The sequence below is a fragment of the Solea senegalensis genome, linkage group LG21, assembly GCF_019176455.1.
Source record: "Solea senegalensis isolate Sse05_10M linkage group LG21, IFAPA_SoseM_1, whole genome shotgun sequence".
NCBI lineage: Eukaryota > Metazoa > Chordata > Actinopteri > Pleuronectiformes > Soleidae > Solea > Solea senegalensis.
In genome coordinates, this window is record NC_058040.1 from 16,865,040 (window position 1) to 17,009,218 (window position 144,179).

At 40.9% G+C, this 144,179-nt stretch overlaps 8 protein-coding genes across 12 annotated transcripts in view; 6 read left to right on the top strand and 2 right to left on the bottom strand.

Moving 5' to 3' along the window:
* The window catches only part of LOC122758658 (chondroitin sulfate proteoglycan 4), an 8,421-nt gene extending 8,101 nt beyond the window's left edge, over positions 1–320 (top strand). The window contains exon 16 of the mRNA XM_044012928.1: positions 1–320. This exon is cut by the window's left edge and continues 1,544 nt beyond it. The gene's annotated coding sequence lies outside the window, so the exon portion shown is untranslated.
* Positions 321–31,587: 31,267 nt separating this feature from the next.
* On the top strand, positions 31,588–60,499 carry lpar1 (lysophosphatidic acid receptor 1). Its single transcript, XM_044012884.1, has 3 exons — positions 31,588–32,003; positions 47,481–48,236; positions 60,014–60,499. Exons 2-3 carry the CDS (start codon positions 47,498–47,500, stop codon positions 60,343–60,345), a joined length of 1,071 nt encoding a protein of 356 aa, XP_043868819.1. The 5' UTR covers positions 31,588–32,003; positions 47,481–47,497; the 3' UTR covers positions 60,346–60,499.
* Positions 60,500–69,999: 9,500 nt separating this feature from the next.
* Positions 70,000–94,210, bottom strand: musk (muscle, skeletal, receptor tyrosine kinase). 2 transcript variants are annotated; one of them, XM_044013034.1, is made up of 17 exons: positions 93,938–94,210; positions 89,818–89,944; positions 89,484–89,635; positions 89,214–89,341; positions 88,983–89,124; positions 88,757–88,881; positions 86,066–86,225; positions 85,598–85,604; positions 84,180–84,443; positions 82,703–82,890; positions 82,590–82,613; positions 82,402–82,490; positions 78,365–78,539; positions 77,490–77,679; positions 77,212–77,403; positions 75,257–75,405; positions 70,000–71,189 (listed from the first exon to the last, which is right to left on the bottom strand). In XM_044013034.1, the coding sequence occupies exons 1-17, from the start codon at positions 94,017–94,019 to the stop codon at positions 70,489–70,491; spliced, it is 2,895 nt and encodes a 964-aa protein (XP_043868969.1). In that variant the 5' UTR covers positions 94,020–94,210; the 3' UTR covers positions 70,000–70,488. The 2 variants fall into 2 exon arrangements, with proteins under 2 accessions (XP_043868969.1, XP_043868968.1); XM_044013033.1 differs by having other exon boundaries at positions 82,402–82,613.
* A 2,386-nt stretch (positions 94,211–96,596) lies between these two features.
* rassf6 (Ras association domain family member 6) lies at positions 96,597–105,651 on the top strand. 3 transcript variants are annotated; one of them, XM_044053568.1, is made up of 11 exons: positions 96,597–96,713; positions 99,885–99,961; positions 100,620–100,698; positions 100,810–100,991; positions 102,459–102,553; positions 102,658–102,854; positions 102,960–103,061; positions 103,733–103,784; positions 103,882–104,000; positions 104,486–104,583; positions 104,900–105,651. In XM_044053568.1, the coding sequence occupies exons 2-11, from the start codon at positions 99,891–99,893 to the stop codon at positions 104,973–104,975; spliced, it is 1,071 nt and encodes a 356-aa protein (XP_043909503.1). In that variant the 5' UTR covers positions 96,597–96,713; positions 99,885–99,890; the 3' UTR covers positions 104,976–105,651. The 3 variants fall into 3 exon arrangements, with proteins under 3 accessions (XP_043909503.1, XP_043909502.1, XP_043909504.1); XM_044053567.1 differs by having other exon boundaries at positions 99,888–99,961; XM_044053569.1 differs by lacking the exon at positions 96,597–96,713 and adding an exon at positions 99,582–99,712.
* Positions 105,652–106,418: 767 nt separating this feature from the next.
* On the top strand, positions 106,419–112,601 carry LOC122758369. The gene is made up of 6 exons (XM_044012509.1): positions 106,419–107,561; positions 108,058–108,229; positions 108,377–108,540; positions 110,457–110,594; positions 111,137–111,308; positions 111,406–112,601. Exons 1-6 carry the CDS (start codon positions 106,698–106,700, stop codon positions 111,951–111,953), a joined length of 2,058 nt encoding a protein of 685 aa, XP_043868444.1. The 5' UTR covers positions 106,419–106,697; the 3' UTR covers positions 111,954–112,601.
* LOC122758371 (high choriolytic enzyme 1-like) lies at positions 111,982–116,917 on the top strand. 2 transcript variants are annotated; one of them, XM_044012511.1, is made up of 10 exons: positions 111,982–112,046; positions 112,690–112,923; positions 113,843–113,957; positions 114,897–114,915; positions 115,015–115,077; positions 115,162–115,302; positions 115,412–115,529; positions 115,616–115,794; positions 116,449–116,530; positions 116,629–116,917. In XM_044012511.1, exons 3-10 carry the CDS (start codon positions 113,889–113,891, stop codon positions 116,759–116,761), a joined length of 804 nt encoding a protein of 267 aa, XP_043868446.1. In that variant the 5' UTR covers positions 111,982–112,046; positions 112,690–112,923; positions 113,843–113,888; the 3' UTR covers positions 116,762–116,917. The 2 variants fall into 2 exon arrangements, with proteins under 2 accessions (XP_043868446.1, XP_043868447.1); XM_044012512.1 differs by having other exon boundaries at positions 112,690–112,742.
* On the bottom strand, positions 116,577–121,289 carry si:busm1-57f23.1 (uncharacterized protein LOC368621 homolog). The gene is made up of 5 exons (XM_044012513.1): positions 121,197–121,289; positions 120,883–120,991; positions 119,057–119,208; positions 117,635–117,736; positions 116,577–117,510 (listed from the first exon to the last, which is right to left on the bottom strand). Exons 2-5 carry the CDS (start codon positions 120,968–120,970, stop codon positions 117,412–117,414), a joined length of 441 nt encoding a protein of 146 aa, XP_043868448.1. The 5' UTR covers positions 120,971–120,991; positions 121,197–121,289; the 3' UTR covers positions 116,577–117,411.
* Positions 121,290–123,270: 1,981 nt separating this feature from the next.
* The window catches only part of il11ra (interleukin 11 receptor, alpha), a 53,438-nt gene continuing 32,529 nt past the window's right edge, over positions 123,271–144,179 (top strand). Inside the window, exons 1-3 of the mRNA XM_044012510.1 lie at positions 123,271–123,308; positions 126,246–126,298; positions 126,441–126,547. The gene's annotated coding sequence lies outside the window, so the exon portion shown is untranslated. The remainder of the gene's footprint in view (positions 123,309–126,245; positions 126,299–126,440; positions 126,548–144,179) is intronic.

The window sequence follows — 144,179 nt, forward strand, 5'->3', positions numbered from 1 at the left end:
TAGTCATGTAACTGTTATCTCGCACCTAGAAGCTAATTTGTTGTAGTGTTTTGTGACCTATTGTAAACTTACTTTGAAGACCAAACAATTTTCTCCTACTTTTACCCATAATGCTGCACTTTTCCGTTTCCTGTCACCATACTGTTTCTGATGGATTATTAATGAAGTCATAGTAAGCTGTAATAACATACAGTAAAGTAAATATCTCCCTTCTGGATGGACTTTAACATCTTCAGTCAGTCTTAACCCTTTTGTTTCCTGCGCCTGTTTGCCATGCACTTTGCAAAATTTATTTTTAAATAAAAAATATTTCTTTAATACTTGTATGTGTGTGTGTGTGTGTGTGTGTGTTAATAAACGCAGTCAACAGTGACGTTACAAGCAAAATCATGGGAGAGGACAGCACTGTTTGTGATTGAGGGTGTGTTTCCTGTCTGCAGGGTCTATCACATGCTGTATATTCTTTACTTTTACTTAAGGGGAAAAAGCTTAAGTGCAGAGGAGACACAGCAAAGGGTGCAGTAGCTCATGAACGTCCACTAGATGTCACATTTGGCACTTAGCATATACTTGCACACACTTGCGCTGAATCAGCATCCGCTCCTCCATTCGGGATCATGGAGAAATAAAGCTGAAGTTTGTTTTTTTTAGTGGCTTTAAAGACCATTAAGTGTCTCCAGTTTCCAGTGATGACAGGGTTTTTTAAAAGTGCACGTCTGCCGCATGTATCGGGCGACTGTTTTTAAACATATTGTAAGTGATATAGATATATATATATATATGTGTGTATATATATATATATATATGTACATAGATGCAGCACTGGGTCATGATTAGTGATGATGCTGTGATATAGAGCTGTAATAACACAAGGAAATATTAAAAACCGATAATTATGTGTATTCCACTATTCCAAAAGTCAACATACCACTTTATCACAGTATTATTTATGAATTTCAACTCATTAAGGAACCCTTCAACTCATATTTTTCCATGTTCTTCTCCCGTGTTGTTTACAAGCTATTACCTTTTGTGTGTGTTTGTGTGCGTGTATGTGTGTGTGTGTGTGTGTGCGCATGGTCTCTCTGGCTCCTGTCTGACTCAAAGGGCTTTTCTTGCTTAAGAATAGACAGATTGTCCCATAAACGTGGCAGCACATGGGCGGAGGAAGAGGAGGAGGAGAGAAGTCCCTACTTTAGGGACTCACTCATGCTTTTGTTTTATTTCTATTTGTGGACCTGCTCTTTGTTTACTGGGCAGTGCTGGCAGAATGCTTATTCTCAGACTCTTTAAATATCAAGACATAACATTTTCTCTCAGTCTTCCCCTGCCTGACTTTGAAATCTGTCAAAAACAATTTGTATTGTTTGCCTTCTTTTCCTGTTGCCGTCTTATCACGTCGCATCTTCCATCCTAACAAGTCTCCTCCTTTCCTCTCCTCCTTCTCATCTTCTCCGCTCCCTCAGTTAGGTCAGATGGTTGCCATGACACTCCGTTTTTCCTCAGTATCCTCCTGCTTTGATCTCCTCATTTCTCCTGTGCGATGCCGTTTCATTTTTGACGCCAGCAACACATGGGAACATTTAGTGACTTTTTTATTTCTCTTTTCCTCCAGGGCCCATTTCCATTCCATTCCGTCCCCCCTGTCCTCCTCGCATCCTTCTCCTTTTCTACCCAAACCCTTCCTGTCTACCCTTTTCCCGTCATTTCCCTCCCTCACTCACATTTTGCCACATTTCTCCTCCTTCTAACCCTTTCTCCTCGTTTCCCCATCATCGCAGACACTGTAACTGACTCTTAATCAACAGGGTGTGTTTGAAGAAACCATTTTATAGCCATTGCAAAAAACCCCATGAGTCAGTTTTGTGTGTGAATGTGTATGTGAGAGGCTTTTCCTGCAAGTGGCGACACAAAGATGCCATGTAGCACTGGTAAGTGGAAATGATTTAAATAAAAATCAGTTTTAGCTCTTCTGCTGTGCAACTATAGTATTTAGTGCTGTTTTTTTCCTGATTCGTGTACAAAGGTTGGATTGTGTTTAAACCTTCAGGAGGCAAGAGGGGAAAAACATAAACAAAGTCTCTGTTGCCAGACTTTTCCCAATTTGACGACCAGCAACACACCTAATAAAAGCTCTCAATAAGTGTTGCAGACAGCGCTATACCATAAACAATAAACATGTTGTTTTCTGTGCGGGAAAGTGCTTATTGTGTTTCCTTAGGTTTTAATTCACTAGTGGAACTCAGGCACATGGAAAAACACACAGTTACCCGCATGTCATGAGACAAACAGATACTAGTGAGAAAGCTGAGTCTTCAGTAACACGTGAAGGACGGATCTTAAGAACCAGGGTTAAAACATCTTAATTGAAGTCAGGTGTGCGGCTGAACGAGCAGCAGGTTAACGAGAAGCAGGTGCAGACCATGGAAGTCACGCCCAGACAAAGAGGGAAAAGACAGAAGCTGCCAGTATCATGAACACACACCATATATACATGTATATATATATATATATATATATATATATATATATATATATATGTGTGTATAAAAGCTGGACGTATGTAGTTTTCTGTGATTTGTTGGATGTCGGCAGCCAGGGTAAGAACATATCTTACAGCTGTCGGGGAGCAAAAAGCACTCAGTTGAAATGGAATCTGTGGGGAAATGAGCTTGGACCTTTACTGAGGATTTCATCTTATCGAACATTCTCTAGTCTCACCTTTCTCTCGACAGGATAAGTGATGTTCCACTTTAGACACCGCTGAACACTCGTGTGATGGACAGCTGGTGTTGCCCAATAGGCTTACAGGTGACGTCTAAGAAAGATCTGATTCGCAAAAACCTCAAAATGGTGTGAAATTGTGAATTTCGAGGCTTCAAAATGGAAGCTCAGATTTTTATGGGTGATGTCACTGATATTGCAGTTGGTTATTTAGTGGAAGCCAGGATTTATGAAGTGAATTCTCATGAGGTATATATATATATATATGTATATATACTGTATACACATATATGTGTTCATATATATATATATACATGTATATATAAATAAAGTTACAGAATATATATATATAGTATATATATATTGTATATATGTATATATATAGTATTGCCTTCAACATTAACTTACATTATTTATTACATGTAAATACTGTAAGCCTTACAGTTGTCCACGTTATTATTGACTTCATTTTACATGTATTTATCTGTTTTTGATATTCACAGATTTATTTTGCATCATAAATATGTCATCATACAGAAGTAGGCATCGTTCCGTTTCAAAACATGCACTTTTACATTGAAATTCTGTGAAATATCATCATGAATATCTTTATTGTGACATCATGATGGAATATTGTGATATAAGTTTTAGCTCATATTGCCCACCTGCTACTGAACAGTCGTGTTTTCACACTCACTTTCTCTCTGGACCGGATTAGATCTTCCTAGGCCCTCAGGTCATTAGAGTTTGACACCCCTGCTAGATAATAGAAAGTATATGCTGCATTTATTAGGGGGATAAAACTGAGACAATAGTCACTCTCTAATTATAAAACATTTGGCTCGTCAAGTGTTATATATAATATGTACAGCTTTTGCTGGCAACCATCACTGGAAGGAAGGCTGACTGTAATATTGTTTTTTTAAGCTACAAATGTCTGACCCATTATGAAAGGTACCGCACATCTGTAATATTAATAGCAACGTGACACATCAGCAATAATAAAGATGTATCGTGTATTTCTGAGCCTCAGTATCAGGTTTACTGTACACAGGGAAAGAAAAACGTGGACTTGTTTGTACAGCGCCTGTGCCCTTTTTGGAGTAAAAGTCCAGCAGGTACATGACAGATTTCCCCTCTGTTATTTATTGTGGGAAAGTGTTTTATGCAGGAAAAGGTCAAATACTTTTATAAATTACGCTCACAAAGAGTGGCTTCTGTGGCACACGCACACACTCGCACACACATTTCCTGTGTGACTTTGAGGGTCTCTGGTATTTGAACAGATGTGTGCAGACTGAGCGTGTCTGGATCCCCCCCCGACCCCAACGTGCACTTCCTGCCCCGAAAGCTAACACCCAGAGCGAACAATCGTTGTCTGTAACCCTCGGAACACATGCACTCACGCACCCGCACACACACACACACACACAGTCGCATATAAGGTCAACAGGCAAGCCATAAACACACATAAAACACATGCTCACAAACACACACACAGAGCTGTTAGTGTGTGTGTGTGTGTGTGTTATCGTCAAATAAGGGAGAAGCTAGTCAGTGTGACTCCCACAAAACATTTTCCTCACACCTTTAAATCAGTGCCTTTACTAGATATTAGTGAGCGTTATAGTGTTAGTCGGACTAAAACTGGACTTTTAAAATATACGTAAACGGACTGAAATTGTACTGAAACTTGGAACAACACACCCATGTAATGTGAATGAGAGTTGAGTACTTATTTATACAACAGCTCCTTTTGCTTCAAGTCAAGTTGTCGTTAAGGACAAACATTTTAAGGTAATCAGAATAAAAGTCTGATCGGAACAAAAATATGTCATGTAAACATGCCAATCCGCTGTTTGATACTCATAAACGTGACATACTCCCATTTTGTTACTGCTGTATTTTCCTTCCCCCCAATAAAAGAATAAGGAACAGACACGAAAGTCGCAGACGCAGAAGAAAAAGACGGATTGTGGACAGTAAGAGGACGAGCAGCGTTTGTTTACTATGTAGGCGGAAGTGACGCTTCTTCTTTAATTAGGCAACACTAGCTGCTTTTGTCAAAATAGTCCATCCCGACTGAACTCTTGGTGCATGTTTAATTTAATTAACATAAATGATGGAATTGTAAATTCCAATCAGAAAAATAAATCATTTTGCACATGCAAACACAGCTTTTGTCTTAGTACTACTTTGCTAGTTTGCCCTGAGGTGTTCAAAAACACCTGAAAAAGGCATTTATAATGAACAACAGAAAAGCACTGCTACATTCCTATGTGCACAGCCGCCGCTAACTTCTATATCGCTTATTACACGCGGTAACTTACTTGTGTTGCCTTACAACTTCCCGTAAATAGCCTTGCTAGCTTATTGAACACCAGAAAGAGGATATTTTTAAGTTACTGGATGGCAGACGACTCAAAATGGCGCTCGACATGCTAACAGCTAGCCACATGCTAAACCTGAAACTGCCAAAAGGCTACGCTTAAGCTAAAAGTGGGTGTTGACTGGTGTTGACGAGTTACAAATGTAGCATCAGCTTAACTGTGCATGGAAATGTGTGGATACACAATTTCGTGCCTTGGGAACAGTGTGACGTCAACTGTGAGGAGATAGAGAGAAAAAAGAGGAAATACGAAAAGCCATTGAGAAGAAATGTGAGACCGACAAAGGGGAGAAACTGAGGAGGGGTGAAAGTGTACAGAGAAAAATGTCATAAATTAAGAAGAAAACACAGCCAGAAGGAAACAAAGCGAGACTGCATTTCCAATGCAGAGAGACAAATTGATGGAGCAAGAAGTACGAGAATAATGTGAGAAAAGCAAAAGATCCATAAAACTATTCCATAGACTCACTAAAACAGTGAGTAACGGAAAAAAAAGAGACGCCGTGGTCATGACCTGTAAACTGTACTTATGCCAATGAGGCAGAGTGGAAAATTAGAGCCACAACTACATTACTACTACAGCAGGAGGAATGGATTATCGACACACATCCAACCTTTTTTCCCCCAGTAATGTGAATCAGGCATCCATAAATGATGTGAGATTTTTGAAATCGTAAAGCAGTTTCGCTGGTGAAAGGTTGGCAAAGTCGCATAAAGGGAATCTACGAAATCCATAAACCCAAGCGATATTCACACACGTGAATCGGGTTAAATGTGAAATCGATCAGCGGGAAACAAAAGAGTGAGGCCACAAACGGCTGCCTGGGGGCCAATTGCGGCTGAACCTTAGCAGAGGGGATCATGCATGGTTGTGTGTTAAAATTACAACAAGGTCATTAAAAAGGCTGCAGGTGTTCTTACAAGCAAATGTCTTGTCCATGAAAAGTCAGTGGAACTCGTTTTTCCAGCTGGAAAATGAAGCTTGCGTACCGCTCACTCTCCCGCACCAAACTCCATAGAGAAAATGTTCATTTTTAGCTCATGAGGACGCAAGAGCTGCTGGTTTACTGCTGCCTCATTTGTTAAGTTTGTGTCACTTATATGAATCTGAAAGAAGGATTTCAAACACAGAATCCACAAAATAACACATTTGAACTTAGTAAAGGAGGCAGAAGGGGTTCAACAACTGCTGCGTGCCATGATGTAAAATTGATGATTTTCTCAAAGGACTTTGGTGCAGATAGTAAGCAACAGCCCAAAGTTAAGTATCCAGTAGTAAAACAGTTATATTTGCAGATATTGTGGGTTTTACAAGGTGAGACGTTGGTTAAGTGGCGGAAATCTGTGTTTCCTCGTGTCCCGACTGGAAGCCATCATTTTTAATGAGGACAAGCATCGGCATCTTAGGCAAAAAAAACCTTTAACTATCCCAAAAAACGCCCTTAACTCCATGGTTTTAATTAAAGTAAAACAAAAAGAAACCAACCAACCATTAGAGGACATATTAGGATGTGACTTAAGAACGCGGGGAGGAGTCAGGGACACGTTTGAGTGTCGAAAAGTGTTGAGAGAAGGACACAGAAAAACAAAGAAGCAGTCTGCACCTCCAGCCCCTCACATCTGAAGCCATGAGTAAACATGCAAATATGCGCGTCTGCACTCTCACACTCTGTTTTCTCTATATATAAGCAGAAATGAGGGCTTTATACGGAAACATGTCACCACTTTTCCAGTTCTCCCCAGGAGTCAGGATACCTGGTGGAGTGAGACAGCCTTCCCGACTGAGAACATACTCTAAGAATCCAGACAGTGGCTCCAATCCAGATACTTGTATAATACCGCTAACAGTGTTTAGTACATTATCTGGATTACGCCGTTGGGGCGTCATTGCATCACTGCACTGGCACTTGCGTGGGACTCATTCAGTAACTATAATTTGTGTTATAGACACAATTATGGAAAACAGTTTCTGTTTACACGGTCGAAAATGAAATAAAAAGTCAGAAATCGACTTATTTTAAGGGAATCAGTGGATTTATTCCATTGATTATTGATCTTGACAGAGGCACATTTGAGGAAAATGGAAAACGTGAGGAGGCTATTGAGGGAAATTTATATTTTATGGGCTACAGTGTGGTTTTTCAGAAGCAAATCATTCACTCTCATACTCTTGTTAACATTTCAATCACATGCACAAGACGTATTTCAAGAATATTTATGGCTCTAATTGAATGAGGATAATTTGACAATAAAGTCAACTAGAAAAACAGCTGAACTTAAACTAGCGCTTGCAATTTAGTCTGAGTTCCAAGTCATCACCGTCCGGGAGCAGAGGATTCACACTGTGGTTTGGAGAAGAAGATGAAATCTTTGTTTTGTTTTTTTTTTGCAACAGAAAAACAAAATAACAAATTCAGACGAGAATCTCCGCTGCCAAGTTCTGAATGAACCGCACTCACAAACTTTGTTCCACGACCACTGTAGTAAAAAAATCAGTTGACAGAGACAGTGTTAACGACAATAACAGTGACTGCGAGGGTAAACGTGATTAACAGACTCTGTGCGTGTGTGTGTGTGTGTGTGTGAAAGACAGGCCATCATGACATCACTCTTTCCACAGGAAATCATGTTCCAAATCCCTGGTTTTCCACTCGGTGGCCGACCTCAAACACTACTCATTTTCTCTGCATCGCGCTGTCTCTCTGTGTCCAACACATGATGCAGCATCCGTTTAATTATGTTTTTCAGGGAGCTCGTACCCAACAACAGAAAGGATGAAGTTGTTTTGTTTACTCTTACAAATACGCCGAGATCCTGGGAAATGCACACAAAAGCGAGTGTGACAGGAACTGGAATACTGTATGAAACTGGAATTTCCCCGTTATCATTCCCAATGAAATCCAAACAGAGCAGTCGACAATGCTGGATCTAACGAGGAGGTTTTCATTAGGGCTGTATGTAACGTAATCTCTATGAGGATCCTAATGGTCAAATCAAGGAAAGAGAATGAGCAGATAAACAGATGAAGACAGGAAGTCAAGGATCGAGGGAAATGGAGGTTGAGAGAGAGAGAGAAGAAAGAGGAAACTGGTGTAATTATGATAATGATAAATGCAGCCTCTCTCTCACACACACACACACACACACACAATGCTAATTACCGTGGATAAAAACGCACACCTGCACTCCCTCATGCGCTCTAGTTTGGCCGTATTGCACAATTACGAGCCTAAAAACCCTCCATCTTCTAAAGTGGTGCAGTTACTCCATGACTCATGTGCACTGCAGACACAATCAGACACGTAATCGCTCGATGGTGACAGAAGATACTGAGTCAACATTCACATCCAAACACTTCAAAAAATAAAATAAAGAAAAAAAAGAAAAAAAAACCCAGCTCTCTGTGATGTGTTCGCAAAGTTGATATGTGAAGTAGAAGCGGAGGTTAGCCAGACCTACAATCACTGTTCCATGTAATGGGCGGTTTCTTTGGAGTGTCATGACGCTGTTTGAGTAATCTCTGGTTTCTGTGTCTTTCTGCAGATTCAAACAAAAAAGGCAGGCCGTGAGTGAGAGGAAAAAAAATAAAAATAAAATAAAAGAGGAGATTAAGAAGGACGGGCCGTTTCTGCTAATCAAAAATCCTTCCAAGTTGGGTCGTACAGAGATGAGGAAAGATTTCCTAACATTCTGGGAACCAGCTGTTGCCAACTTAGTGACTTTGTGAGTAATCAGACCCCAAGTCAAGTGACTAGCAATAAATCTAGTGACGTTTCTGGTGTTATTCTGGCTGATCCATAAATAAAAAAAAATTCTTTGTCTAAAAATCACTATATTTTTGGGGCCCTTTGTCTCGACTCAAGTCTGAATAAAAGAGGAATGTTGGAATTGTGACATAAAAACAACAGAAGAAAGTTCATTTGTAGTTCTCAACATATTTAGTTGTGTTATTCCTCTCTCCTACAGCATCCAGTTCAATACATACACATGGCCAGTTACACAAATTAGGTAATGACGTCATTTAGCGACTTTTTGGACAGCCGATAGCTTCTTTCTTTACTGAGGCTAAATGAAACAGGCTAGCAAGTGTGTGTCACATACTGCGTTGACTAGCTGCTCTTAAAATGTGACACATAGCAAAATCACACACTCTTTAAATTCATCTCATATATTTTTTACAAGCAATTTCTCATACATTTTGCCTTAATTCATGCTAACTAACGGTGTCAGCTAGCAAACGTACCTATTAAGGCTTAAGCTAGCACTTTCTAGCTGAGCATTAAGGTGATGTCGCATGTTGATGTAATTAACAACACATTAGTGACAGAGTTAAGGTTAATGTTTAAAATACTTGCACACTAAGATTATTAGTGTAGATATTGTGGGGACTGCACTAAGGACATAAACATGCATGTGTGTTTTAATTCTCCAAACAGTCCTTTGTATAAATTGGGGGATTACTACACATAAACCGGCCATCGTCGGGGATTGATAATGTAAAAATCTTTAATTGGCTGCACTTTTTTATTTTCATTCTTGAAACACACAGTGATGAATGCTTTCTGAAGAGCTCACAGCAGGTGTTTCCTGTGTGTGTGTGTGTGTGTGTGATCATCCACCTCTCTGTGACACCTGACTTTTTTCTGTGTGGATGAGTGAGTATACTTTCATTCTCCCTCCTCCTTCCACCTTTGCCCTCCTCACACCTGCTCTCCATCACAATCAAGAGCACCTGGATATCATCACTAATCAGCTCTCCTTTAAGAAGCCTGGTCAGCTGCTGTCAGTCCCTGCTGGAACTCTGTATGTGCATTAGGTCTGTTTGCCAGTAGTAACTTGCATGCCTGAAGAAACCCATTCTGAAAGTTCTCTGCATCCAGGATATTCTTTTAACCTAAAGTTTCTATACTTTTTAAAGACTCAAATCACAAGATCAATCATCACAAAGGCACATTTGTGCATAATGTAGTAGCCGACACATTACAGGAATAATTTCCAGGCGTTTGGAAATGTTTGGGAAATTAATTACTACAAACTTTTTTTCCCTTTTAATTTTTTGTTACTTTTCTTACATGTGTACTCATAAATCTCAACTAAAATGTCAGGGAAATAAAAAAAAATTGTTCCGCGACCCATCTTTGTGTCTGGACCCAGTCTTTCAGAATGACTGCTATCACCTGTATTGCTCCACTTCCAAGTTTTGTGCCGATCATGACAATCAATATGGAAGTTAAAATGTAATAATAAAAATAAAAAATAACAATAATAATAATAATAATGATAATAATACAGTGGGTCTAATGAGTCAGCTGAGAGTAGTGTCTATATGTTTTACTGCACAAATAATATTAAACAGGTTTGACCGCAGATGTTTTGTCAGATGTGAACAGCAACAGCTGCAGATCATGTTTACTGATGAAGTTTGAAGCTAAAGCACGAATAAATCATCCAGTCATCGCTCCTTAATCTGTCGTCATCTGAATTTTTTTTTTTCATTTCAAGCTCATCTTGGCTCGCTCAGGAAAAATGTCAACAAAACAAATTGCTGCTGGAGAGTAGCATTGGTAATTAGTTTAGGCCTAAACTTATAACTGGGTTATGACTGTTCCACAAGCTTAACTGTGTTTATTATCATTTTTAACAGCAATACTGAGACTCAGAGTCGGAACAGGTGACAGGTTGTGGACTTATTGGCAAAAATGTGTACAACAGAAGCACATACGCTGTATATGAGATGGTAAAAATGTGTGCTTCAGCACTTCTCAACCGTTTTAAAAACAATGATAGATGTTTTTGGACACATCCTCCTCAGATGTGGCCGCAGAGATTATCTCAGTGTTTGTAGCAGGGGGAGAAAAACAGAGAGACGACTTTGACAGAAGGGAACATCGTGTGTTTTTCCCCCCCTGACCTCAGACTGAACCAGTGAGGAAGCACTCACTGCCAAAACATTGCACATGACCAGATTTCTGCATTAGAAATAGTGTTTTTTATTTTTTTTTATTTTAGGATACAACATTTAAAATGTTCAAATGCACAGACCACTCCTTCTTTACCGGTGTTAGAACATATTAGTATTACAGGACAAGCCAAGATGTTTAGCCTTAATTATATACCATATTTTATTATTTGCACCTCTGTGTTTGCTTACTGTGTCATGAATACAACATTATTAACGAGACACAAACCCTCTCTGTTCTTGTAGGAGAATGTAAGAGGGATACAGACCAAGTACACAGTTTCTATTCATTAAAAAATGTTCTTGGATTGTAATTTAAGTGTCTTATAAGCTAAATGTTTAGTTTAAATGTTAGTTTAGTCCAACTGTGATCAGAAACTCAGATCTGTGACCGTTATACTTTGTACATAAAGTAGTAAACTAAAATCTATGCGTAAATACAGTATTTTACTGCATAGTGAAACATATTTGAAAAGTAAGTACGGCAACGATAGAGGAACTCTGATGTTGAAAAATGTAAAAATCCTTTATCTATTCTTTAAATCTTATCTTAACAGTTGAAAACCGCTGTGTAACAATTCTTCATCAGGGAGTTTTTGCGTCTTATAAAAAGCTTACTCACTGAACTCTGATGAACTGATCATCCATAATATATTTGCTTTTTAGCAGTGCCGTTCATTACGCAGCTCTGTAAAGGCTTTCACTGCGCTGTGTTTGCTCCAATCTCACTCAGTCAGTGGGGACAAAGTGATCTAAAATCACTGGAATCGACTATCGGAATGAGAAAAACAACATCAGATATAATCAGCTGCAGTCCACGACCTTTATGGATTTTTTTTATGTTGTAATTGATGCTATTATTATTCTGTTCTGTTTGGTCTTCATGATCAGAAACGGTGTAACTTATTTGTACGGCGTGTTCTTTATCTTAAATTAGACACTGCTAATAAATAATTAATAATAATATAGTTTTATTTTAGGTTAGGAATGAATTACCGAGATATACTCATAACCGAATTATTACACAAATGGATATTTTGTGTAATATGTCAGTTCTGTGAGTTCTGAGGCTCTGTAGGAGAATGTACTTCTTTGTGTTTTCAGTGACTGTTTGCAATCATCTAGCTTTACTAGCGCCTTGACATACTGTAACCCAGACCGAAAAGTACTGTGTGAACCCTGGTTTGAATGAAACACATGTAGGTTATTAATTCAAATGCACACATCACTGTCAGACTGATGATATCTGTATCACCAGATACTCAAGGTTGGAATGTCGGTATCAGCGTTGGACATGAAAAAGTAGTATTGAGACATCACTGCCTGCTAAATGGTCCAAGTACCCAGGACTGAGTACGGACTGTCCAAGGCCTCCAGACATGAGTCACTGTATTGGATTTTTGGCCGCGTTGAGCTCGATGTTGCCACGAGCTCTCAGGTGGTCTTATACGCTGGCAGGTTTACTACCACACAGATGACCTGCCGCCTGTCTGTAGTGCATGTGCGCATATTAGTCTTTGATCCTCCACTTTTTTATAAATATCCCAATAGCTATTAAAGTCTGTTTAAGACCTTGAATCTAAGCCGTTCCATCAGATTTCTTTCTTTTAGGTACCTTCATCTTCAGGGGATTTTATCTCTTTAATCCGGAGTAAAAGTCTGTGCGAGGACTTTCTAATAACCAAACGGACAAAAACAGGTCATAAAACAGCTGGAGAAACTAAACATCGTGCTCTGCCCGTATCTGTTTTCCATTTTATCCTCTGACCAGCGACGACTTGTTTGTCTTTTTATTAGTCTTACTTTTTGTTGGACGTCCATCGCCACTTATGTTATTCTTTTACAGAGATAGATATAGATAGTGTCCTATTGTTTTTTTTTTTTTATTCTTTTGCAAAATGAAAATGTGGTTAAAAAACACATGGCATAACAGTATAATAATCTGTCTCCAGGCCTGTCAGTGCCTTGTAGTGAGTCAGTGTTTGAAAAGAGAGAAAATTGCCACATCATCTTTTTTTTTTTTTTCCTCCTGCCTGATCAGTTGCTCTGTGTTTACTTTGGCAAAAAAAAGATGTTTTCATAGGATCTCTTGACTTGACTCAGCTTTCTTCCCCCCCGTGTGCATAACTCGGTGAATACACACTATTTTGTGTTAATCTTTGTCACATTTCTTTCACTTTTATGCACCTTTTCTTCACTTTCACAACCCATGCTCCCCTTTTTTATTCACACCCAGGACACTTCCTATTGATTTTGGACTTTTAACTTCACCACATGAGTCGGTCCCAAACACCCAGAACACATTACAGTAGTTAATGTGCACGATGTCGTTAATGAACGATAGCTTGTAATTGTATTTTTTCACATTTTCTATCACCCAGAGCCACCATTATGTCCTCGTTTTATGCTCTTTTATTGACAGTAAAATCAAGTCCTTTGCAAACAGAAATGCAACAAGATGCAAACATTTGCGAACCAAAAAACAGAACCACATGCAGAAACCTAACAGAGGATTTTCCCGTGTAAATATTTCCATTACACATACATAAATCTATTATTGTAGGCATTAGGCAACAGGAATTGTTTGGGTCAACCCCGATGTCCAAGCCAAACAATGATCTCTGCCGCTGACCTGAAAACACTTCACCTCCAATAACACAAACGTTTGTGAGAGCCGCCCAGCTGTGACTGGACAGCTTGACTCAATTTCAGGCTTTGACGGCGACGTGTGTTTTCTTAATCCGTGGCTCTCTCTCGAGTCGCCTGACGTCACACGGGAGTAAACTGCAGATAACTTCTTTGAGAATTGGGCTTTAAAAGCAACAGCGAGCGAGAACACGGCCTTTCTCTCACAAGAAGACGCCTCGCAGATGAGAGGAGACCACATCTCTGCGAATGATTTAAACAGATACAGTATTTCTGCCTTTGAGTGGATTAGGAAGATTTTTGGTTTGGAGCATTTCTGGCTTTGACTTTTTGGCTCATTTCAATTGCACCTTCGATTCATTTTAAGGCGAAAGAGCCTTAAAAAGACATGAAATCAGAGCGGGGAACTTGCCAAATACAGGCCATTCATTTCCAGTGAAGCACTCTGTTGTGGTTGCAGGTTTTTTGACACATTCCTGTGCGATGATGATGATGACGATGATGGTGGTGATTATTATTATGTTGTCTTTGCCGTGCTTTCACTCATCCGGTGAGAACAAACAGTTTGACCTCACTCGAGTGAGATTTGAATCATCATACACGAAGCTCCAGTCATCAGCTACATGTCATTATTATGGCTCATCGTGTTGTACCAACAGCACCAGTATTTTATGGAGCTGGAACAACGTCGCCAGGCGAATGACACTTCACTAACGCCCGCCCCCAGATCACACACTGACCAATCACAGCATAGGACATTGGCTCCAATGTAAATACATTTTTATTATGTTGTTATGGTTCAATGTTGAGCTTGGGGAACATTTAACAGTGACACGTGTTACCTGGAGGCGTTGGAAGGGAATATCTGGGTTTGTTTACATTACCAAAACGATAGACATATCAAGTTAGGCAAGTTTTTCTGAGGAGTTAAAGGTCTCACTGGCTAATTTCCGGTCTTCTTCAATAAGCTATGATGTCAAAAATGATGTTCTCATTTAGAGGAATATGTTGAATAAAGCATGGCACATATGAGTGGTCACCAGTGTGCGTGACAACTGGCATTGTATATGAATGAAATTTATTGTCAGATAAATGTAATATCATTAGTGACTAGAAGAAGAACCTATGTACAAATAATAAAAAAAAAAGAAAAATAGAAATATGGAAAATTGCACCAAGTAATAGGTGAATAAAAACATCTAAAATTGCACGTGTGATATTAAGAGATACTCAGATCCATAAAAATGTAATAGCATAGATGTAAAATTGGACATAAGTGAGGCTATGGATAACACCGCTCCTATTGTCCAGTATAGGACTCTAGCTGCAGGTCCGGTTGTCATGGTGTCGTTCAAATCATAATTTGCTTCAAAACTAAAATATTGATAGATAATAATGTCTATTTACTGTATCTCCCCCGTCCTAAGGCCTGTCTCCTCCTTTACACAATATGTTCACATATTTCAGTTGCAGTCTCTGAGGTTCAAATTCAAACATTTGCACCATCTATTCATCTGCATCTGAAGGACCAGTGTAAAAATCGACGTTTACACTGGTTGTTTCGACTTCTTAACGTTCACTTCCAAACAAAGATGAAAATGTCTGTCCTCTTGCTTCCTCTGAGTCTGTGCATGAGCTCACCGGGGATTAGCAGCAGGTAAGGTCGTTGACTCCTCTCGAGAAGGGGCGTCAGAAAACCCACTGACAGAAAGAACCAACAGGGTCCTTTGACCCCGTGTGACACACAAACATTGGGACATATGCTCTCTGGCTGTTTCTCTCTTTCATTTGCTCCCAGTGTGACTTTCCCTCCCTCTCTCTCTCTCTCTCTCTCTCTCTCTGTCTCACACATGGATGACTGACATTCTCAGCGCCGCTTTGACGGTGGGTGATCTGCTGTGGTTGACCCCCCTCATCGAGGTCTGGTGCTAAATGTCACCTCTTTGAAGTGAACGCACAACAGCCCTGTGTGTCTGTATGCATACATATGTATATGTGTGTGTGTGCAGGGCCGGCCTTATGCATTTTGGTGCCCTAGGCGAGAGTGGGATTCGGAGCCCTCCCCCCCTCCGTCCTCTGTTACCCAACACACTCACAACCACAGTGGTTTGTAAACACAGTAACTTTAAGTAACTCCTCAGACAAACATATGCTGCTTTTCCACTACATGGTCCCGGCACAACTCGACTCGTCTCGGCGCGGCACGGCACTTTTTTTGCTTTTCCATTAGCGACAGTGCCTAGTACTTTTTTTAGTACCTGATCTGGTGAGGTTCCAAGCGAGCTGAGCCAATACTATATTGGACTGCCAGCCACAGATTGGTCCGAGAGTGTCGTCACTGGAAGAGTCATGAGAGTCAAGAATCAAGCCGAACAATACCGAACTGTAGATCAGTTAAAAAGACTTTAAAAATCCTGAAAAACGTGCATTAATCTCCAATATTTAGAGCTGAAATGTCTAAAATCTCAATAGTTATCAAAGGAGTCTGGTTGTATTTAGCTTGCGAGTGACGAGTCACATCACAACCCCTGCCGCTGTTCTTTTTAATGAACTGATTCTAATGATTCAGTTACACTGAAAACAACGGCTTTACAAATCACTCGTTTGTTTGTGTCGCGTGTAAAACAAAGTCACTGCAGTTTCATGCAGCCGTGCTGTGATGACTCCGCCCACGTTGAGGAAGTACTATATTGTAATGGAACACCAGCCAAACTGTGTAGACTCGAGTCGTGTCGGGACCATGTAGTGAAAAAGTGACTAATGAAGAAGTGGTATAGAAATATGTATATGAATGTCAGACTGTGCTGCTGACCACAAGTCATATTGTACAGTACGGTGGTCAATAGTGAAGTTTACAATAGAAGCAATGCACATTTCAAGCTAAATTAGCTAAAAAAAAAGATATAAATATTCTGCATAATAATACATATTTGTAAATATGTATTAAAAAAGAAATAAATGGTCAAAGAAACAGCATTACTTTGCAGATCATTGAAATCTGACACGTCCAAACTCCCATACACTCTTTCTTATTCTGTCTTTACTATGATTATATCGTTATATATTATTTATATACAGTTTATTTAAGTGGTTATCCACTGGCCACAGACCACGTTCAGTACCTTCCCCTCAGTGAAAGGTTCTGTGCCGTAACCTGAGATGATCTCCCTGTGCCTTCAACTCAACACAAGCAGCTCCTTCGTCTCCTCAGCAGAGAATCATTCCTGTTTCCTGCATTTGAAACGTTAAGCAACAATGGTGCCAGATACACACACACACAGACACACCTGGCTATTAAAAGTAACGACAAGTGAAACTCACACTGTGTAACTGGGAAAAAAGTGGACTTGGACGCGTCCTCGTGCACTTGCATCATGCACTTTAGACCTGCAGCGCTATACATCATTTAAATTGGCCTCTTTAGGCTGATAAATTCACTTTTAACCTCCAGTATCAACACTACTATTGTCAATGTTGTATACAGTCATGTGCCATCATGACCTCATACTTTCATTGTTTCAGGCCATGATTTAATTTTCACAGCGAGAATTCACTTAGTGTTAATGTTTGTTCCGGGAAAAGTCAACTTTAATAGGGAACGGTAACATTATACACGATTTACATACACATAAATAATAAATCGTCATCTAAATCTTATATAATCTGCATATACTGTGTGTCATGTCTCATGAAATGTTACTTTTAAGTTGTATTATTGCAATTTTCACATCTTTATTCTCACTGACGCTTTTACAGATATGGCAGCTCTGGAACATGTCTCTTTTTCTTTTTGAGACTGAATTAAAGAGAGCTGAAATAGACAAGGGCTTTCTTTTACCTCTATGGGCAGGGACCATTTCCTACCCCCAAAAAACCCTTCTTCCTTTCCTCCCTCCCTACCTCCATCCATCCATCACTCCGTCCAATATTTCTTTTTTAAGCTCCTGATATCATTCTCCTCCTTCTTGTTCTCTGTCATCTTTCTCTCACTCGCTGTCAAATCTCTGCTGAGTCCTTCTTTTTGGGATTCTGGCGTAGGAACTGACAGTGTGTGTGTGTGTGTGTGTGTGTGTGTTAGCCAGAGCTCCTGTGGTTGCTGCGACTTCAAAGCTGAAACCAGAGTCTCTCCACAGTCTGCAGCGTCCCTATAAATCACACTAATCATACCGCATGTGAGCATGCACACATGTATACACGGCCACAACAGAGAGTGACGCAGAGAGAGAGAGATAGGAGTGAGAGTGAAATCTTAATAAAAAAGGACGACATCGGAATCTGAACGTCTGAAAATAAAAGGCAGGTACACACACACACACACACACATGCGCGGTGGGTGGAGACGGTGGAGAGAAAGATGGCTGCGTGTGACACATGTGAGGGTGCACTGGAATCAAAATGTGGAGGAATTTGGCAGCGGTGGAGTCGAGAAAGTTGAGGAAAAAAAAGAGCAGTCTTTCATTGAATTTGCCATAGAATAAACAGGGTGTTGCCAGCCAAGCCCTTAGTCCATTTATTTTTGTAACTAGATTCTCCGCTGCTATGTATGCAGCTATGCAGCCCAATCAAACAATTCACAAGAATGAATCACTGTCTGTACATGGCAAACACAAAACAAGGGTTTTCTTTCTTTATTTTCTTCTTTAATTGCTATTTTGTGCTAGTGTTTGCTCCGTTTGTGTGTGAAACAAGATTGTGCTATTGCAGAGCTTCCCAAACAGTGGTTTTAGGCTCCTGTAATTCAGTTTTTTTGACATGTCCATTAGCAACAACACTAATATTGATCAAAATAAGCGTCATTTTATCATTTTGGACAACACATGACACATTAATAATATAATTATTATAACATCTTGACCTTTTTTTTCATCAGAACTTAGAAACTTTCAGTTAAATTTGGTCAGAATTTTTATACCCCTGTCTTGGGTCCGCCTGCAATACCGCTGATGCCCTGTAGTGGGTAATTGGCCCTCACTTTGGGAAGCACAGTTGTAGTTAGTTTCGGTAGGTCGTTTTTGTATTGACTCAAAACATTGAAACACTTGTGTTAAACCAAAACAAGGGAACCATTAGTAAAAGGTCAAATAATGCTGAACATGTTTTTCACAGCAACTCCAGACTAAATGATTTAGTTCATTTTTTGTGTTTAAATATAAGATTCTTCTTTAAATCACAGCAACGAACGACAGCGAGTCAAGTCAATAATCTTGTTCGGGGTTACAGTGTATCCTTACCATGGTGATGCTGTTCAAAGCTAAACTTGATTTATTTCATTTTTAAATGACTGTTGCTGTACAATCCGTTAAAAGTGAAAACCAGTGTACCAGATCTATTTTTATTAGGGATTGGGAAACATTATTGGTTTGATACTGATCAAAATCACTGGACAGTATATGACAGTATATCACACGCTTCACTGCACTTTTTGGGGAGAACAATATTTGTTACACAGTTGGAGAATTATGACTCAGCACAAATATCATCCCTGATTTTGTATAAGTGTAAAGTCACTACATCTGTTCAAGCAAAGAAAATGTACTTTTGTTTATTTTTACAACACCTATATACTTTGATTTTGATTTTGTCTCAATATTGTTTCCCTGCATTAAATGACTGCGGACATTTCGGTTGGACACAGTTGTCTCAGATTTTTTTTTTGTTGCTTTTGCTGCAGCTGTTGCTGCTGCTGCTGCTGCGGCTCAAACACGGACATTTTAGAGCTGATTGTCTCCAACCCGGAGTTTTAAGAAGAAGCTATTTTTTTTTTTCCTTCTTCTTCTCACAATGCATGAGAACTGTATCAGTCAGCACTGCACCACAATGGGTGGTAGCTCCACATCCTCCCTTCAACCATTAAAACAAATAGCTCTTTATCCAAGAATGTGTGTGTGTGTGTGTGTGTGTGTGTGTGTATGCTTGTGTGTGTGTACTTGTATTTGTTACCTCTTTTGGACTTTATGTGGCATATTTGCTGTCCTTGTCAGGACCAGGAGTCCTCATGGAGACCAAAGAACCTCAATTCTGAGGTTAAGATCAACCTTTAGAACACAGACAGAGCATTTTGCCTGGTTGTTCTCATTACTATGTTAAAATGTACATACAATATAGCCTTTATTTTTAGCATAACCTATAGGCAGTATGAATTCATTTTCACAACAAGAAACAAACCTGAACAAAAAGGTTGAATTTGTTCACTTGGCTCATTTTTATGAACAAAAATAAAGTAAAAATGGTTTGTTTTGTGACTTCTGCACAGTTATTGCTACTCTTAAAAATATGCGACATAAAATTAATCATAATTTTGACTTAATGACACATAAGAAGATGAAAAAATGCATTTTGTAAAGCTTAAAGATGGGACCTATAAACACAACCCCCCAGGATGTCCATATAAGGAGTTGTGTATTATTTACCGAGGGTGCACCTGCGGCACTGATCTGCGCCGCATGAGCACCAAGGGTTAAGATTAGTCATTAAATAGTTTGAGATGAAACTACAGATAACCGCTAAATATACTGACACTCATCTGATACATCCACACAACTGTGTTTTATTTAATTAAAGAATAAACACAAAATGACATCAAGGTAACTCACTTCACTATCACTCACCTGTCCTCATCATTCATTCACCTGTCATCATTCACCTCATCTTTTTTTCAACCCACTCAATTACAGTAACGCAAGTAAATGTAATTCATTACTTTCCACCTCTGATTAAACTGATCTTTCAATTAGTTTAATCTCGTAGTAAATCAGTTGTTGAAAATCTCATACTCACTGATGTATTACAAGAATAACACAATCTGCTGATGGTTGATATCCGTTCAAAGGTATTAAAAGATATTAGTGTGACCACACTTGTCTCCTCTGCCCCCCACGAATGACAAATAATATGTGAACACAAGTATAAAAAATGTGAATAAAAACGTGAATACTTGTCCAAGATAGTCAAGAAAGTTATAATCCTGTGAACAAAAGTGATTTATACTGTAAATATTGTAAATACTGTGCAGAAAAATCCACTCAACACTGATGAAATCATCTGTAAGGCAGCGCTGAAACCAAAGATGACAGCGAAGAAGAGCCAGATGGATAATTTGGTTGAAAGACAAAACCAAGAGGCAGAGAGAACAGTGAGAGAGAGACAGACTATGTGAGGGTTACCACAACCATGCCACTGAGTGCTGTGTTTACATGGCACCACTAGGCTTTTCACCACAGACATGGCAGTGCTCAGAGTGTGTGTGTGTGTGTGTGAGACTCTCTGTTACTCTAACACTGACCACAGAGACGCCTGTGGGCAGAGAATCTATATGTTTCAATATGAAACCTGTGATTTTGAACTGCAAACATAGTTTTATTAAATTGTCAACTACTTTAGTTTCGCAGACAGGTGCCGTAAAAAGAAAAAAAAAAATCCCTGCACGTCAGTGTCAGTGAGCATTACTGTGAGTCCATTTTTAATTGTTTTCAACCAAAAATTCTGTTTATTTGCTGCAGGTTTTTACATGAAAAAGCTATTGTTTTTTTTACTGCACATAAAAAGGGATTGTGGTTTGAAACTGTCTGTGTTAGAAAAGGAGAACAAATGAGTCAGTCAGAGAGGCTTCATGACAGTGGATACTGCAGAAATCTTTTTTATTTGTGTTTAATGCCACTGTGTCTGGATGAAAACATGTATGTGTGTTATAATGGTTTACTTGCAGTTTATTCTCATGTCACTTTCAAACTTGTATGTGACTTTAGTGAGTAAATTTATAGTTCTCCTTCACCTGTCTTCATCATCATACAGCTGTCCTCATCATTCCCCTGTCCTCGTCATTCACCTGTCCTCATCATCATTCACCTGTCCTCATCACATTCATCTGTCCTCATCTCATTCACCTGTCCTCATCACTATTCACCTGTCCTCATCTTCATTCACCTGTCATTCACCTGTCCTCATCACTATTCACCAGTCCTCATCTTCATTCACCTGTCCTCGTCATCATTCACCTGTCTTCATCATCATTCAGCTGTCCTCATCATTCCCTGTCCTCATCATTCACCTGTCCATCACCTGTCCTCATCTATTCACCTGTCCTCATCACTATTCACCTCCTCACCTCCTCCTCATCATCATTCACCTGTCCTCATCACTATTCACCTGTCCTCATCTTCATTCACCTGTCCTCATCATCATTCACCTGTCCTCATCACCATTCACCTGTCCTCGTCATTCACCTGTCCTCATCACCATTCACCTCTCCTCATCATCATTTACCTGTCCTCGTCATCATTCACCTCATCTTTTTTTACTCAGTAACAGATGTGATTTAAAACGTAGCAGTACAGTAACTTAAAAGAAAACATACTGAAGTAAAAGTAAAACTGTTACATTTACAAAAAATCAATCTACAAAATAATCAAGTAGTAAATCAGTTGTTGAAAATCTCATATATATACTGTATATATATACATATATATATGTATATATACAGTGTATATATATGAGATTTTAGTGTGACTTTAATGAAAGACAGAGGGAGGAGTGAGAGTAGCAGGGAATGAAGGGAAGGTAACATGGCGAGGCCTCAGGAAGACAAACATTAGTGGAGTGCACAGACGGCCTGTCAGGAGGCAAGGAAAGGTCACGAGAGAGAGAGAGCAATGAGGTGGTGAGACTGAATGAGAAAAGTGAGAAAATTGGTGGGAAAAGGTTTAAAAAAGGGCAGCTAAATTGGCAGGAAAAGGGTGGAGGAGAAAAGAGTGAAAGCAGATAGAGAAGGAGACAGGAAGGAAAAGGAGGGCTGGTAAAAAGAGTGAGGTGCCAGCAGGGGAGAAGGTGAAAGAGAGAGAGAGGGAAGAGTAAAGGAAGGAAAGGGAGGGATACAGCTGGAGAGAATGTGAGGCATTGGCCATGCAGGGATGGGATGGAGGGAGAAAAGAGGAGGGTAGAAGTGGGGGGATGGATGGAGAGGAAGGTAGAGGTAGTAGTAGTGGCGTTGGGGGTTCTTCAGCTGCTTTTCCTCAGAAAAAGCAGTTGAAGGTAATTGGTTCCTCATGTGAACCTGAGCTTAGTCCTCCAAATAAAAGGCCTTTCTGTCAGCTGTAATGGCTTTTCCATGCCACTCCGCGCTCTGGTGGGGGCTACGTTAGCATCATAGCATCGCTCGTGTGTGACCTGCTTTGAATTAGAAAGTTTGCAGTGACACAGACGACTGTGATCGCGGCGTGATTAGCATCATAGGTCATGGAGGGGGGGGGTTTCTGTGACAGAGTAATCTCGTCTAACGTAACGGACGGTGGCGTTAAATTGCAGACTGTAAAGAGTTAGCGAGAATGAACAGTACGAACAGAAGTACAGATGTAAGCGAAGGGAATTCATGAATGGATTTTCAGCTGCTGAAAGAAGACAACAGCAGTAACATGGACACAGAGGAGTAACAAATAATAATAAACAATGACATGATTGGATTTTGAGAAACAACACAATATCAACTTTGCAGGACGATAACTACCCCACTTTGTGAGAGCGCTTTTCCAATTTCACAGTTCTAGCACGGCTCAGCACGGCTTTTGCTTTTCCATCAGTGATGGTACTTGGTACGAGGTTCCAAGCGATGTAGACAAATGGGTCGGAGAGTGTCGATACTGGAAGAGTCATGAGCGCCACGTCCGACACAGGAATCAAAGCGAACAATGCCGAACTGTAGATCAGTTAAAAATACTCTTCCTGAAAACATGCGTTAATCTCCAACATTTAGCAAAGGAAAGGAAGGAAGGTCTAAAATGTCAGTATTTAACAGGAGGAGCGACACCACTGCTGATCGTGAGCCGACTCAGTTCATAATCATTTTAATGAACTGACTCTATTGTTTCAGTACACCGTAAACGCGTCATTAGTCTCCCAAGTTGTCAAAAGAAGTACTGCGTATAATCGAAGTAGAAAATACATGTACAATACAAGTATTTGTACTTCCAACTCTTTTTATGTAATAAAACAAAAAAATCTACGCACATGTCACATGAAATGAAAGTGTAGTATGTTTTTATGAAAAGACATGACGTCATGGAGAGCGTTTACAGTACAGTCTGATTCATATTATTCCCTTTTTTTTGTTACTATGACTCTGCTCACTGCAGCGCTGCTCAAGACATGATTAGCTTAGCATAGCAAAAAGTGATTTTCCAGACCAGCAGCAGAGTCTCCAGGAAGTCAGCGCTTCCAGCCAAGAAATAAAACCACCACTTTTCTGCTTTTCTGTTTTTTGTTCACATGGATTAAACATATAACACTCTTCTACACAAGCTTTGATGGTTCTGGTATTTTTCTTCATTTTCTACTATGCTAGGCTTAATCAGGAACGTTGCTTACCCCCTGTTTTAAACAACTTTTGTGCTTTTGTTTACCTTTTGTTGATGCAGGTCCAAAGAAACAGCTTCAGATGGATCCTACGTTCTCAGTGAGAGTCAAAGCTACTACAAACAGGAGAGGCCTCTGACCTCACTGCCTCAATAACAAACAGCGGTCTGTGTTCATGTGCGAGTGCATTTATGTCTTTAACCTGATTGCCTCAAGTCTTCTGGCATAAACACTGACCGTGACAGGACCTGCAGGCCTTCTAAAAGAGACCAAAAACCTGGTCCTAATGAGGCAGAACCTCATTTCAGTGGAACTGGTTAAGTTCAGGGCTTAAAAAATGAAAGTTAACGTCAATAAATCATATCACAAGTGCTCTAAAAAGGAAAAAAAATTAGGAATACAAGTGAGGAAAACATCTCTTTTCCTGCCCGCTCTGCTGGAGCTCTGTGGGATTAACACATCACCATGTTTTAATTCCAAGTTCTTCCTTTTAATCATGCGATATCCGCTTGTCAGTGTCATTTTGGATACACACAAGGATACAGTACAAAAGAAGAAGCTCCATCACCGACACGGCTCCGTGTCACCGCCCGACAGAGAGGAAGTGACCATGACTTTGTCTGTCATCTCCATCTCATACACCCTCTCTACTCTTACACACACACACACACACACACACACAGAATCACACAAACACAGTTACTCGCACAGTCTGATTGTCATCATGCGCATCTGGTCTGTGTAATTGAAACTGTCAGATGGTAATCGTGACTTTACAATCTGTGAGTCACGGGAGAAAAATGAGATGGGGAGATGTGGATGCTAAATTTGGGAATGCATTCATTTTTCCTCAAGGTTCAAAGTCCTTCCTCACAGGCAGGAAGTCTTCTTTGTCAACATTTTGTTTTTTTCTTTCTTTCTTCCCCCCCTAAATAATGAAGACCAGCAGCAGGGAGCAGAGACTGTGTGTTGCTCAATCTTCCTTAATTTGAAATGGAGATGATGAAAGTGGCAATAGAGTTGTTTTTCTTTCCCCTCTGCATGTCTTTTTTTTTATTTTTTTATTTAGAGATGCCAACTCTTATTTGTTTTACATTCTGTCTGGTTCATTAACAGGGTCTCATTATTTCATATTGTTTCTTCATAAACAACGGCTGATAATAACTTCTACCTAAGAGTTTTGTTGTTTACTCTGTGATGCCATCCATCGCTCGCTGCCCTCGGGTTGTTTATGTTCCATTTTTCTCTCATCCGCTTCCATTTCCTCTATTTCTCCTAAACTAACCCCGTCTTTCTTTTCTACTCTTTTGGCTGCGCTACTGTAATTTAACTCAATAAACCCCAAAAAAAAACCAAAAACTCCCTCTTTCTCAACGTCCTATAAAATGTCAGTGAAATATCTCAGTGTCATATTATTTCACCACACACTCACAACATGGACTGAATCATCAAGCGGGATTCTTACTCACTCACTCGTCAAAGCTCCCAAAAAACTGACATGCCGAAAAAGAGAAATCCACACATTCCTTATCTACACAGCAGCTGTATTTCACACAGGGAGACACACAGGTTTTAACCTTGACAGTAGAGATTTTCCCGAGGCCTAAATACAGTAAATCTCCACATTATAAGTCATTTTCAACATTTAATCAGTTGTACTCATTTCATAAGGCAGCGTCTAGACATGGGTGTATACATTACTGGTACACACATGATATTTTATAATTTAATCCATCCATCTATCCAAGTGCGGGTATATAAAGCCATTGGGTGCCTTTTGCCAAATGTAGGCAGGGAATTGCCCATTAAAAGTTTATAAGGTAAACGTTTATAAGTGTATTTCAAACATGCAGACATGAAATAAGAACGAAAAGTAGACAAAATAATGGAAAATATAAATATAAAGATAAAAAAAATCTCCATGAGCCACACATTTTTACATGTTTGAAAAGGAGTAGGATGAAGTAAACACTTATTTTGCCCTATACCACCCTTTAATTCAACCGCATATTCCTCTTTATCAGACTATATACATGCCAAATTATATACATACAGTATATCAAACAACAGACAACTAACCGAGTTACAGAGTTATACACCCCTCTGAATAATCTCTTTATGTTGTTTGGACATTGTTTTAGTTCCACACTGAAACGGTTTGTACAATTTCACACCACATGGGGATAAAGAACAACTTCTTGTGGTCGTTCCGAAAACTGTGCATCTTTAGATTTAGTGAACCCCATAAATTGTAGCTCCCCCTCCCACCGTCTATTGCAATAAATATCCAAAATGGTTTCTGGCAACAAACTGTTCCTCACATTACACATGATTATTGCTGTTTTTATCTCTACAAGAACAGATTGAGTGTGTAAAAAGGTGGGTTCTTCTTTGGTACATACAGTTCTTGTAATGAACTTTTAATTGTGCCGTGCAGAGTTTTGTAAGCCCTGCAGTTATTTTTGGTTTGTTTACTACAAACAACCTCAGACAGAACTACCACACGGCTGACACGTCTCTACAGGGTGTGACACACATATGGAAAAAAACTCACCTGAGCGATTATTAAAGGTTAATGTGTCACATGTCGTGCTACGTCCATATTTTTATGACTTTGGAACCGTCTTTGACTAAAGATCCGGGTACAAATCGAGCCTTTTAGTCCTCCTCCCCGTTCTCTGTTAAAGTATAAATCTAATATTCAGGTCGAATTCAGGTGACAACTGAGAGGAAAGACAACACCCTTGCACAACCCACACACACACACACACACACACACACTCCGCCTCACAACATACATCAAAACAGATGGAACCTGATGTTAGATACACACACAACACTTGAATTTGAATGGTCGCTAAACACAAAAACAAAACTGTCATTGCCCAAGCAGAACAATATGCCTCCTATCATCACTCCCCCCCACCCGTCAGGAACCCGCTATTATTCTTCCTCTCATTTGACGTTACAACATCCAAAATTACACACTGGCCTCAGGCTCGCAAGTATATACTGGATCCAAAGTTTAGGATAATTGCAAATAAACGCCATAACACAGACAAGCTGCTTGTACAGTAGGTGGGATTCTCCTCTGGCCGTTGTGGGACACCGCGGTTTAAATTTGGGATCGCTGGATTGGTGTGAAACAGAAGCGCTTCTATCACAACACCAACTTCTATCGCTCGCAAAGACGCCGTACATGGTCGTGCCCGGGGTTTTTGACAAATCACTCAAAGCAAACAGTTGTGTGTGGTTCCTGTTTGCCAGAAACACACACAACTTTTTTAAAAAATTTTATTTCACGCCCTAATTGAGATCCAGATCATTTTCCCCTTTATCCCTTTGAGAGGGGGGGGGATGATGGGCGTTAACGACCGACGATGAGAATCAATGTGGGTGGCAAAGAAACATGAAATATTAAAGTCACACTACAACATGTAATGTTGTGGTCGCTGCACACATTTTTTGATTCCCATAATCTTAGGCCACACTGAAATGATGTTGATCTGCTCCTCTCTTTTATTGGCAGATGGAAGTATTTATGTGAAAACACCGCCGGTGAAGTCACAGATTTATTTATTTATTTATTTATTTTTAGATCGTAATATTCCAGAGACATTACTGGTATCGTGTCGTGGGCGCTTCAAAATCGCCAAATGATTCTTGTTAAATGGAGCAAAGAAACCAGAAAACGCATTTAAGAAGCCGGAAAAATCACACAAACTTGTTTCAGTTATTAAAAAAAAAAACATTATATATACACCATATAATACACATTCATTATTCATTATATTGGACTCATGTCATGCTCCACCTTCCTGGTCTCAGCATGCAATCAGTTCACCTGCAGTGCAAGCACACCTGCTCCCAATCTCCTCTTCAAGCCTCTACTTATTTCCTGGTCCTCCGGCCTCTTGTTGCCAGATTGTTCCACGACTCTGGGTGTGTGGTAGACGCTCTGGCTCTCTTGATGATCTCTCATTCTCTCGGCCTTAGTGACTTGTGTGTGACTTTTGCATTAGCTCTCATCTCATCTGTTAACCCGTTCTAAAGTGACATCACGTTGCAACATCACATTTTCAACACTCACGGGGCAGCACATGTCAATATGAATGTTCCTATTTGCACATGATAAATAAACATTAGAAAAAAAGAACTGCTGTAGACGTGTATACACAGAAGTCAAGAAGGTAGGAGCCATAATCAGCCTTTAGTATTAGTCATAGGTCAGATTTTAAGTTCATAAAGTTTATTTATATAGCACCTTTTATGGATATAAAATCACAAGAGACAGGTTCAAAACCAAAAACTCTCATCTAACGAAAAGCCTGCTTGAATAAAAGAGTCTTTGGCTGATTGGTTCTGAAAGAATCCACACAATTTAAGCGATGTTTGGGAGCTACTGTCTGAAAGGCTCAATCTCCTCTGGTCCTGAAGGTTGTTTTGGGAACAACTTAACGGACGGTAAGAAGGATCTTGCTCCACTGCCTGGAGACGGTGGAGCTCTTTCTTATTAAAACCAACATCAGCCGTGTGATACCAATACCGATGCCGTTAAGAACATGTTAAACGTGGCTTCCTGCTTCATTGCAAGGAGGATCCGACAGTTTTGGCCCTGGAGGCGGATTTTGGCAGTTAGCGCCGGCAGCGTCTGATTTCACAGCGAGAGCTGCCAACGTTACTAAACTGCGTGACGCGGAGGTACGCGTCATCATTGGCTGCGTCTTTTAGAGCAAGAGCTCCGTTTTGGATGCGATTCCGTTGGAGCTCAACAAATAAACATGATTTAATGGGGTAACACTTTCAGTTGGAATACTGTGCAGAATGTGATTTTGTTTGACTTTGATTTGCTACTTGGGAAAAAGTGGAGCGACGGATCCGCGATGCTCGTCTGGAAATGCTTGACGAAGCCTTCCGGGTGACGCGTCCACCACATACTTGTGAGTCGGCATGTGTGGACCACAAACCTTAAAGGCCACATAGACCGGAAGCTCCAATTAACGCTGCGTTTGTGTGTGTGTATCTGCGTCATTACCTCGTTTATGAAACCCTAAAGTTTCAGAACAAACAGTTCAGCCACTGCTGAGAAAATAGTGTTGTATTGTTTTCCTGGGCTCTGCGAAGCGGATCGGCACTTCCTTAATTTGATGTCGTCATCAAAAATCCTCACCACTCCTCTCACCACCGTAGCGCCTCCTGGTGCGGGCACTAGTCCGGGCACATCCAGTTGCGTACATTCAACCGCAGAAGAAGAAGAACTACTCTCGTTGTAGCTGCTGAGATGCAGAGCATCCACCGTGCCAGAGGGGGAGCTGTGTATCTGAGAGCTGGCCTATCTATTACGTCACTTCCAGGTACCTGGCCACTCACAGGACAGTGGGAAAGCTCTCGTTGGCTGGCCAATCACAACACAGTCCACATTCTAGGGGTGTGGTTTTGGTCTGAAACAGCGCGGCTGACGAGAGCGTCAGTGAGGAGATATTTTGATCGGCTCGTTTGCAGCGATTAGGAGGTTTTTAACCATGAAAACAAGTTAATATATGTAAGTAGACCTCCATAACTAACACATATGTGTGATACAAGCATTCTATGTCACCTTTTAATGTGAACATAGGTCAGGTGTCTAAAAAACGCTGATAACTCCCCACGTGCGTCCTCAGTTTCTTACGGATGTTCAGACGCACGTAGGACATGTTCCCCTGAGTGACCTCAGGGAACAGGATGAGGTAGATAGTTGGCCATGTGAGTTTGACAATGAAAAACACTGTTTTTGTAACAGGTTTCAGTCAGCATAACAGTTTTTATTTCCCCGTCTTATCAGGCACTCGCATGACAGTTTTGGAAGAATAGAGTCAAAAAAAAAAAAGAAAGAAAAGAAGCTGTTCTTGACGTTTATTTTGGAGGACGTGCAAAGTATCAGGGCGGCCAGGCAGCAGGAAGCCGGGGATTTGATCACCATGGAAGCAGAAAATGTGGATATCAAGAAAAATCTCCTGATATGCTTGCTTATACCTCATGCAGCATCCTGGACCTGAATGTCTTCAAATATGAGGGAAAAATATGGTGATCTGCTTTTTTTGGCCAATTTTAAAATCCTGAAAACATGCATTTTAGCAAGGAAAATTCACTTAAACACACTCAGATTAGCGTGTATATTTGGCATTTATCAACCCGGATGAGCCTTGTTTTTGGTGCCGCCTTCAAGTCGTGTTTTGTATTAAACGTTAACGTGCTGAAGATGAGCGCGTGTCTGAGCTAAATGATGCCAGGATTTGCATCGCTGCCAAAAACGAAGCAGAGGCAAAAGACATTAGTGGTTAATGGTGTTTGGAGCAGAATTGATAGAAATTGAACTCTTAATCAGCGTGAATGTTGATTAAAAACATTCCCTCTAGGTTTGAAACAGGGATTAAACAGTGAGAACGGGGGGGTATCCTTCTTCAATACTTGACCTCTCAAAGACGTGCAGTGAAACTAAATCACTTCTTTCTTGCTGACATTTTCCCATCTAAACGTTTCCTCGCTGAGATATAAGTGCAGCGCTGCCGGGAGACTTTTCTCGTAGCGTTGAGTTGTTCTTTTTCCCCCTCGGTGCTTAATTGAAAGCACATTTTTTTTCAGTAACTTGTTAAGAGCGAGAGAGACAGGAAAGGAGAGAGGGGTGGAGTGAAGCAGAGAGAGAGAGAGAGAGCGAGCGTGAGAGCGTCGACTCAAAGACGTATTGTATTCTTCACCAATTAACCTTCCACATGGTATATCAGAAATATGTCCCTCTGTCTGCGGGCGCCACGGTCGTCCACGTGCAGCTCTCAGGATGTGAGAAAGTATTTGGTTTTGAGGACACTTAGGTCTGCCAGCATCAGCAGCGCCATCTGTGAACACTTAGCGAGGTGTTTGTAGTAAACCGACCACCATGGCTGTGGAATGAAATGGGGCGTTGGAGCCACAGTACAACAGTGTGAACAGTCATTTCACCATATGTCTCATTAATTTAAAAGGTACAAGTGTGTAAGACTTTGTGACATCGAATGGTGCTTTTCCACAGCCAAGATTAGTTCAGTACTTCCTGCATGAGCGGCGCACAGACTCCTCTGTATTGAGATTTTGAGATTTGAGAATATTGAGATTTCCTTGGAGATGAACTGGATTTTTAAGTCTTTTTTTTTTTTTACTGATCTACAGTTCGCCATTGCTCGGTTTGATTCCTGTGTGAAAATGGGGGCAGTTTTCTTCCTGCACATGTCGGGATTGTCTTGTTTCTCCAAATCCAGTCCTGTCATGGTGGAATGGGAAAAGCGTGTTATTCTACAGTTATGAAACCATTAAAAACCATACACTTATTTTCTGACAGTTAACTCTTCTGAATGTTACGCACTGGGCCTTTAAGGTTTGTTGCGATATTGTGTGTCACACACACACACTGAGAGAGAGAGAGAGAGAGGGAGGGAGAGAGAGGGAGAGAGTCAAGTGCAGACAAAGGTGTGTGGCTCTTGGTTGGTCATTCAGAGAGAGTGAGAGAGAGAGAGACTTGCAGCAGCAGCAGCAGCAGCAGCGCAGAGAGTCACAGGGACTCACTCACGCAGCATCAGGGGCGTCTTCATCTGGAGAGAAAAGAAATATCACAACTCCAGGAAAAAAAAAGAGACACATCGACGCAGTGGTGGGAAACCCACGCAGGACTTGCTCCTCTGCTGTACGGACCTAAAATGAATGGGATAACTGTGCGTTTACTGGATTTGGAGTCTTGTATTAAACCGCTACGACTTTGACGCCGGAGCCGCAGCAGCAGCAGCAGCAGCAGCAGAGTCTCCAGGAGTTTTCTGTTGGAGGAATTTCAGGCTCCACGGATCAAACTTGAGCAGGACATTCAGGAACCAGTCAGGGATTAAGCTAAAACAAATAATCTACCTACACTGCTCTCACTGGAGGTGGAAACACGCTGTGAGTATGAATCCTTTGTGCGTAAATGATGCGTATTTCGATTTTTGGCGCGTGCAGGATGCGGGCATCTTTATAGAATCAAAGTGCACCTACCTGCCACGTAGACGTGGCGAGGACAGCGTTGGGTTCAGATAAAGAGCTTTGATGACATTTGCAGATGCCTGGATGCACCGTTAACTTTGGGCAGGACACGCTCGCTTGTGCGCCTGTAGAGACGTGTTGCGCCAGAGCTGGGCGCTTTATCAAACTCTGGTTCTGGAACAATATTTGTGGAAGGGAGTGAGCAGGGGGAGAAAAAAAAAAAGCAGCGGGCGTTGGGTCTGCGTTTGACATCTGTGTTGATTTTCCACGCTGATCTGCGTATTCAGAGAATGCCTTTGGAATTTCTCTTTCTCTCGTTTGCTCCATTGAAAAAAGTTTGAAACACTTCACCCGGCATCGGTTTCCACACGTGTTCCCACTTTAGGGGATTGCTATAAGATGATGCAGCAGCGTATCGATTGTCCTCGAGCATTTCTGTTGGTGTTGTCATCCTCCCTGAGTTACTGCCACCAGGAGTTTGTGTCACTCAACAACAACAACAACGTCATTTAACTCTCAGAGGAAAAAGTGCAAGAGGTTATTCCACTAAAACAAAGTCTGTGTCAGCATCTCACATGAATTGACACAATTCCTCATGATACTTGATCTCTGCATGAACCAGGTGCTCTGTGTCATATGTGCCTCATGACCATTTCCACACTAAATCATGCAAATAGGTGATGATTCACCCATTTTTTTTTTCTTTTCACTGGCGGGAATGTTGAGTATGACGGAAATGATACGAGTTCACAGGGTGCTTAATGAAACTCGAGCTGTGCGTCGTGGAGAAGACAACATCTTGTTGTGTTGTGCTGGAAATGGCCACAAAAACCTCTGCCAGCTCCTGTGGGGATGTGTCAGGACTCTCACTTCTTAAAAATGTCTTCTTATATTTTCTGCTCAAGTTGCATTGTTTGCCAAAGTCGTCCCAACGTTTCCAAATTGAGAAAATCTTAAGTGAGACCGGGGCTGTTGTGAAATACTTGTGTCCACAGAGGAGGTTTTCTAATCTCCCCGGAGAGTCGTAACATTTAATTCAAAGGAGGTCTGTTGAACAATGTAGTTGCGGTAGATCGTAAACTAATAGTTGACAGTGAAATTTTCTTTGTTTAATTGTTGCTTTTACTCATAAGCTTCTCAGCCGCCCCCCCCAAAAACCCTATCACGCAGAAGTTATCCTCCAAACCCTCCAAAACATTTTGCAGATGCTTTTATCCAAAGCCACTTACAAGTGATCGGCTTATTAAACTTTTAGTGTTACCAGAAAACATTCATTAAAAATGGATGCACTCCGAGACATTTATTACAGTGAGGGAGCAGCGAGAAACCATTAGGAGGAAAGAAGTCATAAGTGGAGGAATGGAAAGTGCTGAAGACTAGTTAAGGTTAGTTAGTTGGTTAGTCTGTATGTTTATATGCACAGTTGAATTGAGCAAAGGTCATAGTCTGACTAAGACAATCGGACAACTTGCCGAGTCCAAGTATACGAAATGCTAGTTAAAGTTAGTTGATTAGTCAGTACATTTGTATGCATAGTTTAATCGAGGTAAGGTCATATAGTCTGACTAAGACAGGCAATTGGACAACTTGTCGAGTCCGAGTATACATGCGAAGGCGAAAATCGATTTATTGGCCACGTACGTCTGACTCCGCCTCCATAGGTGGTGCTGTATGAAATGCTAGTTAAAGTTAGTTTGCTAGTCAGTACGTTTACATGCACATTTTAATCAAGCTAAGGTCATATAGTCCGACTAAGACAGGCAATGGGACAACTTGCAGAGTCTAAGTGTATATGGGTAGGAGAAAACTTTGTTTTTTGGCCACATATGTCTGACTCCGCCTCCGTAGGTGGCGCTGTATCTCTCTCAAAACAAACAGCGGTGCATGTGCAGAACGGCAAGTCCGACTCTAGTCCGACTAAGCAGGAGTAACATGCAGGAGTAATCGGACTATGAATTGCAATATCCAGCTATGTTAGTCCGACTAAGACATTTCTTAAGTCAAGTGTTCACATGACATTGAGAAAACCAAATTATTGTCTTAGTCTGACTAAAATCGGACTTTTGACATTCACATAAGCACGTCACATCATCATGTGGAGAGATTTTAGAGAGTTGCTCTTGAAAGAGATGAGTCTTCAAGAGTTTCTTGAAGATAGAGACTCTGCAAAGTGTTCTTTAAATGCAGTCATGACTAATGGTGATGCTAATGGATGGAAGATGAATGCCCTAACATCAGAGTTTTCAAAAAATGAGGCAAACAAAGCAGAAATTAGGGCGGACCTTGCTTTCCCACTAAGGTCGATTGGAGCTGAAGCAGATAAAACCTTCTTAGTCATTTGACCTGCAAGTGAATGCTGAGAAAACACATTCCCATTGGTCAAAACTACTAACTAAGGATTAAATCAGTTGTTTGACCAGTGGGAATGTGGAAATACAGGTGGCACAATTAAAGTTTGGGTCAATTCTCCTGTCAGTATTTGGAGTCAGAAGTTAAAAGACTTATGACATAAGATTAAGCTGTGAGAAAACTCGAGATGCTTTCTGGTCATTGAATGACCTTTTCTTTCTTGCCAGTTGCCGCCGTCTTTGTTTGCAAAAAAAAACAAATAAACAATATATTGGTCCCTGGCTATGTCATTAGGTCTAACAAAATCCACATGCTCCCATCATGTTATCCTTCCCCATTTGATGTTACCTCATTAATCTGGGGTTCAAAAGGTGTGTTTATTTGTGTCCTCACAACACAGAGTGAGGTCACTGTTTACCTACCACCCACTGCCACAGACCTCAGGGGGTCTTTGATGCCACAGTGGAGTGTGAGGAACATTTACCCTGAGACACATTTAATGGCCTTTAAGCTTTTTGAATCAAAGGGTTTGTTTATGTCTTGATAAAGGGGTTTGTTTTAATGTTTGATGTTAATATTTAGCAGGAGTTGAAATAGGGAGAGACCGTGGACAACAGTTCCAGCTGTGGGTGGAATGGGGATAAATAGAGCATGGGGTCATCAGCAATGGTAGCCTGTGATCTGAGATTACAACCAGGCTGTGATTTAGTTAGAACACTTCATTTGCTTTCTGATTGGTTCTCATCCGCCATGACATTCATTTGAGATGTTATTTCTCTTGAATGAGAAAAGTCCCAGAAAGAGCGATTCAGCTTTCTCTTGTTAGTTGTGGATATTTAAAAACTCAGCTCACCCAACTAGTTAAAAACCCTCCAACAATGGTATTAACATTTATATTTTGCTAGTGATCCATACCTTAAAACTGGAGACAGTTTCATCATTCGTGTAATCTAAACAGTTGAGTTAAAGAGAGGTTAAAGTAAAAGATGCAAAAGTCCAAAGTCGGCAATAAGAATGACATCAATCACCTTTTTTTTTTTCTCAGTGTCTTCATCCCAGGTTTACCTGCTAATTTTAGGGTTACAGTGTTATGACATAATAGAGAGGAGAGAGCGAAAAACAAACTTGACTTCATCCCTTACGTCTGCCTTTTCATGCAAAGCACTCTTGCAGAAGATCCCTCCTGTATCTTAAGACTTAGCCATGAGTGGATCATCAAGCTGTGTCACCATGGATATCACACAATAGCTCTCCAGTCATGGGAACACGAAAGAGTGCAGCGGTTTCCTGAGTAACCAGGGAAGCGACGCACTCTTATCGGTCCGCACACTTGCACTCATTCATCCTTAACTTAAACGTACCGCTCTTGAGATTCCAGGAGAAGAAAATGTGAAGGTCGAGAGCCGACGCCTCTGACTCCCGACACTAAACATGTCACCCGCTGCAAAGACGTTAACGTCTCCTGTGATGAACATTGTTTTATGTTTCACTGCATGAGCTCTGACATCCGTCAGAAGAGAGGGTCCTCGAAACATCTGTGTTGTGATTAGTGAAAGGCCGAATTCTCCTCCCCCTCGTCTGAGGACCCGCATTCCACCCATTCTTAACTCCTCGCGTCCAGATTGCTTCTACATTCACGCAGGTATCCCAGTCACATGCTGTGAGTTATTGTGGCAGGACGGGCTGTTAAATTACCTAGAAGAACATCACTAAATCATCTCTTTACTGCTTGTGGATCTTCTCACTATAACCATTACCCTCTTTTCAAAATGTTCTCTTTTTAACTCCTGGGTCAGACCATGTCTTAGATTGTTGACCACAGACCACAACGTGCTCTTAAGCTGGCGATCACGTTGGCACACTTAAAAAAAAACAAATGTGATGCACTACTGATCACACGTTTGTCTGGTTTGCAGTGAGAAGGGTCTTGCTGGTGCTTTGTCACACGTCGTGGTCAGTGGTCAGAAGCATGTTCTGGGCAGCCACAGTCAAAAACAGCATCAGACAGACCTAAAACCCTGAACACATGCCTGTCTGAATTTGTCCCAACACAGCCACAAGTGCTGGACAATTTGAGGGAAAATATCTACATTTTGCAATTGCAGTTTGTTTGATTTAAGTCAAAGCTCATTTCACTATTCACTGTGTAATATATTTAAAAATGCAGTGAAGACCAACCTATTGCAAGGATGACAACTTAAAGGTCGGGTTGGAGATCCTGGAAAAAATCAAAACCCTGTGAAGATTTCCACATTTGCTCTTTTCAGACTGAACAGGAGAGGAAAAGATGAAAGAGAACAAGATGAAGAAAGGGTTTTCTATATTTTCTATTGTATACAATCGTGCCCCTAACGTTGGACTTGTTGGAACATGACATAAAAATAGACAATGATAAATGACCACATAACCAAATCAGCTGAGGGTTAGTGTGCTAGGCCTCGACGTGCACGTCCAACCACAGAGACTGACAGAGATTGACTCACAATCCATGCACAGCCTCAGCGACACATTTTCACACATTTGGCTGCATCTGCCAAACCTTTCTCAAAACTTAATATAAAGTCATAGAAATGACTCAGCATAATCATGTTTGACACCGAAAGAGGAACCAAAGAAACTCCCTCCTCCATTATTATAAAGGTCAAAAGTCTTAAAAGTTCAATAAAAAACACACAAAAACAAGGTTAAATTGTCGGCCTTGTGGGACACCCTGTTGCCAAGTGCACACAACTTCACACAGGGATTGTTGTTCACCTTTAAAAACCAAAGCACGGCCTACAGACGAGACAAGTGTGCATGTTTTGACGCTGGATGTCCTTGAATGGCCCCACTGAGGCCCTGACGTGAACCCCAGGAAACATTTGTGGAGAGACCTGAGGAAGTCAGTTCACAGACTGATCTGCCAGGAACAACAGGAGAAAGTGTCCACATGCATAAAGCATACGTATATATATATATATATATATATATATATATATATATATATATATATATATATATATATATGATGATATATAAGATGAAGTGCCTTTTAAAAACTCTCCTTGTAAATACCGGCTTGCTACAACATAAATAACGCTTACTTTGTATTTACTGTTGTCTCCAGCAAAGTGAAGCGAGCTCAGTTAGACTCGAGTCTGGTGACCCAGTTGGCCGGTCAAGAACATTCCAGTTCTGAGCTATAAAAGCTCCTCGGTTGTCTCTTCTGTGTGTTGAAGGACCACAAGCGCCCTGGTCAGCCATTATGGTTATAAAGAACCTCAAAACTGAAGTCCAGTCCCATTTCGCATTCCCTTGCCCCTTGTCCCTTGCTACTTGGAACTGAGTTTGTGGTGGAAATCTTACATCTATGAAGTCACTTTCAGCTGTTGTTATGTAGTTATTGTTATCGTGGACTATGGACATTATTTGCTTTATGAGAGCAACTTCAGTTTCCTTGGATTCAGTTAATCTGGGAAATATCTTCAGTCCTTCTTTTGAAGAGTTGAAGATCTCTGTTTGAAGGGCTAGTTAGCTCTAAAGCTGTGTTTCCACCAAGTTAAACACTTCAGTTTGGCACGGTATGAATTTTTTTCCGGCAAAGTACCAAAATAACCCGCCCCAACTGTTCCATTTTTCGGAAACCCTTCCTTTGGGATACCAGAGATAACGGTAGTGTTGTAGTACTCGAGCTCGGTTGGTCGGTTGGTCTCGGAATTGACTCGGTCTTGTCTCGGTCTCGGTCAAAGCGGACTCAGAATTTTATTTCAAGACCTGTAAAGACCACAACTGTGGGGATATCAATAAATTGGCTGTGCATTTTTGGATTAACTTGTTAATATCATTACTGTAATTTTGCGTATATCGTATTGCTTCGAGTACAACCAATAACTTGACTCAATTGAAATGTTTGTCACCATTAACGACTGTCATCCCTCCCGCCCCCTTTCACACGCCCCCCACAAAAGTGCATGTGAGTGACAGGAGAAGAGGCCGTGAGAAGATGTCAGCCAACTCATCTATAATAACATTTGGTTACCTGAACCACAAAGACTTTTTACCTCCTAAATACCTCCTAAAGAAAACACAGCGCAACGTGCAAATTCTGCAAAGCGACGCTAACAGTCTTGGTCTTGTCTCAGTCTCGACCCCTCAAAGTCTTGGTCTTGTCTTGGTCTCGATACACTGTGGACTTGGTCTCGGTTTAGGTGGTCTTGACTACAACACTAGATAATGGTATAGCATGGGTGGAGCTAGACCCATGACAGTCAGATGAAGTCTATTCTCATACAAACTTGACGTCAACCACAAACCGAGCTGCTGGGTGTCCTCCATTGTTGTCCATTGTGTTGTTGTCTCATGTTTGATGTTGTTGTTGGTTGCCGTTGCACTGGTACAATGTCACGCTACGTATCTCACTGATTCGGCCATCGGGCGCAGCGCACACCCCACCTACCAAGTCAAAATACAAGCCTGACCCAGGGCTTTACTGTACCAAGATGGAAACCCTTCTACCTCAACAAATATTGGAACGCCCAATAAAGGGGTAAGACTAAGTGATAGGGGCAAGGGCTGAAATGGGATTAGATTATGTCTAATGATCTAGCGCTGTGATATTTCCGAAGTCTCCTGCACTCTGTCTGTCACGCACACGCACACACACGTTTGTGTGTTTTGGGTCAGAGCGCAGCACTATTGAATATCACCAGTGACAGCTCGGAGAAATACGTGATAAATAATTGAACAAAGAAAAGAAAAAAAGAGTCAAACCCTGAAGTCTCTGCAGACTCGCGCTGACGCAACCCCACATTGTATCTGAACTGCGGTGATGTAATCGGAGGAATCGGCGTCCAACGGTGTGATTTCATCAGAGAACGACTGAACACACCCGACGATAAACTGCAGAGAGAGCTGACACATATGGCACAGGCCGCTCATGTGGATTCAGTCGCGGTTCAATGGCTGTAGTTCAACGCAAATGTCACACACTTGAGCCGAGGGAAACTTGGAGTTCCGTCATGTCCCTTTGTATTGCATCATGCTGCAGGGTTTTACTCATCAGCCACATTGTTCGGATTGAATCTGAATGAATAAGGCAACAAGTCTCTCCAGGTGTATTAGTGCTTGGTCACTGCTGTAAAGACACAGAAGCAGGCCCGGTGCCATGTTGTGCCATGCGTGAAAGACACAATGAAGACCAGATGGACACTCTTTTTCACTTCAATGAGAAACACAATTCCTTTTTTGTTGTATCAGAGTCATAAGTTGTCTGCAACCCAGTTAGTTCCCAACAGAATAACGCACTTTGAATAATAGATTATGTTTATTGAGTGTTCATTTCTACACCTGCTTAAGTCCGCGATGAAAAATGGATGAAAAATGGCTGATTCTTTTTTTTTTGGACTTTGGTGTGGAGAGAGTGGGCAGTTTTACAAACTTCAGTGTCCAGTCGGAATAGGCTGAAAACTACTTAATGCTGTTCATAATGTATGAATAACTCATACAAACACACTTAAAATAGAAAAAGGCTTATAGGGGAATCAGTATAAATGTGGATAGTGTCGCTGTTTAAATCTGTAAACACGAGGTCCTTTATTGACTTCAGTTTAACTGTAAAATCCCCTGTGTGGAGACACTTCACATTGACTTATGTGACCACTAGCTGTCAAAGGAAACGCCACAAATTGCTATTTGTGTACACATGTATTTGTGTCAAACAGCTCATGTCGCACTACACTGCATTTCTGAGGAAGGATGTATGTATGTCCTTCCTCATTCTGTTTAACCTACAAACGTGCTGCACTCAGACATGTGGTACAGATCATCGCAGAAACGCCTTAAAGCAAAGAAGCTTATTCAATGGACTTCTGCAAAAAAAAAATAAATGTGTTGCACATTGCTCTGCAGATAATAACCCACGGGATGGATCTCGCTTGTAACTAAGCTACGGACTTTATAGTCAAATTGAAACGAGCGCTCGTCCTAATTTACGGCGCTGGCTGCCAGTTCTGCGTTAAGTGGCTTTTCACAAATTTCACCAGAAGCCGCTGGGGAAGCCTTTACAGTCAGTCTCCACAGAGCGCTCATTTAGCAGCAACCGGTTATCTCCTTCGATGGAAGTGTTTAAGTGTTTTTCGGAGGGGGGGGGACAGTTCTCTCTGACGAGCCGTGAATCAGCCCGTCACGGCTGCAGTCACGTATGACTCAACACCACCTCTCAATCCAGCCCTTGTCCCGAGCTCTGACCGTCCAGAGCAGCAGCAGCTTGAGAGTATGTGTGATTGTGTGTGTGTGTGTGTGTGTGTGTGTGTTCATGTGCACTCGCCCATGATGTTAAAAAGAAAGTTACAGAAAGAGAGCCTGTGTGTGTTTGTGTATATCTGGGTTTGCAGAAGTGCTGTTTCTCTGCTTTCTCTGGCGGCTGTACGGAAACAATGGGCACATTGTGTGTGGAGTTGGCAAGAGGAGACGGGGGGAGGTGGCAGAGAAGGAGGAGGTGGGGAGGAGAGGAGAGGAGAGGAGGAGACAGGGGAGGAAAGCATGACAGATGATGAGGAAAAGGGAGAGAATGTGTATTAAAGGGAAGATAGTTTGCTGTGGAAGGGAGTTAAGAGACGGAGAGGAGAGGACTGGAATGATAAAAAACGGAGGTGGAGAGATGAGAACAAGAATGAAATCAGATGAAACAGAGAGAGGAAAAGCCGGGGAGGGGAGGAGAGGACATTAAGGAAAGGAACAAGAAACATTTCAGAGGTCATGTAATCGAGACATGACAAGAAAAAGAAGGAAAACATGGAAACTCTCACTTTTCCTTGATACATGTTTGCAACATTCCATCCAGGCTTTGAAAAGTTCCACCTGTGAGACATTTCAATGTCTCTGCTTTCATAAACTGCTCCATGTTAAAGGGATGACCTTTTTGCACAGTAGTTAATCTTTAACCAGTAGGTTGTTAAAATATAAACCGTTGTGAAATGACAATTTTCCTGAAAAATCAACACAAACCAGAGGGAAAAAAAATGTTGGGAAACACATACAATATTTGCTATTTGGATGATTAACCTTATACATTGTTATTAAACATTCAATTCAGCGTCATTTGGCTCCAAACCTCCCGAAACCAAAGGAGTATTGTGTTCTCCAAGAGAAGAATTACAGATTAGTTTTACTTTTACTGGACAAACCAAATCATTAACACACAAACGCAGAGTATACTCCCAGATCAGGGAATGGCAACTGTTCGACACACTAATGATGTTCAATATAAATAAGAATAATAAAAGTCTAAATCTTCTCTCAGAGCAGGAATAACATGTCCAAAATGTTTCCCTCCAAGCTTTATTTCTGTCAGGACTTTATTAACAATGGCGAGCAGAAGGTTTGGATGCTGAATAGTTTGGAGACTTTGTTGGAGTTTTATCTCGCTCCTGTTCTAACACAGACCTGACTGAACCAGGTCAGTCTATCTCTGTTCAACCAGAGATAAGAAAACACAAAGGACGGTCAGGCACGCAGCGCATTCACTCTGAACACGTTTAATGTCGTTGAAATAAGGAAAATATGTATCAATAAATGAACCCAGAGAGTGGTAACTCTGCCATTCCGTATAAAACCCATGTTTTCTTGTACTGTGGTGACTGGAAACACTTTTACTTTGCAGACAGTCAAACAATCCCTGTGCATAACAAGTGTATAAAAGCATTTCCATCAAGTGCTACAGTGCACTTTCAGCTCGGCGCAAAGTGGTTCGGTGTACAGTAAACCCTGATGGCGACGTCTGCGTCAGCTGTATAAACGGCGTGACATAGAAGTAGCAATAGTGGTACTAGTAGGTTTAGCAGTAGTTGAGCTTAATTGTCAACAAAGCAAGTTACACAGCTCACATTTAGCAAAGAAGCAACATAATCACTGGACAGAAACTGTGAATAAAAGAAGTAGCGCAACAATAAATTCAACAAAGAAGGAAACACTCATACGTACAATGTTCATCAACAAGATGAAGGTGGTAAAGCACAGTATCCCATTATGTTTCCATTGTTGCCCAGAAGTGAATTCAGGATTGGTTATTTTGGCACACTTTCTGACAATGGAAATGCACATATTTATACAACTCATAGAGTAAATAAGTTTGGATGGTGCGCCATCACATTTCAAATCTATAACCTAGTAAAAGATTAGATATTTCCCCTAAATCGTTCAGGCCTAGACACATCGTTCGTATCCAGAAAGTGCAACCGTTCTCCGCTGCTTGATGACAACACAACGCGCCGCGCCTCATTTCGAGAGCATCTTAAATGCCTCTCTTAAGACATTTGTGTCGTGCCTGGAGCAGCTTTGCGGCAGGTGTCCGTACGCCGGGCCTTCGGTCTGGTTGTTGCGTCCCTGCAGCTTTTCAACAGCTGAGGATCTCCTCATGAGCGGGTGTGTCGTTTCGTCTTTTGTTTCATACTGTGGCTTATCGTCTCATGCAAACATATTTGGTAATAGAGAGAAAGTCAGAGAGGAAGCAGAGATTACTCTGTGTGTGTGTGTGTGTGTGTGTGTGTGTGTGTTCTAGAATGGGAATCTCTGTGAGGATCACAAAACTTGAGAAAGTGAGGACATTTTCAATGACGTTTTTGAGGTTTTGTGATGGTTAAGGTTAGGGTAAGGGGTTAGGGAATACATTATGTCCTCACTATGAATGCTGCTCAAACTATACGTTGAATGCAGTGCAGCGTTTGGTGCTGATGCCTGAGTTATGACCTCATTTGTGAGGATTCCAGGGTGGTCCATTCATACTCTGTAAGTCACACACACACACACACACACACACACATAAAACCCACTTTCCTCTCTTTCCACACAGCCAGACTTTGTCACACATTAAGATAGCGTGTCAATACACACTCAGGCACAGCGGGCGTCTTGTTCTCAATCCTTAACACCTTGCCTTCAAGACAGTGGAGTACACACACACACTCCCAAACGTTCCTCTCACCAAAATACTTAAACAACGTAGTAATTCAGACTTTGTCTTTTATAGTGCAGACATAGCACACGCCCAGGTGCACAGAAACGGCACAGAAACCTGAAAACCCCTCTGTCCGTGTCGTCTTTTCTGGCCCATTACAAGCAAATACGCACGCGTCTCCCGCCACCAGGCTCCGTGGCTCTGATGAAAGTGTTGAGAATGTGTACTGAGAGGCCACTGACACTTCCTGCCACTCTCTGGTGCTGACGACTCGCCTCAGGCATCCCCGTGCCCCGGTCACCGCTCCCAGCAGACGATTAATGGCAACAGAACCACAGATGATGAGCAGAATAGACTGGACTTTCATCTGCTATGACAAGTGTCACTACAGAGGGGCCCCTCGGATTTATTCTGCATTAGTGCTGCTGCTGTCAATCAGCTGCTGCTTTGCCACTAATGGCCGAGTTACAGCTGTAACAATTACAAACCCAAAGAATCCCATGTAGGTCCCGATAACTGCGGACATCATCGTTATAAACTCTGGGCTACTGTCATTTTTCATTGGAGGGTTAGCAACAGTCACATATTTTGCTTAGATCAGTGTGACACTTTTCTACTATACAGCTCTAGTTCAAAGCTACTCTCTTTTTCTGCTTTACTATTAGTGGTAGTACCTGGTACCTGATTCTTTTTTTAGTACCTTCTCTGACGTCGACTAAAATGTGACGTGGACAGACTGCCGGCCACTGATTGGTCAGTGAGTGTCGTCACTGGAAGAGTCAGGAGCCCGACGTTCGACACAAGGATCAAAGCGAACAATGCCGAACTGTAGATCGGCTAAAAAGTCTGAAAAATCCTGAAAACATGAGTTAATCTCCAACATTTAGGAAATGTCTAAAATCAATATTTAACAGAGGAGTCTGGTGTATTTAGACAGGTGATCGTGAGCCGAATCACATCCCCGTTCATAGTCAGACAGAATCTGTGCTCTGGTCGTACAGGAAGTACTGAACCAATCTTTGTAATTAACTGTAACTGATTAACTGTAATGATTCAGTTACACCAGAAACAACTGCTTTGCTGCTTTGAGTCACGTAAAAATCGGACGTCGTTTCTTACGCCGAACCCGCCTACGATGATGAAGTACTATAGTAATGGAAAACGACGGGACTGAAACCAAACTGAAACTAAAATGTTGGTGCAAAAATTGAATATACCATCCATAAATGTGGTTGTGTGTGTGTGCAATGTGCTTTTTAAACATTTTCTTTTGGGTTTTGGTGGCCTTTGAATAAGTAATAATATATGTACTTTAGGCAAAGGCCTCGCTTTACTGAACAAACAAACTAGCCATTTAACATTTGGAAGGCCTCTCGCATATGCCAAGGCCACCGTAGATTCCCTGACGCTCTCGGAAAAGGGATTGAGTGCAAGAATCCTTGGTTTGTTACAATCTGCATTCTCACCATCCATCCCCAAAAATGAACTTATTCCTTATGCATATATGATGAGACGTAAGCAGTTTCATTTGAGGAACTAATCTATACCGAACAGTTGAGAAGACGAAAACCTTTGATTCAATCATCAGTCTTTACATTGAGCCGTTCGTCAAATGATAAGCTGCGAAAACACGCGCACTCTCAAAAGGGTGCTCTATTATAAATATTATTGTCTTGCGTAAAGAAATGAAGCAGCCACATCTGGCCTGTCCAAATCCATTCAGTATTAGCCGTGAATCCGTTTGGCTAATTGAACGTTACCATTGCTGTTCAAACAAATCACAGCTACTCCAAGCAAACACGCGTGCACAAGGAGCTCCTTATCAGCCCCAACTCAGGAAATTGAGGATATAAACAGAGTCCAGAAAACTATTCATTTAATGGATTATGACTTCCTTTGTGCTATTATTGGGCTAATACTTGTTTTTGGCTGAAGAACATAAGAGCTGCAAAGTTGCTGAGCAATGTTGTTTTTGGCTGTGTTAATCATCATAAATACAGAGTTTATATGTGAAAGAGAAGCTAAAAAGCAGGACTGAAATATAAGTTTTAGTTGTCTAAAAGGGTGACCCTTTATTTTATTTGATGAATTGTTTCCCCTTGAGGATCATTCATTTTCCATGTGACATTTTCGGAGGTCTAGGTTTGGATAACGTTATGAATTTGACCAAGAGGAAAAACTCTCTTGCTTGTGTCAGTGCTGACCTTAAAGAAAGGTTTAAGGGATTTGAGCAGTCGTATTAGAGAGGACATCAAAAGAAGAGGACTTCCACAAAAACACTGGCCTTTGACCCAGAATGTCTAATACCCATTCTTTCATTCCTCGCCCCCTGTTTTTTTTTGTTTCTTCAGTTGCGTCCTCCCTTCTTCTCTCTTTGTGTATGGATCACTTTCATGCACACACACACACACACTCGTCTCTAGCCCTGAGGACCTGTTTCCGGTCTGGGTTTGTATGAGAGAGACTAGTGAGCATCTGTGTGCGACTGGAGCTTATTACACACAGACACACAGCCTTCCTGTTCCCTTGCTTGTGTGTGTGAGTTGACTTTTAAGCATCGTGTTGCTGCTGCTTCGTTCTCTCAGTTTCCTTGTGTGCTTTTTTTTTTTCTTCTCCACACTTGTAAAACTTGACCAGATAGAAAAAAAACACACTTGCTTCCTGTTTCATGATACAGGGATACATTAAAACTCACCCACAGCTGCTCACACACCACCCTTGTGTGGCGGTGGTGCCGTAAACAAGTGATTTGGGTTCAGTCCCGTTTCACCCCTCACCCTGACCACTATGGGTTAACTTCAAACAGAATGTTTCTGGATTAACCAAATCCAAGGAAACTGTTACCGTCATGAAGCTAACGTTGGAGATTGAAGATATTTCCTGACCTGTACATACTATATATTCCCATAGTGTACAAAAATGTGGTTCTATGTTCTTGAACTCAATTTGTTCAGCTAGAATTGAACCGCTACCTCTTGTGACTCTGTTTCAAGGGACAAGGGTTCAGTGGAAGGGGTACAAAGGGGAAATGGGACTGGGCCTTGGTTTGTTTTGTTGGTCAAACTCATTTATAGACCTAATTGGCTCGTTCAAAGCTGCTGCTTCTGCGCTAACAATGACTGCACTCTGTATGTGAAACACTAAGCAGTGTTTTGGACGTTACAAAAGATGAATGTTTTTTTTCCTGAAGAGGAGATTAAGTAATTCTGAACAAAAGGATAAAAAGAGAAAAAGAACATGTGCTCGGAAAAGGAAAAACAAAGAGGTCATGCCACTAAATCCATGCTAATGCGAAGGTTAGTTCAAATGCTGTTTGAGTTTCAATGTAGGCCAGTGTTGTTGGTACATAGTGCTGGAAAGAGGGGAGAGCAGCAGCTCATTACAATCAAAACCAGATATGGTTGAACCTTTAGGAAGAAAACTAATCTGCTAACATCAAATAATTTGAAACAGCACGTTATCCTCTTATCTGTTGCTTCTACTGCTTCTGAAACATAGTGCTGTGATTTAATCTTTCCCGGGCGGAGCTAACAGTGTGCTAACTGAGTTTAGCTAACTGAAAAGCTAACTGATGGTGTTTGTTGTCAAAATACAAACGCCACGTAACTATAGTAATGTAGACAACGATGGAAATGTTACATTGGTCTATATATATGCTATCAGAAATGAAAATACTCAATAACTTCACACATCATTGGTATAGTCATGATATACTACAGCTTTTACCTTGGAAAATGTGCTTTTTATTCAATAACTCACCTCTTATACAGTGTTTAGTCACCAAAGTAATTTCAAACATCAGTTTATCTCCTACTGGTCACAGTACGGCACTTAGTGGGAAAAATATGTTAGGTTGTGTTTTATTTTGGAGAATTTGCGTTGGCTTAGATTTAGTCACGTAATTTAACAGAACTTTAAATACCATCCAAATACCATAAAGAATGCATGAAGCTGAGAAGGGGTGAAGAACATGAAGGTTAAAAAACTACCTTAACCTCTGAGTACGTCACGCCATGTACACACAGATACCAGTGGATTACAGGGTAATAAAAAAAGTAAACAAAACTCACATACTCTGTATTTTAATGTTATGCATATTTATGTTCTACTTTCAGAGAGCAACACCACCACCATGGATGACGAACAGTGCTACTACAATGAGACCATCGCCTTCTTCTACAACCGCAGCGGCAAGTACCTCGCTACAGACTGGAATACTGTCAGCAGGCTGGTGATGGGCCTGGGCATCACCGTGTGCATCTTCATCATGCTCGCCAACCTTCTGGTGATGATCGCCATCTACGTCAACAGGAGGTTCCACTTCCCCATCTACTACCTGATGGCCAACCTGGCAGCTGCTGACTTCTTTGCTGGACTGGCCTACTTCTACTTGATGTTCAACACCGGGCCAAACACGCGGCGTCTGACTGTTTCCACGTGGCTGTTGCGCCAGGGCCTGATCGACACCAGCCTGACGGCATCCGTGGCCAACCTCCTCGCCATCGCCATCGAGCGCCACATCACTGTGTTCCGCATGCAGCTACACACACGCATGAGCAACCGGCGCGTGGTTGTGGTGATCGTTATAATCTGGACCATGTCCATAGTCATGGGTGCCATCCCCAGTGTGGGCTGGAACTGTATCTGCAGTCTAAGGTCTTGCTCCAACATGGCGCCACTGTACAGCAACTCATACCTGGTCTTCTGGGCAGTGTTTAACTTGGTGACTTTTGTTGTCATGGTGACGCTGTATGCGCACATCTTTGTGTATGTGCGGCAGAGGACCATGAGGATGTCGCGGCACAGCTCTGGACCTCGACGCAACCGAGATACAATGATGTCTCTGCTGAAAACCGTGGTGATTGTTTTGGGTAAGTGTCTATGGCTCTCTATTTTTTTATATTTAAACTACAGTTTATTAACATTTTTCTTAGCAATCCATTGCAAATCCACCTCTGACTGTTTGTTACTAGACAACCCATGTGTCTGTGTGACCCGTGAATCCGATGACCTCAGTGGGAGAACAATGAATCTCTTGAGTCCGTGCACTGCGTCTGCCTAGCACGACTGCGAGCCTGACACACATCATCTTAGCCAGCCCTCGTCTGTACAAACTACATCAATTTACAATGTGTGTACATTCAGGGGCCGATTGGTATTTAATGTGTTTCGTAGCTATTCATTGTCGCACCATAGCTTTTCTGTTGAGCTTAGTTCAGCTGCAAAGGTGGGATACATAGAAGGATTGATGTCATAGCACTTAAATATGTCGTATTATGCAGTGTGATGGATAAAAGTAGATTCAGACTCATTGAGTTGATGTTATTAAGTTACTCATTGTTAGTAACTGGCTCAATTTGAACTGCAACCACAGTCTTTTACTGTGATTCTTAAAGGAAAAATGTCATCTCCTGCAAATTGTCAGTCTTGAAAATAAACCTTTATTTGGTGGAAAATCACGTAACCCTCTTATGAGCGTCATGATAATCAGGCCGTCTGGATTTAGTTTGATTTTATGGCTGTAGTATTGTCAAAATTTGAGTGAGTTTTTATATCTGGCCTTTATTCAGCCATGCAGGAATTACAGTACAGAGAAGCTGACGTCACAAACCAACCTGTCCTCCAACTGAAACGTACATATAGGTCATTTTTTCAACCCCTGAAAACGTACATATAGCCTTTATTGCCTGAATGCAATGTAAAGGTATGTTTTTACTAGTATTTTCCAACTTGAATATGCACAGATGAGGGTAGGGTTAGGGCAAAAAAGACAGGGTTAGGTAGTACAAATTAAAAAAATATTAAAAAGGTGGTATAGTTAGGTGCTGACAGCAGCGAAGCTACTAGATACCGCGTCTAAGGCGGAAGTGGTTGCTGTTATGTATACAACCGCTAGGGGGCGCTGGTTTTGAAAACGTAAACATAGGTCGTAATTCCTGCATACGACCTATATGTACGTTACATTGGAGGACAGTCTGTCACAAACGCGTGACGCACTGGTGAAGCTCGTTTGGGATTCACCAGGTCGTTCTACAGAAGTCCTGATGTTCTACCGGAATGACGAGTACATGAGCGCAGAGCTTTCCAGTATCAGACAGATCCCCAGGCCATAGTTTTTGAATTTTCTAGCTATCAGAAACAGTCTAGGAGTTACGGTAATAAAAGGTCAGAGCAACATGTCTTGGCTTTGTCATGCTTTTACACTACTGTATAGTACAGTGTGGGAATATTATGTAGTATGTAGTGTGTGTTGCGGTGACAGAGCTCTGTGATGAATCAGCGCCTGGGTTTTTCAGTGTGTCTCAGACACAGTCTGACAGTTTTATGTCACAGCGTCCAGTAGAGATATGTTCCCCACTTCACAAGTCTCCAGGCCTCTTCTGTGGTATGTACAGTAGTGTATTTGAAGAACAGTAGCAGACCAACTTGTGTAAACTGGAGTGTGAATTGTGGGAAAAGGACTTCTTTGTGCCTGGAAGCAGGATGTGTCGGTCCCAGACAAAACATAGCTAGGGATTCTGTGGAGTTGTCCTCCAGCGCGCTGCGTAATCTCATCCTGTTGCTTCTGTTGTCTTTACGCCGCAGCTTAATTTAAAGCAGTGGACAGCAGAATGTGCTCCACGTGAACGCATTCGGTACATTATCTGCTGCCTGGAGATGTTCTTGTTTGTTTCTGTGTAACCTGTCTCGCGCAAGCACGGCCGCCCGTCATCTGCAGGCTCTTCTTTGATGGAGTAGAGGTGAACGACCGTCATTAACCACGCCACTGTTAGGTTGAGTGTAAATTGGAGAGTCCAGCTGTGTCGTTGCGACTGTTCCTGCCATGTTGTCTTCACATAAAAAAATCAGGATTCCCCCCCCAAAAAAACGTCCCATCAGTTTCAGAATATCAGGATCTGGCCTGGCTTGTGATCACAGACATGGTTGTGTAACCATTTCCAAATGTTTTCAAAAAAGAGTGATACATGTGAACTGCTGTGTACTTGCTTTGTTTTAATCGTTACCATTCAAGAACATGATCAAAACCAAAGATGCAGCAGTAGAAGGACACAGGCAGTGATGCTTAAACATTACTATCTTCCTTGTTCAGCACAGGGTTTTTCTCACTGCAAGTTCCCTCGCTCCAACACACCTGATTCTAATCAATGTGTCGTTAATCAGGCTTCTGCAGAGCTTGCTGACGACCATCTGAATCAGGTGTGTTGGAGCAGGAAAACCTATAAAACATGCAGGGCACTGGTTTAGGACAGTGACTGACGCATGAGCAAGGGTTATAGGGGATATATACACGATATAAACATGGATGGTGTCATTTTCTGTCTTGTTTGCACTGTGGGTTCAGTTTGATGATCAGTTTGAGACAGAAAGCTTCTATTTCAGTGGAATGTGGCTCAGTTGAGCTAAAAAAGCTGTTTTTGCCTCTGGTAAGAGCAGTATTGCCTTTATTTGCAACATACTGTATATCATTGTTATTAATTTATTTTTTATTTTTTTAAATTTGTGAACAAAAAGCAAAAAAAAAAGAAAAAATCACTAGTTTGGTTTTATTGAATCCAGACCCATACTGGGAAAACACGTCTTTTGAAAGAGGGTGTAATTTGTTTTGGTTCAGACAGGAATCCACCGCTGTTTCTGAATGAGGTCATTTTTTTTTAAGCACCGAGGAGGTCAACGAACGCCACATTTCTCTGTTGCACTGATGGAAAGGAAGTATTTGTTCTGGTTAGATGTACTACACAATCTCTTATTCACGTCTCTCCGACACTTCTTCCCCCGTTGATTTAGAGAAAAACTCCCTGTTCCTGTGTTTCTCTGGACGGCACGAATCAAAAACAGCCATGAGACACTCGGTGTCCATGGGAGTTGGAGCTGCCATTGACTCGTGATTGTCTTCGTCTTCTTCAGGGAAGGTTAAGATGAGTTCAGCCTTTGCCGTTTGACCATAAAGTACATCCCCAAAGCAGTACCCATTCCAGCTTCTCCCATCTGCTGACCAGATGATCATAAATGGTCCCCTGCTGCCGAGTGTCCTCTCCACTTGTCCTTCTCAGGATGCTGTAAAACCAGCTACGGATGATTTCTTCTCAGAAGGACAGGATGGGAAGGTTAAAGTTACGCACACTTTCACGCACATACACATTCATGGGCAAAGTGCGTGTGCTCACATTGGCTGGCGACCAGTCACACGAATCCCCAGGCAGAGTGGAGGACAGTAGGACACAGCGTTGGCTCCATTCACAATCTGATGGGAAAAAATTAACCAGGATCTGGCTTCTCAAAACAAAACACACACACACACACACACACACATGGAAACACCATTTAAATAAACATTCTCATTCTCACGCATTTGAGGAGGCACAAAAATGACACCTGATGCCAAGTTTTGAATGAATTTGGAAACATTCACAGAGTATAGTGTGTAAATAAAACAATATAAGGTAATGAAACCTTAAAAATATCACTACTGAGAGCAGAATTTAGTACTAACAGCCGCTGTCAGACCTTTATCAGCACTCTTACACCAAGCAACCACCACTTTGTGCGGTAAAACCATTAGTAATTTAATAAAACTTGCACTTAAATGTACAGTAGGGGTGATTAATGATTCCGTGATAACCTTTGGGAACTTTGACTAATCGCAGCAGGGTGCGGTCCAGAGAGTGACAGGAGACTTTGTCCAATCATAGGACAGTTCAGGGAGACAACAGGTGCTCCTATTGGCTATTCACCTACACCTATTCTGCATACAGGTCCTACCAGAGGCAGCAACCATGCTACACCACCTGAGTAGAAGTGTTTCAGAGACAAAGACATTGATTTGTGTATAAAACACATAGTGTATAAAATACTGATTCTGTCCCAAAAGTACACGCCACTATATATGAGGCTTGTACCAGAATTAGAGGTGAAAAATACAGTTTAAACATCAGTGCTTGGACGGTCTCGCTATAGCTTCCGGCCTCTTGTGCCTCTCCGCTCAAAAATCAATTTGAATGACACGAACAGAGATTCTCCCCATCAGTCCTCTGTGGGACAAATTAGCCATGACCCTCGTGTGTGTGTGTGTGTGTGTGGGTCAGGTGTTGGCTCATGTTTGGGGCCCTCTGTGAATGAACTGATTATCTTAAAGCCTGCGGTGTCGTATGGGATCGCATCATCAGACAGTGAGGAGCGCCAAGACATACCATCGCCGGAACACATGGGAACAGATGGCAGGATACTGACTCATACACATCTCTGTGGAGTACAGTGTTAGAATCTGTACATGGTATGAAGTGATCGCTACTTACACTGGCAGAATTCATCGTCAGGTTCCTATCGCTCCGTCTTGGGATCTTTGGTGATCCGGTAAAAGCAGGTTTGCTTCATATTCAGGGAGAGAACACTATCTGGAATCAATACTGCCAGTTATTTACATCTATGGATTTAAACAGCTGAACTGTAACAGAAATAATCAAGAGATAAGTGAGGTGAATCAGGGCGAAAGCATGACCGTTATGCATCTTCTAACATCACCTGTTTTCTTTAAGTGTGTGTGTGTGTGTGTGCAAGACCTTTCTAATCACTGAAACACTCACAGTGGCGACATCTGTCCTAATGAATCCGCCTCAGCTGCGTCAGTTGGTACTTTCTGGCATCGTCGTCTTCCTCAAACGTGTTTTATTGGATCGTTGAAATGTCTCCAGAGTGGACCATCGAAAAGACGCTTTTACCAAAGGCCTTTACACGTGAGATTTTGTGATTTATTGGCACAGTCATATCTATATTTTGAACTTGTATCCAGACTCTTTGTCTAAGTCTTGCTTCTGACTGGTTCACATCAAGCTATGAGCAGATGGTGTGACACTGACAATATTCTGGGACTTTTATTCCTCCTCCTTAGAACAGCGCTTTCAGTACAATAAACTTAAATATAATCAAATATTGTTCTGATCAAGTCTCCAAGAAATTCCGTGTATGTTTCAGTACCTTGCTTTTACTTGTTTTGTGATTCTTAGGAGTGATATTATTTTTAATGAATAGTTCACGTGTCCTAAAACAGAACGAGTATTAACTCTCATTGATCTACGCCGAAAAACCAGAATCAGCGAAAACGTGCCAGAGACTTTTTGTTGTCAGAACACATCTGCAGTCATGAGTAGAAATAACAGAGTCAGATGGCATCAAAAAGCCATACGCAAACAATTCTGAAAGCAAAACAGTTGCAGGAAATGACCGGACCAGGATCAGTTTGAAGTTGAATCAAATAAAACAGAGAGGCCAAAGTGCTGCTTTGGATCAGATGCAGTTTGTTTTTTCCTTTTATTAGTATTTGACGGTGACTGGCACGACTGTGACAAACTGTGTTATTCCCAAGTACACTTCCTATTGTGCATTGTTTTTCATTTTATGTCCCATAAAACCACAGTGGCAAAAGAAGAGATAAGTACTGTCAGTTTGAAACCTTGAAAACCTGCAGACCAAATACTTTGGAGATAAATTAGTGTCTTATTGCGCTAAGAGAACGGAGGACATCTCATTATTTCCATTTCAAGGAACTCACTGTACTTCCAGTCAAAAGTGTTTTCTACAACCATTAGATCACCGTGACCCTGGCAACACAGGCCCTCTTTATTAATTACTGTAAACACTCAAGCGACTGAATGTGAACTTTTATCTAATATTCACTCTGTGTGTGAGGGAGAAGGAGCCATTACAGAGACACGCTGCATAATGCTTTCTGACTGCTCACTTATTTTAGTGGGATCTTGGTCACGACCACAGTTGATGGTTGTGTTAGGAAGCGATGGGAGCGAGGCGTGACCACATGCAGTGCTGTAGTCTATATCTGATGAGGCAGTTATGCGCCCACCACAAAAGGGACAGGATTTCCATATAGAACCACACTCAGAAATGTGCAAGAATATGCATCAACACCGTTTTTTTGCACAGAACTTGCACTCTAGCAGTTTGTTTTTGCAAATAAAATGTGGGTATTTTCAATACATATCTAGTTAAATATAATGAAATCCATCATGTGCACATTGTTTTTGGAGGTTACTGCACTGGTGCTGTTTTCAGTGTGTCTTTTTCTGTATTATGGGGTTAGAGTGGGGCGGGGCTTGTCATGCCAGGCCACATCTTACATCAGTTATAAGCAAATAATAATGTATTTTGCTTTTCCATTAGCAAAAGAACCTGGTGGGGTTCTTTTTTTTTTTTTAAGTACTTGCTTCTACGCAAGCTGAGCCAATACTAAAATGCGATGTCGACAGATGTCCGACACAAGAATCAAAGGGAACAATACCGAACTGTAAGTTAAAGTTAAAACAACTTAAAAATATGCCTAAATCAACAACATTTAGCAAAGGAAATGTCTAAAATCTCAATATTTAACAGCGGAGTCTGACGTATTTAGCGACAGCACTGTCGAACACGTTAAGTCGTATTTCAGTTCCGTAACTAATCTTTTTAACTGATTCTAATGATTCAACACACAGAAAATAACTTTTCTGTGTGCAGCGCTCGTCACTAGTGTGTTTGTGTCACGTATAAAATGACGTCACTACAGCCGCCCACGTTTAGGAGTTACCATAGTAATGGAAAACAAAGCGAGTCGAGCCGAGTAGAGCGAGAACTGTGTAATGGTGAAGCGTGTAGAGAATAAGGGAGGCACCAGGAAACCAGCAGGAGGAAAACATAGAGAGAGAGAGAGAGTCGTACTGTACGGGAGGATGAGAAAAGTCATTTAATACCGCGTGTTTGTTCATTCTTAAGGGCCCGGGAGAACCGCGCGTTAGTGGAAACCAAAGTCGGCATAAAGAGAGATAAGAGGAAGACGTGAGAATCCAAGATAGCAGAACATGGGGCTCGATAATGAGTTTAGCATGTCACTACATGTGGAACACATCAGTGCAGACTCAAAGGAGGTGTGAGACACAACTTTATCAGCATCGGGGAGTCAAGTGGTCATTTTGAAATTGTACCATGTTGACAAAGAAGTCGCTGAAGTTCAAACTGAGCGACAGAATGTGGAAGAAATGTGACTTTGGTCTCAGTATTTCACAGACTGCTGCTCCGCTGGGATTTTCACACATTTTCCAACCACTTCTAGCTCTTTGCAGAGAATGGAGTATCAGTTCTCTGGGTTGAAATGCCTTGTTGATGCTAGAGGTCAGAGGAGAATGACCAGAGTGGTTTCAAATGACATTTTATCCCAAGAATCCCAAACCCTTTTTTCATGATAACGTTTTTGGTCCAGCCTTAGTGGCAACTACTGCTTGTTCAAACAACACATTGTGATGTAAAGGTTTTGGGTATTGGGGTTTGTAGTGCAAGTGTGACTTTAGTATGACCTTCTTATAGCACGGTAACACCTCTTATAGAGGAGGTTGAGTCTGATTCTTGTCCTGTAAACCCTGTTACTGGCCCACACCCACGTAGCACTGGAGCCATTTTGTTATTTAAAATGTTTTCTGACTTTAATTTTGGCCGTTCCACTTTAAGGATAATTTGTGCCTACGACGAGGGGCTACTGCTGTCATGAATATGGAAATAATTGGGTGGGCCTCAGCTCTGAGAGAAATGGTTGATAGCTAATGTGACACAATACATTAAGGCTATAAAAATGGCTGCCATGATATTCACTCTTGTGCATGTTTCAAATCTCTGCGAGTTGTTTTCCAAATATCTGGCATTCAATGGCAGCCTGAAATGCAGGCAATCAGAAAAACATGTTAGCTCTAGTCAAAGGGCTAAACACGCAGGACCACCAGCGTGATCCTTTAAGCCATTCAACCTCATATTTATGCAATTCTCTGCCGGCACCACATGTGACTGTGAGGACAATAGAACAAGCTGCTGTCGTTCGGAGAAGAATATCTGCGTCAGTAACACTGGAAAACAATGTCAGCGCCCTGATGATGACAAATTGATGAAACGTGAAACGTCAGCCATTAGAGGAAAGTCCTTCCTGGCGGATATGAAGCTAGATGAGGAAAGGAATCCTTGTTTCACAACCCGATGGGGGTCGGTGGTGAGCAGAGGCAGAAAAAAACCACCTCGAAATCCTTGCTCTCACTGTTTGATTGCAGTCGTGAGTGTTGGGCCAAGCTTGTCAGGAAGGGTTGGACCGTTTTGTGAGTGCTTCCATCGACGCAAACAGTCCAACTGTTGTGTTCAAGTGCTCCTCCAGCTGTGTTTTTTTGCCATGTGCAATTATGCAAGTGAGCGCTTGCGTGCGCACATGTGAGTGTTTATCCACGTCTACCCTCAGTTTTTGTGTTTGTGTGTTTGTGGGAGTGCGGGGTTCAGTGCCACAGTCTGGTCTCAATTATTTCCTCGTGTTTGTTCCCAGAGTGTTCCCACTCTCAAGGAAGCGCATTTCCTCACGAAAATGATTGTGTGACAAAACACAAAAGAACTCACTTGTTTGATTGTCCTTATCAAAAATATATGGATTCAAAATATGATTTCCTTGTAAGAAATGATTTAAGTAACAACATTTGATGTAAAAATGGTAATTATTTCATCATTAGGACCTTGTATTTTGATTGTCAAAAGTTGTGAAGGGTACCAAACTAACTGATCTGGAAGGTCCCACTAAAAATACAGTATTATTGGGTCATGTTCTTTGTCTTTGGTGAATTAAGTGGTGGGCTACACTCAGTATGTTTAAATGCACAGTCAATTCATGCTTTGGCCGTAGTCAGACTAAGACAGGCAATCGGACAACTTCTGACGTCTGACTCCACCTCTGTAAACGGATTGAATCAGTTTCTTGTTGCCTTATGCCTGTACGTCGTCTCCTTCTACTTCTGTGTCAAAGATGTGTCCAACTCTCATCTGACTAAGTATATACATGCAGGAGTAATCAGACTATGAATAGCTTTATCCAGATATGTTAGTCCGACTAAGACTAGCTCGATTTTAGTCGGACTAACGTGTTTTAAGAAAACCAAACTATTGTCTTAGTCCGACTAAAATTTAACAGCACATTACCAGTGTCTGGTATGATTTCTTGCTGTTTTTACTGCTGATATAGTAAACAACATCTGGCCTACACACCCTACAGTGGAAATGCAAGCCAGATTAAAGTTTACTGTTACAGACGTGCACTCGATACTTAGTGAAAACACAGCTTTTTTCCCTACTCTCAACAAGGTTGAATCTGAGTACACATCTTAGAATTATAGTTGATTAATCAAGAAACACAATGTGTAATAATGTGGGACATTCCAGCGCCCATACATCAGCTCTTACTACTGTGTTTCCTAATTCAATCAAGCACTGAAAAGTGTCAAAATAGCTTTCCGTACATTTCTAGTCTCAAACTCCCAGACCTCTGTAGGAGGGAGCCTTGCTGTTTACTTTCTCTCTCTAAATTTTCCAATTTCTTTTCCTGTCTCATTTGCCACATTTCCATGTGACATATTTGTGAGGTGACACGGCAAATAGTTTGACGTGAAAAGTAGAACAAGAGAAAGCATTTACAGGCCGTTCAGTGTCAGTACACGTTCCTCTCTCACAAGGTGAACTCCCGAATCTGTAATCGTGTCCAGATCACTGTCAAAATCTAATCTCTACTTTCATGGGCTACATTCTACATCCCCAGAAAATGTAATCTAAGTCTGTCTTTTACTGCTGCTCACAGTCAGAGAAACTCAAAGGTCAATGACTCGTTTCTTCCATAAACAAAAACACAAGTTTACCCTCTGTGAACCTGGTTTGGACTCTTAATGCTGCTCCGTGTTATCTTAGTAAACTGGCGTCAACGTAAAGAGGTCATTTTGAGATGAAGGGTGTAACTCACGCAACTATATATCCCAGGATTCAGAGAGGAAATGAAAGAATCCGACAGGGGAAACCTCTCAGGTCATAGTATCGCACAAAGACCATTTTATTCCTGATTCCTGTGGGAAGACTTGGACAAAATGGCATTTCATGCACATTTCAAACAGAGCTGGATGAATCGTAAAGAAGCACTTAATGATCCCGACACTCAGCTGAACTTATATAAAGATAAAGATTGGGCTTCAGTTGTTATTCTGACATGGTTTGTGTCAAAAGTGAGATAAGAAAACTGTTTTTTTTGTTTTTTTTTGTGGCGTCCATAGAAGAAACAAGTTACACTGAGAGACAAATAGTTTGGATATTTCTTCTCTGCTGGGTTGCAAAGTGTCTGAAAAATGTATCTGAACCCTGGAGAGTCGTCCTGCATAGCTGGTAAGTGAGGTCAGCACAACACAAACAGATAACATGCCGGCCTGTCACTACCGTCTCTGCTCATCTCATTTCTCTTCCAGACGGAAGTTTACTGTCGTGCATTTGTTTCAGCGTTAGGATGAGTAGCATCTGTGGAAGCGTGAACCTGACGTTTATGAGCGATGACCACCCTTCCCCGCTGTGTTAACACACTTCCATGTAATCTCATTGGGAAAGATAGTGTTGCATCAGATGGGGTCAGGTAGATCATTTCTGTTTCTCATTAAGAGACGGATGATTGTTCTCTGAAACTGGCCTTTATAACTTTCAAAGGTTTAAGGGTCTGTCTTGGTTTGCAAATCTAATTTCAACATGAATTACATGAAGACATACTCTGAATTAATTATGACATATCTGTCTAACAGGGACAAGTCAAATCACACAATAAATGCAGCTATTTTATCCAAGGGGAGGAGATAAAACATGTCATTTTCCTTAATAACGCTTTTACAAAAGTTCAATATACAACGTATAGGCATTATATTTGTGCTAACGCACTTAATTTACATGTATAATTACAACAAAATAAAACTTGTCTGGTTTCCGTAGCGTTGCAATAAGACTTTTATATGTACTTCAGACTGAACGGCCTTCACATGGGCCGCCATTTTGTGCCGCCGTGTTTCTGTCGGAAGCCATGGAATAGATGTTACTAATTCAACGAGGTTTTGTTTTGTCTTTTTAAGACCGCCGTTCTTCAACTTTTAGGAGGCGTTTGTCGCTAAGATAATCCACATAAACACATTTCACCTGACCAGATATATTCCTGCTCATTTAAAATCATGTAGACAGACAGGCTGTTGCACCGGAAGTAAACTGTGTTCACTGAGATCATATATTGTTGTGAAGGTACTGTAAATGGGAGGTGTATTGATTTTTTTTCTTGATACACACAGTAAATTGCAGGTAATGGATTGGAATTGAAGTGTTTTATGGTTCCCGGGGCTCCCTAGCCGGTAACCTCATGCAGCCACAACAAAAACACTCTCGTAGATTGTGCTCAAAGTGGTGTGGTTGTTTTTGTTCTGTAGATGGACAGTGGTGTGGTTGTGAAGTGATGGCATTGTGGCAGTAGAGTGACTTTGGTTTTGTGTCAGAAAAACTCAAATTGCACTCAGCAGAGTGCAAACCCCCCCGAAAACAACCACTTTTTCCATAAAAGTCTAGACGATCAAGCAAACCACCAATGGACTTTCTGATTCTCACATTAAACCAATAAAGAGAATACTGGAAAAATACATTGTTATGCACACATGATTTTCTGATAAGGTCTTACTGCACATAAACAATGTATTATGAAGACTTAGTGTCATCTGATTAATCTGTGTTAATTGAGCATAGATGTAGGCTTTGTATCATAAATCTGTCATTTTAAGTATTTTTTTGTCCTCTGTCTCCTCAGGCGCGTTCATCATCTGCTGGACGCCCGGCCTGGTCATCCTCCTCCTTGACGTCTTCTGCGCCAACTGTAACGTCCTCACCTACGAGAAGTTCTTCCTCCTCCTCGCCGAGTTCAACTCGGCCATGAACCCCATCATCTACTCCTACCGAGACAAGGAGATGAGCGCCACCTTCCGGCAGATCCTGTGCTGCCAGCGGCAGGAGAACGTCAACGGCACGGCGGCGGAGGGGTCCGACCGGTCGGCGTCGTCCATCAACCACACGGTGCTGAGCGGCAGTGGCACGCAGCACCACCACCACCACCACCATCACAACGAACACTCGGTAGTATAAAGCAGAGCTGGACGTCATGGGGGTTAATCCGACTGCTTACAGGGGGTTAATCTTTCGTGGAAACAGTGACTGGTAATCGGAGGTATTGAAGGTCAAGAGGGAACTACAGAGGTGATAAAAGTCGGAATGAAGGAGCGGTATAGATGAAGTTTGATGATGATGAAGAAGAAGAAGAAGGAGGGCAACTATGAAGAAAGATGCAAAGGGACTATCTCTGTGTTGGAGAAAGAGCACAAAGGGCTAGTCTGATCTTCAAGGACTCTGATAGGCTGTTAGTATTTTTTTTGTTATTTTCTGTCTGCATTAAATGTGCTGTTACGGGCAATGCTGATATGAACTATTTAAAAGTAATCTGTGAAATGAAGGTAATGCCAGTATAACGCACCGCCCGCCCCCCTCCCCAAGTCCTTTCCAACGTTAATTCTTATTTTAGGCCAGAACCCAGATTTGGAAAAAGATTTAAATTTAAAATACCAACTGCCATTTTTAGAAACTTAGAAACTATAGACACCAAAAGTGGCAAATGAATTCATAATCCAGCCAGTGATTACGAGAGGAACGAATATGTACATGTTTGACATGCTTAGCGACTTATCAAAAATGACTGTTGTGGAAGAGGCATCGTCAGTGGACTAAATACTGTATTACAGGGATTCAGCATTCCGTCACTTTGTGAATTATGTCCTATCAGCTTCTTCTTAAACATATGAATTCTCCGGGATCTGAGAGAGAAACCCCGAGTTGTTTACTCTCTCGAAGGAATTCAAGACAAGTTGTACCAGGGATCTGACCAGACTGAGGAGTGAAAGAAGGAGGAGGATGTTTGCAGTTCTTTCAAGCAGGCAGTGTTATGTGGAGACAAGGTGAAGGTCATAGCTGGTGAGTGCTAACAGACTCCCGAGTATGACATGAAATGCGCTGAGTTGTTTTCCTTTCGCGGTTTTATCGAGGGTCTCTGTGTCCGTGAGGCTGACGTGGAAAGAAAAGGAGGGAGGATAGTAGTTTTATGATGTCAAATTTAGTTCTTTAATTTCAAGCAAATATCTAAAAATCCAAAAAGTAAATGTTGGCAGACTTCAAATAACTATCTCTGAATAAGCGTAGAACTGCCTTAAAATGAATGAAATTGTTTGGGTTTTCACAGCTTTATAAAAAGCCATTTTACATACTTTAGGCGTACTTATGGCGGCTGCCATCCTGTGCCGCCATGTTCCTACGGCAATCGCAACGGACAAACTAGCCTGAGTGCGTTTCAAGTGGTGACTCTTTCCTTGCTGTTACGCAAATGCCACTGTAGTTTCCCGATGTGCAACGTGTGTTGCAATCTGCAGTCTCACCAGTAGATGTCACTAATTCATACACACTTAAAATACTGTATATGAGTTCAAACGCAGCAGGCAGAGCCAAAGAAAAGACCAGAATTGATGAAATCAATTTTTACTATTTTTTGGGGCAAATTTGTTGAGGTACTTTTTTTCATCATTCAGAATAAACCGTGTTTTCTTTATGTCACAAAAGCAGATGGTTTTGGGGAGGATATGATAATGTTGATGTTTACTTTAACATCTTTATAAAGTGTTTACCCCAGTCGTGATTCATAGATCTGCTGACGACGATGACGTATTACAGTTTACTCATATGTTAACACTCAGAAGCCTTTAGGGTGTTTTCTTAATGAATGCACTTGGTGAGTAGGGAGCCAGAGTTGAGCCAGTGCCACAGTGAATGTGGCGTTACATTATTTTCCTGACGTCTGCCATTGGCTCGTGGGTTCTTTTCCAGCTGCAGGTCAAATTTGCGATTTGATGACGCGAAGTGTTAAAGAAAAGAAAAAAAGAAAAAAAAAAGCAACTGCCAGCTGGATGTTTTGTCGTGACTTAAATCAAAACATTTTTGGCCAGAATTCACAGACACAGCTTCCACCAGCTGACAGCCCAGGGTGAGAATCAAAGCCAAAACTTCAGTCCAATGTTTTACTGGAAGCAAGATGTTTGTCAGGGACTGAAACCACAGCGCTAACATGAAGTCAGTTGGCATTCTTAATTGTCAAAGTTGCGCAACATTCTATGGAAACAATCATCAGTTGTTTTTTTTCTAGCTGCAGGAGTGCCACTTTTTTGTTTTAATTTAACTTAAACTCAACCATCAGTATTTGACATTCACTGTCACCATTTTTTTCTAACCACATATTGATTCAGGTTATATATCAAACCAACTAAACTTTCTGTCTGTGTGTGTCTGTTGTTTACCAGTGAGTCGCTCTTTGTATACCATTGTAAGTATATGTGTACAGTATGTGTGTGTGTGTGTGTGTGTGTGTATATAAAATATATTATTCAAAGTTAATCACCAAAGGGAAAATGTTTTTGTGTCTGTAAATGTGTAACTGTCATACTCTGTCCAGATGTACTGTAGGATTCTGTTTATTTTGTGGTTTTTGTTGTGAGCTTTTTTTTTGTATTACGAACCTAATTAATGAATTTCTCGTAGAATTATTAACTTGTTTGTGACCCAGAACTAAATATCTATGTGTGCAGTGCCTTCCCAAGAGGATTGTAACACCAGCTGAATATGAATAGGGATTTAGCGCCCTCTCTGGTTGATGTCAACATTGTTAAATAGAGCGGCCTAACCGCGAGCGTCTACTCTAGCGGTTCTAGCTGCAAGTAGGTGAACAACCACAAACGGCAACATTAAAAACGTAATATCAAGGGAAACATTATTGACAAATCACCATAGCTATTTAAATAAAAATTCCCAAACCAATCTTTTCTGTTGCTCAGTGGATTTTGGGATATGTTGGACAGTTGGACATACATTTGTCTGAGCCCCAAAATTGGGACAGACCTTGTCCTTGTGATGCATTTTAACACCTTCTGACATTGAGATGCAGCCTACAAAGGCTGAAATGCGAGGCAGTCTTAGTGTCCTCGCAAGGTGATGAATTCGACCACTAGACGTCAGCAATTCAAAGATTTTCAGTTGGTGTTATGATCCTCTATTTAGTGTGTTTGTTCCTAACACCATTATCCTACATTTGCCTTAAAAGTATAACAAACATGTTTTCACCACGATGCAGGATTATTTTTAATATAACAAAGGTACACAACACAGCCTCAGAAGTAGTACATACTGTATTATGGGTCAGAAAACACCCACAACAACCATTGTTGTTGGTTGTAACGCGACACCGATACCCCGTCAATGTTGTGTGTTGTAAGTGTGTGTACATTCACTGTCAACTCACATCACAGAATATATTATGGTGTAGTATGAGGACTGTTCTTCTGAGTTTTGGGCCTGAAATAGTTTCATCTTCCAGAGTAAAACATCATTTTGTACCAGTTGTTTGTAGAAAGTAATTGTGACACGTACTATCTATAACGTAGGGGCCAATATCAATGAATGTCCAGCCAGAGTCATAACATTTGATGTTCCAGCAACAATAAAAAACATGAGAAAAAGTCTAATTTGTTGTGTGTGTGTTTTTTTGTTGTGATAACTGGATTTGGTTTCCATGACATCCAAACAGGTCAAGTAAAAGGCAAGCACACAGGGTCACATGGTCTGTCCTGCTTGACCTAATAATAATCTGCCGACCTTGAGGATCTTGATTGTCAATGTGGTTGTGACAGGTAAATATCTAGCTCATGAGATTTATTTCTTACTAACTAGTCTTATATTTTCCTACCCTATCCATTCAGCCACAGTCCAGTCCAGTAGGTGGCAGTAATGCACATATAAGCTGGTTCGCTGACTGCCATTCGAATCCACAATCCACAGAAGAATAAACTACTATCTGTTCCCCGTATGCTATGTAGCATAAGCTACCTGCAAGTTACAACAGATGTTGTCCCTCAAAATTATTAAGTACTATATTGGATACTTCATAATTAAAGATTTAAGTGAAAATTAAAGCCTAAGGCCCTACCCACACGGAACAAACGTAAACCATCTTTTTCTATGTCGCTTTGAAAAGGTTCTCAGTAAATCTTCACAGGAAAATATCCAAAACTGTAGTACATATGCCAGGCCTGTACTTGGTGCTGTAGCACTGCTACGCTGCAACAGCACCAATGAAGCTGTGAATGCCAGAGAAAGACAGATGGGACGTTGACATCATCTGTATTGTTGTCTACACAAAAACGCAACAGTGGCGTTTTAAAATGTTGGCGGATTCACTTAGGCTTGTTTTCATGTGGACAGCCGCTAAACTTATTAGTATTTTGAATAAAAAAAAATATGACGCGCGTATGTCTTAGAACTAAACATTGACAGCATGGAAGACAAAACTGTCTGGCAACTGTCTGGAGGTGAGATGGAGTCTCTGTTAGTCCACAATGACAGTTCTGTCACAACTCCCTTAAATTCTACTATCATTTAAAAGACTGTTACAACAACAACGCCGCAGCAGAAACTCCCTTTAAACAAGACTCCATGCTACTGCTGCCTTCTGCTTCACAATTCCAGATTAGCAACGTGACAGGAGGGAGATTAATTGCTTACTACTAATGCACGAGCAGTGTGATATGAACCAGACACTGCGTTAAGGACTGTTGAGTAAAACTGTGTATGTTTAAACGCGTCTGTAAGAGTAGCCGGGGCCACTATATAGTATGTGTTTGTGTGTGACATGAATTAGCAACAGCCTTAGCAACAGCAGCCAAATGTTTTTATAGTGTGTGTGTTCTTGTATTTAATGCTTTGTGAGGACCGTATATAAACCATGGCGAGTGAGGACATTTTGGGGAAATGAGGACATTTTGACTGGTTCTCACAGCTTTATAGTGCTTTTAGGGTCAAAATTGGATGGTTAGGGTAAGGGGCTGGGAAATGCATTATTTCTATGAGGGTCCTCACTTTGAATGCTGCACAAACATGTGTGTGTTACCCCCTGAGAACCTTTTCTGGCACGGAGACCAAAACCTGGTCCTATTACGGCAGAACCTGTGTGTGTGAGAGTGGTGTTTATTGTTCCACAGCCTTCGAGTGTTAGCCTCCAGCTGACTGATATACGTCTCCACGTTTCCTGTTTCTCCCTAAACGGGCCAATCAGAGCCGCTGCAGCCGCACAGGAAGTTCCTCTGTGCCGTCGCTGATTGAGGGGGATGCCACATCTTCATCCCCACCACGGTCTGCTGACTGACAAAAACGCCCCCCACGGTCAAATGTCCCGCTTCATGTGTGGCAGATGGGTCACAGTCAATGATTTCAGTGGACACTATCAGCGGTCCTGTAGCCAGCCAAATTTATGACACATTGGAAAAGTCAACAAGACGTTAATAGTGGAGCTGCTGTAACGTGCCAAGACAGTCAGGAATCACAGCACTGTTCTACTGGAAGATAAATAAAAGTTGAACTACAGAAGCAAATCGCTGCCACGCCACGGATGATGAATGAATGAATGAATCATAATAGTATATAATAACATATAATAGCACGAGAAGTTCACGTTATTGCCCGATATTTGACACCAGTGCATGACGTGGAAAAAAATAAGTGCCAGTAATAGCATTATCCATATCTATCTTTCTTTAAATATTTAGTTTTTTGTTTTTTTTAAACTGGACTTTGCCAATTTAAGATTACCCTTAACATTTCCAACAATGATTTAAATTTCATGCTCACAGTCCATTTTATTCGGAGTTCTGTTATTATGCTGTCCTCCGGGACACAAATGTGGCAAAGAGTCAGTGAATGAAAAGGTTTTAAACTTGTTTAATAGATATTCTTCCTCTTTTGGCTTCTCCCTTTGGGGGTCGCCACAGCGGATCATCTACCTGATAGATAATGTTCATTTTTCAACAGTAAAGATTTTAATTCTTGACACTAGAAACTAACTTTAGACTCGGAAAGTGAACATCACATAGGAATTATTACTCTGGGGACAAATAAATTAACTAACTAACTAAGTAACTAACTTAACTTTAATAGATTCGGAAATCAGAATTTGTTAATTGGAATGTTTTATTAACAAACTATTGATGGTTAGTAAATAAAAGATGATTTAGCCATTATATTACTTCCCTACTACGAATTATTACAACACTGTTACTGTGCTGTAATGTCAATTTGTTAGCAAAGTGTTTTCATAGTATTATGTGCAATTTATTTACATTTTTCTGGCATGGCAACAACACACTTCCACTTTGAACATCCAACTTCTACTGGAACACCATCAAATGTCTCTGTCGTGAAAATACACTAAACCAAAGGAGATTATCATAACAAAACAGGAAGGGGATTTTCAGCAGAACCGCTTTGTTTGGAGAAGGGATAATCGGTTAATTCACTGTGAATGGGTATATGACTTACTGAGCTGTCTGCAGCTGCTTGTTTGATACATTTGAACCTTTCACAGACCGAGCGAATGGAAACATGGAGAAGGAACTGACGTACGAACACAGATAAGAAAGGAAACAGCAGGGATGTAAAGTGAGCAAAGAATGGACTGAGAAAACAGAGAAGGAGCCAGTGAAGAGTCTGAGTGGCACGCACATTCAGTATCAGTAAATAAACAGTGGATGCTGTGCTTGAATGACCAAATGACACATAACAAAACAGTGTCTGCACACCACCATTACTGAGCTGCTGTCCAAGACCAGCAAACAGAAAGAGGAAAAAGTTAAATGGCTGGAGTTAAAGATAAATAAATATGTGGCAAGAAGTCACAAATCAGACCTTAATAGCTGTTCTCAGTTCTAAATTTAAAGATTGTATTTGTGTTTTAAATTCTCTATCAAACTACTGATTAAATAAAGTGCAACGTGATTTTTTTATTGTCCCTTTTTCACCTGAACACCTGTCCCCGAAATGCTCCTGAAAACCACACTCATGCTAAAAATGTGACCCTGTTTGTTCTGCTGCACCCTGTCCACCCTCTGATCCCTCTAGTGGCCGGAGATGATACTGCAGCTTGCACACATGGTGCACTGTTGTTGGTGGGTGTGGTGGGTGTCAGTGCAGGCCTGTCATGGAACATGTTTGACAAAGGCCTGTAATTAAATTGAGTAAGAGGCGCTTGGAACAGATAGCAGCTGAGTGGCGGTCAAAGACACAGAGATGTACGATAGTCAAACACGACATACTGTATATATGTATATACATATACATACATATGGTTTTATATATATATATATATATATGTACCAGCATAGTTGATCTAGAAAACTCCTACTAAGCAGTTCTTTTTCTCTGTGCATCTCTGTCCATTCCTCAGTCCCAGTGTTTGGTTTAAACTGGCCTTCTAATAATACTGAGGAACTTTTAGTGCCCGTGTCATTTGCTGTGGTTGTGTTTGTGGATGTGGTTTTGTTTTACTGCCACTCCACACTCCTACCATGAAGCCACACAGGACACAGCAGCCTAGGTGGGGCGACTGCCTCCCACCTTCTTTTCTGAAGTTTGGGTAGTTGCTTATCATCAGATGCTAAACGATATATGGTTACCTTAGATATGTATGCACAGCTGATGATTTTAAAATAAACTTTTGTAAAGGGGATACATGTAAAATATGTACAACGGGGACTTTTACCGTTTAAAGAGCTTTAAAATGATCCTGATTCAAACGATTGAAGGTGTGGATTCATCCAACTTTATGCTTTATTTTTACTAACATTTATCTTATTTGGTTGATTTTGGTAGAGATTGAGAGTGAGTCCACATTAGAGACGACAGGGTGACAATAATGTGAGTGAAAAAAACACAATATACTTTAAATATCCACCAACAAATTGCAGGAGAGTGTTGGCTGACCTCGGCTGACCTTATCCACAACAGCATCGACTTTCTCTCCACTTTTATTCGTCCAAATCAAAACATACACAGAGCTTGCAGCATGTACATTTGAATTTGTCTAGTGAATATACTTGCTGCACAATATTTTAGTTCAGCATCCTTAACCTCTGATGACACGTCATGCTCATTCTATGTCTTTATGTAATTTTAATTTCTTACATTTATCACCTTTAATGTGATATGTTTGGCCACATTTATGCACAAACATCTATTCTACACTTGTCTCAGCACCAGCATATTGAGCTTAACCTGGTTGCCATGGAGACAGTCACTTTTCTTCTGTAATTTAATACGTGACAGCTAAATCATCTGCATTTCATTCAGCTGTGGGTTTTATGTTTTATTCATCAGTGCAACACTAAGGTCTCAAACTCACAACCCGTAAACATGAAACCCCTTAATTGATTCCTTGTGGCCCGCTACTTAATATCAAGTTATTACTGTTTTATTTTATTAATAGATTCACTTTGCATTAATACATTGTTGTCGTAAACTATATATCATTCCATATCAAAAGAAACACTTTTATTTTGAAATTAGCTAAAATATCTTCGCATATATTCAATAAACTCATGTCTTTGAGTCACATCTTGTGCTCATCCGCGCCTCAAACTACTCCAGTTCCTGACCAAATTTGATAAATATGTTTATTTGCAAGCGGTACAAATAAATATCATACACAATGGAAAATAAGTGTGTCGAATGCTGTAACACTTAACAAAAAATTCACATCGCAGTTTACAAGAAATGACACATTTTCAATAATCACCTGAAAGCTGCTTTCATCCGACAACGTCAACGTTTTGATTTTGAAACTCTTAATCAAATAAATGTACAAAACAAATGAAAAGAACACAACAGATGCTTTGCGTTTCCCACATGAAACAGCAGATGTTATTGATGCTGAACTCACATTATGTCATAATATGACATTAATTACACTTGAAAGAGTTGAGATCAAACCACGGAATAACGATTAATCCGGAGGAGAGAAGCTTTGTGTTTGTGACAACCAATTAAAAGTTTAGTCTTTTGAAGTTAATTGATAATTAGTCCCGTTAATTAAAAAAGTTTTTTTTTAATAATATTATAATATAATAATAATATTGAACTCGAACATGAACAATAACAAAGTGAAAACATAAGCACGTATCTCAGAATGTCTACAACTGGAATAGCATCTTTTCGATAAAACAACTTCAACAACAATGTTTTAAAGTGGTTACGTGCCACTGTGGAATTGGCTAGAGGTGACATTTTTCACTCTGTAACACCTTGATGATGATGATGAAGAAGAAACAGAAAGAAATTGTGGAAATAAAGCATTCCTTAAAGGTCCAGTGCGTAAGAGTGAGTGACATCTAGTGGTCAGACCGCAAAGTGGAACAAACACAGTGCTGCTACACTCATTATTCCTTTGCCCAAGCACTTCAGGGAACTTCAGGGAACAGGTGGACTTCACATTCCAGAATGTGTGGTATGCTTCTGCTTTAAAACAATAAATGTAAGTCTCTGAAGCAAGGCCTTTGCCTAAAGTACATAAAGTACTTGTTTGAAGCAAACTTTTTTTATTTGAAAGTGATTATGCGCTTGGACAAATACACGTAAAGGTAGTATATTACATTTCAGGTAATAACATGTTACACACTGGACCTTTAAAATTGCACATGCAGTGAAGCAAACACAGTTTTTGGTAAATAGAAAAATAGAAAGGGCCTGAATTAAATGATTACTAAAATATGACCAACAGTGTTTACATGCGTAGTAAAAGTCTGATTTTAGTCGCTCTTAGACAATAATTTGGTTTTCTTAATGTCATGTAAACACGTTAGTCCGACTGAAATTGAGCTAGTCTTAGTCGGACTAACATACCTTGATAATGCGATTCAAAGTCTGATTACTCCTGCGTGTTTAAGCTTAGTCAGACTGAGTTGGACTTGGCATTCTACGCATACACCAAAGTTTCCTGCGAGGTCATTGACCCGGAAGTAGAAGGAGACGACATATACATTTTAGTACAGTAGCTTTATACTCGGACTGTGCCTGTTGTCTTAGTCAGACTACGGCCTTAGCTCGATTAAACTGTGTATGTAAACGTACTGAGTGAGGACAACATGTTGGGTTAGTCCTGAAAAATAAAGGCAGTGGTCATTCAGAGATGAGCTAATAAGATACTGTGCTTGTAGGTTAAAAGGTGTAAAAATAACTATATTGGATTAATATCGGCATCAGCTGTACTGATACTCACAAAGAGTTTTCAGTCTATACTCAGTTCATTCAAAGTTCATGTACTTTCAGCCACTAAATCACAACATAACAATCTGCTCTCTGTCACAGACTCCCAGGTTAGCAGTCGGCCTCGGGCTCAGTGTTCGCGTTCAGCGTGTTTTGATGCATGCGCTCCAGTATCCGATGTATGCTGCAGAAGCTGGGTCTGTCTGATGGGAGCGTGCTCCAACAAAGCCTCATCAGATTGTACAGCTCCAGAGGACAGTTCTCCGGACAGGAGAGGATGTGACCGTCCCTGACGTAGTAAATGACCTCCTCGTGACCCATACCGTAGTACGGCTGCATGCCGTGTGAGAGGATCTCCCATAACACCACGCCATATGCCCACACGTCTGACTCTGTGGTGTAGCGGTTGTAGAAAATCGACTCGGGGGGCATCCAGCGAATGGGGATGGCGTCATTCTCGTTGGCCTTGTAGTAATCGGCCGAGTAGATGTTTCTGGAGAGGCCGAAGTCGGCGATCTTCACCACCATCTCCTCGCCCACCAGGCAGTTCCGGGTTGCGAGGTCGCGGTGCACGAACTTGCGCTCGGACAGGTAGGCCATGCCCGCAGCGATCTGCTTGGAAATGGACAACTGCTGGGTGCAGGAGAGAGACCCCGCCTCCACCTCAGAGGAGAAGCTGCGACCTGATAGGCTGGCACAGCTCAGCGTGTGCACCGAGTGGTTTGGAGAGCGACGGCGCAGGAACTCGTTGAGGTCACCGTGGGCCATGTACTCGAACATCAGGCACATGGGTTTACCCACAGCACACACACCTGGGGAAGAGTGAAAACAGATGTTTACATTTCAAAATCTACAAACATCCACAGACTGTAGATTAAAAATGGACGTTGTCACCATGGAAGCATGAGGAAGTAGCAGTCAGCCACTGGGGGTGAGTCTGCTTGTTGCAAGAAGAACTCCATTTGAATGGAAGGTCTATGGGAAAAATGAGCTTCTACCTCACTTGATTATAACTTTATTTAACATTTCAGTTTTTCTTCACGTGAACATGATGTCGATTTTGTAAATTTGGTTCACCCGTGGAGCCCGGGTGGGGTCAGGGTCTCCCCGTCCCTCAGATGGCCCTGCCCACACATACATGGCACATTCTCTCCACTCTATTTTTTGGAGCTGTGGAGCGCCGGCTGGCGTATGAGTGCTGGCCTGGGGAACTCCAGGGAGTTCTCGAAGGGAGCAAGTACCATGCCCTAGAAAATAGCACGTACTATATGAGTGGACACCAGTGGGATTGACATTGGTATGGTCCAATTGGTTATTTGGAAAAACAGTCATAGCATCAGCCAAATAGCAAATCTTGAGGCTTCAGAATGGAACTGTTTTATATTCTTTCTATGGTTTGGAGTTTTTTCCCCCGACAGAGACACTTGAGAGAAAAACCCCAAATCTTCTGCAGCATATTATATAATGACTTCATTCACTTTAAAAGGTAAATATATATATATATATGTACACTCAGCCTAGACATAAACACAGACGATCCCATCCTCGATGTGTACATGGTCAAAAATAAACTCTCACAGTGGGAATATACAGCCTTACATTAGTGTGACGTAAACTTAGCATATTTACGAACTATGGTATAGTGTTCCTCTGAGCCTGCCTGTGCAGATGGTCCATGTAGATAATTACAGACAATTTCTGAAATTGTATGTCGGGGCAAGTGTGGTAAAAGTTGTTTATTTGTTCATTTATTAATTCAGTTTCTAACCAGCCCGTCGCAGCGTAAACACACAGAGACAAACAACCTTTCACAGTCTCAGTCAGAGTCTACGGCAACTCACACTGGATACTGGGAATCAAACGGGTAACCCTTTACTGTGGGCCACCAGGGGCTGACCACTGGAGCGCCGTGCAAACCCTTTTTTTTTTTTAGGTTGTATGAACACCTGAAATACTGTCTGTTACAGTTTGCATTTTTAATGTGGGAAAAGAAACATGTTGACACGACGGGGAAGTTGTTGATCCACGTAAACCTGCTTTTCACAAGCGTAACATAAGAGTCTAAAATTCCACAGAACTGTGAAAACTATTGAACAAACTCACCAGACTTTGCCAACAAGTACAGAAATACCCCACAGGAGCCAGACAGTAGTTTCAGTTTCTGTTTCCACAGCCAACAGTTTAAGACATGGCCCGGCTTGTCTGTGAGTGTGTGTTCTGTTTTTTTTTCCACTTTAGCGCATGACTTGTACACTTTGTGGTCAGCGCTGCTGCTGCTGCAGCTGCTGCAGCTGACTGAGTCATATTGGCCACAAACTCATATATTTGATTGGTTGCAATTCAGTTTCTGTGCGAACCATAATTCGGAGCCTGGCTGGTCCGCCAGTCAGTCAGTCACTCGCTACGACCTCACAGAGGCAACTCAAACGCGTGGAAATGTATTTATAATTTCTCGTGGGACGTTTGAGTTTTAAATATGCCAGGCTGAATTTGGTTAAATGTTTATTATGTGATGCACGATATATCAAGAACACAGTTTTACTAACTGTGTATGTTAGAAGTGGGTTCAGCAGCTGACTCACGAGCTGAGGACCTCAAAAGACGCTGAATCCAGAATTCTTCATTGTTGTATCTTTAATTGTGAAAAAAAATTATACAAAAAAGACAGGAACTTAAGATCTTGACTGTTCTCTAATTGAAATATGGTGTAGGTAAAAAAGATTATGTTGCTTCAAGGTCCTCTGGCTTCTGTTATGACCTATTTTTTTTATTTCATCTCAATCTAGTTACCGATCTAAATGCATTCATCTATAGGTCATCAGTTACTGGTTAATATTCCTAATCCTACATCACATTTACAACACCATTTCAGGAAATTATATCCATAGAAAATGACTGCAAATATACATATATATACATATATATGTATATATACACACATAGGGAGGGGAGGAGGAAGAGGAGGCCTTTGTAGGTTGCATTCTGCAATTTCACCACTAGATGTCACTAATACTTACATAATGCACCTTTAAAATGATGTAGACCACCTGAGAAAATATTGCACTCTTAAAGTTACACCGTTATCGCATAAATATTAAACTTCAGTGGTGTAAATATAGGCCGAGCAGAGTCAGTTACAGACTTCAGACAACGTTAAAGCGAAATTAAATTAAGACAGAAGCGAGCGATAAGGGGACTCTAATTATCATCATTACATTTATTGTTTTTGTTTGTGTTATTTGTTTCATTTTCGACACAAACTCTGGTCATAATTCCACAGCTCCAATACGATCATACATATATATATAGTATATATATATATAGTACAACAGTATTATGACATCTGGTACACGCACCACAGTTTGAGGACCATGGGTGTGTAGAGTATGGTTTGAATGTTTGACTCTTCAAACAAACAGCTGGAACAAATACATGACACATCTGCCCTTTTTTATGACTTTAAAGCAGAAACAATGGATGTTCAAATTTGGTAATAGTGGAATCTCTAGTGTTGGATTTCCAAATCCAAATGAGACTTCCGGTTTCAGGACAAGGAATTGCAACTAAATAAAAACAAATATAGTGAAAGGAGGAGTGTGTGTGTGTGTATAAATCTGTCATTTAATGGTAGTCATGTGATGTAAAGTCATGACATACAGTCACATGGTTTATATTTTGTATTTTTAATTCTCATGGTAATAAGGGTTAAGTTAATAATCCGATTAACTCTAAAGCACACTTGTTTGAATATGGACCTTAACAGTATTATTCAACTACTGGGGCTAAAACCAAAGTAAACCAGCGCGTTTGAACGCAGCCAGCGAAACAGAGGCTGTGTTTACCCGCCGAGTGTGCGGGTCGTCTCCCTAATCGTCTTCCTGGGAATAAATTTGAATGTGAGCTGTTTGTGTTGGATCAGATATGGTGAGTTAGTGGAGATAAACATTAATAGAGGACATTTGTTTCACTCTCGGTCAACAAAGCCACATTAGTTGTCAAGCAACACTTATTTACTGGCAAACCGTGTCGTCTACGACTTTAGTGGTTTTAAAGTAGAGTGAAAAAAAAGAAAAACATCTCAAGATCTGAGCAGAATGACTTCATTCACACTGTGTGTGTGTGTGTGTTTGTGTGTGTGTGTGGGGGGGGTTGGAATAGTATGCATTTACATACATCGCATATACAGTATATACACTCTGTATTTTAAAGGATAATAAAGAGTGAATATTTTAAGAAACAAAAAAGGTGTTTGCATTTTAATGCAACATATCCAGACGTCGTCACGGTAACACATGGACTTAAAGGAGATAGAGTTGATGTTTGAGGTGACTGATCTGTCTTTCATTGATTATTTCTTATATTAATTTATGCGTTTTTTTACACTAGCATTTAGGCTGTTTTTTTCTCTTACTATGTTAAAACTATATATTTATATGTATATATATATATATATACATACACATATATATATAAGTATGTGATGTATGTATATGTAGAGACAGAGAGGCTATAAGAATGTGCAATAAAGACTGTGTTATATCATTTTTTTCAAGCACAACCTATAGGCAATCTGATGAAATTTTAATTGTTTTCATTTTCGCCTATATTTAATTTTCACTATATAAACACACCTGAGCAGAAAGTACTAAAACATTGTAAAATCCGATGGAATTTGTGACTCACAGTTCAAAGTCCACTTGGCTCCGTCCATTTTGTGACTTCAGCACATATACTGACGCTTCTTTTTTGTGTTTTTTTTTTTTTAAATAAACATTATAAAATGAATCATAACTTTGACTCAACAATAGAAATCTCATTTCAACCCACGCACACTGTTTCTCTCACACACACACACACACACAGGAGCAAAGGCACTGACCCAGGAGTCGCACGATGTTCGGGTGGTCAAACTCGGCCATGAGTGCCGCCTCCCTCTGGAAGTCGTTCTGCATGTCGGCTGAAGCTTCCTCCTTCAGCATCTTCACGGCCACCATCGTGAACGTGTCCTTTGACAACAGACCTGGTGCTCTGCAACAAACAAACAAACAAACAAACAAACAAACAAACGCGACACATTAATGTTCCAGCACAGCCTTATACATACACGTAAAGTCACAATACATCTCATTTTGTCATCGTAGGGTCCAGTGTGTAACATTTAGAAGGATCTATTGGTAGAAAAATGAATGTATAATCCCATTAAACGTGTATAACAGCCTCAGAATAAACCCTTTATATATACTTTTGGAAGCAAACGCTCACGACACGCAAGAGAAGAACAACAACATCCTTCGCTGGAATGCGAAGGTCACTGTATTTTCCCGATGAGCTTCTTTGAATGAGTCCTTTGAGTCTAAGCAACAAGCAGCGGCCAGCACAAGCTACAACTGTGTTACTGCAGCGCACTGTAAATGTTATTCACAGGAGGGGGAACACACACACACACACACACACACTTCCTGTCAACATGATGTTTCTTAGATTAGAGTTTTATGCAGAGTTTTTGTATCTTAAATGTCAATTCACACTCACATACACACACATTCTTCTCATCTATTTGGGTCTGTGTGTGTCTGTGTGTGTGTGTGTGTGTGAATATTCCTTTACATATGCTTACAACAGAGACATGTTTCCCTGTTTACAACCACAACATGCAGGAATGAGGGTGCATGACTGTGCAATTAAAGCTAAAAATGTGTGTGTGTATACATATGTGTGTGTGTGTGTGTGTGTTGGTTCTCAGGAGTGTCCGTACACTGACAGATTCCAGTTTCCACTGAGGGATTATCGGCTGGACAGAAGGACATCTCCCGTTTGGCTTCACACCAGCAGCACTACTGTTTAAATGCCACAAGTTCTTACTGCACTGTGCTGTGCGTCAACAAACTCCATTCATTTTTAGGTCTTTTAAATGTATTTTATTGTCTAATTGTGAGCTTTTATGTCTTTTATGTATTATTCTGTACAGCACTTTGGGCCAATGTGGTTGTTTTACAACTAAAGTTGGACTGGATTCACTGTAAATCGACAGAATCACTGGATTAAAGTGAATCGTATACAAAAACCCAAATTCAGTGGCAAAATATTACACTTCTTTTGTGGAAAAGGAGTGTTTTTCCGGTTTTAGACAGTGACACGTCATCAATCAAGGTCATTATATCAGTGTGACTGTGAAAGTGTCAAAAAAAAAAAATATATATATATATATATATTTCTTATTTAAAACGTTTTGAGGTCACGGTGTGAAAATCACAGGTGTATATAGTAAAATAACGGATGACTTTCCTGTAAGGTTTCTCAGTTCCAGGCTGCATGCTGAGTCACTGTCACATGACCTGAGCAGAGCCCTCGTTAGTGTAATCACTAGCACCTGTGCCTCCTCCTCCTGCTGCTGAAACAAGCCAAAATGGCGGCTGTGGAAAGGCTCCTCTGGCTGCAGTCACGCCGCACTCGTGGATTTACTGTCGTCCTTTTATCATCAACACTTTTACGGCAGATCAGAGCCATCGCACACGCGCATGAAAAGAGGGAACCACAGAAAACTATTCAAGCCTGTGATGGAGGCAGATGTATTCTTTGTCTTTATGTGATGTGACCCCTGTGGTATTCAGTCTTGTCAAAGAGATGAGCTCTTGCTGCTGAGAACAGGGCGAGAGTGCAGTGTAAGTGACACCATGTGAATGACGCAGCACATCTCACAGAGACTGCCGGCCTTGTGTGGCCACGTTACTCCCTGAAGATGTGACCTATCAGCCATCTGTGGTCTGACGGCTCTGAACCAAGGCTTCTCTAAACGACTGCATCTGCTCCTCGTCTTCCCCCCCTGGATCTCACCTGGCTTGGAAAACCCGTCCAAAGGCTCCCTCTCCAATGTCCCTAACATACTGGATGTTGTTCCGCGGGTACTCGAGGGCCAGTATCTTTGAGTTCAGCAGCAGGGGGACCCTCTGGTACATGGGGTTGGGGTGGAGTCGGTCCAGCAGGAGCTCTGACGGGAGAGCGCTCATTGTTGGCGTCTCCATCGCTCTGTGGACCAACAGAAAAACAACGAGACAACGAGCCAGTGAGGGACGAAAAGAAAAGGGAAGACAAGCGCGCCGTCTCTTCTTTACCTCTTTCGGTTCCTCCACTGCTTCCTCTGTCTGCGGCAGGCAAGAGCGCCGATGAGGAGGAGGACCGCGGCCGCGATCGTAGACAGGACGATGATGATGACGGACATGGAGTAAGCTGGGGATGATGATATGGTCGTGGTGGAAGGGAGTTGAGGGGTCTGGCGAGGGCCCGGCGACTCCGGCTTCATCACTGATGAACAAAGTCAGATAAAGTTAACACCAGGGTCATGTGCATACATTTATCTAGAGTCATATTTATTTAGGAAAGGATAAGTTATTGTCTTTATACAACAAAAATAACGAGGTCAGGTGATTGCTGTCTTTGTACAGTCCTTTCAGTAAACTGAGGGTTTTTTTATGTGACATAAAGAAATGCATTTTAACGTTGAATATGATATCGGTAAATTTGGTATTATTTGTGTTATCACTGACCTGGTTTTTAATACTATTAATAATTAATTAATAATAATATTTTTAATATAGTTCAACGACAGTTTTATTCTTTTAATTCTAAAGCACTTTGGTCGTAATGAGCTATAGAAATAAAGTACTTTACATTAGCCTGTGTTGTTACAGGCTTGTAACAAGGTTGTGCAACAACATTAGGGTTGCCAGTTCTGTGTAACAAAACCACCCAAAAGGTCAATTAAAATATAACCAATACCAGAACTCAATGTGCCGCTGTCAATATCTGCTGTAATACCTGCTGATTAACACTGTTAGCTCTTAAACACATAAAAAAAACCTTCACTAGTAAAGAAGACTCTGGTTTCCTTAGTAAATATTCAACATTCGACACTTCCTCAGTCAACACCTATGGGTCGATAACTTGAAACTAAGCCTAGAGACAAGTGAACATAGTAGAAGGTCTGTACCTGACGCCGTGCTTGCCTCCCCACACTGCCGCACGCCACAGTACTCCCAGCGTATGTTGGGATTTGACGTGTAGCACCAGGGCTTGTCACTGATCCCTCCTGGGTTCCTGCAGCGATTGTCCGCGTCCTTCAACTCGGGAATGACGTCCACAGACAGGCGGTGTTGGTGGGGGACCTGCGGCACAAGACAGGAGATGACGATCAACGAGAGGAACTTTGCTGAACATAAAAGCTGCAGAAAATCAGCAGAAAAGCAGGACAAAAGAAACAAAAACGGCTGTTAGGAATCACTGCGTTTTCCCTTCAAAGATCATTTCATGGCCTTCTGGCTGTTGCTCATTTCTACCAGTCAAACTGGAGACGACATCTGTGAGCCAGCTTCTGTGTCCAGGTGTTTCTGACTAAAGCATTTTCTGCTCTCTTCTGTTAGTCTGGAGGGGGGGTAAACAGGAAACAGACCCCGAACACGGCATAAGCAATGTTTGATCAATACATTTGTTGCATGTTTTTACTTTTTCGTGGATGCAAGGACACACCAGGACCTCACTCACCAACTCAACCAACAAACATAGGATGTAAAAGCTCCGTAATGAAGGCCATCTTGGGCTTGCACTGACGATCCTAACAACAAACACGCGGATGTCGTCATGTTTCATGGACTTTAGTCATCACGAGACCAACGGTCCGAGACGTATGAAGTTATGAGCTGAATAAGCTGTGGCAGCGTTGCGACCGCTGGGTTACCAGGGATGTTAAAAACAACAAATAATCACAGCAAAGTGATCCGTCGACACACGACGCCACGTACACGGAGTCCTGCACGTGCACGCGTTTAAACGTCTGAAAATGTGAGCGCACAGGCCGTCTGAGTTCAAAGTGTTTGCAATCAGCCTCGCGTTGCCTGTCTGTCGTCTGCTAGAATGATTCCACAGCGACCTTAACCCAACCACGCTATTAATATCCATACAAGAGGAAATGAACTAAAGAATCATCATCAAAATGATCCCCATCATGTTTAACAACTGAATTACAGTACGTTTGGCCAGAACGCCACATCACAAGACTCTTCTCGTTCTCCTGATGTCAAGATATTTTTCTTAATCCCGATTTTAAAACACACTAAGTAAAACTCTGCTGCTATATGTTCTATTTTCAAACTGAACATATATAGTTATTCTAACATTTCACACTCACAAAAGCAGTAGAATCTGATCGTGGCTGACGTGATATTAGTGGTTCAATGAAATTCTGAGGTTAGGGTTCCTAATAAGAGAATAAGGAACTTTATACTGTTGTACATAATTCCACTTTCACTTCCACAATTGAGTAAAATATGCTGTTTAACGATAGTATTTTATAAACAAATATGAGTTTAATGACTTTATTATATTTTTGCAAGCTTCTTTTTTCACCTGTGGAGTTTCCTCCTGTCGTCATTTTACCTTTACACCTCGCCAAGTCCAATTAAAAGTGCTTTTCTGTTGGATATTTTCAGTCGTTTTTAACTACGTATTTAATAATCCAAAATAAGGAACATGGTGCCTTCAACATGGAAGCAAGTCTTTTACCGTTACAAACCAAATCCTTATTTCACAGAACGGTTGGCAACCCTAATTGTATTGCACAAGAGTGAAAACACTATCATTGAAAACATATCATAAAAATTTGGGAATAAAACGCAAAACAATTAAGAAAATGTCAGCAATAGCAAGAGAAAATCTTCAGATCTTAAATCTGAACATGTGTATTTTGTTTGTAACGTAGCATAAACCTCACCACAATACACTGGAGTAGCAGAGGTGTCAAACCTGCGGCCCTCGGACCACATGTGGCCCGCCACTTCGTATTAAGTAATAATGGTAACTGATCCATGACCTCCTCTACCTGTAGCTAGATTATAGACAGAATATAATAGTAAATATAATCTTTATTGTAATAATATATTACATTATGCATATCACACTTTTAAATGTATGACATTTAACATCAAGTGCCACGTATATGAACTTGTTCAGTGTTTTTATTACAATTCTCCATGTGTAATTATTTACTTTCTTTTTTATTTCATTTCATTTGCATCAAACATATGTTTGTTTTTATTGTCAGCTATGTATCTTTCCATATCGTAACAAAAAAATACAACTGTCCGATGTCTTAATGTGTGTACAGTATGTGCATGTGCTCGTGTATTTTATTGTGAAATTCCAGCTGCCTGGGGACGACAGGCGGAAATGTAACACACTGTCTGTGATACAAATAAATGTAATAAACCAAACTAGATTAGTATGTAGTCGACTACAGTGTCTACAACAGCTCAGTGCAAAACAATGGAAACAATGGAAAAAATATCATGGAAAATTGAGGCAGATTCTCTGGGAATCTTTTCTTTCTTCCCTCTTTGATACGTTGTTGTAGTTTCATGACTCTTTTAATCGTCTTTTTTGACGTAAATGCACCTGCAGTGATTGTGTCACACATGTGCTTTCACGCACACACACACACACACACACACACACACACACAACAACAACACATGCGTCATGTGTTTTCAGATACAAGATGATATTTGTTGATGAAAACAGATTCGAAAACCTGATATTCATTCGTCACAAGCAGCTTGTTTATGCAAACATGTTATTGTTTATATTCTCTATGCATTTTTCTTTTTGCTATGTTGTGTGTGTGTGTGTGTGTGTGTGTATATATGTATATACAGTATATATATATACAGTATATGTGTGTTGTGTGCTATGTGATCTTTTAAAAATCCCATCAGAAAGAAGGGAAGAAAGTGTCAATTTCACTCTTGCACGTGTGTTTGTGGAACTGTGCTAAAGTGTTAAAGTGTGCATGTGTGTGTGTGTGTGTGTGTGTTGGTGATTGAGTGTGTGCAGCATCTGCGTGTGAAAGCTAATTGCTTCCAGAAGCAGGATGTGACACGATGAGCCCCTCCCTCTGTGCTGACCGGGCACACACACACACACACACACACACACACAGGAGAATATCAATAGTTCACCCTCACAGACCCTCTCACTGGAATCCATAAAAAAACATAAAGGGACTTTTTGGGCCACGGGGAGAGTGTGTTCTTGTATTTGTGGCTTTGTGGGGACCAAACATTGTGTAAACCATACAGAGTGAGGACATTTTGGATGGTCCTCGCATCTTTATACGGCTTTTTGGAGCTTAAGACCTGGTTTTAGGGTTAGGGTTAGGATAAGGGACTAGGGAATGCATTATGTCTTTGAGGTTCCTTATAATAAATGAAGTCCAAACGTGTGTGTGTGTCAAACAAATCTATTTTTGTGAGGACATTTTTGGCCGGTCCACACAACTTCAACAGGCTTTTTGAGGATGAAGTACTGGTTTTAAGACGAGGGTTAGAATTAGGTTTAGGGTTAGGCATTTAGTTATGATGGTTAAGGTTAGAGTAAAGTGCTAGGGAATGCATTATGTCTGTGAGTGTGTGTGTGTGTGTGTGTGTGCATGTCTTCAGTCTTTGTGAGGACATTTTTGACTGGTCCACACAACCTTCATGGGTTTTTGGAGGATTTAAGGGTAAGGGTTAGGGGTTAGGCATTTTGTTGTGATGGTTAAGTTTAGGGTAAGAGTGTCCACACAAAGATAGCAAAACTAGCATGCGCGTGTGTGTGTGTGTGTTTGTGCACTTTTGTGGAAGCAGAGGTCAGTGATGCACACACAATAACAGTCACACTCACCTACGACAACCTTGCAACTAATAGTTTGAATTTCCACCAACACTATTAAACACATTCCCTTGTTTACCTTTAACTTTTTGTTCCCTGCTAAGTTCCTGAACATCGTCCACCCTCTTCTGTGTGTGGTGATAAAGTGATGAAATCACAGCTTTATGTGTCGAGTTCCCATTACTTTTTCATTTCTCCCCTGTGCTCTGGTGTATTATGTATCGACGCTGCACATTTTCTGAATTTTTAGTGTTAAAGGTCACACGATCTGCAGCTGTGAACGGACGCGACATCATAGGTAGTTATTCATTCATTCATCCACAGTACCTGCTGGCTCCACGGCTGACACGGTATCCCCGACCTCGTCGCGTTCATACTTCCCTGGTAGAAGCGGCCTCTGTCATTGTAACAGGATGCTGTTGAATGGATGTAGAGGAGATGTGTTGTTGTTTTTTTTACTCTTACTGTTTCAGAAATTAAATATAAACAGAACGTGCTGCACTTTTGAAACTCACTTGTAACGCGATCTTTCTTGATATCTGAAATGTAGACAATAACAGCATTGGATTATATACTGTCGTATGCAGCTTTTTTTTCCCCCCCTGGAGAGCCAAACTGTGTCACTTACCTACAAACGGAATATGTGTGCAAGCGTCCGCATCTGTGTGAAGACTTGGTAACACCGTACAGTAAGGCAGCAGTGAAGAGTGGGAGCCGGTGAAAGAGCTGAAAAGTCCACGCTGGACTGAACTGCTGCTCTCTAGCAACAACCACTCCTTGTGGCAGTACAGCTCCTTCACTGCCAGACAGTGTTCTCTGTAGGATGAGGATTCATTCAGTCATTCATAAAAAGCCATCAGAATATAAAGTTGTCAGACTGAAGCTGTAGCCCTCATAATCACCAGTCATTTAATTCCGACTCAGTCCCGCGTCTCACTCTAATGGAAGATAATGGATCTTGACTATCAGAAGATCAGCAAAACAGTGTCTGTTGTGGCTGATTTCATAGAAAATAATGTTGATAACTAAATGCTAAATTGATGGCCACCAAGTCTTGTCAATGAGCTCATGAGGATGGTGTAGATCAGTGGTTCATATATATGTTTTTATATCAAATACCACCTGAGAAAATATTAACACCATTATCACCAACGTTAAAATGCAGTGCAGTTAAGGTCGAGCAAATTCAGGTACAGACTTTTCCTCACTCATACTTCATACACTGGTATAGTGACATTAGATAAAGATGGAGCGTCTCTAATCGATCACATACCCTGATATATACAGTAGAACAGTATTTCTGATTTTCCACCAAGTACCAGCAGAGGAAGCTTGTGTACCACTGGTGTTACACATACCACACTTTGACAACAAAGGATGTAGTGTATGAGCTAAATGTTTGAAGTTGGTAAAAACACTGGTGTTTACTAGCACATGCCTTGCCACTTGGAACGTTGAATATTTCTTATTTTCTGCCACAAGTGAAACGCACGCACAATTCAGTTCTGAAACACTCGTCGGACCGATACCGATACTGAATCGGTATCAGTCAGTATCGGTATCGGTCCGATATTTGTCAAAATCACGGGATCGGATATTGGACAGATAAAAATCTATAATCCGATACAATCCAAAAATCCAATATATCGCATGCTTCACTATGCACAGACTGTAAAAATGTAAATAAAAATCAGCAAAAAACATTTTAGCTGAGTCATGTTTGGGGCTGTTTATTTAGCGGGAAAAAATATTTGTTACACAGTTTATCAGAATTATCTCTTTGCAATGACTCAGCACAAACGTGTCGTTAGCGGTTTGATACGTTCATTAATGGTCTAAAATGACTGTATTTGACTAATATCGGTATCAGTAGATAATCCCGTTCTTGATATGGGTATCGGACACAAAAAAAGTCTGGACATCCCGAGTCATCCCATGCAAAATGAATGAGAAGCGTTTCAGTTGACAGACGTCAGAAAATAGATGATTTCCAGTGTTTTGGGGGCACAGACGGTCAAAAGACGACCACGTATCAGCTGTTTTTACCCTAAAAGCTTTCCTAACTTACTAACCCAAGGCAAACTCTACTAGAAATGGTGGTGTACCTGCAGACCGGTTTAGGTGCCGGTCCTAACCCTGATGGGTTGCAGTCAGGGAAGGCGTGGTGACAGAGCAGGGAGTGCAGTGCAGGGCCACACAGCGCACTGAGTCCTTCCAGCTCTGCGGACCAGCTCTGGACCAGGTACTCCTGCATGTCCTCCGGGTCTGAGAGGGACGTGTTGAAGAACACCAAGGAATCGTCTCGCAGGATGGTGCGACAAACATCTCCGCGGTAGGCGCTGCAGTAGCCCGCAACACCTTTGTAGAGTCTGACAGCAGGGGAACGTGACACATTACTATCCGCAGACTTTATATTTTATTTGTTAGATTTGTATAAGCGAGTCCTTATTTTTGATTTACAGGTGTGGAAAGCCCACATGTGTTTGTCAAGATGTTAAAGAAGGGAACGGGCCAGTGTTTTACTGCTTTGGCTGACAGCAACGTTTGTGAAGGTGTGAGTCGACAAAGACTAAAGAAATCCTCTATCACCCAAAAATATCTCCTCTAACGTGATCCAGATGCTGATCATGAAACAAGTTGCAGAAGGTCCATATGAAATGACATCCTGTCTGCCTTTCTCTCGGGCTTCCTCGCCGTTTCTTGATAAAAACGGGCCGCGTCATATACGCTACATAAACCTGCCTGCCTGCGTTATTGACTCCCTCTGTTCCCGTCTTCCATCTGTTAGCCTCCCAGCGTGGTCATGAGCCACGTTTCCCGATGCTGCGACAGTCCTCGCTCCACTCTCCTCGGCCTGCGTGACCACCGGCGAGTTACAAACTCCAGATGTCAGAGTTTTAAGGCGCTCCAGCCCAGTTCAAGTCAAACCACCAGACCTGAGGCTAACCTGTAAATCTATCAACCCCATGTCCTCCTTCTCTTTACTTTCTCTCCTTCCTTTTCTGCTCCCTCCACTTCAGCGTAAATATGCGGTCCACATGTGGTCACGAGTTGGCACGTCTTCCAAGTAAACCTCTTTCCCTCCGTGACCAATATCCCTTTCTTCATTTTTACCTCAAGTATTCTCATCGGGCATTCCAAGGCCAACATTTTCTTTTCACCCCCCCCCACTCTTTCGTCTGTTTTCCCTTCTTTCTTTCTCTTCTCTACTCCTCTTCCTCTCTCTCTCTATCACTTTCTATCCATCGTCCAGATGTGGCTGCAGGGGGCTGTGCAGTGGTTCAGCAAAGTTCACGTTCATCTCGCGCCGCATGGACGACCGTGAGAGTGATTCGCTCTCGGCGCGGCAAGGTTTATCGACACAGCTTAAACGCATCGCTGTCCTCGGCGGACCCGAAGGAAGTTGCCTTTTCAACTTCGAGAGGTTTTGGCGGTCACGTGGGCTTAAACATATCAACTGCGTCAGGAAATATAAATCCAAAAGGTAAATAAGTGAAGCATAGATTGGAATCATGTCTCTTACCTCCACTCTATGGGGAAGCGGCAAAATCCAGAAGACGTCGGTCGAAGGAGCACAAACAGGAGGAGATAAGTCAGAGAGATGGAAGAAGACACGCAGATTAATCTCAATCTCAGTTGGAGGAGAAAACCAAGCATGGTGCTTTCCCTCATTGAGTCATAGCTAAGATTAGAGGAGACTGACTGAGTGTCACCCAGGTCGAAGGACAGTGTGTGGTCAGGAAGAGAGTGTGTGTGTTTGTTTTCTGAGGTGACGGTGGTGACATAGGGGTGTGGGGAAGGTTGAGAAGTATCAGCCAAATGTGGGACGGGACACCACCACCACCACCTCCAAACAGCTGAGGCCACACAAGGCACCACTTAAATAACTGGCAGCTAAAATAACACAAGACAAAAACCCCCACATATATACCAGTATAAGCTAATCTGGTGTTCATTTTCTCTAACGTGACAGAATTCAGCGCGTCGTCACCTGCGACTGTGACTCTCGCGGTCGCTTTGACGGTGTTGGCTCCAGCGCTGTGTCTGTTCGAGGCCAGACAAGTGTACAGAGCCGGCTTATTCACTGTCACTTTAAGAACGGACAGGACCACCTCTCCCACCAACGTCTCTTCAACTGATGCACCTGAAATCTAAGAGAAAGAGGAAAGAAGAAGACGAAGAAAAAAACAGGGATACGTCGTCATAGTCAAGGAGAAATGTGCTTTATCTTTGTCTTGTCAAGTTGACATAGGACATTCCAGCACACTATTGCTTCTGTGGACGTCCAGCGTTCAACATAAAGTTACCTCAGTTATGGTGTCTAATAACACCTAAAATATCTTAGATTTTTTTCTCCTAGAACAGCTCCTACCAGACTGTCAAGAACATTAATTTAAAATGAGAAGACAGAGAAAAGACTGTTTAAACTGCTTCACATAGGCACAGATGATAATAACACTACAACTTAAAATGAAATGTGGAAAAATTGACCTTTTTTTTAATTATTTAGATATTCAAATTGCCCGGTATTCGCACTAGCTTCACACATGTTTGACTGAAGTCACGTCTCACAGCATCTGTTTTCACGATGAGCTCCTCACCGCCCCGCTCAATTTAATCACCTCAACAAGCTGCCAAAAAAAATGCAACTCCCACAGTCATTTTCCAATCAGCACACACATACACACACACACATACCTATTTACAAGCATTATGGGCCTGTAATCCCATTGCACTTAGCACCAATGGTGCATGTCTGCGTTCAGTGGCTGCAGGAAAAAGGTGGTCCACAATGTAACCTACACATTTTAGCTTTTTTTTGCACGTTAAATTCTAAATAGACGTTTACTGTATGTGTTGTTTTTCTCCAGGAAGTGGAGAGACACGCGCTCCTGTTGTTTTATGTCAGTTTCTCGCTGCTCTCGCTCTTTGAAGTTGCAACGATGGGATGTGGCTCCAGCGGCAAGGGGGGGCGATTACACCGAAAGCGTCACTTTGGCTCACATGTTAAACATAATGTTAAGTTTATTATTACGCCGCCGCATGTTTTACAACGTCTGGACTGTAGCGTGAAGTTGTCCTAGACAAGCGGTATATAAGGACGGACAATTTACAGTTTTACCATTTACTTTTAATGCCTTTATGCATCTGTGTTTATCCGGAATCTGTGATAATCCCAGTGGAGCCACCTTACAAGACCGTGACGTTTGAACACATAAGTCATTCAGCACTTAAACGCATTTAAACATTGCCTTAGCGAGGGTTGTTCTCTGACAACAGAATCAGCAACATCAACAGAAACCCCAATTAAGACTGAGAATACTGAGAATACTGAGAATTGTTGGCTAAATGGAGAACAATCTCTTCAATCTCCTCCATTAGAATTCCTTTGCCGTTTATATCCGATAGTCAAGAATGTGTGTGTGTGTGTGTGAGGGAGGGTGACAGGAAGACAGCAGTGGATGAAGGGAGATGATAACTGTGTTTCTAGTGTCCTTGTTTACTCTTGTTTTTGCACATAAGTAGCAGCAATACTGGTGTCAGTAGCAGGAAGAGCGTCGTACAACATAAACCACAACAAAAGAAGAGATTGTATTGTGCGTCCGCTATATTCGTGTAGAGTTTTATTCCGATTCTATAAGTTAAACTTGAATGCACGCTTGTATTCCTTGCTATAAACTCCATTGTTGCCACAGCTTTCCAATTATATGAGGCTCTGAAGCTGACAATGTGTCACAATGTCTGCGACGTGAATAAACTCGTCCGACGTTGGCTGTGCAGACTGAGATTTGAGCCAAACGAGAGGAGATAAGATCACAGGCATTCATGATGGTTCAGTTGGGCATGGGTGGATGGATGGATGGAAGGATGGATGGATGGATGGGGGAATGATTACCGGAGCAAATGTGATTATCAAAGTGTATCTGCACTCTTTGTGATTCTTTTGGAATACAATGTTCGAATGTAATCACTATCAGCCCAGAAAGAGGGTTCTGCCTTCTTCAATCTATAGGTTAACCCGTGAAACTACCATCTGCAGTTGGTTCCATGGACTGAAAATGGACTGAAAAGGTAGAGAGTTCCAAAGGCTCCATTCATCTGTAATCCCTGATCTACAGTGTGTATGTGCTGGACGGTGATAGCTGCATCGGAGACGTCATACCAGCATGACCCAATGTAGCTCACCAGTAAGTTCCACGTAGAAGAAGAACACGACGCGGCTAACGAAGGGCAACATCCCACGTTCTTTCTTCTTGCCACGTGGCTGCTTATCACAACAAGAAGGCGAAGCTTTTTTGTCTGCGAGACATCAGCACGGAAAAAAACACTGCTCTTTTTCCACAACTGTTGAATGCAAGTGATGATTCAACGCTAACCAGCCGGCGTCCAACTCCGCCCTGTAGAAGCCAGACCACTGGGGTTGGTACAACCCAATGGGGAAAGTACACATCGCTTATTTTGGTTTTCTTCTCAACGTTTGACAATGGAAATGGGAATAATTGTGTGATGTACTCAACTGTACCACTTTGTGGAAACGGAGCTTAAGTTGCTTTTCCAGACTCCTACCACACCACATTTCCTTTGAGTGTGTTTCTTTTCACCCAGACAACTTGTACTTATCAGTGGCAAGAGAAGTATTCAGAATCACACAAACTTTAAACCGCTGAAACTGAAAACTTACAGTATTCCCGTTTTCCAGCCAGGTGATGGTGGGGATCGGATTTCCCGTGGCGTTGCAATCGAGGGTAACCTGGCTACCGTACGCAACCCTCTTCTCTTTTGGAACGCGGAGGATTCGAGCTGGAGCTGGAGACAAAATTACACAGACACACAGTGATACGGACGCCAACACACTAATGTGATGCTGCTGTTTTTAAAAATAAATGAGAAAAATATGCTCCACATACCCTGCACTTCTATAGTGACAGGTTTTGAAAAGGCCAAACCAAAGCTGTTCCTGGCCACACAGCGGTACTGTCCCGCGTCCTCCTTCTGAATGCTGTGAATCTTCAACGCGCCGTAGTCGAGAATGGTCACGCGGTCACTGATCTGGCAGAAGAGATTGAATAAGGTGGTCATGATTTAGCGAGTATCTACAAAATCAAAGCTCAGGCAGCAATCTCAAGTTGGGGACAGACCTTGATCAGCTCGTCGTCCTTGAGCCAGGTGACGTCGGGTTTGGGATTACCGAGGGTCACGCAGGGCAGCACTGCTTTGGAGTCCAGCAGGAGGGTAACGTTGTTGGGATGACGTTTGATCTGCGGTTCTGATGTAGAGACAGACGTGATGAACATGTTGCTTTTACCCGTCTGTCTCAGTGCGGAGACTTTTGTGGGTGCTGGCTGGACCGAGGATTAAAAATCTGAAGCGGACTTCAGGCTTACAACTTTGAAGGAAAACAGACTCACTCATTTTTAGCTGCAGAGCTCCGCAGCTCTTGGCTGCCTCTCCAATCCCATTGTTGGCAATGCAGCAGTATTCTCCATTGTCTGACTCTCTCACACGAGGAATGATAAGCATCTGTCCCTGCTCCCTGGTGATGTACCGGGGGTCATAGTACCTGGAGAGACAGACAGGAACAGAAGAAACCAAAGAATATTTTTACCATATTTAACTTTTTAGCTGTCTAGACAAACTGGAAATACAGTCGTGTCCTTACACAGAAAAATCTGTGATACATCATAGATCAAGTATGTGGCCTTCATGCAACATAAGGTGTACTAAATGTTGGTATTAACGTACATAACTGGTTGGTTATTTTTGATCCAGGTGATGTCGGCAGGGGGACGTGACTCCACTTCACAAATGAAGGTGGCATTGTGGTCCGGCAGAATGTCCACGGTCTCTAATGGGGTGATGACACGAGGAGCTGGACAGGAAACACGCGTTAACATATTTGTATTTGAATACGTGACAGTGTTATTCGGCGAAAACAGCCGAATCTTTTCAGCTACAACAACATTCCTGGCATTCTTATTTTTAGAAACACAGTCATCTGTTTCAGTCCAACATTCCCGTTCTGTTGACAAATACCAGGTCACAGATTTGACCAGCAGTGTCATGTGTCTCGAGCTTTTAGAGGCTTTCAACTTTATCGCAAGTTGAACTCGAGGTTACGCTGAAGCTCCAGCTTTTTGTTCGAGGAAAAGCTGAAGGAGTGACGACCTTTTAATGCAGAGTTCAAGGACAGGCTCCATCACACACACACACACACACAGCTCAAGATCTGATTTCAACAGATGGTCTTTGTTAAAAGGAAAGGTTTGGGGCAGTTCTGAGTATTCTAGTAAAATAAAATCCAAGGCATAAACCACCTGTTATCATAAACCAGGTGAATTCAGAGTTGAGATGTGATCAGTGTTTCTTATAACCTGTAATCTTTTATCGTGAAAGGAAAAAGGACGAGATCAAGACAAGGGTGAAAATAAATCTGATAAATCTGACGTTTATTTACTGTGAATATTAAGGATTAGAAAATGATGGTGGGCAAACAGTGAAGGGATGAGGCGTAATTGTATGTGGATCCACATCAGAGACATCAGAGTTGCTTTGTACTTTGTATGAACTATAAAAAAAAAAGCGAAAACAGAAAAGACATGAGAATACAAAAAAACAGAAGAAGAGACGGGAAACTGAGGAGAAAGATCTTAAAGGAGACAAATAGGGTTTGAAGGACACTGTGCTTGTTTTGTCTGAGATATTTCACAATAATGTAACGGGAAAAGCAGCCCACATCCTTGCAGTCAACACAAGGTCACTGCCACAGCTTAACACACACGCTGGCTTCACACATGCACTTAAAACTGTCTTTTCTGGAGAGGATGAATATGAATTAGTTAAAAATAAACAGTGAATGATGCATATTCTGGTAGCTTTTCATAGTCAGATTTAAGAAAAAACATCAATGTGAATCCATGTAAATACACAGAAAATCTTGAAAAAATAAAGAGTGAAATAAAAGAATTTTATTTATCAAGCCTCAAGGTTATGTCCTGTACACTTACCTTCTTTAGTGAAAACATCCGTGAATGGAAAACGTCAGGAGGTTTTCTGGATTTCATGTTTTGTTTTACTGTTTTTTATTTTCCAAATTAATAATATCTTTACTTTATCTAAAAACTACCCTGAACACCATCTAAACTTTTAATTTTAGATGTTTTAGTGACATTCCCAAATGGACAAATTTTAAGCCTTGAAATGGGAACATAAACCAAAACATCTTTATGTTTTATTGGAGATCTAAAACTAGCCGTTGAGCCGTTAACTCCTCAGGAACATGTTTACTGACTAAGTAAGAAGCGGAAGCTAATTTTCCCAAAAGACTTCCATTAAAACTGAATAATTTCATCCATTTAATAAACGTACATGTCCATAATTAGTAAATGTTAGCTAAAACCTTAACACGGCTTGTTAGCATGTGCTTGTTGCATGCTAACATTAGCTATTAGCTGAAAACACAGCAGAGCTGCTAGCATGGCTTTAGCACTGTGTCTTTACAGCTAATGTCTCACTGGATTTGACTGTGAGATATTATTTATTTTTAGTATTTATTTTTTTATTTTTATGTTATTTCTTTATTGAAAGTAAGGAGCCATACGGAGGCCTTCAGAAGAGGCCGGTAACAGTGGTCACATCTGGACTTTACTGTATGTGTGTATGTACTCGGTCCAAACCAACTGCCTCTACTTATCAATGCCTTTCTTTTATTTTTAGTCTTGGTGTGTCTTCAACTCCAGATGTTGCCTATAAAGTTGCTGATCGATGGGCAGAATGTATGAAAACTGTGCCTCGCTTGTTTTGACTGCATGCAATCTAGTTTTAGATCCTTGTGAAACTACGGCCAACTATATGGCCATGTATATTCAAGCCATATTGTCACTGTGGTCACTAACTGACCACTAAATAAAACATTCCCCCTTTGATTTTAACGACTTGTTCTCTGTTCTTTTTATTTCATGTGTCTTTTCCCTCCAATTAAATTGGTCTTTTTAGAGCCGACGACCCCAAAAAAACTTCCCTTGTTGTATGTTTTTTCATCCTTGGGAGTCAGATTGTAAATATTGTTCTTTCCCCTCTGTCTTTTCCATCTTCCTCATGTTGTAAATCAAACCAAATACACAGATTTTGACTTTCAGTGTGGTCAATCAAGGACAAACACAAAAATAGTACTGTTCTTCATGTCAGGTCAAAGGTCAGGTGCCTGCAACAGCTCAGTCATTGTTTACAGTATGCTGGTTCAGAAGAGCAGCATTACAGCACAATCTTTCGCTTAATTGTGTGGAAAGTAAAGATAGTTTCTCAGTGTTTGTCTCCAGTAAGTTACGCAGTTGTTGTATTGGTGTAAACTCAAAAGGCTGCGTGAAAAGCCCAACATAAAGTTGTTTTATGGACACAGATTAATCAACATCCTCTTGTTGCACGCAGTCAATTCAAATTCAACTGACTTCCATCGGATGCATCATCACCCCTGCTTTTAAAACCTCAAATAAAGATAATGGCACTGCTTGTGAAATGAAGCTGCACATTATTAAACTTTTTTTCTTATTTGAGTTGAGTCTAAGTAAATATTCAAAGTCACAAAAACTTAGGAAGGAATAGTTCAACGTTACAGAAATATATGTGGACTTTTGAGCTAAGAGCAAATGGAGGTTTGAGCTGACTTCACATGGCAGCCCATGGACTAGTAGAAACACAACTGGGCTTGTAGGCGGAGAGTTGCCAGTTTGACTCCCATCGGGTTTGACCTCAGTCATGGGGGGGGGTCACAACCATTGTACTCCTAGTGCTGGTCCAAAGCCCGGATATAATGGGAGGATTGCATCAGGAATGGCATGTGACGCAAAGACGTGCAGATAAATACCTGACTTATTTACACTTTCTGTATCAACCAATGAAACTCTGATTTTGGGGGTAGTTTATGCTTGAATAGAATAAGTGGAACATATAGAGACTCATAATCAATGTATTCCAAAATTTATGTTGTGACATAAAATTAGATTGTGACAATACCCGCTCAACATCCCCTTTTCCCTTTACGTTACACTCCGCTAAATCACTGCGGACGAGTGATTTGTAACGACAGTAAAAAAAAAGAAATAAGGTGCCTCCCACATTTGTTTCAGCCTCGGCGTCAATGACGCAGAACACAGGTCGTCTTGTCTGCCAAATCCAGAGCGTGTGACGGCATCTACATTCTACACCACCTGTTTCCCCCGAGCCACTGATCTGTATTGTATATCTGTTCTTATATGAAACATGTATTATATGTCTGTCATCCGGCCTGTGTGCATGTGGTGACAATCTCATGTGACCACATCTAGAAGCCCGACGGCGGAATGTGCTGCCAAAGTTCATTTTTATCATTCTCCAAGTTCTGTTGTTTGAAAAAGACACGTAGAGATTTCGGTTTTGGGGAGAAATGACCAGAGGTTGGATGGAATAGGTGAGCACTGACCACCTGTCCATGTGCCCACAGGGTGGATATACAGTGAGAGGGGAAGGATATGAATTATGTCACATTTACACTGTGTGTGTCCATAAACACTTTCTCCATTTTCATGTTGTGGAAAACAGGTGATGTCGGTGCCACGTGTGTGACACAGAAATACTGTATTAAACAAGTATGTTTCTTTAGCTGTTTTTGACTTCTTACTCCTATGTTTATCCTGAGATCATGCAAAAGACCTATACCCTGAAATGAAGTTTGTTTTGTTGTTTTTAAACTCAAAAAAAGACAGTATACAGGGCTCACGCTGAGTTTTTGGGATGATACTTTTGTGTACTTTCATGTTTCACTATGTTGGAAAAAACACACACTTTAAAATCTCAGTGAGTGGCAGAGAATGAAAAAGCCCTCACTTACCTCTCTGTAAACTGTAGCCTGACGTGACCAGAACCAGCAGAAAACCGATCTTTACGACTGAAGAGGGTTCCACAGGCTCCATATTGCCTCAAAGCGGTGTGACAGTATTACTGGACGTCGGTGGTCGGTGGTCGGTGGTGGTCAGACTCCCATGGCAGGTAACGGGACCTTCTTGTTGATTCACTGTGTGTGCGTCTGCGTGCGTCTCAGCCAGGGACAGCCATGAGCTCTGTGCTCGACTCTGTGTGTGTGTGTGTGTGAGAGTGAGTGTGTGTTAACTTTATGATGGACAGTGGCAGCTGCTCTCTGTCCCCATGTACATTCACCCAGGTTTTTATACACTCCAGCCTCCAAAGGCTCCATTGCTGAACTAATCAGATGCACTGTCACTTTTATCTTCACTGAAACGTCTGTATTATTCAATATTCAGCTTTTTATTGTCATATCAGGAGAGATCAATTATATTTGTGTCAGTGAAGTGACAACAAACAGAGTAACATGCATTCATTTGTGTTACAGTGCAGTGTGTACAGTGTATTTTATAGACACTGCAATGTCCACTATATGATAAAAAAAAATGACACTTTAAAAGCACCCATTCAAAATACATGGGACAATAGTCTCATTCTGTACAAATGCAGTGGATCACATTGAACTGCATGTGATTGACATTCACAGTAAATGCACAGTATGTATGGAATGACTGACAGTTCAGAAAGAGAGAGACACACAGAGGCAGAGAGAGAGACAGAGAGAGTCCAGGAGACGGCCTTTGTGTCCACCTGTCGCCTGCTCGCCTTCCTGTTTTATTTTAGGAAAGGAATGGCATTTCAGACGATTTGCCCCTTATCCATTCTGCTTTGGATGGAGCCGGCTATTGTCGTTCACCTGCCACTTTGTTTTCGTTTGTTTGTTTTTAATCAAGGTTGACCCCTGACCCCCACCCCTCCACCCCAAAAAAGCTAAAAATCGAACTCAAAAATGACATTTTTACCACGTGTGGCAGTGATATTTATAGGTGTTGTGGTCTTTGTGCTGGGACACGTGCAGCTGGCAGGTTGTTGTTTCTTTTGTGATACACAGTACGTTAGTCCAGCGACAGTGTCTGGTGTTAGCTGTCTCCGCCACTAGATGGTGCTCTGTTCCCATCACACTTGCACGGTGAAGTAATAAAGTGGAATCTTCTGTTTGTGTTTTTTTATTTTCATTTACGTATACATGTGTTTAAATTTCAATACAGTACAGGAGAGTATGAATCACACATAAGAAGGAAGGAAAAAAGAAGTATTATTTTGTCATGATTCACTGACTCAGCAACATTATCCCTGATTCCTTCACCCTGATCCTCTGGCTCCCTCTTGTGCCTCAGGCGGGAATTGCACCTCAGTGAGTCTTGACCCTGAACCTGTGAACAAAGCACTGAAGTGAAGTGTTTGCAGTGCAGTTGCATAATTCACGTTATTTGAGAAGAGTTTAAAGAGTTTACATGTTCATTAACTCTCTGTCTCACTCTATATTTGTTTTATATTTCACACCCTGCTTCATCACACACACACACACACACACTCACCGTTGTAATTCCAGCCCTCCCCACCTTTCCGGTCACATGACTCGCCCACGTCGTCCACCTCCACCTGCTCCTCATTAACTCGTTAGCTGCCGTACTTAAAATCTGGGCTTTGGGGGGGTTTGGCAGAAGCAGCAAACAAAACAAACACATTTCCAGGAAATTCTTCTTATTTGCCATCTTTTCACATTGTTTTTGGCATGAAAAATTATACATTTAATGGGTTTTATGCAAAGGTATTGTAATTATTAATGTCTGCTGGGGAAAACATTAATGCGTATGAACTTTGGAAGGTGCCTATAGGCCAAAAACATTGACAAAAAGCATCTTGGAGCTATAAACTAAACAGGAAATCTGGCAAATGTTTGTATTTCTAAGGTCTACTACTGATGCTGTCTTCACATGCTATAGGAATTACGTTAAATGCGAGTGTCTAACGTGCAAAATGCACACGAACGCACCCTCGTGTCGTGATTTCCAGTGAGAAGTTGGGAGAAGATGTTGACACGCGACTTCCCGGGTGGAAATAACTTTAAAAATTGATCAATTTCAAACATTGCGGTTCCAATGTTAACATTTTTATGTTAAAGTGTTCAATAACCAGGCGGTAAATATTCATATTTGTCCCAAACTTCACATGTCAAGACAAGAGTTTGATATATAATAAATGTAAGACGATTCCTCTCTATTGTGTTCTCGTATATAAATATAGCAGCTGAACTCTGGCAGATCCAGCTATGAATTGTGGCTACCCAGTTAAAATGTCACTATAATATAATGTAATATAATGTAGTATTGAATTTTATAGTGGTATTTTATACAGTATGATTTAGTGGTATAGTATAAAGTAGCAGTATTCCAGGAATAGTAATAGTCGAGAGTTTCTGCTCTCCCACTTCTTTTTTGTTCATTCTCTCCCTCTGGACACACACACACACACACACACACACAGAGGCTGAGGAGACGAGTCATATCTGGTGTCAGTCGGCTCCTCCCTCTCCATGCTGTCTCAACGTGTCCTGCAATAATTAACCAGCTGCTGTGGGTTCACCTCCTCACACACACACACACACACACACACTCATCACCGCACTCTGGACTGAACACACGCACACACCTACACATAGACACACACACACGAGGCACAAAACCTCAAACATGGAGTGAACCAACTTTATTTGTTAGAAGATCATGAGACCGGCTGGTCAGGTAGGACTAAATCTGATCCCTGATCTCTTTACATTTCATGTTTTGTGTTTTTTGAAGTGAAACTAAAAGCAAATGGAACGACAACATCCACCAGTTCAGTGGAAATGTTTGTATTCAATGACACAAAAAGGATATTTCCTGATACTTTTCATTACAGAATAACTGAGTCGTTTTCTCTAGGTTTCTTTGTAGCATATGAGATTATAATCTATAATGACTGCACTCACACAGCCATAATCTTAACAGCATTATCACGTTTTAATAACTTGAGAAACATCCGGAAACAGAATTACACGACCAGGTCAAATCTGTGCATGTTAGAGGCAAGTGTCACATACTGAGCCGGTAAAAGAATATTAAATAAATCACAGAAGTGAGAATGAGTGGAGTTGGAGAGAAAGAAAGAAAAAAAAAGAAGAGGAGGGAAGTGATAATAACAATAATAATAATAATAATTAAAAAGAAAAAAGGTAAAGTGAGAAACAGGGTGTGTCGTTGTGTACCTTGGCTGTTTCTCCCTCTGGCTAAGATTTTCTGGCTCATAGTTGACGTTAAAGCTTGGATATCACTGTGTATGTATAGTATTCATGTATAAACCCCTCCCCCTGTTTGAGTGTGGTCTGTGCCGCTCCACCTCATATGGTCTTACAGGTGTCTTTACAGAGAAAATGACAAGAAAATGAAGTGACATGAGGGAAGGTGTCGTAGAAACCTAGCCATATAGCTATAACCTATATTATATACCCACAATAATATATATATATAAAAAAAACAAAAATCACGAAGACTTGTTTTATGGAAGTAAACAATTAAAAAAAACAGGAATACAGGCTGTAAATTACAACAGTTATCAATATTGTAGAGGATAAAAAAAATTGTTTAATTCCACTTTTGACTTTGATGCATGGCTTGTTCAGTTCAGTAATTGCTAAAAATGTGCTAACATAACATTATAATAACTAACAAACAGACAGATCTGATACTATATTTGCATCAAAAGACATATCGTATACCATAAGGAAGCTGTTTCAATGGAATGAACAACTTTACTTTTTGGGAAAAACCTTGTAAACTGTCTCTGCAGCAGCAATATTTTGAGAAGAGAACATTAACCACATTATAGTTCAGTATGTTAATGATGGATTTAACTAAAATTGAATGGTTTTTGTGTCAAGGTTGATAGCTGTCATATTTCTCATTCCCTAATAAATCAAATAATTGTGTGTACTTGCAATGTCGCCTGATGAGAGCTGTTAAATCCTCATCATCCTCTGTCCATTTTCCATATTTCATCAGTTTCTTTTTATTCATTTCTGTCACCAGCTCAGCTGCTTCTCTCCTCTAATGTTTCCACTTGTTTCAGAAGCAGTTGGCAGCGTCGCAGGAAAGCGTTTAACACCTCGGTTAACTTAACTCCGACTTAAGGCGACTGCAGCTGTGTTTATGAACCCTCGCGCAGGCAAAAACCCGACCTGTCTGTGTCACGTCGACCGTTGATCAGCACTTCTCTTTTACTGTATGGTTCTCCTTTGATGTTGACTTTCTCGTGTGACAGTGATTTATAAATCACACACACACACACACACACACACACACTCAGGTGTGATGTATTTGCTCGCAGGCTCTGAAAAAAGAAACATGTTGAGGCTTGAAAAGCACAAAGTGAAGTAATAAAAGCAACACAATCTGACTTTATTCTGCCACTATAACACACACATGTAGAGCTGGGAGTGATACTGTACATACACAACCAGATTTACAGATGAGAAAGGGTGCACATTGAGATTATTCTAATTTATGTGGTTAATTTCCAGCCTTGTTAATAGACATCCACCATGTGTCTTACCTGTGAGATCCCCCCCAAGCCACTAGGGGGTTGTATTTAATTTCTTATATGCTGCCCCCCCCGGGGTCATGCCGGCTTATTTGGGGTAACCTGTCATTTCACTCAGGTCTGCCCGGGATTTAAGTTTGGTTTTGATTCGTTTAATGGAAACGCAAAAAGTAAGCGTAGCATATCATTTCAGACACGAAGAAGGAAGAAGCTGAAGAAAGAAACGATACCTACCAGCAAACGATCAGTCGCAGCCAGGTCACGTTTCAAAACATTGTACCTCCAGCATCATCATCATCATATCAGACATTACGACGTGGGTTTTTGATAGTCACAGGTGCTGAGTCAGCATTTCACGTGCCATGATTTCACCTCTGGATATGCAGCAGTGCAGTTGTGCTTTTGCAAGAAAGACCAGTGCAGCAACGTCAGATTTCCCATAAATAATGTGGCATTTAGCTAAAAAAAAAAATAAGCACATGTAAAATTGTGGATTGTCCCTTTAAAATGTAGGGTTTTTTTTTTTCCCTGGTTTTGTCCCTTTTGTTTAAATGTGAGCCGTCAATCATTACAGGGAGTGGTGAAGCTGCTGCAGAATACCTGAGATATTTCTCAGAGACGGCAAAACAGGCTGAGACACAAAGAAGGAGTGAAAGAGAGGACACATGACTGCTGCTGCTGCTGCTGCGGCTGCTGCTGCTGCTGCGGCTGCTGCTGCTGCTGCTGCTGCGGCTGTCATGTGTGATGTGATGTGTATAATATTCCAGGAAGAGTCAAGGAAATTTTTTACAGGAATTTGAAAGAGAAGGAGAGAGAGAGAGAGAAAAGCCACGTGGAAATCTCTGCCTCAACAACAGACCGACGGATAAACAAATGGCCGCGTCCACACACACACACACACACACACACACACTGTCATCACTGGTTACTGGGTGGAGTACTGTTATTAAATCTCTTGGAGGCAGGCACAGAAAAGAAAAAAAAGAAAGTGAGAGAGTAAAAGCATGGCTACACACAGAGAGAGGGAGAGAGAGAGGGATAAATATAACACAGAAACTTCAGAGAAAGAGAGAGAGAGACTGGAAAGAGATATTTAAAGCGCAGACAGAAGAAAGACACAGACAAAGAGACAGAATCAGCCATTTAAGTCACCATGTTACTGAAGGTAGGATTTCTATTCTGTTTCTTTAGGAGGACGTGCAGCGTGGTTCATGTTTGACATAATCCTCGTCAAGTGTCCTTATTTTCTAGTCTTAGCTGCATAATCTGAGGCTCCAATCTGAAGATGAACCATGTGTACTTTTGTTATAATGAGATCTGTGTCACTCTCTCTGCAGTAGCTGATGAAAACAGAGATGAACGCAGCAGCTCTGCGGCCAGTGATCCGAGCAGGAGACGGAAGGACACTGTCCAGGTGAGTCACTTTATTTACACCAAGTAAATAACAGGTGAGATCTTGACATTATAACATTATATTCCATCAGGATATCACAATGAAGATAGTTCTGATGACATTTCACTGAATTTCTGAAGTTAAAGTGTTTGTTTTGATATGGAATGATGTATACGTCAGGATAATAACAGAAGAATAACTCTATTAATATCAAAAACGGAGAATATTCCAATCGTTCTCTTTCCGGTACATCACTATACCTCACTCTTTTTTTCATAGACCTGGAGTTAATTCCTCAACCTAAAGTTGTCCGTCAACGCTCGTTTCACCGCCGTGTCTCCACAGACACGAAAACAAAACACTGCTGTAGCGAGAAAGACAGAGACTTAATTAAAAGACTCAATCAATCAGCTTTAAATGGTCATTTGCCTTTTATGATCTGATCAGATTAGATTAGATTAGTTACTTTATTGTCATTTTAAGAACATACAACAAACTTCCGCCGCACCCGTCAGTATGCCGACCCATATATTAAATCAAATAATAAATAATAAATACGTAATAATAAATATGTTGTGTGGTCCAAGTCTCTGTTGAGAGCAAATCTTTACTTTTTATCCCACATGAGTCATGAGTTGTGTGCCGTGTTTTCACGCTGTGTGTGTTTGTGTGGTTTTAGAGCAGAGTTCCTCTCACTGCTCAACACCTACAACTGCTTCCTGAAGGACCAGACGCAGCTGCACCTCGGTTTCTGTCAGGTAAGAACATTCAGAAACATGACGGACGCTATCTCCTGGTCACTGTGTTTGGATGTTTGTCGTAACTTGGACTAAAGCGCGCAGGTGCGTGTGCTTGTGTCTCTGTAACAGGCAGCTGATGGGGAGGTGGTCGTGGAAGGGTTCCTGAATATCTGCTGGGGCGTACGGAGGCCGATCAGGCTGAAAATACAGGACGACAAACAGATGCTTCCCTTCGTCCCTGCGATTGTCCCTCTGATCCCACCTGACCCCGCCGGTCCACTCAGTCCAGTCAGTCCACTTGAAAACAAGAGGTTGGGTGCACTTGTTTTCTTCAACAACACACCTGTACTGTAAATCCTGAGGTCATGTGACGAGGAAGTCGATCAGTTTTTTGAGACACGTTTGTTTTGTTTTAAATACATTCTGCATGCTGCACAAACAAAAAAACCTTCTGAAAAATAAGTCAAATATTCTTAAACTGATTTAAATTTTCTTTTTAAGTTTTAAGAAAAAGAATCTGCTAATTTTGCTGGGCTAGAATTCTTAACACTAGCTTATAAGGCTGCAGTCACTGTACATGTGTCTTAAAATGAGGAAAAACTGACCAAAAACTGGACAAAACTGGCCAGAATTAAAAAAAGTTGTACTGTAATTTCTCAGTAAGACAAAATTATATCACATTTCTTCTTAAAAAACGTGCTTTTATTTTTAGGCAGAAAAATGAGTGCTATTTACTTCCAGATAAAGTCTTCACATAGTTACACACTGCAGCTCATTTGCCTTTTATGATCAGATTAGATTAGATGAGATACTTTATTGTCACTGTAAGAATATACAATGAAATGCAAGTGCACCGTCAGGATGTGGACCCATGAATAAAATAAAATAATAAGTAATAAACATATACATATCCATTCATTCATTCATTTAACCCCACACTCATTCAATCATCATGCATTTATGTAATTATCTTAGTAATACCTTAGTAAGATAAAATTATATCATATTTCTTCTTATTGTTTTCTTTTTAGGCAAAAAAGAAAAAGAAACAAAGCATATTTTACTCTTTGTTGAAACTCAATTTTTGCAGTGCACCACAGTCACAGCCGGTTCTGCTGTTACCACATTTCCAGATAAAGTCCTCAAATGAGCTTTAACTACCATACACGTACTTTCTAAGTCCACTTCAATGCTGTTCTGTCTGTTCTTTAGTGTGTTTTTGTTCTCGTTTTATTCTGATTTAAAGTTGAGTGTGTTGTGTGTTCCGCAGTCGTTTTCTTCGTGTGAAAATCCCAGTTAACCAGCACGTTCCCTCTTTCACCAGCAGCCGTGCCACGTTCAGAGTCACTTCCGTCACATTTCTTCCTCGTTCTCATGCTCACTGTCATGTGACTGATCGATTAGACAGTTGCAGCTGTGATAGTGAAAGTGAATCAGGACACAACAGTTTCCCATTGTTCTACTTCGCCAGTGTATTTCCAACACATTTGCCTTTTTTTTTTTTACAGAGATGATTGTGTGCAGATGCTTGGCAACAAAAATGAACTCAAGTCAACAATGGCTTTTGTGTTTCTCTGCATTATCTTTCATTTCAGTCCCAAATATTATTAACTTTTTTTTTTGATGACATAAAGCAGCAAAGTAAGGGGTCCTGCCCCACGGTGACCTCTAATCTCCGCTTGAGCAACAGTTTCCTCGTGTTTCTTTATCCTTTGTACCAAAAGCTCATTGTTATCATTTAAATGTGAGTGTTGTGTGTCTTCTCTCTGCCTCTGCAGGGGAATGACACGGTGGGGAGAATACGCCGACCTTCACCAGATCGACGAGATCTCTGAGACGGCACAGGAAACCGCCGTCGCCTGTCCTCTGCCAGGTGTTTAATCGCTTATTAAACATTTAATTCAACCTTAATTCATTCATAATATCGACTGAAGACGAGCGTGGATGTGTGTCTCACACTCCCTCACACTCCAAAAGGCCCCGTCGTTTACGAGACCACCACGCTGCGTCCCGTGAGGCAGAAGAACGCAGAGCTGGAGGACGAGTCCAACCTGTTCCGCTGCATGAGCGACGCCTCACTGGTCAAGAGGAGAGGCAGAGGGAAGACGGCCGCGCAGAGAGAGAAGGAGAGACAGCATCGCTTCTCTATCAACGGACACTTCTACAACTACAAGGTAGAAACTCCTCCGTTAATCTTCTTTTTAATCATTCTACATCAAAACCAAACAACCCGCTCTTTTGCTTTCCATACAATCACTGAATCCTTTTTTTTGCTCCAGACCTCAATCTTCACTCCGTCCTTCGGTACCGCGACTAAAGTTCGTATCTCCAGCAGGATGAACACAAACCAGGTCATTGAAGAGCTACTGAACAAGTTCAAGGTCAGATTAAGAGCACGTATGGTACAATGGCTGCAATCATTTTAAATCCTTTTTAAAAAAAGAGGATTGGGGCCAGATTAATTTTGTTTCCAAATAAATTCATATCCTCTTCCATAATCTACTGTATCCAGACACTGTGTATAAAAAGTCGACATCCGGTTTGCTGGATGAGGCCCACCTGGAAGTAAGAATATACTGAATAGCCACCAGAGGGCGACTCTACTGGTTGCAAAAAGAAGTCTAATGGAAAACAAGCTTCTACTTCTACTGTCTTGATCTATAACATCAGTAAACAGTTAACGATCTCAATCCCTAGTTCTAGTTTCTTCTTCAGTAGCACATGAACTACAACTATGTTGCCATGAAGAGGAAAAGAGATGATAACAGATGGTTATTCTCATAATCAATAAATCTGTCGAATATTGATGACGAGATTCTCAAATGTGTCGTTTTGTCGTTCTGTCTTGTTGCCGTTTTCGTGGTATTTAGCAAAGAAACAAAAAAACACGATTGATGGGTTGTCAAATGACGATTAATTTTGGAATTGATTGATCGTTGCAGCCCTACAGCTAGTCATATTGAGATTGTTATAGGTGATATAATCTATCATTAAGGTGGACTTAATATGACCTAACCCTGCACTAATATACTGATGTCTTTCCATCACACAGATAGAGAACGACCCGCAGGAGTTTTCGCTCTACTGTGTTCACCAGAGTGGAGGTATGTGTTTTTTACTTATTATTTCTGTTTTTACAGTTAAACACAGGGAATTCAACACAAAATGCTCCACTGCACTGACATGATGTGTGTTCTCCAGAAAAGAAGAAGCTGGGTAACAGAGATCAGCCTCTGTGGGAGCGAATACTGCAGGGACCCTCTGATGACATCATGAAGATCTTTCTGATGGACATGGACGAACGGGAAGTCAGCAACGACGTGAGTGCGATTGTCCGTCCTCCTGACGCACGGAACAATACATATATATATATATAATACATATATATATATATATATGCTCAGGGGCCACTTTATTAGGTACACATGAAATCTTCTTTTGTCACGATTAGTGATATAAAGACCTGACATTTAAGATATCACAGATAGTGACGGACTGTTTCTTCATATACAATTGTGTTATGAGTCTTGTAAAACAACTTGAAAGTTATAGTCCAGAGGTCTCAAACTCGCGGCTCAGGGGCCACTTTCAATTTCATTATTTTCTCTATCAAGAAAGAGTCTTGAATAAAAATGTAATTGACATTTCCTCGTATTGTAAAAGCAAATAAACACGTCCTGAGCCAGACCAGACTTATTATTTGGTAAATGAAAAATGCTGCATTTACAAGTAGGAACAGTCTAGCGTACTTTAAAGTTGCTGTCAAGTTTCTTTTTCACCATTCCTCTCCCTCTCTGACTGTCAGGTAGCCCAGTATCTGAACCTGGAGCTTCCGATCCTGGAGCAGATTCTACTGAAACTCAGAGAGGAGGAGCACAGAGAGATCCAGAGGGTCGTAGAGAAGTAAGTGTCACATTCCACACATACTTGGTTCAAGAACATCTGTGCTTCAGTTACTTTTGAAGTCTTTTAAAGGATAGAACTGTGACATGAAATGTCATCAAAGTTTTATACAGTATACCTTGTATTTGCATGTTTTATTCACCTGTATATCACATGTGCTTCATGTCAACAGTAACATATTCGGGCCAGACGATGGCGCCAATTTGTCAAATTACCTTTTGCTGGATTGGCGTGTGTGTTCTTGTGTGTTCTCTTGTGTTTGTTCTTGTGTGTGTTCTGACACGTGTTCTTGTGTGTGTTCTCACGTGTGTGTCAGGTATCATAAGCAGCACAGACTCCTGTCCCGTATGATGAGCTCCAAGGTGTTGCCTCATATTGAGACCAGTGTCTGACCCCCGATGTTCTGCGTCTCACATGACACATGACCACTCATTCACAACCACAAAAAGAAACAACTTAGTTTGGACAAATATTTATATTATTAATGGACAAAATACATGATAGGCCCATTTTGTTTTTTTCAATTTGACAAAGCAGGTCACTTTGGGTTTTTATTCACAAAATGATTTTTTAAACTGTAAGAAGTTGTAAATAACTGTAAATAAATGTTGTTTGCTGAAAATGTTCCAATGGTTTTACCTTTCTATGAACACAATATATAATAATGACTAAAACCCATCAAATTCCTAATAATATCTTAATTAATAATTAATGATCTCCTTTATTGCCATTGTATATACTTAATACAACAAAATTGCAAGTTCTCCCCCAAAAGTTGCTTTAAAAACACATTCACATGTAACACACAAACAATAGTTTTACAATCATACATGTATAATCAATTAAATTATTATATAAGTTATACTTAAATGTCTGTTGCTCTGAATTTGTATAAGGTTTACTGTATATGTGTTTCCAGGCAGTAAGTGACGTTTAATGGAGCAATATTTATTATGACGGGCACAACAATAAACAGGTTACAGCTGATCAATGTACAGGATTCTTTCAGACAATTTGTTCCCAGTCTGGAAGCAATTAAAGGAGAAATAAAGAGTGGAAAGTCGTTAAAACGTGAAGCTCTTTTCTCTGTGAGTGATTGTGTGAAAGAAAATGCCTACAAGTGGAAAACACTGTTTAATGGTGTAGTGAGGAGTGAGCTGTTCTGTCCTGGACTCTTTAAAAAAAAACCTCATACCAGTCCAGGAGACAGTCCCACGTTACCCGGCACTGAGTCTAATTTTCCTCGAACATGATGAAGAATGAGGTTCCAGGAGAATAAATGCTTAACTGGCTGTTTCCATGTGACGCTGGCCAGGGAGAACAAAACTGCATCATTTGTCCTCTCAGAAAAATGGAAAGAGTGTCTTATCCCAGTGACTTATCCCATTTTCTGCACATTGATATTCTTTTATTGTTATTATTATTACAGAAAACAGCACATAAATCTCCCTGAATTCTAACAGTGTATCCAGATACAGACATTTGCAAATATACATATTATAAATGTAAAAAAGTATTTATCTACATTCAAAATGAAAAGAAATACAAAGTGGATTTAAATAAAAATGTTCTATGCTTTAAGAGTCAGTCACTGTACTGCTGCAGAAACAATATTATGAAATTACTGTGTGATTTCACTCATTGACATATTTTTAATTAAATGAAGACTATATCTACAAATACTGGTAGCTTAATTATGAAAAACTTAATTACAAAACTGGACGTTAAAACATATTTATGTATTCATATGACCTTTCACGGCCCACGTGCAGTACCGCCACGGCCCACTAGAGGCCCCCTAGTGTGTACAGGGTAAACTACACCTCCCATGATTCTTAGGGTCATGGACGAGCGTTCTCTTTTCCCCGAATCACTGAGCAGAGACAAGTTGAGATCGTTTCAACAAATAAAGTTAAGTTCGTGGTGATAAATGTATATTACTACTGTGTTTTGTAAGATAATGTGCTTCACTCGCACTCGGACGCGACAAACGTGGCGACGAGGACCGGTGGATTAGCTAACCGCGCTTTTTTGGACTCTTCAGTGAAGCGGAAGAAGATGCTAGAACTCGACAGAAGCTAGCAAGAGCTAGCAAAACAACAGCATCGGGACTGATGGCGGCCATCGGCGGCTTGTGCTTCGATGAGGACACTGAAAGTTTCCACACGTATGAGCAACGTTTCGCACAGTTTGTGGAAGCCTGCGAGATTCCGCAAGGCAAACAAGGGGCTGTTTTCCTAACCGTGGTTGGTGCTAAGACGGTTGCGTTGTTGGGGGACTTGCTAGCACCGAGAACGCCGTCAGAATGCTCGCTTGATGTCATTCTGAACGCGCTGAGAGGCGTTCTGAAGAAAAACGTGCTCCGAGAACGTTACACGTTCCGTGCACGAAAGCAACAACGTGGAGAGTCACTATCAGAATATGTTGACGCTCTAAAGGGACTGTCGGCGACTTGTGAGTTCGGCGAGCAGGTAGAAGAACATCTCAGGGATCAGCTAGTTTATGGAATCCGTAGTGAGGAGCTACGAACTAAGCTGTTCGTCGCTGCATGTGGAGAACAGCTGGAATGGGATAAAGTAGTGGATATTGTGAATAACTTTGAGTCCACCACTCGCAGTCTGATAACCTCTTCAGATAGTGAGAGCAGCTCCAAAGGGAAGCAGGGCAGGAAACGAAAACCAAGTGTCAGTGGAGAGAATGTGTGCACCACAGAGGGACATGCAGCTGATACGTGCGAATACGAAGAGTCCCAGTGCAACAAGAAACAACTGGCAGAGCGAACATGTGGGAATACATCGACCGAAGACGCTGCCAACCACGGACAACCCACAGCCGAGAGTGTGTCTGCAAGCCCGGGGACCACAGTTTTAACCGGCCCCAGGTTCAGGCGGATACACGTTGTCATACCACGGAGCACAGCGCTTCAACTGTCTCGGGACCAGAAGTTTAAAACCGAAGACGACAAAGACTATTCGAATGTGAGTATAGCATTGAATGTGAAATTATTTTTTACTTCTGATGTAAAACTATTAGACAAACAAACAGACAGACGACTTTATTAATCCATTCGGGATGTTCCCTCGGGAAAATTAACAGCTCCAACACCCACACACAGCACTGTTAAAATTAGAGATTATTGTGAATATTTGAATCACAAGGGAAAGTTTATGTTAGCTACTCTAAGCCATTTTAATGAAAAAGAGCCCCCCGAGACGCACTTGGACCTAGGGGGGATTAAGCCCTGCAGTACGAAGTTGTGATGTGTCGTTCGTGAACGATCTGTTCAGTATGAACTAATCTTTTATATGACTCGGAAGTAATAAGTCGTCTCAATAAGAGCCTCTCGTCTCTGGATCACCTCTCGGGCCATCCCGTCTCATGCCTGGGCGTGTACAACTCAGAGTGCTAAAATTCAGCTAAAGTTAGTTTAATGGTTGCATAACCTAATGGTTTGTTTGTATGATTTTCTTTAAGCTACACACCAGTATTTTCAAGTCGAACAGCCCCCCACAGGTGACGAGGTGCACAGTGTGCTGTTCGCACTTCCACTGCCCGCTTTGTGCCACTGACATATACAAGCCTCGGTGTAGGGCAAAAGTTCAGAAGCACTTCGAGTTGCATATTAAAAATGCTGTTCATCATAAAGGTTAGTTCTATCAGCTTTCTGCCATGCCATGCCATCATTTGATTGTTTTCCACTGCTACTAAGTAACCTTACCAATGTTACGATACACACTACTCTAGTTTGCTTTGTCTCACAAGGTAAGCCTGTAACGCTCTTGTCCCTTCTTAGATTTCTGCATAACAAAATGCCACCAGGCCTGCAGGGGTGGTAGTGGTAATAGTGGCCACTTCCACTGCCCTTTCTGCATTAAGACTGTCATAAGAAGACAGGATGCCATCAGGCATTTGGAGATCTGCCTGCAAGATCTCAACAGTGACCAATTGCCTACATTGGTGAGGATGTGTGTTCATTTGTTAAAAATCAAACTTAAAACACATTGATTAAAATGTGCGTATTAAACCTCTGTGTGTTTTTCAGGTGTGTAATAGAATAGTGTATATTTATGTAGATAATAGTACATTTAAAAGTGCGTTTTGAAGTAGTGCTTACATTTATGATACACAGATCGAGCACACAACATGAGAAAGTGCCAGTATTTTAAAAGACAGATCATCACACAATGTAATACCCAATGAATATCCATAAATATTGGCCAGAAAAATTAGTGCATGTATTTGTACTCTGTCATACATTGCTCCGGATGCTACTGTTTGTATAAGAGCTGCATGCCAGGTATTTTATACTATGCTTTGAAACAGAGTGGCTGTTTGTGTAGTCACTTTTTTGCAAAAAAGACATGGTCATAAGATGGTAGAACACAAGTATGCTTTTGTTTTGTTTTTGCCATACCCACAGGGTATGTTGGAAGAGGAGGGCGAGGGGAGTTGCGGGGGATCTACTCCGAAGATCCCCACCCTAGATTCTGCAACCAATTCTGTCAGAATTGGTTGCAGAATGACAGAAGGAGTAAGAACACGAAATAAATAAAAAAAAAAATAATCCAACTCTAATAGAATGTGGTTTATTTTTTTATATATTTGTTAAACCGTTTACTGATATTTTACATACAAAACAACTAATAAAAAAATATTAAACCTACCATTGAACTTGTTGAAAGTTGAAACTAACCAACAGAGGCTCTGTATTCTGCGTAAGAATGACTTCCCACAACTCTTATGTTACTTCCAAAGATGTGGTTATCTGATATAGATATTGAACAACACATATTTTTTTGCAATATTTACTATTCATTTTGTGTTCTGTATATTTTTTCCATTCCGTTTTCCCGTGTGGTATTTTTTATAAGTATATACTAATTTGTATTAGCATGATTACTGTTACCCTTTGGTTAAAACACAATTATTAACAAGACTGGACACAAGCTTTTATTTTGAAAATTATAAAATAAGCAAGGCGGCACGAGACAAGAGGCTCCAGACTGGAGCCATACACTTTGGCATTTACTGAGGCATAGCCAGGCAGGTTAAATTGTGGAGCATAAATCTCATTTTGAACAATACATTTTACACAATTCACAAGTGTCATTTTATGTTTATGGTAACGGACGAGCGGTTCCCGACGCAAGCTTTTATTTTGACAATTATTTTCCTTGGGGGCGTGGATTCATGGCTCGAGACAGGAAAGCACAAGAGGTGATGACAAGAGGCTCTGCAGCCATACACTGTTGGTCGCAATGAGTGATTCATTCATTGTCATGCAGTACCTTCCTTCGCCACATGGCAGGCAGCTGCATAAGCTCAGTCAGCAGGACAGGAAACAGAAATGATTAGTTCACGACTCACTCAACTGTGCGTCCTTCCTCAGGTCCTCGTTCATTTGTCACGTGACAGCCAGGCCACTCAGGCTGTGTGATGAGCAGTAAGCACAACAGTTCGTTCTTACGGATCGGTCTCTCGTTCATTTGTCATGTGACAGCTACCTAGTCACCGTCGTGCTGTTAAACAACAATGGCAGGGAGGATACAGGACACAAGTCACTTGATTGTGGTGTGTAATTGCTTTCCTAGGTTTTCGTATATATTTATTATATTATTATATATTATATATTTATTTGTCATCTGAAGCAAACCATGTTCCCTTCACTGTTAAGCGTTCGTCCGTAAAACACAAAGGTGCTTATCTTACATATTTACAAGTATGAATCTTGCTCCCTTCATTTCTGTCTTACAGTGTACAGGATGATTAAGTGTGGGTTAAGTTGTAGGTGGGCAACTCATTTGCAGTGCTGCTATTGTGTCGCGAAAATTATAAATAAGCTGCAATTTACAAAGCACTTGAAAATTCACCAGGAGGAGGAGAAGCATGCTGCAACCCCTGCACAACACTTTGTGGCCCCTGTGCAGCAGTCTTTGGCCCCCGCGCAGCACCCAGAGGCTCCCGCTCGGCTCCCAGAGGCCCCTCCACAAGTCCCTACTCAAGACCCCACGGTGAAATTATAGAAACAACTTGTAAATCATGTAGTAATCCATCAATAAATGCTTCTAACTTTAAAAAGGGATTTACAAAACAACAAGGAAGTATATTATATAATTACATTATAATCTCTCTATACATATAATATAATTATATTTTAATCTATATAATATGCTGCGTTGACATTTGAGAATGTGCTGCCTAATCTCCGCCACTAGATGTCACTCAAATGCTTACCCACACCCACATTTAGCCCAACCCCGATCTGCGTACTGCAGCCAGGTGCAATTGGACGCCCTTGCACCTAGGGGTCGGAGTCACATTGTACCTGGACCATCCATGATATCACGATACAACAATGCTGTGATAATCAATATATTGCAAGACAATCACATAGCAATATATATATATGTGTATATATATATATTTTTTAAAAAACTGAACATCTAATCAAAGAGGTCACTACAATGTTTTTTGGCGCAGTACTAGGCTTATACCTTATGTCTGAAATGATCTCTGTTATCAGTTTGACTAAATTGGCTTTCTCTGCTTCAAGGTGCATATCACAATTCAACGAGGGAAATCCTTGCCAACGCTGCAGAGATGCACCAGGTGTTGCGACCGCTACCACTGCCCCTTCTGTCTGCCGTCATTTTTTCAACCCGCCCAGTTGAACAAAGTCAGGACCCACCTCATGAATCATTTCACGCGGGCAATTGTCCATGAAGGTAACATTGGCAAATATTCCCTTTGGAAAAGCAGAAGGAAGTGTAATGCGGCTGTGCCTTTTGAATATGTTCATTTGATTTTTTTTTTGTCTTTTAGGATATAACATTCACAGGTGTGGCTTGGATTGCAGACCACAGTTGCATTATCACTGCCTGTACTGCAATTTAACGCCTTTCCGAAAAGTGGACTTCGTCAAGCACCTTTCCGTCTGCAAGAAGAAACGCTCTGCCATAACCCCCGACTCGTCCACTTCAACAACCTCATCCAGCCCACCTCTGACGACCCCCGTCAGTCCACCTCCAGATCCAGAAGGCACCCCCATTCCAGCCCCAGCTACCCCACAACCGAAAAAGGGCCACGCGAAACCAGTACAGCACAAACATTGTCCCATTTGTAAACTTCTTGTGAACAAGAAAAATTTAAAGAAGCACATCGAAAGGAGACACACAAGTAAGCGCGAGGACATAACAGCTGCCTTTCATCTTCAGAGTGAAAGCGTGGATCAAGAAATCTATATTGACAAATCTTTTTTTGACCCTAGTACTCATGTTCAAAAGAAAGTATGCGGGGAACGTCAACATGTGTCCTGTGAATTAAGTCAGTGCCAGGTTGAAATGGAGTTGGCGTGCAGTGCAGTCATCTGAAATCTGTAACATGCCGTGAAAACTACTGCAAAGAAAACCAGAAGAACAGATCTCGACTGAAGTGCATTTCGTCTTTGTTGTCTATTTTCAGAGGTAGGCCTAACTGTAATGTATTTGTGCACAGTGTATTGATAAAATGTTATGGTTGATTTTAATATTACAAATTGATCATATTCTATTGGTAGTCTATTTTTTATATATATGGCCTGGCAAAGTGAAGAGGCTGAAAAGCTCTTCCTGTCTGGTCCCCAATATTCATTACACAGTCTGACTAAAATCGGGCTCGTCTTAGTCAGACTAACATATCTGGTTAATGCGATTCATAGTCCAATTACTCCTTCATGGAGTGGGACTTGGTTTTCTGCTCATGCACCAAAATATCCTCCCCCGTCCTTCAACGCCATCTTTCTTCGGACAGCACAGCAACGATCCGCCTCATCATCCGTCTCGCCATTCGCTGTTTGATTTTTGTGACAAAAGTCAAAAGGAGACTGATTCAATATGCACTAGCTTATAGAGAGAGCGCCACCTACAGCGGCAGAGACATCCAATAAATCAATTTTCTCCTCCACACTCTGCAAGTTGTCCAGTTGTCTGACTGTACATGTAAATGAATGTCATTCAATAAACAACTATTTGCTAGTCTTACTTAAGTATCTTACTTAAGTTTGTCTTAAGTATCAATTTAACTCTGTATTTGTGATCTGATTAATTACCTTTTTCCCTTATGTTTCAGTGAAGTGGATGAATTTCTCTCAAGACATTTTCAAACAACTGAGGAAGTAACTGGTATGTAGTGCTCTGACTTCACAATCTTGGGTTTGAACAGTGAAGAGCGAGAACAAGTCAAAAGTCAACAACATGTTATGTTCTCTTTAAATGAGTTTGTCTTGTCTCTGTCTCTATGGAAACTTTAGAATACCTGAGCTTGGTGCTGCAGCAAGATCACTCTGGGAACTTCCGTTCCATTGTTTGTATTCATTTCACTTCTGTTTTATTGCCAGACCCAAGGTCTTTTACATGGTTTTTTTTTGCTATGACTGTAATACGTGACAAATTGGATCGCCAAAGTCATTCTTAGTATATAAAGAAACACATTTCCTCTCTCTCTCCAACTTAAAACTATCTAGTTAAGATCTAGTAATTGCAAATTCCATTCCTCCTTTACTATGCTCCACAAGGACTCTACTAATTCAAACCTTTGGTTATATACCAGTGAATTTGAACAGTATACAAATATAGATATAAGAAACTATGCACCAATAATTATCAGGAAAATTAAAGACAAACCGTGAGAATTCTTCTTAAAGTCTAAACTATAAAATGTGTCCACACAACCTCAACCTCCAGGCAACACTGTATGCAAATGCATGGACATCTGTGAAACTACTCCTCTTATATAAATCTAATATTAAAACCACACGCTTACCTTTTCTTCTTCGAGTCTAGATGAGCTCCGCCTTCTCCCGTCACGCAAAGTAAAAGACAAGTGACACCTTTGGGTGGAGACGGTGAATCAAAAGCACGTTGACGTGTTTGGTTTGCGTGTGTCCACAGAGGATGAACTGTGCCAACATGTCGGTCACGCGACGTCACCTCAAGAGTTCAGCTCAAGTTCAGCAGCGGTTACTCATAAATCGACCACGTGCGCACACATGTACTCTCTACTTTAAAAAAAACACATGCATGTACACCTTTACTTTTATGCATTTGAGGTCATTTATCCTAAATGTCCTCGGCCTCGTCTGTGCCCTTGGGCGTTTCCTCTCGGAGCTTTAACCTTCATGTAAACGTTTGTTTTCAAGAGTCAACTCATTGTCTTTTTAAAGACATATAAGTCTGTCCACAACAGTGGTTCCTCCCCTTTTTTTTCTGTGTATAAAATCAAGACCACAGCCTCTGAGGTCACAGGTCTACTTCAACGGACTGAGAAAGATGGACCTGACTCTCCTCTCTGCTGTCTTCACCGTCCTGCTGGGGTTTTCAGCACAAAGCCACTCACTGGTGAGACATCGGCTAATCTGTATTCTGCAACATGCAATTCAATTTCTGGAGAATGTTGAACATGACTACTTATTATCAGTTTTAGACCTGAAAATTTGAAGAATCTCCAAAACAGGAAACAGAATTATTAGAAAACAGAAGTATTTGATGCAGTCACTCATAAAACGATCAATTAGTTCAGGATCGACTTTGTACAGTATAAAACAGCTGACACGTAAATGTAAAGAAATGTGGAATACCAAGCAACTTTAGGGGAAAAGACTATGGATGAATCACTTAGTCAGGAAGTGAAATAAATGAATGAAGCTGCAACTACTGAGAGAAAGAGAAATAGACATAATTATGCTGCTTGTGTCACAGAATCACTTTTTCCATATGTTAATGCTGCAGATATGGTTTATTTATGTGAATCAGACACTGTGTTACCTCACATTGCACATTGTCTTTAGATTTGATACTTATGATAAATAAATCTAAAAGTTGAGTTTATTAAGTGGCTTTCTTTGTGATCATTTGATTCCCAATCAATATACAAGGGTAAGAGTTGCTTTACTTTCTTCATACGGACTTGAAAACTGCCGTTAATTGCAAAATTATATGTATATAAAACTGTGATTACATAGTGAAGTTCTCCGATTAATTGTAATTATGGAAAAAAGTAGTTGTTCACAGGCCCTCATTTTTAAACATTATATTTTAATCACATACAACAAATCCTTCTTTGGACATAGAAAAATGTAAATGTAATCAATCCTGCATTAAGTGATATTTCTTTCCTCTTTTTTTTGCATTAGACAACTAACAAATACAGTGTTCAATAAGTGTGTTTTGTATTGTTATTAAAGTTTACATAAATAATAAAGGAGAAAAATTCATTCAAACATGTATTTTTAAGGACGTGTCAACTTATGCTCTTTATGTCCAATTATGTCTCTGCAGGTGCAATCTCATGATGAAGGTAACTGACTCTTCTCATGTTTATTTAATACATATATACAGTGTTTAATATCTGAGCTGTAAGTCATTTGGTTCTATAACATATTCATCTTATTTAAAGGTGTAGATCCTGATCCATCTCAACGTTTGGACATAACTTCAAGAATCCTGGGAGCAAATAGACGTAAGTTTGGTTTATTCAGTGGAAAAAAAATCAGATTGCACAGGTTTGCATCCATGTTATACTTTTTTTCCACATGCTCTCCAGGTGTGAGTCAAATTCTGGTGGAAGGCGATGTCGCAATTTCTAAGACAAGGAATGCCATGAAATGCTGGGGCGGATACTGCACGTGGAAGAAATCCTACAACGGACTTGTTGAAGTGCCATATACCATCAGTGATTATTACTGTAAGAGTCCAGTTATTCATTTTGATATTTTAAAAAAACCAAAATCATGGTCAGCGGAGTTTGAGCTCACCTGGATCAGGTTTTCATAGTGATCTTGATTTAATTCCAGACGACAGCGAAAAAGCCTCAATTCTGAAAGCCATGGAAACTTTCCACCAGAAGACCTGTGTTCGCTTTGTTCCCCATCGAGGCCAGACTGACTACCTGAGCATCGAGAGTGAACTCGGGTGAGTGGAGAGAAGTATGTTGGCATTTAAACGGCACACCAGGATTCACACCTGTGTCTCACCACACACACACACACACACTGCAGGTGCTGGTCCTCTGTTGGCAGAGACGGGGGACATCAGGTGGTGTCTCTGTCCGTTTACGGTTGTCTCGAACACGGGACCATTCAGCACGAGCTCCTCCACGCGCTGGGCTTCCACCACGAGCACACGAGGAGCGACAGGGACCAGTACGTCAGGATTAACTGGGGGAATGTCCAAGCAAGTGAGTCCAATGCCTCTGTGCTGAAACTCTTATTTTTATTAATATTTATCTTTTAATTCCAAGATGTTTTTGAATCAGATTGCAGAATATTTGCCATTACAAAACTCAACCCATGAGAAAAACAGGGGGTTTTGATTTATATCATTTAGTAACACATTTAGTAACACGTTTTATATGGAGGACCAAAAGGGCCAAAATTAAATAAATAAATACACCATTAATACTTTCATTAAATGTGTCATTAAATAATTAAACGTGTCATTAATTGATTAATTAATTAAATGTATTTAATTATTGACACATTTAATGAATGATTTAACAGTGTATTTATTTATTTAATTTTGGCCCTTTTGGTCCTCCATACTCCATAGTTATACTCTATGCTGTCAAATTATGTTTATATATGATTAGTATACATGAGTAAAAAGAAGGGAACAATTAAGTAAAGTACCATAGTCTTTTCTCAGATTCATGCACTAAGAGAGATTTGTTTAGACGTATACATATATACATATGTATATGTATATATGTATATATATACATATGCATAAATATATATATATAGAAGGGCTCTTCTTTTAAAATATTCTTTAATTACCTATCATTTAATTTCGCCTGTCACAATTAATTATCATATATTTTTTTATTCTACAGTGAATAAATATGACTTTCACAAAAAGGACACCAACAACTTGAACACGCCGTACGACTACACCTCAGTGATGCACTACGGAAGGTAACAAAAATGTATTAACAGACAAAATCATCCAGACAACTTTCCATTTGTGTGTAATGTAACTTTATTCGTTTATGTTTTATTTTTATTATTTCCAGGACTGTTTTCTCATCGGGATTTGGAGATACCATTACCCCCATCCCAGATTCCTCTGTGGCGGTTGGACAAAGCAAAGAAATGTCTGACATAGATATTCTCAGGATCAATCGTTTATATAGATGCAGGAATTAAATGAAAGTATTCTTTTAGGGTGTAGTATAAATCCACCATTTTCTGTCTGAAATGTATGAAAACTTGATTAGAAACCATGAAGGTCTTACATATATGATACATTAGCACATTTTTTGTCTAATACATGTTAAAATAAATGAACCTTTAAAATTTAAATTCAAAAACGTGATGATTTTTTGGCCATTTGTTATTTTTTCAGGCCTTTGGGTAAAAAGAAAGAAGAAAACCTACAATAACTGTGACAATAATCACATTATTTGATGTCTTTTATTTTTTCCACAACATTTTTCTCAAAATGTTTCTAAAATATCAAAAGTCAATTAAAAAAAAAGCCAATTAAAACATAAACTGAGATATGATATATATATCAAGAAAAGCTTGCAATATATTATAAGATATAAAATAGCACAAAAATGCCTAAGGAAGTATTCATCAGGACATTCAACTGTAACAAAAATCAACATGTGCCCTTTGTCACCTTTTCCAAGCAAACTTTATTGAGACTGCTGTTTGCTCAGATTGCTCTTTTATCAAAACACTTCCATCATTTAAACTGAGCTGCCAAAAACATTCTGCACAAAAAACAAACATCGGCACAAGTTAAAAATTTGAGAAGTTTAAAAAGTCAAGCAAAGCTATAAAGCCACGGTTTATTCAACCCGCGGCGCAGTCTTGTTGCAATTGCGCCCCTGCAGCTCATGTCTGCCCTTGCGTGGGTTGAACGCCACGTTGAAGCGGCACCTCAATTGCTGGGAGAGAAGAAAAAGTTAGTGTAAGTAATGGAAAATCACACTAATAACAACCATGAGACTGAAAGATAAGTGCATTAGATGGAGCTAAAGCCTTATAAGATATAATAACAGAATAACTTACCTTTTTATTGAGAGCACAGCTGTTCAGATCATGATTTTCAGACTTGAGACACTTGGTTTTCCCCAGGGTTACATCGATCTTAAAGTCGATCATGTTGGTCACCTAAAAATATGACCAAAAATGTGAGATATTAGACGCTGTAACACTGCAAAAGTGTAGAACATTAGTCCAACGTGTAAGAATTAGTGACATCTACTGGTGAGACTGCACATTGACTTCCTTGTGCTTCCTTTCGCAAGTGTATTAGGGAACTACGGTGGCCTTCACATGCCAGAACGGGCGTCGTTCCTTGTTATGGAGCTTTTCCAGAATACAGTTCTAGCACAAGTCGCCTCGGCCACCTCATCATGGGCAGGGCCGTCATAGCACGGCTGCACAAAACTGTTGTGGCGCCATTTTACCATTTTAGAATGCTTGTATCACACATATATGTTAGTTATGGAGGTCTACTTACATATATGAACTTGTTTTCATGGTTAAAAACCTCCTAATCGCTGCAAACGAGCTGATCAAAATATCTCCTCACTGACGCTCTCGTCGGCCGTGCTGTTTCAGACCAAAACCACACCCCAAGAATGTGGACTGTGTTGTGATTGGCCAGCCAACGAGAGCTTTCCCACTGTCCTGTGAGTGGCCAGGTACCTGGAAGTGACGTAATAGATAGGCCAGCTCTCAGATACACAGCTCCCCCTCTGGCACGGTGGATGCTCTGCATCTCCAGCAGCTACAACGAGAGTAGTTCTTCTTCTTCTGCGGTTGAATGTACGCAACGGATGTGCCCGGACTAGTGCCCGCACCAGGAGGCGCTACGGTGGTGAGAGGAGTGGTGAGGATTTCTGATGACGACATCAAATTAAGGAAGTGCCGATCCGCTTCGCAGAGCCCAGGAAAACAATACAACACTATTTTCTCAGCAGTGGCTGAACTGTTTGTTCTGAAACTTTAGGGTTTCATAAACGAGGTAATGACACAGATACACACACACAAACGCAGCGTTAATTGGAGCTTCCGGTCTATGTGGGCTTTAAAGGAACACTTCACCGATTTGCATTTAGCTTTGTATTACTAGGATAGGGTTAGTATTTTTTTAAAAATTGTGCTTCCCAACCTCAGTTTCTCCTGAGTCGAGAAATATCTTCTTTCTTTTTTTTTTGTTACGTGCCCACCAGTGACACTTGGTCCGAGGCTTGAAACTGCTACGCTAGTTCCGCATACAGGGGGGCTGGACCTCATTCCCAGGATGTAAACGCTGTCCGCCATCTTTGCTAACAGTTATGCTAACAGAAAAAAGGGAAGATATTTCTCGACTCAGGAGAAACTGAGGTTGGGAAGCACGGTTTTTAATACAAAGCTAAAAGTAAATCGGCGAAGTATTACACCTAAAAGTCTTATTTTAAGAAAATAAAAACGGAAGGATCTCACCTGAGAGTGGGCAGCGTTAACGGAGACCAGTTTGAACATGCGCTTATTTTTGGAGTTTGTGTTGAACATCTTCACTGCGTGCTGCGCCGCATCCTGGACTTCAACGGAGTCTACACTCCTCTCAGACCAGCCGCCCTGCAGTTGCACGTTTCCTGTAAACACACACACACACACACACACGTTATACATACTGTAACAGGAACACTGAATTCATGACACACAGACAGAGTTCCACTCTCGGGAGTGTTATGATTCTGTGCGCTCCCTTTGGGGTTATAATGCTCTCTCATCCTGAAAATGTGCTTTTGTTTCTCTGCGGTGCATCAGTCAAACACTTGGAAGTTGGACTGCAACAGTCCAACGCTGCCAAACCGTCTTCACCTCCCTGCCAAACCTAAGCCTCGATCACCAGACCTCAGACACGAAGCAGATTTTCTCACAGAAATCAAAGCAACGTTTAGAGAAGATTTAAAGTTCCAGCTCCCGTGACGTGGGTGGCCGAGAAAGTCCATGGCGACTGTTTTAAATTTAGTTGGATCGATAGGGATCACATGACTGGGCTCGTAACTGAAGAGTTCGAATCTTTGAGGTGCCCCTGGGCAAGGCACCAAATCCACCACTGCCCGTTACCCAAGCCTGCTGGTGTGTTATAAAGATGGTCACTAATTGGTGTGTGTGCAAAAAACGAACAAATTCTAATTCCACTTTATACAGCAATTCACGTTCCCATGATCTTTCATTACAAGTAATACTAAGGCTATCACATAAATCACAGAAGCCACAGGCTGCTGCTGCACTCCGCTCGGCAAAAGTCATTCACAAATAGACGCCGCGATGTCGGACAAATGTGGTGAATGGAACTGATTAATCATGTTTGTGTTTTTTTTTTTTTTCTTTTCCTTTACGAAACCCTCCAAGAAAACCAAATTCCACTCTCCCAGTGACAGTCTCTCTCTCTCTCTCTCTCTCTCTGTCTGTCTGTCTTGGAATCTCTGACTCACTTGAACCAACCAGACGTACAATCACTGTCTACACACACACACACACACACACACGGCTGTAGGCACACCCTGTCACTGTATTAGTGGACCTTTAACAAGTTGTTCCACTTATGCAAGAGGTGATGGTGACTGCGCGTTATTCCATGTTACAAATGCTGTTCCTGCTGACTGAAATAAGTGGACGTTCCTCTCATTTTCTTTATTTAGCATTGCTGCGTTGAAGTTGTGCTCTTCGCGATTCTCGTGCAGATGGATACACGTTCGTTTACATTTTCTCTCAATTCACCGCAACGTTCTGCAGGGTGCTTAAAGTTACTGCAGGGGAAAGTTCAGCGAAGGTTAAGCAAATTAGAACGATGACGTGTGAAACGACCCCAGGCCACAATAAGCTGTTTCCGGTGGCAACGACCCTACACAACAACAATGACGTCACTATATACAGTAGCAGCCTATAGTATGTTCACATGTTCTTTTTCCATTAAATAAAAGTTTCCAGGAAATAAGGAACCTTTACAGTCTAAATTAAGGGGAAATCTCGTTAAAAAGAACTTTTTTGTTGAGACCTATTAAAAGTGTGATTACAGTATTTAAAAGTAAGTAAATGTGGGAGGTTTAAGGCTGAAATGTCCTGTTCTCAATAACACAGTTATTTTACATTTTACAGTGTAGCTTTTATCATAACCCACAGTCTGTTCTCCCGCAGAAACACTCTGTTTTTATTTCCGATAACACTCCTTTATCTTGCTTTCCCCAAAAACTTCCCGTGTCCATACAAGGACATTGACTTCTCTTCCTTTTTGTCTTCTTCGCCTTATCTCTACTTACTTGTTGTGATGACTTCCTCCACAGGCTGCTCTCCCATGCACAGCTGGACAGCTGACAGACATATCAGCACTGACAGAGGCAGATGCATCTTTCGCTCGTGGTCCTCGGGCTGGTGAGAGACAGATAAACAGGAAACTCGGAGTGAAACACTTGCCAATCAACTCGCACATGATGTCCAGTTCCGCACAGAAAGAGAGAGAGAAAACACAGAAAATGGACTCAGAAAGGTGCGAATCAGAAACACGTCAACACCACAAAACAAAAACCTTAAGAAACCACTCAAGAGAAAAGAAAATGAAGTTGTTTTTTTTTACCTTTCAGGTGTTTCAAAATGTGAATCCGACTTCACCTCGTGAATGCTGGAGCGTTTGTGACCCGGAGTGAGGGAGAGACACATAGACACAGTGAGGGAGGGGGGAGGGCATTCATCCACTGGTATGTTTAACAAGCCAGTGACGACCACACCCACCACTGACTGGCAGTGACGCCATGTAGGGATTTAACAAACATAAGCTGCTTTGGTGCATGTGTGTGCGTGTGTGTGCTCTTTGTGTGTTTGCAGCCATGTGTGTGACTGCTAATTGTGACCAATCTACGCAAACGTGTGTTCACATCACTTCACTTTACCCAAAGACACTTCTGTGGTGACCGTGACTCAACCTCAAAGTCTGCCTGGTGACATCTGCTGTAAGTGAGTCACAGAGCAAACTGCAGCAGCACACGCCGAACCTACACACTTACACTTAGACACAAAAAAAACATCCTGTCCTCAGTGTTTGTCAATGTGTGATTGATGGAGGGTCTCAAAGGGGCCTCTGAGCATCTAGTCTGGTCAGGAGGGAGCCGAGCAAGTGGGAAAAGTCCAACATTTGTGATGATATTGCACAGAATTTCAAAATAAAAGCATTTTTTGTTCATATGGAACAGTTTATAGGGCCACACGGTTGATGTAGTGGTTAGCTCGGTTGGAACAAGTGTCCAAAAACATGCAGATGTGGGCATTAGGCAACTGTGAATGGTTGTTTGTCTCTATATGTGTGGCCCTGTGATGGACTGGTGATCCTACCCTATTGCCCTATTTCAGCTGAGATTGGCCCTCATGTAGGAGATGGATGGATGGAACGGTATGATGCAAAATGTATGTATCAAAAACCTGCATCATGCGGGACATGAAATTTGAATGGACGGCCACAAGTTGGAGACATCCCTCCATTCATCTTCTACCACTTCATCCTCCACATAAGCGTCACGGGGGGGCCGCTGGTGCCAATCCCAGCTGACAAAGGGTGAACACCCTGTAACAGGTTGTCAGTCCATCACAGGGACACACGACCGTCCACTCTCACACTCACACCTACAGTTTAGAGTGTCCAATTTGCCTAATCATGCATGAGTTTGAGACCTCTGGTTTAAATAATTCATGCAGCAGTACAAAGGTCAGTGAGTTTATCTGTGGTTGAAATGAATGAACTGCCTCACAGTGTGAACCCAAGTGGTGGCAAGGTCGTGACATCACAGATAAGTGTGTGAAGAACGTGGACCATTACATACAGAGTTAAATCACGTTCAGTTCCTCTAAACTACTACTACTTCTGTTTTCACAGAATTTGTTTCTTTTTAGGTCTTTTGGTATTATGTTTCTATCTTTTATTTATCTCCGATAACTCTCTGTACAGCACTTTTTGTTTTTAAAGTGCTTTATAAATAAAGTTGGACTGGGTAGCATACAGCTGTCAATCACACTGGTCTCCACTTGGGTAAGACCTCAAACTGGCGACCGAGGCCCTTTAACTCTTCAGGAAAATATTTACCTTACATTGTAAACCAAGTTAAAAAAAATAGGCTTATTTTCCCCAGACCCCTCACGGTTCTCAATTTGTGGTACGTGTGCCACCAGTGGTACGCGACCTTCCTCTGGTGGTAAAATCAGAAACACTGTTCTACTGTGTATACCAGGGTATGTGATCTGAATGGTTAAAAAAGTTTGACAACCACTGCCATTGACCATCCAAACAGTGTCATCTTTTCTAACCAACTGTTGCCCCCTGGTGGCCAGTCAATACATTGCTACTTGCAGGTTGGATTCAGGGAGGAAAACTGATGACAATGTCCATTTTAAAAAAATATAAAATGTATAAAATACACACATTAATGTCTGTTTATAGATGAAGCTGAATGACCCAAGGCAGAAGAGCTCCATATACAAGCATAGGCTACATATATGTTTATATATATATATATATATATATATATGTATATAGCGATGCATATTATTGTCCGATATAGCAGAGATTTTTAAGATTTATGTATGTGCTGTTCTGTATATTAAAAATGCCATTAATCTGTCTACACTTTCTTCCCAAAAAAACGTAAGGAGTCGAAATGGCCAGCAGAGGGCAGCAACAGAACATCACACAGTGCAACAGGTGGGTAAACTTCATCTTAAAATTTAAATCACTGGGAAGAAAAAGAATATTTAGGGTCAGTTTTTTTTGCCTTTTTAATCATGACAAATCATTTATTGTGTGCAAGTGATTTCATTTAAAGAATAATGTTATTTTGAACCAACTGCACATCAGTAGGTACATTTCCAGTATGTTAATGCTAAATGCAATCATTTATGGTGTTAAAATAAATCAAACATGAGCAAAGATTGACAGAATATTTTAATCGCAGCTCTGCCTGAGAAGTGTGGTTAAAACGTGACAGATCAAACACAGACTGATACTGACTGAAGCCAAAGATTTTAATTAACACCACCCCATCACAGCCTGAACAGGTTTTCAAAGACAAATAAAGAAATCAATACCAGCTGAAAAAGAAAAAAATCAAAACAACGCACAGACTATGTGCAAACATTCGTGTATTCCTCCTCACGCCTTCCTCTCCTGCTGTTAATGAAACATGGGCTGTTGCACTCTCACTCTGCAGCTGGCAGGTCATAGGTCACAAAGAGGATGCCTGGATTTGTTTAATTGGAAATCCCCCTTTTTCTTGTCAGATGAGAGTGCTGTTTGTGCTCACAAAGTGTCCTCACCTGACCTGTTAATCATAAAACTCAGCTTAGAGGGACATGATTGGCTATTTTCGGCTGTGACGGAAATCTGGGTCAAAGGTCAAAGCCACCTCGCAAATAAACAGCGAGGAAGACACATGACTCGTGCCACCGGTGGCTTGTTTTCAACTCACAGTGGTGCGAGTTTCAGGTTTTATATTAAAGTGACAGTGCAGTATTCCATCCTTACACTCACTGGCCACTTTATTAGGCACACTGGGCACTTAAAGTGACAGGCATGTGTTTCAGTGTTTTGTTATAAATTTTTTGTGTATTTTAAGCCTTTTTAAAGTTGTATTACCTCCGTTCATGCACAAATAAAGTGATCTGAATTGACTTGTCAATATTTTAACAAGTTATTTTTTGAGATGCTGTCACCTTGGGCATTTTCATTTGACCTCTGGTATCAACAAGGCCTTTTTTTTCTTTCCCCAAATAACTGGCACTCACTCACTCACTGGTTATTTGTTCTTTCTTTTTCCCCAACAACCAGGACAACCAGGGGCACTTAAATCACATTCAATCACATTTCCTCCTCATTCTGATGCTCAGATTTAAATCCAACAGGCCAACAGGACATTTGTGTTAACTGGGTAGTTGAACTGGTGTACCTTTTAAAGTGGCAGGTGAGCGTATAATCATCAAAATGCAATGCTAAAATGTGCATTAGACACATGTAAAATAAACAAACCCATAATGATGCACCAGTTTAACAGGTATGCACCTGTAATCATGCATATGTATACCTGTGTGGAACCTAAAACCAGTTTCTGTTGAACTTGAGGTGTAGATTCTCCCCCCGCAGCCATGCTGACGATGTGCTCCTGTAATAATACTGTGTCACAGTGACAGATGTGTTATTCTGTCTCCGTTTACATTCAGACGGGTCGGGAGGTTTAAAAGGTGACCGCTTTCGATAATGAGATGTCACCGTCGTCCAGTTTATTGTCCGCTAAAAGGCAGAGAGCGCGCAGTGCACATGATCTCATCGCATAACAAGTAATCTAAGCGACTGAATCAATCAGGCGTCTCTCTGTGTTTCTTTCATGAAGCAAAGTAAACTTGGCAAAGTCACCATCCGTGTCCACATGTGAGGGAGTTCAGCCAAGGTTTTAACTCAACAAAATTGTCCACAATGTTTCAAGTTTTTGTTTTTTTTCAAGTTTTTTTTTTTTTACATTGTTCCCAACTCCTGTGTGCTGCTGCTTGTGGTTATGAAAATCATATGCTAATCATGACCTGCTGGATAATAATGCCCTGATGGAGGGAAAACAGCGTTTGTGGACCAAAGTGGCTTTATTCAGTGTTTCTTTTTTCTTCTTCTATTTTTTGCACACATGTGTAAACAATTAGTGGAAAACAGTCATTAAACTCAAAATGTCCACCATTCCCTTCTCGTTGTTGAGCCAAGGAGGCAAGCACAATTATTTTCTCCTAGTCAGCTCAGCTCCAATATGGAGGACTGACAAAGGTCAAAATACCAAAAGTACACACAAATACAGATAAATGGAGAAATTAATGTTCAAATGCTTTTAGAGTCTTTTCCATTATCAATTCTGTATTATTTTTTTGTTTGTTTTTGTAAGTGTTAATGTGCTCATTTGGGAAAATGTTTATTCATTTATTGATTTCGGTCTTGACATTTAGATCACTCATCACACAACAGTGCAGTTCACACAATATACATAACCGAAAGGGAAAGTGGGGGAAGCAAAGCTTAACTAGTCCCGCCCCCATTATCATCATACATTTCATTTCATCATTTTTTTTTTTTCATTATGACATTTTGACAAAGAAAACATGTTTCAGCATCCGGTAGCACTCAGAGATATAGTCTAGCTCAAGACAGTCAACTCAGACTCCATGTGTTGTCCAAAATGTTAGTCTACTATTGAGTATACAGTTTCACTCTTTATTACCAATGGCTAATATTTCAATGCATTCACCTTGGCACTTTACTATAAGGGCAAAAAATAAAGGAGAAAGCAAAACATTACGTAAAAATATAGGATTTTAATATTAATTTAATCTAAAGCGCATACGATTGTATTCATACAGTCAATTTTAATTTAATTAGTCTTTCAATTTGAGTGGCACAGTTTAAAAAATAAGAGCGTAGTTTCTCATTTTGTACCTGAATGGGAATTAAGGCGAACAAGTTACCAAAGAAATTACTATAACCTTGAAATACCAGGCTGCTTTACATTATTTAAGTTGTGAATTTTTATTATTTTATTTTTTATGTATTTAAAACAAACCTGGCATAATCCTGTTTTTTATTTGTTTTTCCATGCCACATTCCTCACAGAGCTCAGATCTGGGATCAGTGTTGATCTCTCAGCCTTCATAATCCAGACAGAGGTAAGCCCCGCCCACTCAACTTGATGATTGACAGTGGGCTCCTCCAATGAGGCGGCAGCCATCATGCCAGGCCCTCCTCCCTCCCTGGTCCCCCTCCTTCTCCTCCTCCCAGTCCGACTCTGTTGCTCTCCTACCCCGCTAGTTCCTCCGGAGTCTCTTCGGGGAGACCAGAAACAGCTCGACTGAAAGTCCCAGCCATGGAAGGCGACAACATAATAATGCCTGTTTAACCCTGGGACGTTTATCAAGGTAGGTTTTTAAACCCGGGAGGAGGAGTGGGTGGATTAGCGGGCAGGAAGTTGTGCTTTCAGTCGGGGGGAACGAAAAGTTTATCCGCTTCAGTTCACGGGACAAGAGGGAAGAGAGGGAAATTTACTCCAGTGTTGTTCACGGGGAGGATGTCACGCTACTAGCTTCCCCCCTTTAGCTTGTTTGGCACCGTTACCACTGTATGACATGCTGTTATATTCACAGACTTTTAAGAAAGTACAACGACGTTTTAATTTAATTTGTACCAGTCAATGTGATGATTGTGAGGAAAAACAAAGTATTTTTCTAAAAGTCTGTTGTGGTTTAAAAGTCAATTAAGACCCTTGTTTTGAAGGAAGGATTAATAAAGCACACAAGCAAACCTATTATTAGTGGAGAAAAAAATTGGCTTTATTAAAAAGTAATTATATTGCTATAATCAATCAAGTGTGTGCAATTAAATCGATTCCACAGCCATGTGTTGTTTTACATGTTAGGAGTTTTAGGGTTGTGGCTTTGTGTTTGTTTGTGTGATTGTACAGTAGAGTAGGGCTGGACAATAAAGAAATAACAATAATTGCCTATAATTCACAAAAGTCAAATAAGACCTTTGTTTTGAAGGAAGGAACAAGCAAGCACATTGATTGTACTGTTAGATAGGATTGGACAATAAATAAATAATAATTTGTCACAGTACAATGTCTTCAATAGCACTGTGTACACTCCCTGGCCACTGGATTAGGTATCTAATCTGATCTAATATCTAATCAGCCAATCCAGGTCCAGGCACCATTAACACTGTATTTCATGCATTTATATTTAAACACCTTTAAACAATGTTTCAATAAATCTTTCACCAGTCATTGTTATTGAATCTGTGACATTTGTGAAGAAAAACGTGGCATGAGCTGTTTTCCAAAATCTGTTTTTGGTTTCAAAGTCAAGTAAAACCTTTGTTTTGAAGGAAGGAATATCAAGCAAATGTATTTTAAGTGTATGCAGTTTTATAGATTCAAAATCCACACATTGTTTTACATGTTGTAATGTCTTTTGAGTTGTGGCTTGTGTTTAATTGTGTTTTTATGGGATTATACAAGTAGAGTAAGGCTGGACAAAAGTACAATGTCTTCAATAGCACGGTGGGGACATGCACTGGCCACTAGATTGGGTATCTAATCCGATCTAATCAGCCAATCCAGGCCCAGCACCAGGATGGAGCTCTTAAAAATTGTGAGGGGGCAGTTTTTTTTATGAGACAACATAAAAGTTGGAATAGTTGAATAGTTTCATCGGACTGATTTTTCAAAGATAAGTCTGTACTAAGGTTTGCTCTGTTTTGCTCTACTCAGTATTTGTCTCACAAGAAATGTGATTTAAGTGACCTTGAACATGGCATGGTTGTTGGTGACAGACGGGCTGGTCTGAGTGCTTCACAAACTAATGATCTACTGGGATTTTCATGCACAGCCGTGGTTTTTCAGGAAAAAAGACAAATAATATGCCCAGTGAGCAGCAGTTCTCTGGACCAAAATGTCTTGTTGATGTCAAAGTCAGATGAACTTTACCCAGACTATTTTAGACAAAATTTTATTGTGATAATTAGATGTTTGTCACTTGTTTTGGCTCTTGTTCTTGAACCTAAACTCATAAACACACTTGGCAGCATACAAATGAAGCACTAAAAGTCATGAAGAGCACTTGTGTTAGTCTATGCAGCTCTGTTATTTTGTGTATTAATATATGTGAATTAAAGTTCTCGGACAACAGTAAACGTTAATGTATGGCAAATAGACAGGACACATACTCAGACGGAGACAGTGGGAGGGGGGTCTCACTACAGATGTGCATTCCTTCAGCCAGTGGAGTGAGCCTTTAAATAGAGCTCAACAGGAATGCAAACAGACCACGCAGAAGCAGAACTCTCCTTCCCTCAGGAGTATAGGAAGGACAAGGTACATGGAGGTATGAGAGAGCTGAAGCGAAAAAACTCTGTTGCTCAAAGTTTGCTGCTTTCCACCTCGGATATCTCTGCAGTGCTGGCAACATGTAGGTCAAAGCCATGAGGACAGTCAAGGTTGTTCAGAGGAACATTTGTGTTGTTGCATCACAAGGTTGCTCATCACATTTCAGTGGCAGAATTTGAGCCTTACCCACAAGTCCTGTGAGGTGACGTCAGTGTGCTCTTGTGTTTATCAAACAGAGCGTCCTGTGATGCTTCCAAGAGACGGTGTGGTGAAAAGTGAAATCAGAATCGACTTAATTGGTGGAGGATGCTCGTGAAAAGGAACATGGGAGCCTGTTTTGTAGTCGCTCTGCGTGTAAGCGCACACAGGGACATTTTGTCAAAATAATGACAAATACGACAATGATAATTCGACGTGTAATGTCGGACAGAGCACATTTGATGCTTGAGTTTTGAAGTGACTGCGGGGCTTCATTTTCATTTTGGCAGAATATGACAAATCTGATATGAATCAGGAGCAATGAACAATGGGATCGATTGGGTCTTGTTTACGACTGCATTGTATTTATCTATGAATGCCAGTGAAACCTCAAGGTTCCACTTTGATTGCATGTTGGTCTTTCAAGTACCCAGCTGCTATCATTTATGTATCGTGTCAACATGAAATGTAAAAGCATTTTTCAGATTTGTGTTTTTGGCAAATCATACTTAATTTTTTTTGTTTTTTTTCGAGCAGCCCATAGCTAAGTGGACAGAGAACTTGGCTTGTGACCGTAGAGTTGTCTTTTTGAGTCTCTGCCATGTCAAGGGCTGGGGTACCCCTGAGCAAGGTACCCAATCTCTGTTGCGTCAGGAAGGGCATAAGAAACTTAAATTGAAATTTTGTCATGGAACTGTGGCTCATTGTTTTTTGGACTTCTCTTCAGAATTCTGGTTTATTAGGGTCTGAGCACTCACGCAGTGGTGTGAGAACCTTATTGAGTTATGTTATTATTATTGTTTTCTTCAGCTCATGATGGGTTGTCAGAGTTAATTCAGTCTCCTTGACTCAAATATGGCTGTTTTATATGGATTGTCCCAATCACCAATGGGTGTTTTTACAGTTTTCTTTTCGTTCTTTGGGTAATTTTAAGAGCCAACATACGCCTATTTGTGCCTTGCTTATTTCCTTGCTTTCAAAATAATTTTAACCTCTTCAGTTGAACCTATGCAGAGAGATTAGTTAATTGTTGTTTTGTCATCGTCGGAGTCAATATAGGTTGTGTACAGTGAGGAGACAAAATACCTGGCGTCTTTCTGCCATAACTCCAGTCAAGTATGAAACTGTCTTTTCACTTCACATACTGGGTGGCCTGATGATGAAAATACATGTTAGTTGTCTTTCTCTCTAGCCTGTCAACTTGACATTAAGTCAATTTAAGAAAGCTGTCACAGTGCCAGAACATCAGCACCTTCAGCCTCTTCCCTGCTTTGCCCCTAAAAGTACACAGAGGGAAAAAAAAGGGCTCAAGGTGTTGTTTACCTCTGGGAAGGTGGCCCACGCATGGAATTAAGTCTTTCTCTCTTTCTATTAAAAGACAACTGGAGTTCATTGTTTTTCACTTGCAAACATAGAGACCAAAAAGGTGTGAAAAAAAGAGTACAAATACACATTTATAAAACGTACAGTGGGGCGAAAAAAAAAAGGGAAATCCAAGGTACTCAGATTTCTGACATTGAGTCATAGCTTCATAGCTGTTGCTGGCACCTGTTTTTTTCCAGCTCAGTTGTCAGGATAAGAGAAATATACAACTATAAAATGCTCAGGAAAAAGTTGAAGTGTGTAAATGCAAATGACCGTGAAGGTTCTCAGTCAAAGTCCTGTGGCCTGTACCCAAGAAAAATCCTGAAATATAAATACACTCTAGTTATCCAGTAGACGAGAATAACCTGTTCTTATATTTAAGGGCAGGGCTGATCAATGATTCATCTTCAAATCAAGATCACAATCCAAAGCAGTGCAATTGGGAAATAATGTTATAATTGTTTTATGCTCTTTGCCTGTTAGCAGATGTAAGTTAATAGTTATATGGTGCCTTGTGTTGCCACTCCGTCACGTTTTCACTATATTAGTCAGCAAAAATTGAGTTTAAGTTTTACTTTATATCGATAAATATATGTATGTTTATATATATATATGTATGTTTACATCCTCAGGGAAGAATAACTACTCAAAGACAGTTGCCCCATTGTTTGATAAAAAATGATTGCATTCACGTCTAAAATTTCCGCTTCAACAACTGGATAAATACAGCCATATAATTGTGCTCAATAGTCGTCTTTACTGCACTTTGTTCATTTTCTGCAGTGCAGAAACGCCTCTAAACACCTCGTCCTAGTTTGAGAAAGGTGCTGTTATTCAGTTTGCCTTTAGCTTTCGCCCCGATTCCCTGCAGACAGCTCTCACTGGCAGGCCAATCACTGTACCGCCTCCAGCCAAAAACCACATGTGCACACACACATCCACACAAGCACACCGAGGCTCCACTTAGACCTTGACACAGACGCATACATGTGCATACACATGCATAGGCCCAAACTCAATACTTTCGTGCGGAGCTAAACTCGGTCCAAGCCTCCATCGTCTCTTCTCCACACTCATATTTCACTACTCACACACAGAGGGCCCACGGCAATCAAGTTTAAATTAGAGAGAAGGCTGCTCCAAGAAGTTGAGTGGTGCTTGCCAGGTCTGAGGCCACACTGTTCTCGGTGCGTGTGTGTGTGTATGTGAGAGGCAGAAGGAGCCAGCTCTTGATATTAAACCAACTTTGAGGGGCCTAGTTTGGGGTGTTTCTCCTCCTCTGTGCTGCTGTTCATGCACTTTGTCCCCATGTGTTTAACTGATCACCACACTTGTTGAGATTCAAGTTATTTTATCCCAGTGTGGCCTTCGATATTATTTCTACCTCTACCACGATTGTCTATGTTTGCAAGGTTCCCACATCTTCAAGCCACAATGGGTCGATTCCCACTTCGGTGGCTTGACCTTATGGTTTGGAGCTGTTGCGTCCTCTGAGGTCAGCTGACCAATAAGTGCAGTGATAGTGAAGTGTTTTGAAGCCAATATGAGTGTTTTTCCATAGATAAAAATCCCCCTTGCCCAGCAAAGACGGCTCTAACTGTTAGCGCTGCAGTAAACTTTGCCCCGTTTGGACAGTTGAATCATGGCCGAATATGGCAGCCCTGCAAAGAAACCCTTCTCGCTCTTTGATATATGGTAAATGATGCCAAACATCTGAAGCTTGCAACATCTGTTTTAGGTAAAAGCACTCACTTATGCCAGCATACTCCATTTTACAATGGAAATAAGTTAAAATGATGTCACATCATCTGCATTTAGTCTGTCATCGTATGTAACGTTTAACACTGAGATAAGCCAGTTCTTAGAAATTGAAGATAAGACAGTCAGCAGCTAACATTCATGATAAAGCGAGTGTGTTTCAACTACAACAATGTGATAATGTCACAGTGACACAGTTAAGTTGAGCTATGATCGTGGCCCATTCACTTGGACCACTGCCCTTATTCCAGCATAGAAGCAATAGTGGGGAATTGACTTATTTAAATGTGACAAGTGAGTTTGCTCCACCCCGTCATGGGCGAAACACCTCTTTTCAGCTTGTTACTATTGGACAGTTTCAAGATTCACATGTGGCTAGTTGTTGGCATGTCAAGTGCCATTCCAAGTCTTCCAAACATCCATGAACTTAAGGTGACATAGGATAAAATTGGTTTTCTCCTCTATTCAAACATCATACAGGGCTGATTTTTGCCTTGTTTTGCCCCTGTTGTCTTATTCTTCTATGTACTAGTTTCTTCTCTTATGTCAGTTTGAGTGCCCAGTCCAGATTCAGTCGACACTGGTCCAACTCAAGGTATACTATACATACAGTAGTAAATCAACTCCCAATCGCATTATCTGGATGTGTTAGTCCGACTTTAAGAGGTTTCGGTACAGTTGGACTCACATGACTTCATGCATTTTAAAAGTCCTACAAACAAAAAGGATAACTATTTCTGAGCATAACTTACAACAACACTCGTCCAACTCATTGTATGTATAAATATTGTTTTCACTTTTGCAATCCAAGGCCATATTTGCTGATGATTACTGGATCTGTGCATATTTAATTGTCATACACATATATACACATATGTTAAGTGTCATATCAGTAGAGGACAAAGTAGAACACCCAAGTTTGAAACTACGTGTCACAAGTGGATCAGTTTCCAAACGGAAAGAGCTCATTGTTGTTTTTATTGTGTCCGTTGATTTATAGCAGTTGGCCTTTTATACAGTTTGCAAGGTTGGTATCGCCTGATAAGACGGAACATGTTACACCGTGTGTGATTTAATTTAAAATGGCATAAATGTGTGGAAAGTACTTTTATTTATTGCCAAAATGTTCACTATAAGAAACACTCAGGAATCCTAACCCTAGTCACTGTGATACCTGATTCTGTCACGCAAAGGAAGCCTTTTTTTATCAAAGAGAAATTTGTTATATTAAGAACTTTATTATGAAAAGTAACAAGTACCGTTTCCACCAGAAAAATACAACAATACAACAAAAGAAAACACAAACTTCCTGTGTTTGTAATGAAAAAGAAAAAAGGCTTCCCCATTGTGCTACAACAGTAGCAGAGAATTTGCTGTTGACAGCATCACTGTATCCTTATCACTTTTTTGGGGATGAGCTACTGTGAATCTTGGCAGTGCAGAAACAACATGCAGACTCAGAAAGTTCCAGGAAGGATAAATGTTGAAGAATGTGCTTCCTTCCCATGCAAATGAGCTTTATGATCCTCTGAACCTCCATATGCAACCACTGCAGGATTTCATTTTCTTCATTTGGCCACAGTTACTGTGAGAAACTTTAGAGTTTGTCATGTGTTTGTTTGGCTGTCACCAGCACACCCTACGAAAGTGACTAAAGGTCATTTGTTAAAGCCGCACTGTTCACTACAGTTACTACTCTGTCCACTGCTGTGTTGACCATGAAAACAGCACACTGGAGAGATAACTACACCTCACAGAGTTTCGTGCAAGAGAGAAACAGTCGATTGATTGCTTTTGCGCAAAACTCTGTCTCCAAATTACAAGTGGTTACTTGCCAAACCAGTGTGACGAATACTGTGAATTGATTTACAAGCTGCTGTGGCAAAAGTGTACACTTTGGCTACTCGGTGTTGACTCCCACCCTGCAGGTGTTCATATTTACCGTCAGTGCCTTCCACAAAATGTTTTCGTTGTGAACCCGATGCCTGACGTGAAATTAAAGTGTTTTTTTAATTCATCTGAGCGCAGCGGTCCACCATCTTGTTATTTGAAGAGGTTCATTAATGCAGACTCTCCGAGCGTCTCAGTGGGGTTTATTTTTGGAGGTAGTGACTTAGGTAAAAGAAGGGAACTCTATCTCTTATCTTGAGTTTTGTTTAAGTAGTGGTGATAGGTAGAGGTTTGGTGCCTATATCCATTACTGGTAAGGAAGCCAAGAAACGTTATGTTTTGAAATATTATTGCACTGTACGATGTTCTCATGTGCTAGTAAAACAAATAGCCCCTTTTTTGGAGTTATAGATTTCTCCTCGATGTATCGATTTCAGTGCCAAAATAAATACTGTCACATATTGTTTTGGAAACAGCAATCATTAATTACTTAAAGTGTGGCTTGTAGGCAACTTTTTTTCCTGGTTTTGACTCCCATGATGGTGGCAGTGAGCCAGACAGGCTAGCATTTTGGATCTGTTGTTGGAGCTTTAAGGGGTATTCTGAAATTAGAGGACGGATCTGTTTGCCCTGAGGATACAGGTTCTCATTCAGTCAACAGAGACCGTGTCGTCACTTCCAACTATGGCACAAGTTGTAAAAAAACCCAGTGACATTTCCTGCTGTGAGTAACGTTATATGTCTTTGTATTTGGTTATCCAAAACGATACCCCCCCGACAGTATTTATAGTTATTTTGCATGATTATGTAAATGTAATAAAAGCTTTTGTCAGCCATTGTGCAAAAAGGGGAAGAATCAGTTTTGAATATCCAGGCTTTTGTAGATTTGCATGGGATGAAAACTGCTTGTGTTGCTTGTGTTTTTTTAGACACAGTACTGTGTCATTATAATTGAGCTGCTAAGCTGAAACAATAGATTTGTTGATGAAAGATCAGCTTTTAAGATTCAGTGCTTTCTGATTGTAGTTTTTGGTTTTGGACTGTTGAGCAAACTACAATGTGAGTTAATGTTGGTTAATTAAGACAATGATAACCAGATCAAGCAGTAAAAGTTTGTTGCATCCCTTTTTGTAGATAAGATACGCCTTTGTTAGTCCCACCATTGGGAAATTTGCAGCGTTGCTGCAGAGCAGACAGTAAAGTAGAAATATGAAATAATAATAATGTATACAATGTCAAAAGTTTTAATAACCTGATTTATGACTTTTCTCAATTCCAACATGGAATGTGTTTGTCAGAGTTTCGTCACCTCTAAGTTAATATTTGCAAATTTTAAGTCAACTCCTGCTCAAATTATTATCTGTTTGGGATGTGTGAGCTTCACTGTGTGAATTTTGTTTTCAAGTTCATCTGCAGAAGAAGGAAAGTCCTCCTATGCTCACTCGAGGTCTTTAGCTTAACATCTGGTCGTAAATGAGTGTGAAGGAATGTTCTCGTCTTCAGGTCATCAGGTAATATTAGTCAGTGTTTCCACAGGTCGCTTTACAATTTGCTGGAAAAGCAATAGTTTGCACGTTGGAGGAATAACTGAGGAGACACTGGCGGAATCAAACTGGCCTGGTACCCAGTTGTATATCTTTTCTACCAAGGTCATAAAGATATGGTTCAATGAGTCTCCGGTGGAGGATGTGAACAGTCAAAACACAGCTTCTGCTCCACAATTGACTGCCGTCCCATTGGAAGGTATTTCATGAGATATACAATGTGATTTAGGTTCCGATGATTTACAGCTTCAGGATTGGAGGTGCTGTGGCCCCATTTGGACGAGTAGTAAGATTTATGAGTTTTGTATGGGTTAAATATTGGAAAGTTTGATGGGACTGTTCATCTGTTTTTTCCGTTAGAATCAGTGCTTCTGTGTTTTACAACTGAAACGCTTACAAAAATAGCATCACACTTTAGGAGCCAATTATGGGTACGCTCAACTGTATTCACCTTTGACACACATGTGGAAACCCAGAACCTTGGTGCTCATTCACTGAGAATAGACTTTTCAGTAGCGGTTTTGTCATTGTTAACTAACTTTGGTAGCTCATTTAGGAGGAGCCTTGCTTGTCTTCCTGTGCAACAGTGTCTTTAAAAAAAAAAAGATGAAATGTAATCCATCCCATCGTGCTGAATGAGTGCAGGGAGTAAAAGGGAATAGTCAGAAAAGAGCTGTTTCGATGGTTGGCACTCCTGTTAAACTCTTTTATGGAGCTCAAAACAAAGGTTACAGCAAAATGGCTAAAACCTAATGGTGGGTGGTCTTGGATTTAGAGGACAGGCTTTGTTTGAAAATCTCTCCACTCACTACTTTGGGTGTAGTAACATTGTCTTAGTGCCTGAGAGTGGAAGATCAAGCACAGACAGTGAAGTATGTGAAGCAGTGAGGCAGAGGAAGTGTTTTACTGGACTATGTTGTGCTGATGTGCAACAAGGCGGCTATTTTTACTGGACTGCTCGTGTATTATTGATATTCTTGTCTGGTTAAATTATGTTACACTCGGTTATGATGTAGCAGAAATGTCTCCCGGGTAGCAATTGTGCGTAAGAGTGTGTGTAAGTGTGGTGACATAGCTCTTTTGGAATGTGTACGGAAGATAAGTATGAACCTGCTCCAAATTTGAAACACTTCATCTTCTTTGTTTCCACTCTCCTCTTCTGTCCTTTTAGTTTTGTTTCTCCTCTGCTTGCTCTTAACCCTTGCCCTTTTTTATTGTTTTATTTGCCCTTTATCAACCTCCCCCAGCTTCTCCCTCTGTGTGTTGTCTTCATGGAGTCTTAGCAGCCTTAAAAGAGTCCAAATGTGTGTTATCGAGCGTGCTAATCATATCTGATTTGGCAAGCATGTGACAGAAACAAATGAGAAAGATGCCAAGTTTACGTTAGCAGTGTTTATTTGAGTGCATCTTCACAGCGCAGGTGAGTCTTGTTTAAATTCTCATAATGGGCCGCGTCTTTTTCATCCAACATTCCAGATCAGTCTGAATCCATGTGTAACAAAGTTGGAGCTGAACTCAGATGATGGCTGTCAGCTTTCTGCAGCCCGGTTGTAAAACATTGCATTATGTCCTCACGTGTCAGAAAGATTCAAATTTGATGGAGGGCGACTGAACTTCTGGGTGAAAAAACCCCAAAACGTTTTAATGACTTGGCAACATTTATCAAGTTTCTGAGAACAAAAATACAATTATCGGCCAATAATTGAAAAATTTGAAATATTGAGATCTTCCAATATTTGATTTATATGAGAGAGACAGCGGGGAGGTTGAAAGAAGAGGCAGTAATGCATAATTACAGATGCCAACAGCTGTGCAACATCAAAGAAGAAGAAAGGCTGCGAGGAACAGTCATCATTAATCACCAGAAATATCAAGATGGAAACAATGTGACTGTCAGCCTGTGTGCTCTAGATGCATAAATTCATTAATAGATTCATTTTACGGCAAATAAGGTATACTGTGTATATATACGTATACTGTTCACTTAACCTTTTAAAATTTTAAAATGTTGTATGCTTGTTATGCGCCAATGACACCAGAACAAATTCCTTGTATGTGCAAATCGTACTTGGCAATAAAGCTCTTCTGATTCTGATTCTGATTCTGATTATAGTTTTAAATGCAAATACAAAATCCCTTTGTTTTGGATTTAGTGTGATCTTGCAGCGATGTTCCAGGTTCCAACTAACTAAATACTACCTCACTATTCTCTTCCAAGTGTGTAAGAGTAGATATGGTGGCCTTCAATCTAATGCAAAAGACCCAATTTTTGGGTTGTCTGTTCTTGTCTGCAGCATGGAAGAAGCTGGAGAAGCCATTCCTGATGAATTTGTGATATGTAAAATTAAATCCAAATGATACTTTTCAATGAACAATGCATAAAGTCTAAATTAATTAGTGCTTTACATACATGTAAATAGTAATACATGTAAACAGTAAATACATGTACATAGTACATGTATTTACTGCTGCCAAATTGCTTGACGTGGTAGCTGATTAGAATTGGCCTCAGTCATGTTGACACTATTTAATCGCTTTATCACATATACTTAAAATGCACATGATGGGAGTTGGCTCAGAAAATCTTTGTCTGCCAACTGCAGTGTGTTGAAATTCTTGTGCCAAACCTATGGCTCTTTTGAAGACAGTTTTATAGCCGGAGTTAGGGTTGGTTGAAATGAGTCAAGCAGACAGTGTTGACATCATTGCGTTGCACTGCTCAGTGCGAAAAAACAATGTTTGGCTTGAGTACCTGCCCTTTCAATGTGGAATAAGTTGATTGATGTGAGAAATGGTCCTTGGTGTTTGGTTTATTTTGCTAAATGAATGGTGCTCAACTCATCCGATTAAGGTTGTTTGCATTTGAGATTGAAGAGATTCTGCGGCTTGAAAATGTGCACCACGCAACTGTAAATAGCAGAATACAGAATACCATTTGTTCTCGGGTGAACTGACCGACTGTCATCATTTAGTGTTTGAAGAAACAAATGTTTGTGCAGGAATTCAGGTGCTGCGTGATGAAAATACTGAGGGTGAGATGATAAATTGGATCCATTGTCACCTTAAAAAAAGGGAAGGTAAGAAGACAAATGCCTCTGTTACCTGTATTAGATAAGTGTAAGTGATGGCCATATGGACCCTGCTTAGTTAAATGATTTTTAAAAGGTTTTCCATGAGTCAACATTTGGCTAATGTGTTTCATAACACCGTAATGGGAGACCACAACAGCATGGGGAAAAGCATCTCTTACCTTTTTAACACTTTATCACATTAGCATCTGCAGAAAAAAGCCAGTGTGCTGTTTTGCATGTACGTTCATGTACGTACTGTCAGCCTGTCACCAGATGCCTCTCATGTAATGTTTCGGCAACTTCAGTCTCTTCTCGCCGGATAAAAACCCTCTGGTGCTTTTCTCATTGTGTCTCATCTCGCCAGGAAAGACAAGATACTTGAAACGTCCATTGATTCCACTTCCCCTGCTTTGATCGGCAGATCGGTTGTGTTTATCCGGTTTCAACATACCATGTGTGTTTTCAAAGCTAGAGAGTGACCACTAAAAACAATAAAAGTGTGGACAGAGGAAGCCGCCTTGACACGGCAAGGTCGTGTGGTGTGGCGAGCAACAGCCTAGTAACAGTTCAACACGTTCCCTACATGGTCAGTGCCTAGATGTTGTGCAGTACAAGATACTCAAGATACCCCAATAACAAACTGTGGGTAAGTCTTATCTGGGTGTGTGTGATGTGATACCAATCTCATATCCAGGTGATAGAAAGTGCTCGACTGACTTTTACTTGTTAAACATGACTCTTGTGTAGACGGTAAAAGAGAACGAGGTTTCTAGTGTTTGACTTTGTGGGGAACGGTCTGCAGCGTAATTTGCAAAGTATTGTTTTTCTGTCCATGTTGGACATTCTGTAACCACACCACGTGCGTGCGGCTGAAGTCGCCGTCCCTTTTAGTGTGCTGGCTCCTAGATTTGTCCTGCTCCTGTTTGGAAATACCATCTTCTCCGTGTTTGTTTGTGTTGCCTTCGCTGTCTACGTCTGTGTGTGGAAGAATGTGTAGGACATTCCAAATGACAAAAAATTTACTTTTACATTTTCTATTTTTTGTCTTAAATGAATCCCCGATCCCACAAACTGATGCCTTATATTAGGTCCACTCTGGAAACGTGAGGTCCACTCTGAAAACGTTCCTCCCTGTATTATTGTCTTTGATCTTAAACAGTCTTTTAAATCTTTGTCCCGGATCACTCAAGAGACTCACAGACGCACACACAAGCATGAAGAGTGTCTTAAAGTCAACAAACTTTGAAACGGAGTCATGGCGGTGCACTGTAAGTCGGCCTCCTATCTGCCGTCCTATCTCAAGCTCACTGGTTGGATGCTTGACTGTTTGTGAGCCAGGACTGTGCTGCAGGGCCAAACTGTCTGATGAGGACTTTCTCTGTAATTGTCACTCGACAGTAATGAGGTTGTTGATTGTTATTATTTTTTGATGATTTTCCTTTAACCGGGCCAGTGTGCTTCATTAGTTCACATGGTTTTTGTTTGGTTTTGTGTGAAAAGTTGCCGTGTAGCTTCTGAGAATTGGCTGGAGCCTGACGTGTATATAAGATCTGTTTGCCTTCGTCTGTCTGACTGAATAGTCCCACTGTAGATCCCTCAGTGTACACTGCAGCTCCTCTGTCTGAGTGTTGCCTCAGCCTGGCGTACAGTGTATGCGGGCTGTTTGCTCTACTCTCTGATCTTTTTGCCTGATACACTCTGCAAGAGTTTGATTTGCTTGGCAACAACGTTATGCCTTTCATCGTATTTTTAGCCTTTATTCTTTGTTTTCTTTATATAAATGGTGGTTTACACTTGTTGCATCAGTGCTACATATTAATGAGGATTCTTATTCATCCAGGTCAGAGTCATCTTCAAGAGGTAGCTGTAGGCAACTGGACTTGCTTGAGTTAGGTTTGAAGATGTTTCTTCAAACCTAACTCAAGCACGTCGAGTAGCCCCCATCTAACTCCTGAAGATTCATCAGTGCAAGTTTATATGTTATAAGGCTCATTTCTATCTGTAATTGGGATCAAAATTAGGAGGAAAACTCCATCCATCCATCCATTTTCTTCTGCTTTAACCTCCACATGAGGGTTGCAGGGACCTCATGTGACTAGTAGTTAATCTGTATGGAATGGGGAGCGGGGGATATTTGAATTTGTCCAAAAGAATGGCATGGCATGTCGCAATGCTTGATTTTTGGAAAGAGTGACAGCTCAAGTATATTATTATTATTTTATAAGTGTACAAGTCTTTTTTTCCGAGTCACTTGATGAAATGTTGAAAGCATTGGAAAATGCTTTGCCCAAGTAAAGAAAGCGTTTTCCAAATGTAAAATGACTTAATTCTGTTGTTTTAGCCATTTTCCTAGAAATCAGAAGTCATCTTTAAAGTTTCTCCTCTTAACCCGGTCATTTCTTAGAGACAGGTATAATTTTTTTCTGTTTGTGTGGTAAATAATTTGACTATCTGTTGATCAAACCAGCATTTGGATTTAGCCTTTAGCCTTATCTGTTCATTTTTTTTCTGTTACTGCTGTCTTTTACTGCTGCGTTTTGCCACCCCGTTTTGTCTTTTGTCTGCCCCCCTCTCTTTGGCTGCCCTCCTTCATTCTCAATTCCATTATTACATCTGCAATGAATTAAACAAATCAACTCCAAAATATTATTTAGAAATGGCGATTGCTTGGATAAAATGACTCCCACTGGTCAAATGCCGATCCTGTTTGCATTTACACAAAATGGAAACAGGTGACATACAGTACTCTCAACTGTAAACGCACTTACCATAGGTGGTGTTTTGATATACCATCTGTACGATTGGTTACCAAATCTTGATGCCTTTTTTAACCAGAGCTGTTTTTTTGCCACCAGATTTTGTCAATGAAAGCCCAACCCAGTTTTGTGTTTGGTTTACACACAGTTACACATGTCCTTTTAAAGTGTATACACATTCTAACTGGTTTGTCTTGTGTATGTGTTCAAGACAGCCAATCACTTAACGCTATGAATACATTGCACTGCGATGATTCTCAAACACCGCCTGTGGCTTTCTTTCTTTGTCTCTTTTCCAGCTACATTTCTGAACAGGCAGTCAGAGAGTAGTAATCAAGAAAGCATGGCTTTCTCATTTTTTGTATGCTCTCAGTGGATTATGTTTTTTCCCTCCAGTGTGGAGAGTGCTGTGACTGGAGGTTAAACTTAGTATTTTCACTGTGCCCTTGTGTATAATTGAGCAACCAGAAAGGTACATTAAACACACATGACGCCAACTTGTCTGTCAGTTCTCACTTTTACTCACAGTTTCAGACATTTTTCTTCTCTATTTTCTTCATCTCTTCTCTGTCAGTCAAGTTTGTGCTTCGCTGTGGATCAGTGGTATGAGCGGATCGTAATTCAACCTGAAGGCTCTAGTCTACATGAGTCTACATGACTAGTAGAACAAAGGTTATCCTGTGTGAATAGGTCGAATTCTCCAAAAACTGCAGCGTAAAGCAGCTTTGAAAAAGTGCTTCTCCTCTATAAATTCAGACCATTTACCGTTTTCTTTTACCTTCTAAACTCACCGCCTTCTGTTTCTCAGCAGGTCAGGACAGTCAGTCAGTCAGCCTGTCTGTCTGTAGTAATGGGGAAAGCATGGAGTTCCCAGCAGAGTGACTCATCGTTCTCGTGAACAGGGGTCGTGTGTGTGTGTGTGTGTGTGTGTGTGCCTGTATGTGGGTTTGTGTGGGTGGTAGGGGGTGGGTATTTTATCGTGTGTATGTGTGTGGGTGTGTGTTCTTACATGTTTGTGTAACTTGGGTGTATACGTTTCCCATGTTTTTTCCTTTCCTGCGAAGCACATGGTAGCGAAAGCTTCTTGCCAGCAGGATTAGTCGGTGAAAGTAGAACACACGTGAACGAAAATGCACACGCACACGCACACACACATTCATAATCCAATCAGGTTCCACAGGGAAGAAGCCTGTTCCTCTCATTTATCTTCCTTCTTTATCTCTTTTGACTCTCTGGGTGCACCGTGGGTGCATTTGACTGGATGTCCACACCTATGTCTCTGCACACACGCCCACAAAACAGTTTACTCAACATGTCTGTGTGTCTGTCATGACCCACACTCACCGCACATATCTGCATATGAATAAGCTTTAAGAGTTGCGAGTTGGTTTTTGCTGCCATGGTTTAATTAAAATGATTTATTTGCATCATTCTTAAGTGACGTTAAACTGTATCTGCAGTCAATTATTTAAATATCTATGGTATCTTTATGAGGACTCTCCAGCCGAGGAGTGATACTTCTTTGACACACATGACGACAATGAAGTTTCAATGGGTTAAATAATGTAATGTGTGTTTTTTTTATCGTTATAATTACCTGCACCAAGCTTGTGACATGTTTGTCCATTTGTTTGTGATTAGCATAACTCAAACTGTAAAAGAAATTACATTTCGTGGGGATGTGGCTCATGGCCCAAGAAAGAAATCATTATATTTTGGCGGCGAGAGAAAGGAGACTGTTTTGACACTGTGGGAAACTGAGTGGCCTTGGTGGATGTTTTTACTCTCTGGCTGCTTTGTCTAGTTTTGGACAGTTGATAGCTGCTGGCGAGTAATAGTTGCTATCTGACCCTCCTGGATGCTGTGCGTTTATGTCGGTTTTATTGTAATGACATCGTGCCAATAAGGAGACGTGACAGTATCCGTAAAGTAAAGACATTCCAGTTTGTCATATTTTGTGTATATTCATGCACATGTGTTTCTCTCAGCGTTGCTTAAAACGGCAATCCTCAGCTATCTGCTTCATGTCTTTATAATTGTTCCCAGCAGTCATGTGGCGCCAGTCAAATGTATGTGGACGCCCATTTGCACACACACTCGTGTGCGCCTACGCAGACATACAGTGCATACACATATGCACATGCAGAATCGCAGTGGATGCTCAGCAGAGTAGGGCGACGCATAACTGGGCACAGACTGCGAGTTAGCCAACCTGCTGGATCATTGACTTGGACCACGTTTGGAACATCAGCTCTGTGTGGGCGTGTGTGTTTCATGCATTAAAACATATTTTAAATTCTGACTGTCTGTAGCCATGGTGGTTACATGTCAACTATTTATTTGGTCAGCATGGAATCAAATGTGGCTTTTTTAGAATATATAATCATAATTTCACATTTTTTTACCCCAAAATATCAAGAATTTTACTTCTGTGTCACAAGCAACCCTTCTATTTAATTCCCGTCCAATTTTGTGGTCCCTGGCTGCCTGTGTGTGTGTGTGTGTGTGTATGTGATTATTATCATTATTTTTTTGTTTTTTGGTCCTTGTGTTTCTGATGATTGGCTGGCTGTGCAGAGCCAGTAATCGATCACACCGCACAGATTTGTGTGGGTATCTAATGTATGCGCCTGTGGCTGTGTCTGTCTGTGTGTGTAAGGCCTTGTTGGATAACAGGGAGCAGATGTGGGTGTGTAGGTGGTGTACGCTTAAAGAGCTTGTCATTGGCTCATACAGAGCAGATGTTTGTTAGGCCATCATCTTCCTCTGGCTACTATGAGTGCTGACTCAAACGACTCTGCTACATTTCAGACACTGAGCCAAGCGGCATAAACTAGACCAAAGGATACCTGGACACGCGAGAGACACATACATGCAAGGCGCATACTTTCAGTCCATGTGATCCCTCAGCTCTGGCTGTTGTATCTATTGACGTACTGTATGTGTGGTTCAGCCTACACATGACTGAGAGTCTTAACTAGGACAGTATCGCTGTGGAATTTTCCAGACCACAGTAATAAAAGTGCTGTGGTTTACGGTAATATTCTGGTGCTGCCAGCTGACAACACTTGAACGTAGCCCAGGCA

What these genes read in the sequence shown, in the direction of transcription:
- lpar1 (XM_044012884.1), top strand. Translation starts at nt 47,498, where the DNA reads ATGGATGACGAACAGTGCTACTACAATGAGACCATCGCCTTCTTCTAC. An exon ending in AACCGTGGTGATTGTTTTGG is followed by an intron (nt 48,237 to 60,013) that starts GTAAGTGTCTAT and finishes CTGTCTCCTCAG; the next exon opens with GCGCGTTCATCATCTGCTGG.
- musk (XM_044013033.1), bottom strand. Translation starts at nt 94,019, where the DNA reads ATGGAGCCTGTGGAACCCTCTTCAGTCGTAAAGATCGGTTTTCTGCTG. An exon ending in TGTCACTATAGAAGTGCAGG is followed by an intron (nt 88,882 to 88,982) that starts GTATGTGGAGCA and finishes TTTTGTCTCCAG; the next exon opens with CTCCAGCTCGAATCCTCCGC. An exon ending in GGAGGCAAGCACGGCGTCAG is followed by an intron (nt 77,680 to 78,364) that starts GTACAGACCTTC and finishes TTTGTTCATCAG; the next exon opens with TGATGAAGCCGGAGTCGCCG.
- rassf6 (XM_044053567.1), top strand. An exon ending in TGCACCTCGGTTTCTGTCAG is followed by an intron (nt 100,699 to 100,809) that starts GTAAGAACATTC and finishes TCTCTGTAACAG; the next exon opens with GCAGCTGATGGGGAGGTGGT. An exon ending in CTGTGTTCACCAGAGTGGAG is followed by an intron (nt 103,785 to 103,881) that starts GTATGTGTTTTT and finishes TGTGTTCTCCAG; the next exon opens with AAAAGAAGAAGCTGGGTAAC.
- LOC122758369 (XM_044012509.1), top strand. Translation starts at nt 106,698, where the DNA reads ATGGCGGCCATCGGCGGCTTGTGCTTCGATGAGGACACTGAAAGTTTC. An exon ending in AAATGCTGTTCATCATAAAG is followed by an intron (nt 108,230 to 108,376) that starts GTTAGTTCTATC and finishes GTCCCTTCTTAG; the next exon opens with ATTTCTGCATAACAAAATGC. An exon ending in GTGACCAATTGCCTACATTG is followed by an intron (nt 108,541 to 110,456) that starts GTGAGGATGTGT and finishes AAAATTCACCAG; the next exon opens with GAGGAGGAGAAGCATGCTGC.
- LOC122758371 (XM_044012511.1), top strand. Translation starts at nt 113,889, where the DNA reads ATGGACCTGACTCTCCTCTCTGCTGTCTTCACCGTCCTGCTGGGGTTT. An exon ending in CTGGGGGAATGTCCAAGCAA is followed by an intron (nt 115,795 to 116,448) that starts GTGAGTCCAATG and finishes TTTATTCTACAG; the next exon opens with TGAATAAATATGACTTTCAC. An exon ending in TCAGTGATGCACTACGGAAG is followed by an intron (nt 116,531 to 116,628) that starts GTAACAAAAATG and finishes TATTATTTCCAG; the next exon opens with GACTGTTTTCTCATCGGGAT.
- si:busm1-57f23.1 (XM_044012513.1), bottom strand. Translation starts at nt 120,970, where the DNA reads ATGCATCTGCCTCTGTCAGTGCTGATATGTCTGTCAGCTGTCCAGCTG. An exon ending in GGAGGAAGTCATCACAACAA is followed by an intron (nt 119,209 to 120,882) that starts GTAAGTAGAGAT and finishes GTGTGTTTACAG; the next exon opens with GAAACGTGCAACTGCAGGGC. An exon ending in GCTGTGCTCTCAATAAAAAG is followed by an intron (nt 117,511 to 117,634) that starts GTAAGTTATTCT and finishes CTTCTCTCCCAG; the next exon opens with CAATTGAGGTGCCGCTTCAA.